We start from the raw sequence: 122,514 nt of genomic DNA, 5'->3' as shown, positions 1-122,514 counted from the left end.
CCATTTGGCGTCTAATTTATCTAAAGGGGAAATTAGAGATATAAGGAGAAATCTGTTGCTTTTAAGATAATTGGGACTGCAAACTGGGCTCTGGTCTGGGGATTTTAACCCCCCACATATTTTGGTGGTGGAAATTTTGTGGTATTCAGATTAAGATAATCTGAATGTTTCAGCAACGTCGGCGATATAATGAATACTGGCTGAATGGCAGCTATGAGCATGTTGTGGACCGGGTTTCAGGTCTTTGTTGCTGCCATTCATGGGACATCTGGATTTGAATGTTTGTGATGGTCTCTGAAGTATTTCATTTTCGTCATGGATATGAAGAACACCATTTGTACGCCAACTATTTGTTTTTTTGTTGACACAGCATAGAGTTTAGGCCTCTTTCGCCGTTGGACGCCCTAATCGACTTCTCCGGGACATTGACACGGTAAATTGCAGATCTTGGTATGGACTCGTGACTTGCGTTCAGCCCCCGCCAACCCTGGATTTTATGATCTTGATAAAATTAGCTTTCTCATTCCCTCATTAGGTTGGGCAGTTTGTTTTGTGTGGTCTTTTTTTTTTTTTGGTACATCCAGATAAAAAGATCTTAACTAACAGAAAAACAACAAGATCAATAGCTATTCCAGATTTTATATTGATTTATCTTGAAATCATCTTTCTGTTAAATATTCTTTCTTTAATTACTTACGTGTTTTGACTAATCCAACTGTAGAAAAGGAGATACACTGACATTGAAAGCGTCAGGTTTTTCTTTATCTTATTTCATCAGGTGGCTTCATTTAAACGGCAACAAGGAATCTTCCCCATATCTTTGGACTTGTCAATTTGAAAGAACCGTTCCACCTAATCTGTTGGAGCATTCGGGATAACTTCTGAGTGGCGTGGCATGAAAGTTCCATTGGATTCGAAATATCTCCAGACTTTGATGGATGACTTTTAATCCATGACCTTCCAACCAAAGCAAACTTATAATGCTGACTTTTGCAACCCGATGCCATTTTGCTTGTTAGTGATAAGTACGCATGTGAAAGTGCTTGTTCATTCCCTTCCAGGTCTCAAGAAAAAGCGACTGGGAGCCAATGACACCTCTCCAGTTTCCACCACCGCTGCTCCCTCTCTTTCTTTTTTTTTTTCTAAAACATTTCCATTATCTCTGTAAATTGTCAAGAAATCGATAGAGTTGCACCTGATAGAGGATTTGAGTTAGCAGCTTCCATGCTAAAAAGCATGGGTCTCTCCAAATATGCTTGTCTTGAAACAATTCCCACACCTTAAGAAGGAATACAAACGAAATGACCCAAATGTACAGATGGTCAGTGGACTTCAGTAAATTTCGGGCTTTTCCCAAGTGTTGCCGAAACCTGAGCTTGGTTTGTGAGTTTGTTTCTTTTAGGCAGGGATTATAGTTGGGAACCAAGTGAAACCTTGTTCCAGGAGTAAGAAAGCTGATTTTCTTCTGAACTTTTTTTTTTTTCTTTCTACGATGGACGTTTCACACCATTCTAATGTGAATATATCCAAAAGAGTTAGAAAATAGCAGACCCGAAAAGTCCTCGAAGTCAGCGTCGCATTGGTCCATAGCACCCCACTGGATTCTGAACCTCTACTATGAACTAGAGCTGGGTATTTCACAAAGGTAGACTTATCTGAGACATTCTTCCATATCTGGTCTTGCATAAATGTGCTCATCTTTTTACCGGTCCCGGTGCACCAGCTAATGAGAGTACAAAACTAGTTCAAACTCAATATATACGTATGTACATGCAAACTCCCATGTTAAGTATACGCATAATACTTATGTTCTCTAAGGACTTAAAATATGACCTGGTTGTATTTAGTTTGCACTGGTCCCGGCAGGCCCGGTGAAGGGACTAGTTCAAACTCGACATATACGTGAAACTCCTAAGAGGCTAGTGGTCATATTTAGTCCGAACTAGTCCCGGCAAGCCGGTTGAAGAGACTAGTTCAAACAGCATAATGAGCAAACTTTTACATAATTGTTATGTCATAAAGGGACTTTAATGTAAGTATGCTTATGTCGGGTTCCAACTAGTCCCAGCATGCGCCGTGCCGAGAGTAAAAAATTTGAAAAAAGCAATTTTACAAGAAAACTCCTTAAACTATAATATTACTAATAAATCCTTCTCTTTGGAACTTGCATCAGTACCCAAACCTTAATACTTCGATTGGAAGCGATCCTGCGGGTTTATCCAGCTTCCTTTGTTAATGGGCTCCGGTTCTCTTCTCCTCTTTTAACCTAGGGTTTCTATTTCCCTAACTCCTTATCCTCTTCTGGATGGGGTTTCATATGTTCTTGAAAATGCCAATTAAGACTTCGAAGGGTTTATCTCTTCATTTATTTACATCGCATTAGAAGTTGGAAATTCTTCACACCCATAACATTTTAAGCTCCATATCTTGGAATAGGTATTAGATTTCTCCAAAGATAAAAATAATAAAAACAGCAAAAGTGAAAAAGGAGAGGAAACAAATACATGAAATGGATAATGAGACTTGTGTTGTTTCTTAAGAAAAATCATAGGATCTTTTATCTCTGAAATTAACTTTTACTACAAAATTAGAGAAAGAAAATGTGCTGACTATTATTGAAAGTATAAGCCATTTCTCTCTTCTTTGACTTGGTAGCCTCACTCTAGCAGCACCAATGAAATTTCTTATCTAGTGAAGAATTAACATCCGCAAGCAACACATTTCTTACCTAGTAGATTTTCTGGGAGGAAGAAAAACTTTTTTTTGACTTAGTTAGAAACATCAAGATCAAGATCGCTTTGGGTGAGATTCTACGAAAGTTATCATAACATTAAATCAATGTTGATTTCACTTTCCTTGCATTATTGAGGACAATTATGCACAAGAAAGTGTGTGTTTCTTTTGGGCCACGCAAATCATACTGTTAATTTATTTAATAAGTTTGTTCTTTTTTTATTAAAAAGATAAAGATCCTTTGGTTTTTTTAATCAAGCATGTCTCTCATGTGTAACAAAGCAGAAATACTGATTTGGGGCCAATGATGTTCTTGCAGTACACCGATCTATTACTCTCATGTTAGTGTAGCTTGCAAATAATCTAATCATCATATATTCGAATAAAAGACACACAAAAAGATATGAACTTAAAAATGAATGCATATTGGAACAAGCATAAAAGACGATTAACAAAAAGGCAAACGGACAAGATATATAAACTATCTTATTATTGAAGCACAAAGCCAGTAGATGTTGAATTTTATTACCCGATTAGTGTTGTTATAATCTACCACACCCTCCAATAATCTTTTCGCTTAATATAACTATAAGGACTAGTGCGGGCGTGCGTTTAGTCCTACATCGGTTATTCGCTATGTAGATCTTGAGTACTTATACAGGATCAAAGAATCCAAATAATATCCTTCCAGCTAGCCGTTTTGGATGAGATCCTGAATCGTTACAAATGGTATCAGAGTGAACTCGGCCCATAACCTACACGTAGATTAGGAGGCATTGCAGCACAGGTCAATGGTGGTTGACCATGGGCCTATCGTAGTACATGTGATTAGATTTAAATGGATTTGAACTCTTAACCTGACGAAAACGTCAGGCATAAATGGAGGGGGTATATAAAGACCCGTGCGGATGTGTGTTTAGTTCCATAATCAGTTATTTGTCGAGAAGATCTTAGGCACTTATACAGGATTAAAGAACCCAAATAATACCTTTCGGTTAGCCATTTTGGGCGAAATCCTAGGTTGTCACAATAACAAAGTTGGGAGCACATCGGTAGTAACATAGTGAAAGAATTGTGCATGCCAAACACTTGTTCGAGCTACAGTATATAGAAGATTACAAGTTATGAACTCATGGTCTGTTATATTCGACTTGGTTGAGGCGAATTTTGTATTAACTATTTGGAAATATGAATCTATGCCGCAAAATATTTTTCCCAATTTCAAATGAAGCTATTGGAGATGGACATTTCTAGGACACATATGTTTATCTGAGACTGAAGAGTTACCCATGTTTCTTCTCACGTGCATTCATGCACCCAATGCCAGTGCGAGTGATTAGGGGCATGGCCTCCTTTTGACACTTGAAAGATGCTTCATTAAAATGATAGCAAGAGATATGCTTTCGTATTTAAAGCTCGGGCCTACCATCTATACTAATCCATTCATACTACTTCCTGTCACGATCCGGACCCGGATCCGTGACACGGCCGCCCTATTGCCGACTACTGCTCACAATAGCACGAAGCCTCATATACGAATAACAAGGTAGTCAAGTTTCATATATATAACATTACCAGTATAACTTACTGGGCGATCAAAAGTACAGAGCTTCTATAATATTTTATGTATACAAAAGTATATTTATCCAAAAATGAAACCCTGATGCAGAAAGTGTCTCTTGCCGCTATCACTAATGGTAGTCTGAAAAAAAATATGAATAAATTGGTATGAGTTACACGGTTTAGTAAGTAATCATGCATAATTTTACTGGATCAAGTGTAATACTAAACATTTTTAAGTAGGATTTGAGAAGCTAACATGTGCATCAAATAACAACTTTTCATAATAAAATATTCATACTAAGCCGGTAAATCGGTGTATACAGCAACATATCTTTTCATGAGAATGCATCGTAAAACTTTATGCCGGTAATTTATGCTTAAAATCTACATTCTTAAATTTTTAGCTACAACCGTACTTAACTCTCACGATAAGGATCGTTATGCCTAGATATTCTTACCCATTGGCGGGGCCCATATGCTCAGTTATTCTTACCCACTGGCGGAGGCCATCCATAGCATCTCAGAGTCCATAAGTAGTACTTTTCACAAATCATACTCATAAGTAGAGTGAAAACTCATTGATAGCATCTTAAACAACTAATCTTATGTTCATGCCACAAATACTATTTTTAATGTAATCATAACATTATAATTCATGTAGTGCATAATTTAGAATGCATAAATAACACTTTATAATTTCTATAAACAAAGCATTTTCATGATCTATAAAACAATAAGATTAGGGCAGATTACCTACACTAATTTGTTCAAAATTCCTTCAAATTGGTTAATCGGCTCTTTGATCACCTATCATGTCAAAAAGGACACTTATTTAGTAAGTATCCCCTAATTCTAAATTAATCCGTCATTAAGACCCTACCCAGGGGTTTTGCTTGAATTCGAGTCATATGGGAAACTTACATTGAAATCCTCTTAAAATTTCTTGCTTATTGGACTTTTAGGACGTAGGATTTTTACTTATTTTGCAAGCCTTTAGCCTAATTTCATGTAATTTGAGTCACAAGGCTTCCGAGCTCAATTTTAGGCTAGTCCCAGCTCAATTTAACCCACTATTGGAATGCTTGAGCTTGGTTTAAAATCAAATCGAGCCCACATAGACCAATTTGGTCTTAAATTACAGGACCGGGCCTGGTTCAGAATTAGGTCTAGTCCTTTTTGCGTCAAATTGGTCTTCTGATTAGGTCATCGGGCTCAGTCCAAGGTCTAATTGGGTCTAAGTTTGGTCTAGGGTCAAATATGGGCCCAAAAGAGTATTGGGCCCAGTTGATTTTTGAGCCCAGGTATTATATTCTCCCCCCCTAAATAAATTTCGTCCTTGAAATTAATATACCTCAGTCCTCGAAAAGCTGTGGATAACTTCTGCGCATCTCATCTTCAAGTTTCTAGGTAGCCTCCCTTTTTGAGTGATTGGTCCACTGGACTTTAACATAAGGGATGGTGTGCCTCCGAAAAATCTGTTCTTTTCTATCAACGATATGCAGAGAAACCTCTTCATAAGTCAAATCTTTATTTATTTGCGAAGGTTCGTATCGTATCACACAACATGGCTAGGATCTGAGATGTATCTCCGTGGAAGGGAGACATGAAAGACATCATGTATGCTTGACAACTTTGGGGGTAAGGCTAATTTGTAAGCAACCTAGCCCACTCCGGCAAGAACCCCAAATGGATCAATGTAACGAAGACTCAAATTGCCGTGTCGTCCAAATCTGGTGACACCTTTTGAGGAAGAGACTTTTAAAAAGACAAAGTTTCCCTCCAAAAATTCTAATTCCCTTCTTCCTCTGTTAGCCCAACTTTTCTGCCTATCCTAGGCAACCTAAAGCCTTTGCTTGATCAAAAGCACTTTGTCTTTGGCATTCTGAACCAACTCAGGACCCAGTAACTTCTGTTCCTCGACATCGTCTCAATGCAGAGGTGATCGGTATTTTCTCCTTTATAAAGCTTCATATGGGGCCATCTGGATGCTGGAATAGTAACTGTTATTGCAAGCAAACTCCACCAGAAATATGTGATCATCCCAGCACCCACCTAAGTCAACAGTGCAGGCTCTCAACATGTCCTCCAGGGTCTGGATCGTCCGCTTTGACTGACCATCAGTCTGAGGGTGATAGGATGTACTGAGCCTCAATTCAATATGCATGGCTCTCTGAAAGCTTTCCTAGAATCTAGATACAAATCGAGGGTCGCGATCAAATATGATGCTCACTGGTACTCCATGCAGGCGTACTATTTTGTCGATATATTTATGAGCTAGTATGTCCAATGAAGTACCAACTCTGAAGGATAGAAAGTGAGTTGACTTTGTAAGGCGATCTATAATTACCCACACAACATCATTCTTTCTCACTATTCTCGGGAGCCTGTAACGAAGTCCATAGTGATGTGCTCCCACTTCCATTCTGAAATTTCTAGTGGTTCAAGTAACCCAGCGGGCCTTTGATATTCTTCTTTCACCTGCTGACAAGTCAAGCATCGAGCCACATATTCAGCTATCTCTCTTCATACCATTCCACTAGAAATGTTCTCGTAAATCTTTGTACATTTTGGTACTGATAGGGTGAACAAAAAAACGAGATTGATGAGCTCCTTCTAAGATTTCTTTCTTGAGGTCAACATCAGTTGGAACACATAGCCGGCTACCAAATGTCAGGGTACCATTAGGGTGGATCTGGAGTTTGGGTCACAACCCTTTCTCCACTTCATCTCTAAGCTGACGTATATGTGCATCTAACTGCTGAGCAACCTTTATTCTGTCAATCAGCGTTGGCCGCACTCTCAAAGTGGCCAGTAGACTCCTTGTAGTTTGTGTAACCACTTCAACCCGCATTCTGTCAAGATCCTTTTGAATCTGTGGTTGAGTGGTGAGTAATGCAGTGGAGCCCACTGCTGACTTTCTGCTCAGAGCAACAACCACAACATTGGCCTTCCCTGGATGGTACTTAATGCTAAGGTCATAGTCTCTTCAATAGTTCCAGCCATCTTCTCTGTCTCATATTTAACTTCTTTTGTGTGAATATGTATTTCAGGCTCTTATGATCTGTATATACTTTACAGTGCTCACCATATAAATAGTGTCTCCAAATCTTTAGGACGAAGACCACTGCCGCTAGCTCCAAGTCATGAGTCGGATAATTTTGCTCATAAGGTTTCAGTTGTTTGGAGGAATAGGCCACCACCTTGCCATTTTGCATGAGTACATAGCCTAGCCCATTCTTGGAAACATTACTGTAAATAGTGAATTCTCGACTAGTGGATGACAAAGTTAGAATTGGAGCAGATACCAACCTCTATTTCAGCTCCTGGAATCTTTTCTCGCAATTGTCGTACCAAATAAACAGCTCGTTTCTTAGTTAAACGAGCCAAAAGGGTGGCGATCCAGGAGAATCCTTCCACAACCCGTCGGTAATAATCGGCCAGTCCCAAGAAGCTTCTAATCTCTTTGATGTTGGTCGGACGAGACCAATCCACCATCGCTTCTATCTTCTTGGAATCCACTGCCACTCCATCCTTAGAGATTACATGCCCGAGAAATGCCACATTGCTTAGCCAGAATTCACACTTGTTCAGCTTGGCATACAACCTTTTCTCTCGGAGAGTCTGTAGTACTACTCTCAAGTGGTCTACATGCTCCTCCTTGCTCCTTGAGTAGATCAGTATATCATCAATGAAGACGATCACAAATTGATCCAAATTCTGCTTAAAGACTCTGTTCATTAAGTCCATGAAAGCAGCTGGAGCGTTGGTCAGTCGAAAGGCATAACCAAAAATTCATAGTGCCCGTACCTGGTTCGAAATGCGGTCTTTGGTACGTCATCAGCTTTTATCTTCAATTGGTGATATCCAGACCGCAAGTCTACCTTAGAGAAAACTTAAGCACCTTGCAGCTGATCGAATAGGTCGTTTATCCAGGGCAGACGATATTTGTTCTTTATTGTTACCTTGTTCAATTCCCGGTGATCAACACACAGCCACATACTCCCATCTTTTTTTTCACAAATAGGACAGGAGGTCCCCACATAGACACACTAGGCTGGATAAACTTCTTGTCCAGGAGTTCCTGTAGCTGGATCTTTAAATCCCTCAGCTCGGCAAAGGCCATTCGATAAGGAGCTTTGGAAATAGGTCCTACTCTTGGCGCGAGATCGATGGTAAATTCGACCTCTCGATCAGGGGGTAATTCCGGTAATTCATCTAAAAAAACATCCGGATATTTTCTGACTACTAGTATATCTTCCAGTTTGGTCTCCTCTCGGGTATCCGTTACACATGCTAAATAAGCCTTACACCCTTTCCTTAATGCCTTTACGGCATTCAAGGCAAAAATAAAATGTAATGCTGATTGACATTGCAAGGGTGCTTCACCTTGGAAGAAGAACTCTGGTTCTTCAGGTATCCGAAATACCACTCTTTTACTGTAGAGTTAATTTGAGAGTGGTACTGAGACATCCAATCCATTTCCAAAATAATGTCAAAGTCTTGCATGTCAAGTTGTATAAGATTTATCACTAGCTCTCTTACCCCTATACGAATTATACAATTCTTGTATATAGTGTCAACAATTATTATTTTCTGAAGGGGTGTAGCAACATGCAGTGGTTCTTCTAGTTTCTCAGGTGTGCAGTGTAATTGTCTTAAAAAACTAACTGAAACAAAAAAAATGTGTAAAGCCAGAATCAAACAAAATAGAAGCATCAATCGAGTTGACTGGTAGTGTACCTGTCACCACCCGGTCGCTAGCATTGGCATCCTGATGGGTCAGTGCAAAGACTCGAGGATTGTTCCTTGGCCTCTGGTCCCTAGGTACAAGAGGTCGGAGCTCATTCCTCCTCTTATTCAGGCAGTCGCGTGCCAAGTGTCCAGTCTGCCCGCAACTAAAACATGCCCCTACTCTCCTTAGACAAGGCCCACTATGGGATTTGCCACAGCAGGCACAGACCCTAAACTGCTTCTTCTGAATCAGCGTGCTCCTGAAATTTCTTGGCTTGCCACTCTGTCTCCCAGCTGGTCTAGGTCTCTTCAGGTCAGCCCTTTCCCTATCATATCTTCTCAATTCAGCCTCCACTTTCAGGGCTCTGTCCAAAATATCCCGGTAACTGGTGAATAAATGTGAGGATGTCCGGGACCTGATCCCATATCTCAGCCCTTGTTCGAACTGGTTAGCCTTACTCCTCTCGTCCTCCATGAACTGAGGGCAGAATCGGCCTAGCTCATTGAACTTGTTGGCATAATCCAGAACAGTCATATGTTCGGACTGAGTCAGCGATAAAAACTCATTCTGCTTTGTCTGCTTGACTGAGTCCGGAAAGTACCGAGTATAAAATAACCCTTTAAACTCTCTCCAGGTCATTCTATTGACCTCATATGCTATCTCCATGGAGGACCACCAAAACTCCGCATTTCCCCTCAACATAGGAATAGCTAGTCTAACTTTTACTTCTTCGGGAAATTCGAGTGCCTGATACATCTTCTCCATTTCCCGAATCCAAGTCTCAGCGGTCAAGGGGTCTGATCCACCGTCAAACATCGGTGGGTTCAGCCTACGAAACCTCTCGTAATAGGAAACCATCGGCTGTACAGGTTGGGCAGTCAACTGTATCTGTTGCTGTTGCTGAAGCAACTGTGCCATTAACTGGTACACTCCTGTCAGGTCTGCCTGGGTTGCTACGGAGTGTGGAGTAGTTTATGTAGTTAATTGGCTGCTAGGGTCTGGAGAAGGCGCTCTCATTTCTCTTTCATCCTCCATATTGTTTGCGACTACCTAGCAGTCAAGAATTTAAAATGAGATTAACATAAATTATTTTCTTCAAGTAATATATTTATAACAATCTTAACTACCCATTATCCAAAATTTTTAAGGTTATAATCTTGTTTAACCTAGAGCTCTGATACCACCAAATATCACGACTTAAACCCGAATCTGTGACACGGTCGCGCTATTATCGACTACTGCTCACAATAGCACAAAGCCTCATATACGAATAACCGGGTAGTCAAGTTTCATATGTATAACATTACTAGTATAACTTACTGGGTAATCAAAAGTACAAAATTTCTATAACATTTTATGTAGACAAAAGTATATTTATCCAAAAATAAAACTCTGGTGCAAAAAGTGTCTCTTGCCACTATCACTGACGGTGGCCTGAAAGAAAATATGAATAAATTGGTATGAGCTACACGGCTCAGTAAGTATTCATATATAATCTTACCGGATCAAGTGTAATACTAAACATTTTTAAGTAAGATTTGAGAAGCTAACATGTGCATTAAATAACAACTTTTCATAATAAAATATTCATACTGAGCCCGTAAATCGGTGTATGTACTAACATATCTTTTCATGAGAATGCATCGTAAAACTATATGCCGGTAATTCAGGTTTAAAATCTACACTCTTATATTTTTAGCTACGGCCGTACTTAACTCCTACGACAAGAATCGTTATGCCTAGTTATTCTTACCCACTGGCGGGGGCCATCCATAGCATCTGAGAGCCCATAACTAGTACTTTTTTACAAATCATACTCATAAGTAGAGTGAAAACTCATTAATAGCATCTTAAACAACTAATCTTATGTTCATGCCATAAATACTATTTTTAATATAATCATAACATTATAATTCATGAAGTGCATAATTTAGAATGCATAAATAACACTTTATAATTTCTATAAGCAAAGCATTTTCATGATCTATAAAACAATAAGATTAGGGCAGATTACTTACACTTTAATTCGTTCAAAATTCCTTTAAGCTGGTTAATCGGCTCTTTGATCACCTATCATGTCAAAAAGGACACTTATTTAGTAAGTATCTCCATATTCCTATAATTAATCAGTCATTAAGACCCTACCTAGGGGTTTTGCTTGAATTCGAGTCGTATGGGGAACTTAGATTGAAATCCTCTTAAAATTTCTTGCTTATTGGACTTTTAGGATGTAGGGTTTTTGTTTATTTTGCAAGCCCTTAGCCTAATTTCATATAATTTGAGTCACAAGGCTTCCGAGCTCAATTTTAGGCTAGTCCCAGCTCAACTTAACCCGCTATTAGAATGCTTAAGCTTGGTTTAAAATCAAATCGAGCCCACATAGACCAATTTGGTCTCTAATTACAGGATTGGGCTTGGTTCAGGATTAGGTCTAGTCCTTTCTAGATCAAATTGGTCTTCTGATTGGGTCATTGGGCTCAGTCTAAGGTCTAATTGGGTCTAACTTTGGTTCAGGGTTAATTTAAATTATTTGGGCTTGAATCAGGGCCGACCCGCGACTAATTTGGTCTCTAAACAGTTGATTTGGGCTTGGATTAGGGCCGGCCCGAGTCCACTAAATCCAATTTGATCCATTATTTTAAAATATTTTGGGCTCGGCCCAAAGCCAGCTCGAGTCCAATCAGTGCACAGTCTAATTTAATTGGGTTCAGACCCAATTAAACGTTTACTCAACCTAATTAAATTTTATTTAGCTTAATCAATTTAAATCCCAATCTGATTAAACTCAATTGAATTTAGATCAAATCCAACCCGAACTAATCCAAATCTATTTAATTTCTTTAAATCGGATTGGATTGGTTCGAATTTGAATGCAACCCGTTAACCCAAACCCAACCCGTTAACCCATTCCCTCCTCCTCCTCCTCCCCCTCCCCCTCCAGAAGCCTCTCCCGAACCCTCTTTCCACCAAGGTGGTAGCCTAGTGGTACTGGGCAGCAATTCTAACCACAAGGTCCTAAGTTCGAATCGTTGCGGCGACGATTAAATTGTGGACCGGAGCTCACTACTTTGGCCACTGCTTGGACTTGTGGTGTAGGACCGCTCTTGAACCGCTAGTAGCCGGGGTGGTGCCGGGTGTGACGTACTCACACGTGGGACTCGAGCCAGAGCTCAGAGGAGTAGCTGAGCCGGGCCTATGGGTGGGGAGGGTATGAGTAAAACCGGTCGGGGTGCCCAACACACGGCCATTTCTGCCCGCATCGAACATTCTCCTGGCGGGGCGGGGGCCCTGGGGCTGCTACGCGGGGGTGGGCTTGTCCCTTCCTCCCCCCTACCCCTTTTCTTTAGCGAGAAAAAAAAAAAAAAAAAAAAAAAAAACCCTCTTTCCACCCTAATCTCCTCCCCTTCCCATCTCAAGGAAGAGGAGGCGGCTCGGGAGAGGCCGAGCAGCACCCCCCTTCCCCCCCCTTCCTTTTCCCCGGCCGGCCTGTGGCACCCGGACTGGCCTACGGCCGCGCGGGCGGCTCACGGCCGCGACGGGTGGCCTGCGGCCGAGGTCGCGGCCGGCGCCGGCGCTCGCGATCGGCGGCTAGGTGAGTCCTTCTTCTTCTTTCTTGTTTTTTTTTCTTTCTTCGAACTGGAGGAGGCCGATCCTGGGGGTCAGGCCACGGCCGGCGGCGTCCGCGGCTGACTCCTGCGGCCGTGTCCGTGGCCGTGCTCGCGGCCGGCCTGCGGCCTATACCTGCGGCCGAGCCGAGGCCGGCGGCGTTCACGCCGTCGGCGACGTCCCCGGCTGCGCATGGGTAACCCCCTCCCCCTTCTTCAGTTCTTCCCCTCCCTCTTCTTCTTCTTTTCTTTTCTTTCTTTCTTTCTTTCTTTCTTTCTTTCTTTTAATTCACATACTAAACAAATTGAGAGGAGGTAGCCGGAAGGGATTTACCTTGATTCCGAAAGAGGTTGCAGTGTCCCGTGCTCCGGTGCCTCCACTCCAACACCTCCTTTGCCGGTTCACAGGTTCCTAAGGTCCTGAGGGAGAACCAGATACGGTAGAGAGGTTTAATTAGGCATTCTTAAGCGGTGTAACCCCTTTAGCTAGGGCGAGGTGTCACCCTCAGCTTCCCCCACGTGAAGGGCGCCCTCCTCTGATTCCCATCTGGCCCTAGTCACCTCCATCCCGAGAACATGACGTGGCACTCATTGAGCTGCTAAATATGGGCTCCAATTGGCCCACTACGTATCCTGGCCCTATGCTCAAATATGGGCCCAAAAGGGTATTGGGCCCAGTTGATTTTTGGGCCCAGGTATTGCACTTCCTGTACTCATTGATGCATCCAACGCTATTGCAAGTGATATTGTGGCATTGCCTCCTTTTGACACTTCAATGATGCTTCATGAAAAATGATATTAACATAAACGCTTTTGATGGGAATTGTTGGACCTCATGGAACATGCGATGTTGTTGTATATTTATGTTAGAAAGCTTTTGAATTTCTTTTTCTAATAAAGAGGGTCCACCATTTTTTTCTTCTTCTTTATAAAGAGTCTTGCTTTGATGGATTAGGTTGTGTTATTTTTTAGTTCAGAAAATATATCGCTTCTGTCAGTATTTACAGAGTCATGGACACTATAATTTTATACGTCATTAGGACATCATCATTGATGGAAGCCTAGTTTCATTTTTTGAAGATCAAAACTAATTTTCCTGGCTCATGGAGAGTAGAGTTCATGATGTTCAACATTAACAGACTAGATAAATAAACACCACTCAAAATCTATATTCTCTCGGGATTTTTCTCAAGAGTAGAACACCACTGGAAATTTATATTACTTCGAGATTTTTCTCAAGAATAGACATCAACTTTTGTCCTCTTGGCCCAAGTGGATGATCCTACAGAATAGGTAGATGATCAAAGGTAGCGACCTTTGAAATTGGCAGCTAGCTATTCATTACATAAATTTTCAAATAGCTTTCAAAATTCCTCCATTCACTCTTCATCTTTGCTAGCCTCACTTAAGCTGCAGATGGTGCAGGGATGTAGTTAATTGTGGGCTCTGGCATGCCTGCCATGATCGGTGTAGGCTTTGAGAAGGCCTCTCCCTCTGAAACCATGTCCTCTGCCTTGAAATCAAGTGACTCATCGTTGTAGATATCCCACCATTTTTCCACTAGCATTTTGATATCCTCCCTATCCATGTTAGCTTCTTTCCCAGTGTACCTCCATGGCTTTGAACCCTGATAACATAAGAACTTCATGAGGAATGGTGATAGTAGACATCAACAATTGATGCAATTCTCTGTAACAATTTGATACACGAGAGAAGGGATGAATGACAAAGGACTTACTGCAGCACAATAGTGGACCACCTTCACCTTGTCAAGCTCAACGTTTTCTGGGTGGCGCCACAGCATGGCCAGGACCAGATTGTAAGCAAGAGGGATTGGCCTGTAGGTCTTCTCAAAGAACATGTTCAAGAAATCCTACAACAGGAAGAGATGATAAAGATGTGGGTAACTTAAATTTTCTTATCTGCTTATTTCTGAAAAAGAGAATAGATGTGAGAAGCATATGGAGGAGCTTGTATGCGTTATGTGACTCTTATGTTACTTCTAGTTCATCATATGCTTATTAACTATCCCAAAGATAGTATTGATAGTGAATCACAACCACTACCATCTGTGTCATGGTCCTTATTATAACCCTGAATTTCAAGAACTACTGCATTATAATAAGGAGAAATAAGCTACACCTTATAAATAAGATATGGCCAATCTTTAACACAAAGAAATAATAGTCAATTTAGAGGACCACCTTTGGTTTGTCCGATTCGATGACCTCAGGATTCTTGATTTTTCTTTGAAATGCTCCAGCTGAATTTTATATGGTTGTTCATGGACGTGAGGGCTTGCAAGTAGGCCCTTCTCTATCCAGAGATTGGTGGACCAAGAATATGGATCTAGGGCTCCAAACAGAACCATTAGCATCTGGGATTCTAATTCTAGTCAAACATATTGCAGCTAGCTAAGAGGGACTTGTGCCAGCTTTGTTTAGTCTATTTTTAATTAAGATGCAAGGAGTTAATTAGCTTGAGCCATTCCTATGATCTGATAAAAGTTTCTATCTTTGAAATCTGTTGCTCTCATCTATCTTATCAAAATTGCGATATTAACTCAGTTTTACAAACTGCCGATACTTAAGGATGACTATAGTGACAAAAGTAATAGTTACATCGTCATATGTAGCCATACATAGTATCAACATATGAACATGGGTTATTTTATTTTCATGTACTTTTTTACTTCTTATAATTTCTTTTGATTAGTTGACTTCTGTCCAGCTTCAACATCATAATTTCTGTCTCTAACATACTGTTTCTTTCATCAAATTATGGACAAATATCCTATTTATATCTGTTTTTAAAAATTTATATTAGCGCTGAATTTGTTCCTTTTTGAGAATAAGAATTTCAGAACAAACAGCTTTGAGAAGATGTTACCCATAGGCTCACCTGCTCAGCAAAAGGAGTTGGTGGTGTGAACTTAAGAGTCTCAAGAAGGTTCTCATAGGTTAGATGATTGGGCTCGAATACGAACATGCCGGCATTGAAGTAGAGTGGAGGAGGAGCTCCCATCTCGGCAGGCCATGCCACCTTTTCGGGGCACTGCTGGCAATAGCCAATAGAGTACTGGCGAGAGTGGCTCCATGTCTTCTCACAGAAGCAGTCCATCACAGCATAGAAGTAGCCATCGGGCATGTCAAAGAGGTGGTCTATGTTATCGAACACTTGGATATCCGCATCAAGATAGATCATCTTGCTGTACTCCTCAAACTACATGCAACAATACACCCCAATAAAACTACCGTCAGTGCTTAAATATGCCAACTTACCGAGTCTCCAGTTTATGTACATATGAATCCACAAATAAATTGAAGGAAATGTTATATGTTTCTCATAGGTCATTCTCTACTAGCTCAGTCAGGTCTGAATGATCTGCATAGAAATTTTTTACGTATGTTGTTGCTGTTGCGTGTTGCACAGGTCATTCTCTACTGGAGCAATCAATCAGTTATACTGATAATGGTAATTAACTTTGAAAAGTATGCAAAATATGGGCTATGTCTCACTCCAAATGAAATGAAATCAGATTAGTATTTTTAATTTCTATAACCCGCTCTATATATCTAAAAGAAACCCTATGTATGTGACATCTAAACTAGAATTATATATTACAAACCAAGCCAAATAACAGTAGTATTTGCTGACTTTGGGTCAGCCGCTTGCTAGCTTGATGATCCAACTCGGCTGATACTTTGGGTGAAACAAATAAATTCTAGAATCCATGTTCGTCCTTATTCTTATTCACACGTATTACTTCCAAGTATATATATGTGTGTGTGTGTGTGTGTGTGTGTGTGTGTGTGTGTGTGTGTGTGTGGTATAATTAACTGACGAGCTAACTCGGCCAGCTCACCCATCTAGCAGACAAATAAGAATTAAGAGTACTGACTTAGATCCCCGAGATCTAAAACAGCACCTAACACTACGTGCATGGCTAACAAACAATGGATCCATGCAAATATACCCCAGAAAAGGAACAGTACTTACGTTCCAGATGCGTAGCTTGGAGTAGTTGATGACGTAGTAGGCCATGGCGAACTGGGTCTGGTTCTCCGGTGGGTACACGGGCTCGATCTCCCGGACGATGCAGCCCTGCTCCCGGAGGAGCTGGCGGTGCGCCGCGGGCACGTCGGGCAGCACCGCCACGACAAGGGGGTACGCGCTGCTCACCTTCCTCAGCCCCTTGGCCAGCCCCACCACCCCCTTCACATAGTCGCCGTCGCCGGCGAGGAACGTCACATAGGCCCGCCTCGATCCCAAGCAGCCCCATGGCTCCCCACGGTACATGCTAACGTCGGCAGGAACGCCGGGGGCCATGGAACCAAGCTTATCGGAAGCTAAAACTAATTAACAATATGGGCAAGGGGTTTGGTGGAAAAATGTATCAAGGACTTCTCTCCGGCCGTTCACCGATAGCTAGCCGCTGCTTGCCGGCACGTTCGGACTCGTGGCCGCTTAAATAGACCTCAAATGGTGGTGAGATGGGGGTGAAATGATGCACAAATGAAACCCAAATGAAGGTTCTCGTGTCCTTCGTTGTTATTTTATCTTTGGGTGGTAGTAGTCTGATAAACGTGAGGTTGTGGTGGGGACTTGGCAAAGGAATGAAGGAGATGCCACAGGCCGATGATAAGGGGTCATCGATGAAATGAACGGCTGGGATTCATTTGGGTGACGTGGTTTAGGATATATGGTTGCGGGGGGCTTAGGATCTAATCTAATATTTTAGTGCGAGTTAAGTGGGAGCTGGCCATTTTCCTCGGATGTAGTAATTAAGGAGGAGGCCCAAGGGAGGATTTCAAGGAAGTCCAGTGGTCTCTTTGCTAAAGTATGGAGAGGGCTCCTGAGGTCCGACTCTTCAGAAAAGAAAAGTGACATGGTTTTAATTAATTCTATTTCTTTCTTAGCCCCTCAATTTTCACGTTTCTGCTTTTGTTAGCATCGTGACACGCTTAATGGCTGTCCGTGCGATGGTTTCTTTATTTCATAGTGACATGTACTAATTTTTTATTCAGGAGACCATCTCGTGTGATACTTAAGCATAGATAATTCTTGGCACGTTGCATGATATGCTATATTCTAATGAAATTATATAGACAAAAGTTTCATGAAAAAATAACATAATGGACACCATTTTTTTTTACTTTTCACACACTCCCTGTCCTTTTATTTAATATACTCCAGCCTCCATGTAAGAAATGGGTGATTACTAGAGATTCCATGGATGACATGTCTTAGATGTTAGTCATCCATTCATATTATTGAAAGATTGGAGTATATCATAAAGCTCAAGTAGAAATCTAAAAGAAAAAAGAGAGAGCGACTTCTAAATATTTCCGTGTACTAGAATGATGGAGTGTACCAATATTATTCAAGAAAGTTATTTTCGCTGTGTGATGATGAAAGCATATCATGCATCAGGGTTTTGCATATGCATTCCACCAATCTAGACCGCGGAAAGAAACAATCTATAGATGAAGATGTGAATAAGTTGACCTTTCCCAAGTACGAAAGAAGGGTAACGCAGTCGGGGTGGATTGCTGTAATTTTTTTTTCTCTTACTGATGATAATGGTGGCTGAATCTATTCTCTTTTTTTTTTCCTCTCTTTTTTTTCTTCTTTTTCCTTTGGTAATGACAATGGAGGCTAGGTCTTCACGTGGATCGAAGGGAGAAGAAAGGTGGATTGAAGATAATCTTGATTTGGGCTTGAATGGATTAGACTCAATCAAAGGAATTGGTGCCAATTGAAGGGTGGTGGCTGAATTTGTTTTGGACTTTGAGTCTAATATGGTGAATCTAAAAATATATGGATGGCGTGGCTACTTAGGAAGAGTCCTAATTGAGTTAGAACTCAACGGAATATGGCTAGGTGGCAGCGAATAAATGGGATAACTATGGAATATTGAAGAGGAGTCACACCCCTTCAACATCCCAATTCTAGGTAGAATAGGAGAACATCTCAGTCCCCTAATCTCGCCCCTCCTTTTTTTTTCGCGTCTCACCAAGAAAATGGGTCTCTTCTTTTCGTGATCTCTCTCTCACAAATCTTTGCATTTTTTTTTCAAATAATTCTGATATGATTTCATTCATCAAAACCTCCTCTTATAAAGAGAGAGAGAGGTTGGCATAATTAAAAGTTACAATCAAATTTACTTAGACTCATATTTAGATAAGGACATCTTTTAAAATTCAAATCTAATGATAAACTATCTAAACAACTTGCCAACTAAAGGTTGGACAAGTGTCACCCCTTCTTGGTGCGCGGATTGGAGTTTTAGGAGAGAAAACTCCACCCGTACACAAATCCTACTTCATTTAGGACTTCTCCCTTGCGGCATAGAGTTAATCCTAGTGTCATTAGGACTCCATCCCATGGGACACATGGAGCAATCCCATATAACTAAAGGCCCAATCAACACTTGGAATCAACCTAATTAGGCGTTGAAGACTCTAATCAATAGTGAACTAATTTTACTTTTTACAAGGGCTTAATCCACCACAACTTGGACTCAATGTCACTCACATAAGGACTCAATCCTCTCTCACATGGACTCAATCTTAATCACATGGACTCAATCCTCTCACACAAGGATACAATTTCTAAATTAAATCAAGACCCTTCAATGCCCTGGACTCAATTAAATTTAGGCGTTGGGATAATTAAACCAAATGTGACTTGACCCAATCCTTACATAACATGGACTCTTTTGATGTCACTTGGCATTCAATTACAAGGACTCAATTGAAGATTCAATTTAGCAAACTTACAACTCATATTAGGACTCAATCATAAACATAAATCAGCAAATTGCAAACCCAAAACAAGAACTCAAATAAACCCAAAATAAAAGGACTCAATGTGGTCTAATTGACCAAAATAAAATAGATTCAATCCAATGTAATTAAATGCTGGAAATTATGAACCCAATGTGTTTTCGAGCACTCCTAAGCAAAGATCCAAACTCGACGTACATCTATTATGACTTGGGCTCATGCTCCTGCATCAATTCCTTCCTGCTAGGAAAGAACTCGACTATGTCGAGTTGAGGCTGAATTGATGATTCCTAGCCTAAGTGAATTTGGTCTACTGCATGGGCGCGGGTTGCTTGGCACGAGATGTGTGACATGGCTGGCCGCTACGCACTCTGATATGGGTGCACACGCTCGGCTGGTGCGCACGAAGCTGATGCATGGCAAGGTCTGATCCACAGTTGAAGAGGGCGCTCACTGTGCTATTGGGGTGGGACCAATTACATGCTCCTCTGAATTTTCAAAATCGGCCTCCTTGGGATCCAATGCGAACATGACCTCGGTTTCATGGATAACCTCCTCAGAAATTTTAGATCCGACTTCCTTTGTAGCTAATGCGATCATGGCTCCAGTTTCATAGCTGACCTCCATGCTTGTTTCTATTTGGAACGGAAGCTCGTTTTCATCATGGCTATAATTTGCTCCAGCATCAGAATTTTCTGCTTCAGCAACTCATCCTTTGTTGCGGCCATCAAGTAAGGACACTTGGTCGCCCTCTGAATGTTCAGGTTTGATGCTACTGTCCACTGAAGTTGCAACAACCTCTGCATCGTATTCTGAAATTTCAGAACTAGCACCCTTAGCCATTGATGCGAGCAGGGCTTCATCCGCAGGGGTTTCTTCTTCGTCTCCTTCGTTTCCTTCATCATCAGCGGGTTGAGGAAAAGGAGGGACTTCAGAAGGCTCTATGATCTCATCTTCCTCACATACCAACGCGAAACATTAGTCTCTAGTGGGGAAAACGATGGCGAAACGGCCTCGACCGCCGCATTTGTAGCATTCTACAGGGTTCCCACTTTGCGGCATAGGTCGTGGCATAGGTCCATTACCCTTTTCATTGGCCCTTGTAGCACCTTTATCTTGATATGAACTTCGAATAGTAGAGGTTTCAGATGTAAAAATTGGGGCGTTACCTCGAGGAAAAGGGACTTCTCGGTTGCTGCAATTTAGAGGCCATCGCACGATCAGTGTTTGTGTAGGGCGTCGTTGTTGCTGCTGTGACTCCATGCGAAGCGCGAGTTGGTACGCCTCCTCCTTCTGTCGTATAAGATCCATTCGATGGAGGATTTCATCCAGCTTCTTATCTTTTTGGCTACGAAGTCGTAGTCGTGCCTCCGTACGATCCATCTCTTCTTCTTCTCGTTGTTGAGACCGCCAATCGGTGTTGTAAGCATGGTGATGTTGAGATCGCCAATCAGTGTTGTAAGTATGGTGCTATTGAAATCACCAATCAGTGTTGTAAGCACGGTCGGTCCACATATTCATGGTGAACAAAGGATTTGCTCTGGTTGGTGAAGGATCCTTTGCTCTGATACCAATTGACGCAGTCGAAGTGGATTGCTGTAATTTTTTTTCTCTTACTGATGATGATGGTGGCTGAATCTATTCTTTTTTTTTCTCTTTTTTTCTTCTTTTTCCTCTGGTAATGGCAATGGAGGCTAGGTCTTCAAATGGATCGACGGGAGAAGAAAGGTGGATTGAAGATAATCTTGATTTGGGCTCAAATGGATTAGACCCGATCAAAGGAATTGGTGCCAATTGAAGGGTGGCGGCTGAATTTGTTTTGGATTTTGAGTCTAATATGGTGGATCTAAAAATATGTGGATGGCGTGGCTACTTAGGAGGAGTCTTAATTGGGTTAGAACTCAAGGAAATATGGCTAGGTGGCAGCAAAAAAAAGGGATAACTATGGAATATTAAAGAGGAGTCACACCCCTTCAATATCCCAATTCTAGGCGGAATAGGAGAACGTCTCACTCCCCAAATCTCACCCCCCCCCCCCCCCCCCCCCCCCTTTTTTTGGAGTCTCTCCTTTTTGTGATCGTTCTCTCACAAATCTTTGAATTTTTTTTTCAAATAATTCTGATGTGATTTCATTCACCAAAACCTTCTCTTATAAAGACAGAGAGGTTGGCATAATTAGAAGTTACAATCAGATTTACTTGGACTCATATTCAAATAAAGACATCTTTTAAAATTCAAATCTAATGATAAACTGCCTAAACAACTTGCCAACTAAAAGTTGGACAAGTGTCACCCCTTCTTGGTGTGCAGATTGGAGTTTTGGGATAGAAAACTTCAACCGTACACAAGTCCTACTTCATTTAGGACTTCTCCCTTGCCGCATGGAGTTAATCCTAGTGTCATTAGGACTCTATCCCATGGGACACGTGGAGCAATCCTACATAACTAAAGACCCAATCAACACTTGGAATCAATCTAATTAGGCGTTGAAGACTCTAATCAATTGTGACTAATTTTACTTTTTACAAGAACTCAATCTCACCACAACTTGGACTCAATGTCACTCATATAAGTACTCAATCCTCTCTCACATGGACTCAATCCTCTCACACAAGGACACAGCTCCTAAATTAAATCAAGACCCTTCAATGCCTTAGACTCAATTAAATTTAGGCATTGGGACAACTAAACCCAATATGACTTGACCCAATCCTTACATAACATAGACTCTTTTGATGCCACTTGGCATTTAATTACAAGGATTCAATTGAAGACTCAATTCAGCAAACTTACAACTCATTTTAGGACTCAATCATAAAGATAAATCAACAAATTGCAAACCCAAACCAAGAACTCAAGTAAACCCAAAATAAAAGGACTCAATGTGGCCTAATTGACCAAAATAAAATAGACTCAATCCAATGTAATTAAATGCTGGAAATTATGACGTACATCCATTATGACTTGAGCTCGTGCTTCTGCATCAAAGGGTCTGAAACAAAATAAATACATGGATCCTAAACAAGGTAGTTAGTGTAAAAGACTCCCAATCTGATGAAAATGAATAAACTTGGTTTTCTGATTAAGGATAAGCATGATTATTGATAAAAAAGATAGAAGTCTATGAGAAAGAAAAACAAACGCAAAGAGAGGTTCCTATGTGGGTAGGATTGTGTGCAAGGTAGAAGAATGCTGGCTACCAAAAACTCTTGTGATGTTATATAGTCAAGTGTAGTCACTGCTTCCGGTCGATGGCTCAATGGGTTGAGCAAATCCAGGCCTCAAGGCCTTCACGCATGTAAATATGTTTATATCGACCTAGGCAAAGAAAAACAAAAGAGGATGAAAAAGAAAGAACAAGAAAAATTTAGCAATAGTTTTGGAGACAGTTTTAAGAAGGGCATAAAATTTCCATATTTAGATATTTTTATCTTTGCGAATCATCCTAAAAAAATTGACTATTATTTTCTTTGAAATTATACTTTAGACACAATTTAAATTTTCTACTACATACATACATTTTCCAAATGATTCGGAAGAATCATCGGATATAAGGTGGATCACTTTGGATACTACAAAAAAGTCTAAACAAGTTCTAGGAGCAAAATCTCCATAGATCATAACTTGCCCATATAACATATTATTGACTTTTTTAATTTAATTTCATGTATTTTTTCGAGATCCGATGTTGCATCCACCCCTACAAGTTTTGGTGCACCCAACAATCAGGAGCAAATTCTACCATTTGGATCTCAAAAGGGGTCGGTTGAAGCAAAAACTTTCTTTTTAAGCAAGATATTATTTTGACTGAGCATATCTCACAACCTATGAAGAATTAAATAAAACAGATGAAGAAAAAATTGATATAGAAATCAAAATTCATCTCTTATAAAATTTTAAGTTTTTATTTTTATTTCTACTGACCTCTTATTTTTATTTTGGAACTGCTGTAATATCTTTGAACTAAAGGACGAATCCGGTCTAGATTATATGAGGACGGATCTCACTAATACAAGCGAAATTTTTATTACTTAGCTTATAAATTATTAAATGAAAAAAAAGAAAATCTAAGCCATACTTTTGTCAATTATCTTATTCTCTATTGTTCTATTCTATAGATCCGAGTTCAAGGGTGTTGAAGAAACTTCTTCTTTCTTGATGATCATATTGGTGAAAATACAAATCGAGCAAACAATATATATTTTTCACAATATCTCTTGTAATGCGGAGATAGAAAATAATTACTTGCTATCGGTCCTCCCTTTATTTAGGCATCGTCGTCATCATCATAATTATCATCATCATATAATCAACCAGTCTACATCTTATCAAGTGCTTTCATGTAATTATTCCTAGAGATTATCTTTTACTAGATTGACAGTGCACATTTTCCTTTTGGTAGTTAAAAGAGGCTGGAAAGGTAAAACAACCTTGTTCTTTGACATACTTTTCTGTTTAGTTAGAATAAAATTCTAATCTCTTGGAGAGGTGCTGCTGGACTCTGAATTGGGACCCCCAATTAGGATTCATGGTGGTCCCTGGCATGCTATATATTCTTGCTTTAATAAACAAACCTTTTTTTATTAAATATTTATTTAGTTACTTTAGCACAACACAGATATCTCTACTAGGGTATATAATCCCCTCCACTTAAGTTCTCCAACTTCATAAAAAAATTAAAGAAAAAAAAGCAATAAATAAATAAATAAATAAATGCGAAAGATAAGGAAAATGGAAATGAAAAATAAAAAAATCCCAACGACCAATTTAGAACGAGCCAACAAGATAAAGACTGACCTCACAATAATTGCAAGGACGGAGCTTTTTCGTTTTTTTGGTTCTGTAGAATGTTCGAGAAATTCATATTTCTGCATCAAGCCCTTGTCCTGATGATGAGTTTTTAGTACTCGTAATCTCATGCTGACACATGGCGTCGTCCAATTGAGCCCTCTAGTATGCCATCGCCTGCAGATGCGCCACTTGGCATCCAAGTAGAGTTTCATAAAAAAATTTAAAAAAAAAAGGGGAAAAGGGAAAAATCTGAGATCCACCAACGAAAAATCTTGATGCCTTCCAGCCAAAGGTGAAAGCATAAACCAAGATTTTGACTCCGCTGGTTGCTGGGCAAAAATGTGGCCGACGTTAGACCATACATAGGTTCGTTCTTTGTTTTGCTTTGCTCTGGAGCCCACAGACCAGGAGCTTGGGAGAGGGATTGGCCGTGGAAGGAGGTGAAGTATCCCGACCTTTCACGGCACGGTTCGACAGGATTGTTGCCTTCAAAGGCTTGGCTTCTGTCAGCTGAAGGATGAAAAGGACCACCAGCAAACGGACACGAGTAAGAAGCTGCCACACCTTGAAAACGTCTGGTTGGCCAGCGTTGCTCCTAACGACGTGTCACAGCCTTCACCAAGGCCTCAGGTTCAAATAGTTACATGGAAAAAAGCTATGTCAAGCAAAGATAGCTAGAGATTATTATACAGGAAACCTAAAACAACCGATCCTCAATTCTACGTTCAGAGATGTGGTTGTGGGGGAACAGCACCTTTTAGAAACTCCACATTTTCATTCCCCTTCATAGATGAGCTCCACAGAGGACTCATATATGACAATGGAAGACTGGTTCACACGGTGGGTGAGCAATCCCACACGATGATTCAGCTAGCATCAAACCCTGACCGGTATGGACAACATATAAGAAACCGGCTTGGCACCATCTTTTTCACAAATAGATCAGTAAAATCCTGCAAAAATTTCCCAGTCCCGATAGCAGGGAGAATAGTTTTGACCCAGTATGCTGAAACCCAAAATTTTCACCATCATAAAGATGTAACCAGAAATGGCAACCATAACTAGCTTTATAGTTGGTTCACATTCTTAATACTCCTCGGGATAATAAATTCAGATTTACAGGCAGACTCAAGCCCATCAGCAGCCATTCTTATTATGGAACAGCCAGAAGGACCAGCTGTTTGTCATAACTAATACACAATCTCAAACATCAAATTTACTTTTAAGCATCAGCTGCCTTCTCATCTGGTACAGACTCAGAATCTTGTTGAGCCATCCTGGTTTTCTTTGCTTCATAATCCTTTATGGCAGCCTTGATAGCATCTTCGGCGAGCATACTGCAGTGGAGTTTCACTGGTGGAAGTGAGAGATGTTTTGCAATTTCCCTGCAATATAAGGCAAAATTATATGTAAGAGAAGGTCCATGTCATCTCAAATAAAATCTTCTTTTTTAAGCAAGTACCTAATTATTGCATGCAATACTCTTGTCTGCCTCTTAGCATATGGGGAACACCAACCAGCAACATATATATGGCACAGCTGAATTGTTCAAAATTTGAACTGCCAATGCGTCTCATAATAACAAATACCCAACATTGCACCAAAGCTATTTTCTAAAAATGATTGATTAAAGTGTACAATGGTCATCTCAGGTTTAAAATTGCAGAGCAATGATTCCTATTTGTCTAAAGTGTATAATAGTCATCTCAGTCTAAAGCTTTTCATGTTAGATAGCTGTTTCAACTTCATTGTCTGGTTAAGATATGGTCCAGGATCCAAACTTCGAACGGTGAGAGAAACATGAAAGAGAATGTAGGATACAACATCACACAACAATTTCCTCCCTTATTCAGTATTTTGTTTGGAAGAGCAAGGCAAGAAGAACATCTAAAAGCAAAACAGGTCCGTCCGCATTCTACAGAACCCAGTATCCAAGTCATCTGAACTCCCACTAGTACTGCTTAAAGTAGAATTTTCTTCATAAACCCTAGCCAGTGCAATACATTTGAGACAATGTAATACTAAGAACCTCTGGTGTTTCCATGTCAATATGTCCATGCTACACAGATTGGGGTACACGAATTGGATTTAAGTGCATATCTGTCTATGTCCCTGAATGAGTGCATGTCCAAGTGTCAGATCCTTCAATAACATTTTTTTTTGCAATAAACCTATATGGTTTTTATATGAATACGCATGTTTAAGGGTCAAAGCAAATATTTAAGGCCAAACCAAAGGGTCCAGGCATCATAGTGTGTTTGAACTGCGCACCCTGATTCTCCCCTCCTTGGCCTCTCTCAGGACTCAGTCCCCCAAAACTCCACAAAATAGTATTGTACAAAAGTTGTTCTATCGCGTACTTATAATCGTTCACCACCACCACCCCACAAAAAAAAGCCCCGAACCTTTAATCATGTCTGAGTTCCTTCTATCTTATCTGAACCTACCTGCTAAAACTGTTTCCAGGCCTATGCTCCTTGCTGCATTGGCTTCTGCATTTCACTGCACAAGTGTGCCCACATCTTTCATGTAAGGCATCGCCGCACAACCAAGTCTTGATTGTGCATATATATACATAATGAAGCAATCTAACAAAAGACAAAAATACTTCCATACATAGTAACAATATGAGATACAATAGGGAAGGATAGGAGATGCTTGGCAGGAGGCAAAGAAAGAGAAATGAGGAGGTGAAACACTAAGTATGTGAATCACTTGCACTCTTCCAAATATTGTATACACTGGATGTCATTTAGCATTCCACAATTGAAGATCTTAATCTGCAAGAAGAGAATTGGTAAGCACCTACAAGCCCAGTACAAAATATCCCAAACTTGCCCTTCAAAACTAAGACTTGCGTCATGAAAACCTTAGACAGCTAGACAGCACCCAGGAGCCTTGGACTAAATCACAAGCAGATAATAATAGCAATGGATTTCTTTTTTCCTTTTTTTTTGTGTCTGAATTGGCTCTCAAGACTTACACTTATTGACCCCACCAATAAATTTTTCCTATTAGTTCAAATACTCTTTCTGGCCTCAACCCAAGAGACGAGTGTTACAAAGGCTGGTATCTTTGTACCGCAATCACATCCAGCAGCCTTGCACAATAGATGAGACATCATATACATTTATGGCAGGAGGCCTGATACAATCATGTACATTGATGGCCATGATTACAAGATTGTTTGGATTGGAGAGGATCCATGTGATTATCTCTCGAATATCTTGATTAGAACTCTCTACAATCTTTTAAAATTTCAGAATTTAACACAATAGAAATAAAACTTCCCACCCACTCTGGTCCAAATCTTTAAAACTAATCTTAAAGATTCATTTCAAAAGAGTCAATTGCTCCATCCTTGCCGATGCTTCCCCTCTAACATGAAGTGTGTAGCTTAGCAAGTTGCAATTTATAAAGATATTTTCGAAAATTAGTTAGCATGATCTACTCCTTCAGTTCAACAAAAATAAATAATCTTTCATTGATTTTTAATATATTTTAATATCTTTTATTTTTTTATATATATTATTAATTGAAGATAAAATGAACATGGCAGAGAAATTCTGGCTCTGCCCCTGCATGATGCAACATATGGTGACTTGGTCTTCATGCAAGGAAAAAAGGCATAAGTTGACGGCATGTATGGCCAGCACTATATGGTTGCATTAATATTTTTAGTAATTTGAAAATTATGTTTCCCCCTTCAATAGTCTTCATGCACTGGAACGAATGGGGCAGGGATAAATATTAGCAAGTACTAAAAGTCTTTAGCTTAGTTGCCTACAGGCCAAATGCAGGTCCGAAATCATTTACATTTAAGAAAGTCAGTAGTTTGTAATGACAAAGTTTTCAATTGATTATGAGCCTTATTTTAACTCAAACTCTGTACACAAAGTCCTGACATCACCAAGTAGAGATCATTCTCAAATCAGACTGCATGGCTGCAGGCTTATTTTAGCCTTCAAGAATCTCTAATAAGGGACTATGTACTGTTGGAAAAAATATTGGACACCTCGACTTTGGGCCAAACCTATGTCTTTTACCTCAGACATAAGCTGAGGAGAACAACCTCGGCCCCATCAAACCAACTGAAGTGGGCTACCTTGGCCGGCCGAGGAGCCAAACAGCTAAGGAGCCATTAGCAGAAGAGAATAATCAATACATGTCGACAAGAACTGACAATCCCAACAATTTATCACTCTGGCAGCCCGCAGTCGCGGTAGTGCCACGGCCTGCGCCCCACCAACGCTACCCGCCACCCACACAAACTGGCACTCATGCCTCGGCAGTACTACTAGCCGTTATCTAGCTATCATTGCACGCCACGTCATGCCAGATGACGACAAAATAGGCTCTCCTATATAAAGAGGCAGCCTAAGGGACCTCAAGTGCGCATGCAATGTTATTCATAGAGACGATACCTTGCTAAAATTTTCTCTCTTCCATACTATTGTCATGTTATTCTGACTTAGACATTGGAGAGCCCCCCACTGGAAACTCTCCGGCAAGCGAACCTCTTGCAAACCATCTCCGGAGGAACCCAGCACCCAACACATCAACCGGCTTGTTCAACCCACCTCCAGCCGACCTCAGGGTCATCCGAGCTGCACTCCCACCTTGGTCCGGATTCGGCGGCAACATGTACAATGACAAATTCATTAATATGATGACTTAAATTTAATTAATAAGTCTCTCCATGGTCAATTCCATGTTCATAAATCACACCAGAGAGCTTCTCTTAGTCAATAATATGGAAAGGGTTCTATTGATTATCACAATATACAATACAAAGCCTACAAGCCAACTAATCCAAAACACTCACATGCAGATTTTTCCAATTCTGTTCTTTCCATCCAAAGGCCTCTCTCAAAAGCTCATCAACCCTCCCTTCCTATTTTCTCCCGCCACCCCTGGATGCGGACAGTGACAGACCTCCAAAACCCACCCATCCAGCTCCCTTCAACCCAAAAACAAAAAATAAAACTGTTTCTGCCCTCCCTGCCCTTTCACTCTTTTCCAACCTCATCCTCTCTCATCATGGCTGAAGATAACCATCATCGCCTTACAGTTCCATTACCCCAGCTCTGCTAGTGGTCATGCTCCACTGGATCTCCCACAAGCAGGATGTATGTCATGGGATGATGAGGCTATCCATCACCCAAGTCACTTACAAGTACACAAGCCACATACCCATGTCCGCACAATCCTACGAGACCATGACAGGTCACCCTGGATCCAAACCCCAAAAGTGAATCTAGCTCTCAACTTCAAGTAGGAAGCTGACATAAGATCCAGAACTAATTCCAAATCCACCATAGACCTTGAGCTTGGCCAGCTCAAGCCTCTGAAATCTATGATTCCAATGGCCTCCCTTCAGTATTAAGCTTAGATCAATCAAATCATTGCCACTCACTGGAGGTTGGAGTTCACATTTCTGAACACCACTTGATGCCTGGTGACAAGATGAAATGTACTGAGCACGGGAATCAGCGTGATGTTGGAGTCTACAGAAAGATTCAATGAGGATAAGAGTAACCTTCAGTGAGGAGATTCTAGGCCAATTAGCCTTCAAGATATGTCCTTTATACACAAGGTGACCAATTAGGCTTTCCCTATGTGATCATAAGAGGAGGCCCCTAAATTATTTTTGTCCAAACTCCATATCTAGTCTCCTACTCTTATCCTGCCTGTTCACTCTTCTCTGTTACAACCTTCCACTGACCACATTATGTGAATTAAATCACACACTACACAAAACAAGAACTAATTTGTAATTCTGCATCAATCAACATTATCCAATAGTCCATACAGATTTACAATGTAATTCTGCACACAGAAATGTCAGATTTCCAAATAAGAAAGTGTAGTAATTGATAACAAAATTTCATCTGAAGGCTTCAGATTAGACAATATCTAGAGTTCTACTTCTTTTGAATAGAAAATAACCATAAAATCAACCATTATGCAAGTTTTCAAGTATGATAGCATCTTATACAGATGCCCATAAAATCGATGCCATCTTGCCTTCTACAAAGCTTAAAAGATGTGGAACAGGACAAAAAAATTTACATGCATGACCATGACATATCATGTGAAAGTCAACCATGACATTTTATGAAAAAAAAAAACAATACTGCTAATGAACGAAACATGAAACATTCAGAACTTGCTTACGAATTACATTTTGTTTTTCCACTATCACATCTCCATTATACCATAAAAATTGATGAATAAGCAGTCATTTGAAGTGACCAACAAGGATTTAGACATAGTCAATAAGGCTCAGAAAACACCAAGTTTTTTTCTGGTCCATTTTTCCCCCAAAAAAAAACTAATTGAGTTCTTTGGGCAAACAAAAATTTCTAATTCGATTTCTACTAAACATTATGGTGACATCTATATCATCCCCCAACAAATTGGAAATGTTGCTCAATGACAAACAAAAGGCTAAAGAAGAGAACTAGAGAAGGCATGATATTCTCCATCAAGCTAATAATAACTCTTCTCTACAATTGGATACCATCTGACTGCTTCCATCAATTTGTTAAGTAGTTATAACCATGGTATGCGAACCTTGGTTATAACATTAAAAAATGAGCATTCTGTAGCATATGCCTTACACATACCACAAGGCAAACCTGACCATTCTATCAGGAGAGATATCTCCAGCTATTTAAGGAAACAAGAGTCAGGACTGTTTCCACATTATAATACTTAGCATTCCAAAACATTAAATTCATGAAGTTCCTTTAGGCTGTCTTTGGTAATTAGGTGCCGTTTGGGTTAGTAAATACATTAACATGGCTAGTTAACATTATCTCTTTTAAGAAGGTGCTGTTTGGCAATTATTACTAGCAGGTTAGCAAATAGTATTGTTTCATTCAGAAGGCAAGAGGTAAGTGATTGAGGGCTAACCTTTTATGAAATCAACAAAACTGGGCTTGATCATGTGTGTGAAAATGGAAAGTGTCAAAACAGCTTGTTCTTAATGTCAACTAATAACAAAATGGGGCATCTAGCCAAATATGATGCCTAAATAATATGCATTCAACATTACAATCATTTATTTTCAATCAACCAATGCAACTTATGAATAACATCCTCTCTCATTACTTTTTGGACTATTTCTAGTGAGGGGAATGATGGCTGGAGCTAGATTAATGGCAATGTAGCTAGTAGAGCTTGTCCTAAAATTTTGATGTTGCAACAAAAAAGAAGAGAAGCAAAATGGCACAGGAACCAAGTAAAAAGCTCAGGTACCCCTTCACACAGTATACATGGCTGTAAATTAATTATATATGTTGCAATAGCAGGAGCAGGGGCAACCCTATGCATCCTCTCTCCCCTCATAACAAGGGTACATGATAAATTACTAGCTACAAGTACCAAAATGTTAAACCTACAACAACAAAGTCAATTTTGGATCTCTATTATGAGATGCGGTTGTACACAGTGAGTTCAAGATACTTATATATCCTTTGTTTGTTATGGCAAAAATAATATCCCACGTACCACTAAGAAATAAATGAAAGGAGATGTGAAGCAATGAAACAATGCAAATAGATCGAAGGAAACCCACATCATAAAGGGTAAAGCTGACTAAAGCTTAGTGCATAAGAAAAAGAACAACAAGGAATGATACATGAGTTAAAAATATAACATAAAAAAGCAGCATTGAATGAAAACAGTTACTTACGTGTTCTTGATGGATAGTACTTCCTCCATTGGCTTCCCTTTTACCCATTCAGTAGCTGCAACGAAGCGAAATCAAAGACTATAAGCAAAACTTATTGACTCAATGAAGACAACGGAAAGATGGATAAACATATGCATCCCATACTGGGAGTAAAAACCCTACATAAAATAATGTTCCAAGCCTTTGACAAGACGAAGCATTTACTGATGTTTTAAGCTAATAATACCATGCCACATAAAATTTTATGGAATATTTTCAAATAAACCTCATACAAGGGCCCAAAAAAAGAAATTGACCTACCAAAAAAACAGTGCAGCTGACACAAAGAATATGCTGAAAGGCATAAAGTGGATAAATGTTCTATGGAATTGCGAATTGTATTCCATCACACCTAGTCCAGTGACATATCATAATCCACAATCAGGTAGAATGTGGCCTGGCTCAACAGGAAATTGTAAGCACTGTAACATTTTGACAAAAAAACATCCAGCTAGGCAAGCTATTTTGTCACCATTTTAGTTAGGAAGCTACAGTATTGGAAAGATGCAATTTAAGTCCTACAAATTCTGCTTATTTAAGAACTCAATCGCTTTTCCTTCAACAAATTCTGAAAATTCAGTAGATCGTCTCTTAGATTTTCCCACATCAAAAATCAGATACGCTAATTCGACCGAATTTGACCTAATTTCTCATATCAAAAGCCTATTCCTGTTAAATACAACAGGATATGATCATAAAATCAACAGTAATTTCTCCTCAGTGCAGTCACGCTACTGGTGAACATTATCAAATTCCAGATTCCACAATTCCCACAAAATTTCGTGTCAATCAGAATCTCCTTCAGCATCGATTCAGGAAAACAAACCTTTTATCAAAAAAACCATTAATTAGAGAGATAATTAAAGCTGCTGCGTCAGGAATCAATCAAACGATAGTTTTCAAAAATTGGGAGAAAAACAAAAAGGCGAGGACAAAGAACCGACCAACAGAGGAGGAGGCGATGGCGGAGCCGCAGCCGAAGGTCTTGAAGCAGGCGTCAACGATCTTGCCGGATTCCTTGTCGACCTTGATCTGGAGCTTCATCACGTCACCGCAGGCCGGGGCGCCCACGAGCCCCGTCCCCACATTCGGGTCGTTCTTGTCGAAGGACCCCACGTTCCGGGGGTTATTGTAGTGATCGACCACCCTCTCGTGGTACCCCCTCACCACCACAGCCGCCGCCCCGGAGCCGGCGGCGGCCCCGGGAAGGGCCGGGGCCCGATGTCCTAAGCCTAACCCTAGCAGCCTCTTCGCTCCAACCCTAAGCATCCCGATTCCCTTTCTCTTTTCCCTATCCTCCTCTCTCTCTCGATTGAATTTTTTTGAAGGGAATTTCTCGATTGATTCGTCTTCGTATTCCGAAACGATTGGATATGAGGATAAGAAAATAATAAAAAACTCGAATGGAGACGCAGAGGGATGGAACGAGATAAGAAGAGGAAGGGAAGAAAAGACGGTGGGAAAGCAGGGTGAAGAGATCCGCTGAGGAACGGAACATAGAACGTACAATCGAAGAATTAATTAACAACCACGTAACCAAATAGAGTTAGTTTGGATGTCTTATATTAGAGTTTTTTTATTTGTTGGTGACGTGGCAAACGAAAGTTTGGTTTGCGGGAGAGTTTTTTGCCTTGATGTCTTTCAGCTGATTTTGATTCTGAGGAGATTGCGGCGATTCGATTAATGACGTGACAGATTTGTCGAAGAGGATGGAGTGTTCTAAAAATTAATTTTTTGGACCAAGAGATTGTATGTTTGAGATATAATTTCTACTGTCATCGCATTTGTAAATAAGAAATAGTCTTGACTACGTGGATGCTTCCCCCTGGTACGCTCTGTTCTCATATCTCCTCCCCACTCTCTTTCTCATCGGATTTCAAATTTTTCTTTAACATTTTATCCAAAAAAATAATGATTTGGAGAAGAAAAAAAATACAAGAACGTGAGTGGTTCAAAATAATTGAACCATATCTTAATTTTTTTTAATTTTCTTACTTCAATCAAATACATGAAAATCTTTCTTTTGTTTTTTATTGTTTTACTTTTTTTTGTTAAATTTTCGCAACCATCAAACAGAGCCTAGCAATGGAGAATAAAAAAATACGCATAACTGGAAAGAGGAATATATTTGCCTAATTTGGATAATGAACTTGCACCATTTTAAAATTGGATGATCATAACCTTATATTTTGCAATGGTTCAATTTTACTTGCTCAAAAAGATCAAATTCTAGTCAACTCGACAATAAATATAATTACCAGCAGCATATTATTATTGAAAATGAAAGAAAATATCAGTACATCAAAACACAATGCCTGATATAGTGTTTCATTAAGGTCTCCTGGGAAACTTTGAGAAGTCTGGGCGCCGTCGCTCGATATAAGCTGTTTTTCCTTCATTTGCCTCTTCTGTGCCATAAAAGAGGAGTGTCGCATTGCCACCCAGCTCCTGCACAAATAAATTATTCTAGTCAACATGGCAGTTATCATGAGGAAGTTAAAGCTACATGGATGCACAAATGAGTGAAAATATCAAATTTGATTGCTCTAGCAACAAGAGCCGTAGCCTAAGATTGCTCTAGCACCTTCGTAGTTTGGCTGGATGTATGTAACTAGGAGTTAAAAAGTTAGATCATTTGATTTTTCAGAGGTGGCTGGTGGAATGCATGGAGAAAACACATACATGAATGAATTTTAAAATTTTCTTCACCATTCAACATTGTGTCTATATAAACAATACCTGGAGACCAGCATGGCCATCATCTACTGCATTAAGAGCAGATTTAAGCACCCGTATTGCTGTTGGGCTGTTCCTTAAGATCTCGCGGCACCACTTCAGTGTTTCCATTTCTAATTTCTCAAGCTGTAGAGAAAGCACAAATTTGTCATCCCCCTATCTTTCTACAATCAAAAAATAAATGAATTACATGGTAACTGTAGCACTTCTAAAATGCCCGACCATGTTTTTACCAGGTTAAATGGTTGTTTCCCTGACTTGATTGATGTCATGAGAACCCAATTTCGACTGATAAAAGCAATGTATTTTTGTTTGACAGCCACATTGTCACAAATTCTGAATCACATACTTTGTTGATGTACTAGGTTACTTCTTAGAAAAGAGTGGATAATATGATAGCAAATCAACCCTTAAACTTGTTTTTCATAAAATTTAAATCATATATAATTGTGTGGAATACCAGGATACTTCTCTTAAGATAGTTTATGGTATGACAGTAATTTAGCTACTTGAACCTAAAATTTACTTGTTTGTGGCCAGATTTTGTTTTGTATTTCAGTACATCGACAGTAGAAAAACCACAAGAATATGTATTTCAAGTTTGAAAGTCCACATACTTTATGTGAATTTATTAAAATCACAAGAAAAATGTTTGCAACAATAAAGATGCTGAAGTGGATTTGTGGTAAAAAAAAGAAGGAAAATACTCCAAATGAATATGGTCAGGTAGAGCTCGGAAGTCATGTCAACAAAGGACAAGGACATGGAAAACAAATTGGTGATGGTGAGCATGTTCATAAGGCCAAACTGGACCATTTTTAAGTGTTGACTTCAATTAGTGAGGAATAATCAGGAAAGAGGAAGCATAAGAGATCATGGATTGAAGTTGTGAGAAGATTTGAAAAATTTGAACAGATTTATCTCCCATGTGAAGAACCAATGCTAAAGAATTAATACAAGTGTCCAAATGGATAATGTTTCAGTCATAATTACAAGAATGACCTGTCCTAGAACAATTAAAGAGAAAATGGATAAGTGGGGAGGGTAGTGACAGATACACGCAGCACTCAATTAGCTCTCAAGAATTTCATGTTTTCTAAAATTTTTAAAAAAGCAACGCAAAAAAATGATCTGCTATCGATTTATCATATATTAAACTCACCGGCACTACAACATTCACAAGTCCCATTTTCTCTGCTTCACAAGCATTGTAGAATCATGACAGGAACCACATCTCACGTGCTTTCTTGGGGCCAACCTGGTTTGCCATGAAATCATGAAGTAGAATATGCGGGCAATCAGATTAGATACAATTACCACATGATTTTAATTTTAATATTTAAAAATAGATTTATAACAAGCAAACCTGCCATAAAAAAAGGTGTTGTTCCATGACGTGAAACAAATGCTCCTCGAAGGAACTAGCAAAACACCCCAAGAGGGGATTCTCTAAAATACATCCCTTTAACTTCTCCTTGGAAGAAGTAGGCATACATCATTAAAAACATCTACCTCAGATGGTTAGCTTACCAAGCGGGACATGATGGAAGACCCATAGCCAGCATCAAAACTTCCCAAATGCAACAGTTAGCAAGGAAAGAAGAAAATTGTAAAGCTAAGATGATTTAGGCAGCTCAAGCTAAATCACACCCCAGAATGCCTAGAGTATATTTTTGCATGTCACTTATCATCATAGAAGTTGTTAAGTGAGAAAGGTAGGGAAAGATATTCACATTACGCCTTACAAACAGAATAAAATAAGGGTTTGGGTTGTATCTTTCACGTGAAAGAATGATTGATCTTCTTTCGCGACATCAACCGTTGGATCATGCCTCGCACTGCTCTCAAAGCACTCCAAACTCTCTCTTTCATCTGCCTGCACAGATCTCGTAGTGGCTATTGCACGATCCAACGGTGCACATCACAAAAAAAGGAGTCATTCTTTCGCACAAAAGATACAACCTGAACCCATAAAATAATAATGAAAAGTCAAGTTGTCTTGGGAATAGAATAAGCACCTTTGGACCAGTCTGCCCAAAAACTGCATTATCTGCTGCAACTGTTAGGTCACAAACCATGTGTAATACATGTCCACCACCAACAGCATAACCCGCTACCTAATTTTAACTAAGAAAGCAAGTTAATGTCCAAACAAAATGATTTAAACAGTGAACAAGCAAATTGCAAGTAAAAAATGTACCATAGCTATAACTGGCTTAGGAAGACGACGAATTTGGACCTGCACAAGAAAATGACACATAGGCTTAGGTTTTTAAAAAAAAACAATGTACAAAGACGATGCTAGAAACTTGATTGCGCATTATGAAAACTTGAATTTGCAATATTGCCGTGGAAAATATGTTCACCATTTTTATGTGGAAATCTCATTATAATCAGTATATGAACTTATTAAGAACATCAGTCTCATGATACCTACAAATTATCCAGGATCCACATAGCAAAATCAGTCACCACCTTCTTATCCAACCATGTCGTAACTCCACTCTTATACAAAATAAGTACATAGGTCCTATTAACAAAAGTTTATCATATTATATGATCAACGGGTAACAATTTTCACTAAAGTTCAACTATAGGAAAGCAACCATGTCACAGCTTCATGATGCCCATGAACAGAGTACAACAGCCCAATAACATGATATACATCATCTGTTCATGCATGAAGTAATTGTCATGATTGTTGCACATCAATAGTTCTACCCACTCCTTTGTCTTGATATACATGGTGCATGGTACCTTGAGCAATATCATCATAGGCACTGGTAAGAGTCAGAAAAGTCATAAAGATGTACCTGGAAATCCCAAAACATTAAGACGACCAAAACTTTCAAAATCAGCATATCCATCAGAGCTTCTAAGTGCCTGGTCACCACCACTACAAAAGGCCTTTGTTCCCTATTAAAAGCAAACCATTTAAACTTCAAAATATTTGCATTGAAATAGTAAAATAGGAAACCATGTTTGCACAAACTATTTGACAATTTTCAAGAATAAAGTCTGTTGTGGAATTCTCATTTTTATGTCTTCATACAGAAAGATGGAAATGCTGAAACTTGCAGTAGAAACAAGTAACAATAGCTCACTGACTACTTTAAGGTTTTTCTTTTTTTGGGAATAAACATCTCAGTAAATTATCTTGCCTCTTTATAAGAAAGGTATGTGCCAATATTAAGGTTACTGATACTTTCATTGAGCTTTCATAACCATCAGAAACTTTTAAGTGTCATATAGCGTGTCATCAGGCGAAAGAGCATTGCTAAAAATGATGCTTCGATAAAAAAATATATATACTCATAAAAATACGATGTGATATACCTTCCCTGTTAAAATGATGACTCCCACAGAGCTATCATCCCTAGCATCATTAAATGCATGAATAAGCTCTTTAACAGTATGTGGCCTAAAAGCATTCCTTCTCTCTGGGCGATTGATCGTAATCTGCATTAGTAAAAGACAGTTACCTATTAAGTCGAATATTCAGGTTTGCAATCTTCGACAAAAATATCATAAACACACCAAACATGCATTCATATATGTAACTGTGTATGTACCTTTACCCATATATAAACAAATATTTATGTATATATGTAAGTATATATTGTCTAACTGTCAAGCAGTTGTATGAATTATCTAGTGTTAAAAAAAGAGGGAGAGCAACTGTATGAAATATCTAGAGATTCCGGGAAAAAAAAAGATCAAAGGGTACTAGACTTCATACATGTTCAATGGGTAGTTTATTGTATGTACGATTTCATTCTGCAGATATGCATTTTGTATCATAAAATATTGTGCATGGGTACCATCCAGACATTCTTGCAGCGCTGTCTCATGGGTATAAACTGCTTGCGACTCTGAATAAAAATTATTTTGGACATCAGTGAATAGTACCATATTTGATTTTTCAGTAACTTTTTTGAGTAAAATGTTTTGAGAAAGTTTAAATTTATCTTAACCTCCTAAAGCAGAGGTAACTAGAAAACTGCCAGAAAACTTTGGTGAATCATCCGACTTCTACTCATTTCCAATTTAGGCCTTTCTTTAATATTTCACTTCCAAATTCCTAGCAGAGACGCATACATTGCCATGCATCTTCTGCATAATGGTGATGTTAAGCTCTTCACCATGAAAACCAGGACCAACTGCTAACTCTTAAACCTACACAACAGCTAGGCTGGAACTAATAAATAAAATTAATATTACCAATAGTGCATTTCTTGAAATACCTCATGTACTCATCTTCACAAGGCAGGTTAAGAGTTTGTGATGTAGTCTCAGGACTCCATCTTATATATAGTTTATGTTTTTTGTTGATTCTGTATTTTCCATCCAAAGCCATGTTTAGGCTTGGATTTTCAATCGAGTCATGTACTAGTATTGCCAAGCAAAAAAGGTCCACCTAGGTGTGATAGGAAGCCTAACCCAACTCCAAACCACCACACTTAATTGCTTAAGCCTTAGCCTTTCTTCAATGCCCACAATCATCACTCATCTATAGGAACGAAGGAGGATGGATGATAGTCTTGGACATAAAATTGTGTATGTATGGAAGAAGGAGGAAAAAAGTTAGAAGAGAACAAAAAAGATACAATATAAATCTACATAAATACGCAGAAATCTGCAGAAAACAGCACAGAAAAAAAAGAAAAAAAACACTGTTCATGGGAACAATAACCCGACTCGTTACTATTCATGGAATAGTAATCTGACCCATTACTGTTCACGGAACAGTAACCCGACTTGGTTACTATTCACGGAACAGTAACTCGGCCTATAAAAAAAGAAGAAGAAATCCTAAAAAGGTGAGTGCCACCGTGAGCAAAGTTCTAAGAGACCATTTTTCCTTCATCTTTCATCCTGCTTCTTGATCTATTTCTTCTTGGAGCCACCTTCTTGACCCCATCATCCTTCATCTCGATACCTTAGTTGGAGCGCGGCCTGAAGATTCTCATTAGATTGAAGGGACTAAACTTGCAGAGGTAACTATCCGACTAGTTTCTTACCACCATCTTTTGCCCAACCCTCGTTTCTTCGTCTATCAATTATTATTTCCATCCATCATCATCACCATCGTTGTCATCTATCACATCTTTGGAATCCGATTTTACTGACAGTATTTGTTTTATTATTTTGTTGTAGTTATTTTCAGTTCGTTGCACTAGTTATATTTCATTGATTAGGCTTCATTATATCTATCATGTTCTGTCTTGCTTTCACATACCTTTATGATGATCTTTTGGGATGATGAGTATTTGCTGAAGTGTCTAATCAGTTGCACCATAGTTGATTATTATGAAATCAATCTATATATATAGTAATCGATTATAGGTTGCATCTTGGCGATGCATAAAATTATCCTAGAATTACTCGACTACAATGGAAAGACAAGACAAAAAGGGGGGAAATAATATTAACAAGGTGTGATGTCATGCAGTAAAAATTGCAATTTTAGCTAAAGAAGGTTTTTTTTTAAAATAATCATTGACTGCAAACCACAACACTAAAGTGATTCCAGATGCATTGCTGCATGAAACAATTAAATCTTTAATCGTGCAGTAAACATTGCATTTTACCTAAAGAATGTTTTTTTTATCAATAATTACCCGAAACCACGACATTAAGGTGATATCAGATATTATTTTTCACGAAATTACAAAAGATTCAAAGCATAGAAACCACCAATTAATCTTAATCCACCAAATTACCTTAGCAATCCCCTCTCCAACAGCTTTCTCGTAGATAATGTCGGTAAATTCCTTTCCGGTTTCATTGCACACTGCTCTCCACGAGGCCTCATTCACTGGGACTTCTCCGTGGATGCGATGGTAGCTATCATCCGCTGAAGCTACAAAGGTCCTTAACCGAGGGGGGCGATAAGGGGAAGGAAGAGGGCGGAAGTGGTTGGTGAGGTTTTCTATTCTTCTTTCTAGGGTTTTGAGATCCTTACCTGAGGTGTTCGCCATGGGAGGAGCTCTGGAGGGCGGGGCTAAAGCTCGGGTTTCGGCGGGCGGACGGAAGGATGGAAAGGCCTTGGCGGTTTTTATTGGGCTAGCTGTGTCTCTGGATAATGCTACGTGAAGATAGATACGAGTTTGGAAATTTACAAGGGAAAAAGCTCCGGCCTCGGTGTAAAAATTGGCCGCTAGGGAAGGTGATTTTGGCAAGAGAGTATGAACCAAACATCCATTTGGAACCCCCCGTCATCCAGATTCCAGAATGCCTAGATTATCGCCGGTTAAGCAGGTCGGTTTCCTCTTTTTCATCCACAGCTTAATATGCGATCAAAGTAGGGCGGGTCGGATTATATCTGACTCCAATTATCTCTATATCCCATTCGAATCGGATTTGGATTTTTTTTTTTTTATTCCATCGAATCAGGATACGGATCTAAATAATCAATTCAAAAATCTCCCAGATATAGAAATTCGGATTAGGATTAACCTGGTTTACTCGGATTCGGATCCGGATATTCATATAATAAGCGCATTAATCCTTTTAACCTAAATGGTTGATGCCACTTAATAACCTAATTCAATTAGCCATTTAGCCTTCCGCGGTTCGCACTTTTCCTTCGAACTCACTCTACACTCCTCAATTAGTTCGGAACCCGTCCCTCTTTCCTCTTTGAGCATCTAGGGTTTTGAAGAATCGAAGATCGTCTACTTCCTAATTTCTATCTGGCGACTACAATCGGCAAGGGTCGTGGAGATTCATTGGAGATGCCATAGCTCCTCTCCCAGTTTGGTAACGAGCAACGAAGTGGTAGTGTGAAGCGGTTAGCGGTGTCAATCGATCTAGTGCACTTTTAAATCTAGGTAGGAAAATCTGAATGTTTGGTTTATTCCTCAAATACTCATCTGTACCATACTATTGACCTATCGTTTGATGTGGGAAGCAGGTTTCTTTGCTTCAAGAAATCCCTAGCTTCACGGGCCAATGCCTCTTTAGATTCCGATAACAAATTTCCACCTATTCTCTATTTCGTTGATATATCTTTTTTTTCCAGTTGATTTATCATCTTGTTCTTCTTGTTAATTTGTTATCCGGTTGATGCATTCTACTTATTTGTCAAAATGTCTTAATGTTTGGTGCCTCACGTTGAGTTGCAGAGGTATTTGCTTTAAAATAAGAGAAAAAAGAAATCCATTGTTTAAATAGAGAAAACTGGATATGCTAATGTTTATTACTAAAGATATATATGTCTTTTATATGCTTCATATGCTTGATAAATGCCTTCAATTGTCAATAATGCACTATTTCATCTAAATTTTATTAAATAGTTGATTGGAATGCAAGGATCGTTAGATTTTGGTGTCTCATACTTTCAACAATTTGCATTTTACATGCATGTGCTTATAATTTTTTAAAATATATCACGTGCATTACATAGGAAAAATAGTTACGACTATATTACAAGTCCTAAAAATATAAATCAGTCCACACGTACATTGCATGTGTTACAGCAGTACCAATCTTTTCCTGGAAAGAACAACCAACAACGTTTGCGGTTTACACTCTTTCTCCGACACTCTCCCTCTGCGGTCTTCCTTAGTACTTCCACCCAAGATTGGTTTGGTTTATCTGTAGGAGTCAGGCTCCACTTTATAACGTAATAAATAGAATTACAAAATAATTTTTTGGCTCCATCACCAGTTTTGCATGCAGCCATTAGAAATATTTACATGATCACTTTTTAAAGTGACCCGATAAAGATCGGTCCTCAGCTTGGACTCGGTCTACTTGTTGGCTCACACTGCTATGTCAGCCCCGAGGTTGCAGAAGTCTGGCATTTGTTCTCCGCTGATGAAGAGAAGAGGCTATGATAGCCAGACATGTTACCAGTTTCTTGCTTGAGCTGAATAGCCTGTGGAGCTTCTTGATAAGGGCTAATTATGATGACCAGGCATGGCGCCAAATTTCCAGACTAACAGGCACATATCCTTTATATGACGGGGGTGACTACCTAGATTAGTGGGTAGTCGGTTGTGGCCCACCTTGTCAATATAAAGAGTTCGAGCCTTAGGGTGTGCGAGTTTTTCAATCCGGAGGAGAGGAGATGGGATGCATTGAAGGTTCATCACTTTTTTTTGAGATCGATTGGCAAGGGAGGATCCTAGTTGTGTCGGTTCCTAGGGGGAGGACCTGATAGAAGGATCTGGAGTTCGACGAGCAAATCCAAGGTGAGAGCCAGTGACCTTGGAGAGTTGTACAGAGTTAAGGCATCTCGGTCAATGGATGGCGGCTGGCTTTGAAGGCTCATGTTCACCCTTATGTTGCTTTGTTTCTCTAGAAGGTTGCATGGGGTTGCCCCCCGACCAGGGAGTTTTGAACAGACGGGGTGTGAGACTCCACCCCACTGTGATAGGTGCTGAAATGTAGAGGAGTCCATTGAGCATGTGCTGTTTTGTTGCCTGAGTGTAGTCCAAGTGTGGCAGCTGGTCGAAGGCGACTGAGGTTTCTTGCAATCTCCGATCTCAGTCGCAGCCTTCCTCGCTTACTTGGAGGGGTCCCTCAATAGACCTGTCACTGTAGCGCTATCTATGTTGCTTATCACATATGGCTGGACAAGAATGCTAGGATGTTTTAGGAACAGAGGCAGAATCTTAGGTTATGGTTGATAGGGTGCTTCTTTGAACAGATGAGTTCCCTCAGGCTCAAACAATCGAAGGATCTAGGATTGCCAGAAAATCTGGAGGCCACATTCAACTCTTGGAGTGACTCGAACGATAATCATCTCCTGGGAGCCCCTATCCCTGAGCTTTCTCAAGATGAACTTCGATGGTAGTTATGTCTGAGGATTAGAGAAAGAGGAGGTGCTAGATTTGTAATCAGAGATACTAATTCTAGATTAATTGTAGCGAGAGGCAGTCAATTTTTACAACACTTCTATCTTTGGAGCCAAGCTCAGAAGCTGCGTTGGTAAGGGATCACCCATGCACAGGTCACTTTGGGGGCAAGTCATATTCACCAGAAAGGAGACTCGACAATTGTGATTGGATGGATCTAGGGCCACACCAGGGCAAGTGATGAGCACCTGCTATTGAGGATATTCTACAACCTATTAAGGGACTGTGTAGCTTTCCAAGTCATCCATACTTACTGAGAGGCGAACAAGACAGTTGATTAGGTCACCTCATGTATTGCGCATCACTCTGATAGCTTAGATTTATGATAGCTATGACTTTGCTCCCACCCCCTCTTCGTTACTTTCTTTTTTTTGATTTTATTGGATGTAGTCATACTAGAACAGTATAATGTATCCAGCTTACCAAAAAAAAAGAGAGTCATTAGGGAAAAATGTAAATAATATTGGACCATGACTTCATTCGTTGGAAGAGTGCGGACAAGAGGAAGAGTTTGGATTTGGGGTCCGGGTTTCTTAATTTTTAAGCCAAGGGATGGTTTTTAATTGGGAAAAGTTGAGAACTTTTTAGGGTTAGGGTGGTTGAGGCCTACATTAAGTGTCTTTTTGAATGGGTGCAATCTATTGCACTCGTGAGCCAATAATCTTTATTAGATGTAGTCATGGTAGGTGGGTGAGGGAGACTAAAGTAGGAGCCAAATGTAGCCAGTGTTGATTCTTTTTAATGATATCTCGTATAGGCGCATTTAATGTACTAAACTTGTAACAGTCATTGGCAACTTCTAATGGGATGCCTGTGTCACATTCAAAATCTTGTATGGCTCTTAGCAAAAGCCTTTTCCTTCGAGAAGCACATATATAGATACAAATATGAGATATATCAATATCTGACCCATATTCAATCCATTTTTAGTCTTAGATCAAAGTTGGTCTGTAGGACTGTTTGATTGGTCTCGTGTAGGTTTCTACGTTCGATTATCTTAGTGGGTGACCAATATCTTAATTTATCTTGAACGATATAAGAAGTAAAAAAAATAGAGGAATTAGAAATTTTGAAATCCTCTTACTGATATGATAAATTCAGATTAAAAATATTATAAATATGAATTTTAATTTATTGGTTAAAAATGTATTTAAAAATAAAATAGCTATTAAAAATACTAGCTAACATGAATGTATCATATCAGCCACAGTGTTGGATTTTATCGATTATACTTATAGAGTCAAGATATTTAGAATATATCATACCAAGAGATGCCTGATACCAACACAAACTGAGGATTTCGTTAAGGTGAAAATCTGTCCGATGTCATGCTTATCATGCAAAGAGATGCACAAAAAAATATGTGCAAGATGCAGTAGTGGGATTGTAAAGCATCCCAGAGATGTTTGAGTGTGCATGATTCGGTGTGTCCTGAAGAAAACTTCGGTGCTAAAATTTTCTTCGCCTACTGTGCTGCAAATGCCCATAAGCCTCTTTGAGAAAACAAAATCTTCCCTATTCCTTGTGAAGTAATTCTTGATTGACTCTTAGCAAAGGGCAAGATCACTTTACCTGAGCAAAGGCCGCCTCAAAACATGATTGGGTGGTTGCACGTTGCAAAGATCATGATGGTCTTTCGCAGGAGAGAGCTAACCCAATCGCCATGCAATGTTTATGCAAGTACCATTGTGTAGATCGCATGACAACTCTGTGCTAATAAGGCCACATTGCATTGGAAATTACCAAGCTGGAGTTCGAGTTCCATTTTGGACATCGTTTAAGCTCGAGTTCAAGCTGGGGCTCGAACCAAATAATGTTACACTCAAGCTTAGCCCGAAAACATATGGGCTCTATATATAAGCCCAAACCTAATCCAAAATTTTTAGGCCCAACTTGTAGCCCGACGCAAAGTTGGCTCGACTCAAATCCATCTTTAGCCCTCATTGACTCTCTTAAACTTTTCAACCACCCAAAATTTGTGTAATCACTTTATCTTACCATCCTTCTTAATGTAGCTGCCATATCTAGCATCAGATACTCTGCGATGCATGTTTTGCACCGCAGAGGTTTGTACAACCTTGGATGGCAACCATGCCAACCATCTTAGAGACAGACAGCTCTCATTCATTCCGAGAATATAACAAGCACCTTCAACATTCTACCAACACTTCTTGGTGATCAAGAAAAGCTATCCAACTCCAAGATGGATGACATGATGGCTATTCACATGCTATACAACCTTCTACGATGTAATTAAACACGCGCATGGTAAAAGTTACCTAACATGAATGTATCTTATTAGCCACAGTGTTCGGATTTTATCGATTTTCCTTATAGAGTCAAGATTTTTAAGATATCATACCAAGAGATGCCTGATACCAACACAAACTGAGGTCGTTGTTAAGGTGAAATCTTGTCCCGTTGTCATCTTATCTTATGCAAAGAGATGCACGAAAAAATATGTGCAAGATGCTGTAGTGAGAGTGTCATGCATCCCAGAGATGTTTTTGAGTTGCACCTGATTCGGTGTGTCCTGAAAAAACTTCGATGCTAAAATTCTTCGCCTATGGTACTGCACAAATATCCATAGCCTCTTTAAGAAAACAAAGTCTTCCCTATTCCTTGTGAAGTAATTCTTGATTGGCTCTTAGCCGGAGGCAAAATTACTTTACCTAAGCAAAGGCCCGTCTCAAACATGATTGGGATGGTTGCACGTGAAAAGACCATGACGGCCTCTTCGCAGGAGAGAGAGCTATACCCATCATACGCCATGCAATGCTATATACAAAGTACCAATCGTGTAGATGCATTGACACACACTCTGTGCTAAGAAGGCCACAACATTGCATTGGAATTACCAAGCTAGAGTTTGAGCTTCATTTTGGACCTCGTTAAGCTCGAGCTCAAGCTGGGCTTGAACCAAACTATTGATACACCAGCCCAGCCCGAAAATATATGGGCTCTATATATAAGCCCAAAACCTAATCCAAAATATTTTAGGCCCTACCTATAGCCCGACGCAAAGTTGGCTCAACTCAAATCCATCTTAGCCCTCATTGACTCTCTTAAACTTTTCAACCACCCAAAATTTGTGTAATCACTTTATCTTGCTATCCTCCTTAATGTAGCTGCCATATTTAGCATCAGATATTCTGCGATGCATGTTTTGCACCGCAGAGGTTTGTACAACCTTGGATAGAAACCATGCCAACCATCTTAGAGACATATAGCTCTCATTCATTCCGAGAATATGAACAAGTACCTTCAACATTCTACATAACACTTCTTGGTGATCAAGGAAAGCTATCCAACTCTGAGATGGGATGACATAATGGCTATTTAATGCTATACAGCCTTCTACGACGTAAAACACGCATGGTAGAAGTTACCTACTTATTTTTTTTTCCTCGCATTTATTAGACCATCAATGACATACACATGTAGCTTGCTTCTCCATCATCTCCGACCGCGAAACCATTTCTTTTTCCTTCCTCCTTTATTAATAGTTTATGTGCCGCCAAATTGATCCATCCACCACTACCTAGGTTCGCATAGATGGAGGCATTACTTTGGTGACAACTTGCCCTAGCAACAATTTATACGTTGCATCCAATAACCAGTAGCTCTAGGGAGGAAGGGAAAAGCAGAATGTTGCATGAGTTACTTGATGGTGCATCTCCAACTTCGTATGCATGGACAGCATGGTACATGCCAAAATTTTATTTATCACAGCAAGCAATCCAATACATTCATGTGAAACCATATCATTCCTCGGGAAAAAAAAGAAGAGCAATAGATATAAAAGTTCAAGCATCTCTCAGCCCGTGCTGGCATGGAGCTAAATCTCCAAAAAAACCCAAATGAGGTGCAGAGAGACCTCCTCCATGGAAGCACCAACAACAATTCTAGCATCATAATGCATGAGGGTTCCCACCGCGACACAATTAAACTGCCCAGTGCCCACTAATCAAATTTGGTTCATATTTTGAAATCTGATCGAGCTTCTGATTATGTTAAGTTCTGATGTTATGAGCCTGGCTTGGAAACGGCCATACATGTATGTGAGGGTTCATGCGGATATATGTTTGATTTCATATTTATTATTCATCAAAAAAATTTAGATACTTATATAATATTAAATAATTAAAAATATTTTTTAGATTTTTTTTAAATAAAATTTATAAATAGTATTCAGCGATCTTGATTCATAGTCTACACGGACTTGAATATAAAGAGTACACGAGGATCCGTGGGGTAAGGCTGCTTGCTTATTAGGAAATGAAGAAAAGAAAACAAAAACGAATGGTTCCCGCATTCGCCCATTTCTGTCCGTCGCGGGTCCCACTCCATCTCCGACCCTGAATAAACGGCCAGTTGAGAAGGAACATGAGGTGACAAGAGGAAACCGCAGAAGGGGAAAAAGAAAAACAAATGGCAGCGGGGCTCCAGGCCTCGCTCCGCCATATCTCTCTTCCGCCTTCCCCTTCCGCTGCTCGATCTTTTCCCGCCATCGGGAAGTCGCCTAGCTTCCGCCGCTTCTCCTCCAAACCCCTTGCTCTGAGTTCCCCGCTCATGGAGGTCTCGGCACAGGCTCGCGCGGCTTCTCCTTCCAAGAAGACGACTTCGCTTCCCGTAAGCTCCTATACCCCTTCTTTTTGTGAGAGATAAATATCGATTATATGGATTATATTTCAGAAGAAATATTGATACCTGGGTTCTCGCCTTGGCCATCAAGAACTTTTCTTTTGGATTCTATCCAAATTTTTCTCTTTGTAGCGCATTAAATTCTTTATGCTGATCTGATGCTTTTATTCGCAATTATGTATGATTTTGGATTCCAGCTGCTGATTTGTGCTTTCGCAGTCGTCGCTTAAAGATTGTTGGAGTATCCCGACCCCATCCTGAGAGCGAGGAATAAGCGCAATCAATACGGTTTGATGAGAACTTGAGGAAGCTGGTCGAAGAGATGTGTTTGGTCTTATGTACAGGTGAGTTATTCTTTCTTGGTTATATTACTATTTGTTAAAGATTTTGGTGTTTCTCATGGTCTGTTTACCAAGGACTTATGCCCTGAAAACCGCTAGTACATTCCTGTCAAATTTTTTGGAAATTGAAATGTATACCAATGGAACTGAGCTAATGTTTTGCTGAACCAATCTTGGTTGTTTCTTGTTCCATGTCTCGTGTTAGGCTAACTGTCTGGCAGTCAGTGGATTGCTGGTTTCAGATTTTATGAGCGTAGGTGGAAAGTTGGAAGGGTTTGTGAAACATAATAGAATGACCGATAAATTCCCCTTGAAACAATAAGTAGGGGATAAATTGTTAAAGTAGGTGTTTTGATAGTTAGTATATTTTGTATGCAGTGATTGTGACAAAAACGCCCTCATTTATGCTTGGTTGAAGGGGTTTTCATAAAGGCCTTGATGGACATATAAGAATGATAGATGAAGATTTCCATGAGGATTTGGAATTCATTCCGGCTTAGAGTGGTAACAGACAGGAGCATGCTTAAAACTGCGGCCTGGTTAAGAGGTCAAGACCAGTTCTTTGGAAGCACACAACTGGGCTAATCTGGAAATCTCCAATGGAAATTCTACCCATAGTGGGGCACTCCACCCAAGCACATGACTCTTCATTTTTAGCATGAATGTTAGCAAGAATATGTGCCTTTGCAAGACCGGGTTGATGCATTTAATACAACACATATGAATTTAGTAGTACTGTTTTGCTTAACACCATAATTTTGCTTCTTAATTATGGGTTTCCGATGTTGGAAAAAAAAACACAATATCATACTTGTTAAATATTTTTTGAAGGCTAAATGGACTAAGGCCCATTTGGCAGAGCTTTTGGTGGGCCAGAAAGTACTTTTTGACCCTCCAAAAGTACTTTTGGATGAAATAGGGGTGTTTGATAAAAAAAATTGGAAAGCTGTTTTAGCTTTGTCAGAAAACTAAAACAACTTTTTGGAAGAAGTTCCATTTGGAGCTAATGGAGCTTCTTCGGAAAAACACTTTTAGCATGCGTCGGAATGCTGTTTTGATTTATAATTTTTTTAGACCAAAATACCCATGATAAAATATTATAATTACATGATTTTTTTTTATATTACAAAAATCTGCAGCAGTCCCAACAAAGGATGGAGAATAAATTTACACTAATTATTTTAATATTTTATACCTTTATTATTGTATTATACTATAAATATAATATTATATTACATTATATCATAATATATTGATATGTTATGTTATATAATATCAACTTATTTATATTATTATGCTATAGTATACAATATTATATTAGTATATTATAATAATGTTATATTACATTACAATAATATTATACTATATCATATATTTATGTATTAATACATATTATATTTTATTATGCTTTGTTGTATAATACTATACAATGGCTTTTTTGGTCATTTTATCATACTAAAAGTACTTTCTCAGTTTGTTACCAAATATATATTAAAATTACACAGCACTTTAGAAATGTAGTTACCAAATAGTAAATAGTTTTTCTATAAAAGCCTACTTCAAAAAAGCTCTAGCTTTCTAAAACTCTGCTGCCAAAGTTCCTGGCGCAAACCGTGAGCCTACGCATAGCAGAGGTGGAAACCAAGAATGGTGGAATCGTCCCGAACCGAGGGGTGGCAAATTTATGACCCGACCCGCCAAACGCGACCCGCCATTAAAACAAGTTTGGGTTTTGGCCTAAAATAAGTTTCGGCATCGTAAACAGGTTGACTGGCTTGTTATAACCACTGTTTATTAATTAGGTCGGATACGGATTTTAGAGCTTCTGGCCCGTTTATACCACGTTGGGGTTAATCTATTCGTCGCTGATAGAAGATAAGGGCTCACAATCCGACAAGGGCCAGAGGCCAGCGCCCAACTCCCCTTCGCCCGATTTCCTCCGCCTCGGCCTGATTTGGTTTTCACTTTTCACACCGCGTCAGCTGCTCAGCCTGCGATTTGGCCAATCTTTTTTTTTTTATTGGGTTGGGGGACTTAGGGTTTGTGACAAGCGCTGCCCGAGCTCTCTAGTCTCTAGTCTTCCTCTCCTCTCCTCCCGCCTCCGCCCTCTGCTCCCTGGCTCCTCCTTGCCGACTACTTCTGCCTCTCCGTCGACGGCGACCGCGGCTACATCATGCCCTCCGATCGGCCGATCCCACTCTCACCTGGGACGAGATCATCGCGGCTACATCACCCCGTCAACGCCCCTCGCGGCTACATCAACGCCCCCCCTCCTTCTTCCTCTCGGCTAGGATTTTCAGAACCGACAACTGGTGCCACCGGAGAGAGTAGCTTTACAGCTTCTTTCCGGAGCGAGGTAAACCCTAACTTTTGTTTTCTTTTACCCCATGATAACAAAATAAAAGAAAAGAAGAAAAGGAAGAGGAAGGGGGAAGGAACCTACCTAGGGTCTTCGCTGTGGATCTGGCGCCGCGCTTGATTACCGTCGTAGCCGCAATTGTCGACGGCCGTGCTGGGATTCTTTCTTTCCTCCTCTAAGGGGTTCTTTTCCTTCCCCTGCTGCAGGTAGGCAAGGCAGAAAGGGTTCTTCCTCCCCCCTCTGCTGAGGCCGTGACTTGGTCGCAAGGGGAGCCGCCGCGCATCAGATCTTCGGACTCCGATTCTGAACATCAGAGAGACTTTTCTCTCTCTCTCCGTCGAACCCCCCACCTCTCTCCCTCTCTTGCTGAAAGCAACCCCCCCTCCCCCAGCCACCCTCCCATCTCTCTCTCTCCATTTGGTTAAACGGGTTAGAAAAGCAAACCTGACCTGTTTAATCGACCTGTTTATTAAACATGTTAAACGGGTCAGATCGGGTTACCTGCTTAATAAACAGATCGGGTTCAGATTGTAATTTCTGATCTGTTTAATAAACATGTCGGATTTAGGTTTATACTTTTCTGACCCGTTTAACATCTGACCCGACCTGTTTATGTCCCACCCGATCCGATTGCCACCCCTATCCCGAACTGCCTGGTTCGGAATATACCGAGCCATATTGATGGCTGACCGAGATGTTTTCGACCTTCAAATTGAGAAACCAGCAAAGGAAGGGGGAGAGAAAGAAGGAAAGAGAGGGGGAGAGAGAGAGAGAGGAACGAAAGGAAGGAGAAGGCAGCGGTGCCGAAACAGGGCTTTCGAAGCCCTATCTCCTTTATGCGTTGGAACATGGGCTAAGCCCCTGTTCAATAGAAAATAGAAATTTCAGTTCTTTTTTATTTTTTTAAAATTTTTAAGTGAAGTCGGTGGCCACTGCGGACTTCACTTAAAAAAATTCAAAAAAAATATAGGGTAAATTACAAACCCTCCCCCCATTACTGACTTCAATTAAAAAATTCAAAAAAATATAGAATAAATTACAAACCCTCCCCATGAGAGTAGGGGTTAATTACACTTATCCAATTATTTGAAAAACCTGCACTTACCCTCCCGACTTTGTTTTATCCATCACTTTAACCCATAACTTAACAGAACGTTAGTCAAACTGTTAATCTTAAATGGGACCCAAATGCCATGTTAGAAAAAAATTCAAAAATGACCAAAATAACTTTAAGTCGCGACCATACAAGAACATAAGAAAACACGTGCAGATTTTACAAACTATTAGGTGTAAGTGTAATAAACGTAAACCTCAAGAGTTTTTTTGTAATTTATTCAAAAATATAAAAATATAAAAAATTACTCCACCCTTGTTCCAATGCATAAAAGAGAGAGGGCTTAAAATTACTCCACCCTTGTTCCAATGCATAAAAGAGAGAGGGCTTCGAAAGCCCTCTCTTCTCCCTCCCTCAGCCCTGTTCCGGCACTGCCACCCTCACCCTCTCTCTCCCTCAAATCGATGCATGCTTGGACCAATTTTACTCACCATTTGTTTGATCAAGTGCTCTTGGCTTTTAATGTGTCTTGTCTCTGATCTGCAAAATCATTCCTCAGATAAGGCTGTTCATTATGAATATGTTTTTTTAGAACTGGATATGTTTTCAGATTAGTCTTGTTCTGATGTAGACCTATCAGGATTGTTTGATAATAACTTAAATTTGAGAAATATCTGTTCCTTCTTCACAGAACTGATGGCATTGGACTCTCAGCACCCCAAGTTGGAATCAACGTTCAACTTATGGTATTCAATCCTGCTGGTGAACGTGGTGAAGGAGAGGAAATTGTTCTTGTGAACCCGGTAGTCTACAAAACCTCAAAAAGGTCTATCCTTTACAATGAGGGTTGCTTATCATTTCCAGGAATCTATGCAGATATAGAGGTAAGATTTAACCACTTGTCTTTTTGGCTTGTGTTGTGCATCAATTATCAGCTTTATACAGCTGGTTGGACTTTGAATCCTTAGTAATTTTGTTGCGATAGTGAAGCCTATGTTTGGTTCAGGAATAAGAAAAAAGTGGAGCAGGAACAAGTATGCTATGTTGGAATAGTTACATTACAAGTTTATATATATATATCAAGAAAAAAAATTGGTAGAGGGTGTTTTTGTCCATTAAAATAAGGAAGCAGGCAAACTAGTTTTAAAGACTAGAAGAGAGGCAAAAAAAGTTGTACACCTGTACCATAATTTCGTAGCCTCTCCTCTTTCTCTATCATAGCTGCCACTACTTTCACTTCCCTCCTGTTCTTCTTTATCATGGTTGCGAGGGGAGGATGCCTCTGGAGTAGGAATATATTTCTAGAGAAGATGATGCCATCATTGAAGGAAAGGAGCCATTAGAGATAGTTTCTTGATTGCTACTAGAGGTGTGCCATTCCTATCCAGCCCTATCTTTTATCCATCGGCGCTACCTTAAAATCCCACCATTAAGGCGTAGTCGTTGTTGACACTGCAAGTCATCCTTTGTTTGCAACTTTGATTCTACCCCTCCTTACTGTGACTCATGGAACCAATTGAAAAGATATCATGCCTCTAGAGTTTTGATTTTGAAGCATGTAAATGGCCGAACATCAATTTTGGAGGTTTGGTCATTGAGATGTAGGAGCCGGAGGGGGTGGCTATGCTAGGAGACAACAGAGGCAATTATATAAAGGGGGATCATAAGTTTAGAGAAAGTGGAGGCGGATGGCTTGGCTAATAAGGTGGGAATTAGGGAAGGACTAGGTTATAATGTTGATCTGTATTCAGATTGGTGGCCCATGACCTAAACCTAGAATTGTTTTGTCCAAGTGGGTTCAAAATACTGGTTGAATTTGGACCATCAAATATTCTGAGTTACCCCTTCTTTAGTTCCAAATCAATCCAATTGTTTTAACTATTTGTGCATTAATACAGCATTAACGCATCAGCAGTTATTAATATTAATGGCTAACCAGTATCTTTAAAGACAGTTTTATAATTTCTGATTTGGGAGGTTTACAACGTGTGACCAAAATAAAAATTTGACATTACATTTTTTTTTTTATAATTTCAAGCCACATTTGGTTTGGATACTGTGTTAAAATAAATTGATCTTCTAATACATTTTTTTGTTCTATCCTTGTAGAGACCTGCGTCTGTCAAGGTTGATGCTCGAGATATAACAGGTGGAAGGTTTAAAGTTAACCTGTCTGGTCTTCCTGCACGTGTTTTCCAGCATGAATTCGATCATTTGCAGGTTTTCTTCTGTTCTATCAAGCTGTCACATTCTCTCTTTACTTTGGTTATATCATGTACTTGAAATGAAATATGAAGCAGGGTGGAAAAATAAAAGAATAAAAATAAACCTAACGGATGTCTTATTCTCCACATATAGCATGGCTTCAATCAGTGCATGAGAATGCAGTTACTCGTACACTCGAAAATAAAGCAGCTAATTATTTTTGAAGCTAACAAACCTCAGTGCAAGATTATAAAGTATTTTTGAAGCTAACAGACCTCAGTCGAAGATCATTTTCTCAGAGCTGTATAAATTTTGCCAATGTTTAATAGTCTTCCCACTCTGGAGTCCTTGTCTCTATTGCTTATTCAGATCTTTCCTATTTCACACTTTGCCAAGTAACTGGTTACAAAGACTTATAGCTAGGTTGTGGATGTGCAGGGAACTCTGTTTTTTGATAGGATGACTGAAGATGTTCTTGAAAGCATTCATTCAGAGATGAAGGTTAGTAGAATAATGCTGACCGTTGCAGCTGTATGTTAGCTATTGTTGTTCATTTTCTTTTATTTTTGAGTGGATATTAATTAAATCTTCTGTCCATTCATTTATTTAGGTTTGCTAAAAAATGTGCAAAATATTTAATTTTTTATTACCTCAAATTCAAAACTTTCTCATTCTTTGGCATTTTGGAGCAATCTAACATCTCAAATCTGGTCTTAGAAAAAGCGCAGCTATGAAAACTTATGGTAGCAATTGAAAAATTGTAGATCTTGTCATGATTTTGTATGGCAATGTGGGAAGTCTTGACATGGATTACCATGAGCTTCCTTTTATTGACTTGCTGCTTCACCAAGGTTGGTTGTTGGGATTCAGTTTCTTTGTTAGAGAGAAATCATGCTTGATGATTATGAATTATCCTTTAAAATGCATATAACCATGTGGGAAAACTTGAGGGATTTGTCTTTTGAGATTTTTTCTCTGTTTAGCTCAACTTGTTCTCCTAGAATTGGGAGGAGGAGGAGAAAGGGGTTGGGTGGGGGGAGGGGTGTTGTTGGTTTCTGCCTTCTTAATGGATAGTACTGATGATTGGCAATAACTTTGCTCCTTTGTATTAATATTAATTTAAGCATGAAAAATGAACAGCAATTAACCAGCTGACTATATATATTTATAATTTTGGCTTTATGATGATGGATGTTCAGAAAATTCACAAGTGGACATCTTAACTTGCATATAGCAACTCTGCAGACCAATTTATGATCCACTAGACTTTGAGAACTAATCGGTGTCAATTCCTGTCATAGACAGCTTTGTTCAGGAAAAGATGCTTGCCCTGGAACCTTGAGATCAGTCTCCGCATTACTAAAGTCTCTCTCACTCTAGGTTTGCTAGGTGGCTCGGGCAATCAAGACTTTTCCATTCAGTATAATCTCACTGATCACTACTGGGAATGAGGAGAGAAGGCTACCTTATCTACATATTTTGGACTTTAGGATTCATGTAGTTGGGGATTCTACAGCAAGGCATGTCACGGAAGAGCTTCATGGTAATTGAATTTCATCTTGCTACTTGAGAAAATATATGCATGAATAAAGGGACCCCAAATATTATATTTGAGATGCTCTGGGAGATGGGTTGCTGATCCCACAATATTGGGAACAGAATGGAAGGGGAAGAATGATTTCAGTTGTATGAGTTAGCGATTTGTTTTTCCTATTTTAGTTATATTGGTGCATGTAGCATAGAGAGAAGATGGCGAAAAAGTTTCATCTCAAACTAGCAACAGGGACCAAATTTTCTACCATCATGATCATGAAATTTGGGATATCAGATTTAACAAAAGCTTCCCAGGCACCTGAAAGATGCGCTCTTTTGCAGAGCAGGGAGTTTCGCATTTTTAAGAAGTATGCTATGAAGAAATTTAAAGGAAAATATGCTATTTGGAACTGGAGTTGTTGATGAGTGGGAAGACTATGAACACCTTGTGTTTTAGGAGAAAGAACGTGGTTGGTTTATATTGAGTGGAAGAGTGAGACTTGGTTTTTTCTTAAGGGTGCCATAAAGCTAGTTTGAAATCTTTAGATGCAGGGTTTGTTTCGTTAAGATGTATTCCAAGCAAGTGCAACAGAGAACTTCTTTGCATGGAGGATGATTGCATACTTGCTCCAAAGAGGCAATCGTCAATAAAGGGTTGGTTTATATTGAGTGGAAGAGTGAGACTTGGTTTTTTCTTAAGGGTGCCATAAAGCTAGTTTGAAATCTTTAGATGCAGGGTTTGTTTCGTTAAGATGTATTCCAAGCAAGTGCAACAGAGAACTTCTTTGCATGGAGGATGATTGCATACTTGCCCCAAAGAGGCAATTGTCAATACAGCTTTAAGTTTCTGTAGGACTTTGAAACCAAAACCAAGATGTTCCAATATAGGCCTGAACTGTTCCAAGACCAATGCCAGTTTCATAGTATTGAAACCAAAAGCAAAGATGTTCTAACATGGCCCTAACTAATCAAAACCAATGTTGGTTTTATAGTTTTGTTTGATATTGATCTAACAGCCATACATGATTTATATTTGCTCATTTTTTCCCCTTAATCTGAATCCTGGTAAGCATCTTATTAAGTGAACTTGATTTTTCAAGATATGAATGAATTGGAAGTATTCTGATGTTTGATTCCAAGAAATTATGTTGAAAGATATCTTGGGTTTTTGAGTGACTGAGGTCAAACAGGAGAAGAGGAGTCTGCAGAATAAGACCAGGCCTCCCAATGAGTGGTCTGAAAGATATGAACTTGGGATAGCTGTTTCCCAGGTCAAGTTGTGATGTTGGACGAACAACAACGGAACGTGACAACAGGAGCAATTTTTGGACATCTAAGGGTGTGTTTGCAAAATAGAAGCTATATTTTCACAGATTTAGGTGCAATAAAAAAACCCTATATTTGTATGTTGAATGTATGCAGCAAACTGATACATGGAAACAACGGATGTAGTTTCAGCTATGAATTGTTTTCTTGATTTGATAATCAAGCTCTTTTGTTTTCTTGGTTAGTTTCTTTGGGTTTTTAAACTTTGCTGCATTGACAATAGGCACTAGAAAAGAAATATGAAAGCAGAACTGGACTGCCAAGCCCCGAAAGCATTGACAAATAGGAAAGAACAAAGGAGGTTGCTGGTTTTGCTAGAACATGATTTACCTGCAGGTTCTTACTGCTGACTCAGATATTGCAGATTTAATTATCTAGTCATGTCCACTTGTACTGACTTCCATAATATTTATTTGCTTCAGTTTTTGTACCTACAGGATGGTCAACATGTTCTGTAGAAGTTGTCTGATAACCAAGAGGAATAGTTCATATTATGATGATTACATGTGTCAGGGGCCCATGACTATAAATTCACAAGGTTGCAGCTTATTGTAGTATGTTGTCCTTGCACAGCATAATTTTGTTGAGAACATGTAATGATGACGTGCTGTATTAGACTTAAATATCAAGCACATTAGCATTTTCTGAAGCCTTACATCTACATTGTGCATAATTGCAATCAGACAAAAGTTCCACCCCCCCCCCCCCCCCCAAAAAAAAAAAGGGACAAAATGATGGAACATACAACTTTTCTGAATTTGATAAAAATGTGAATGAATATTTTCATTTTTTACATAATGTGTATTTCTGGATATTATCTTGGAATTCAGATAGTCTGAGCCTATTTCAAGAAATGCTAACTCATGATTCTTTCTTAGAAAGTGAAACTTATTCTGAAATTGCAGGATTTTATAAAAAAAATTAAACATCAATGTTGAGATTATCTGTTGTTAAAGGAGCTGTGTATATAATAAAAAACAACGGTAAGGTCAAGCCTACTCCTATATATTTAAAGAAACAGTTAACAGACACACCTGAAAATCAGCAGTCTGTTAGAAGAAGGAAAATAATTTGCTGATTTCTTCACAGGTTGGTTCCTTGTTCTGAGAAATTGTCTATGTGTAACAAGTTTATTAAGTAAAACTGTGACTCTTGACGATGTAGGAATGAAGGAGAACGTCTGAAGTGGATTTAGATCTCTCTTTTTAGCTACCTATAAGACTCCTTGGGATGTGGATATGCGTGGGATTTGACCAAGGGTTTAAATATCATGTGCTGGCTGGGCACTGGCATAACATGCGCCGCATGTTGTCCATTGGCATAACATGTGCTGCATGTTGTCCACTGGCGTGCTATGTTGCCGGTGGACAACATGCATTGACACGCAATGGGTACCAGCAATGATACCAAACCTTTTTTTAAAACATTTTAGAATTTTAAACTCTTTTCTGAGGGTTTTAGGAGTTTTTTTCAAAAGCAAAACAAAAAATATTGTATCAGACAATCAAGAAAGAGGTCATGTGTACATGCTGAATATTGTGCATTGTATCATTTAGCTAACAGGACACCCTAACAATTCATTAGACCACTAAATGACAGTCTCATAAAAGTAACAACAATCATTCTTAAAACATGACATCATGAAAATAAACCAAAATACCCTCCCTTTCCAATGCTTTTTCTACCCCTCATGCTGATGACTGCATGAGGGCCCTTTCATGATGATCTCAAGGCCAGTGATAATGATTCTATCATTAGTTAAGGTTTTGTTGGTTATAGATCACTTTTCGCCTCTTCTCTGAAAAATCCCAACCAAGACTCTGTCACTTCAATGTAACCTTAGGTCGTTCTACCCTATACCTCTTCCTTCATCTAGAAGTTACATTCTTAGATGAATTATGTGGTAGTTCCTTTTTAACCAGATTACAGTTAAGGTCAGCAACATGTAAATTTTATTCCTATCTAAGTGCATGATAGAATTCATTTTGTATCGGGGAAAAAAAAGATACCCTTTTAGGTTTTCTAACAAGGCACCTCATTCGTACTTTTATAGACCTTATCTATTTGCAAAATTTATCAATTAGTTTTCTTTGATCCTTTAAGATGGAAGCTTTCCTCGAACATTCCATCTGCATGATATGAAAAATGATGCGTGCCATTTATTCTGTTAATGGCTGTGATCTGTCATTCTCCATATCAAATCTTTTTTTCCTGAAGCATCAGTTTTCTTTTAAGACCTTGAGTTTCTCTTGGACAACTTCCAGTGTCTGTTTGTAATTTTTTATTCTCTTCTTGGGCATGAAAAGTTTTTACTGTTAGAAGTAGCAATTTCTGAAAAATCAAGATGTGAGTGTATCCATAATGCTTTCAAATAGCCATGAGTAGTTTATTTTTTACAAATGGAGAATCGACATAGGAGTTTTATACTTTCCAAACATTGAGCCATTAAGTATCTAGCATAAGTGATGTCTATATTCCCCAAATATGGGAAAGTGGCATCCACCATAGCAAGCTCTCTCTCTATGCGCTACTATAGAGATGCTGAACCAGCATGATCCTAGGGCTCAGCAATGGCAGTATATGCCTTGAATGAGCATGTAATGTAAACTGTTGTAATAACTGTAATGCTGCTAATGTAAACTTATATATATGTACTCTGATTAATGGTGCGAAGGGGTGTACACCAATATCACTTGACTGAGACATTGTCAGCAAACTCAGCATGAGTCATGATCAGATTGGATCCGGTTGCTTGTTGGTTTTCCAGTTTGCAGGCAAATAATTGGAGGAACAGTTGGGGTGTACAGTTCCCCATAAGCCTTCCAGCAGAAAGGTTCATACATGTGGTAATGTTCTTGCAGTGGTTCGAGCTCTACCTCAGTTAGGCTGATGTCTGAACAAGGCATACTGTCACTGCATGCAAAATGTACTGGTTTCACCGTGAATGTCCCTTTGATGTTCTCATATGCAATGCTTGACAGTGCCACTGCTGATGTCTGGTTCTTGCAAGATCTTCTGTCACAGTAAAATTGGTCGATAATAATAGGTGTTTGAACCTCCGAGACTTTTATGTTTGTGAATCTTATGCTTTGAACAGAGCCTGCGCCGCCCTGCAGTTCGAATGTTATGGAAACAATTTAGTCTTTAGCAATTAACATCTCCAGGTAACTTATAGGCTCAAAGGATATCATCCTCTGTTTTATACAGCAGCTCTGATAGAAGGGAAAATTCTCAATGGGAATTCTTGATGCTGCATCACTATGAAATCTTGAAAGGAGAAAAAAAATTCTTGTTTCACAAGTACTCTGTAGTATGTAGGGGGAATTTGATAAGGTTGTTACATGGTTGGTCTGTTATGGAGGTGAGAAATTTGTTACCTGCCAGGTCTTGATTCGGACACCAGTCATCGTGTTGTGAATGTTGACATCCCTTACTGTTATATTGGAGACACATGCTTTGGTGTTGTCCCTCCCAAGTCCGCCTATGCTAATCCCATGGCCTGGTCCACAGTTCACATTGTGTATGTATACATTTGAGCATCCTGTTTGGATGGAGACACAGTCATCGCCTGTGTAACACAAACCAAAACGCTAATGTTAGCAAGCATGTGGTATTTTCAGACTTGTTTGACCGCTGCAGTATGTGCTCTGTTATGCAGTGGATATATACCATGAAAGGTAATTGCGTTGCCTTTGTTTTTAGAATGTTGGAGTCCTTTTTTTTACCCTCTTATTGTTTCCTTTCCTTGTTGTAGGTGAAGAACAGAAACAGTCTTTGATGATGTTTTATGCCTCATTTCAGTCTCAAGGGAGTGTAGCGGATCCCATCTCTACTTGGTAAAGGAACGTCTAGTCTTGTTTATGCATGAAGCATGGCTGCCAATGGGATGATGCAAGACAGCCTAAAGAATCTTCGGTATCGTTATTTTTAATGCAAGCAGGGAAGCTAAAGATGGCACAAGTGGAACTTGTGAGATGGACATAAGGAATGGGTTCCTCTTGGTTCTTTCCTTTTCTTTCTTTCACGCCCTACCTTGGGCGGTGAGGAACTTGTTCAGTCTATTGTAGGCCCCTATACTGCTATTCTCGTTACAAATGAACAATGAAAGGTTTGCTGGCAGTAAATGGTGGTTAACAATTGCCTGGATGATCTTTGAAACTGTGATACAGTGAGAACTTTTTACCAGGTAGTGGAATTACCGCAACCGAAGTTGGTGTGATGGATGGAAACCTCTCTGGAGTTCTGGAGATGTATTCCGTCTGTGTTGGGGCTGTCACCAGGGGAAGAGATGGTCATGTTGAAGACTTGAACTCCTTCACAGTAATCAAATTTAAGGTGGCATTGTTGGCTATTCTGTATCGTTATGCCTGTGACTGTTACATTGAAACTCCCATAAAACCTCAGAGCCTGCAACAAAAGGGAAAAAGAGCAAATCACAGTGTTATTCATTCCAACTGGAAATGTTGCTCATTGTTTAGTCAAAAAAAAAAAGCAGCTGCCAGAATAAAATTCTTACTGTTGGTTTGATCTGTGGCATTTTGGCACTGAGCTTGACATTAATCTGCAACAAATAAATACAGGTAAATATTTTCATGTCGGTACTCAAAGTATGATTCTTTGCATCACAGTCATCAAGCTGAGAAATGAGTCTGGAATATCAAGTGGAAATTGGAACTGGGGAAGCCCATATTTCTGATACAATTTACACACCAGCCTGCCAGCAGATATGGATGCTTAAAATGAATGATGGAGTTCGGTAATTGTTTTTTCTCTTTTTTTAACCTTTTGTAAAAGGTTAATTAAATTAGTGGCTGTTACAAATGATCATTCTAATGATTTTGGAGGGAGGCTGTTTGGTTATAAATATCAATAACTGGTATGAAGATCTCAGCTGCTATTTGACAATTGCTCGCTTTCACTATTAAAAATATGTTTAAATTCATACTTATGTGACAGTGGGAAAAATTATTTTTTTGTTATTCTGTTAGCAGTCAATTATTTTTGATTCAGTCAATAAAGATTTGGACAGATCAGTTGGAAAATTTCTCTATCCGTGCAAGTTTTTGAGAAATAACAGCTGCTATAACTCGTGGCATTGAGACCTTGCAACCAAGTGAATGGGAGATGGAGATGATGATGCTTACAGGGTCGACATCAGATTCAGAGTGCGTCCACCAGACGCTGCCTCGCCCTTCTATGATGCCGCTACCTCGGATGGTTATTCCATTGAGCTTGGTAAACTCAAGCCACTGCAGCAGGCCTGAACCCCAAGCTTTGGAGCTCGTCGGAGCAATGATCGTCCCGTCCAACTGCAAGAGAGACCACCTTGTCATTAGTTTTGGTGTCTTTTTGCATTATACTCACCTATGGACAATCATGCTAATGTTTGTTTCACTTATTTTGACATGATTTCGCTACTGTCACAGATTATTGCCAGTTAGTGAATGACTGGTGGCTGATATTGCCTGTTGTCTGAAATCACCAAGTTAAACTCATGGGGAGTAGAAACTCACTTGGTGTCAGCCAAAAGTCAGTTTAAAACAAGCAGCAAACAGGGATTCAAGTGGGTCACTTGGACATGATTCAATTCTGGACTGAGATTTTTGGGCTATGATTCAGACCTGGGTCCTGACCCAGACCACGACCTTACTCAATTTCACCTCTATAAGCAGAGAAAATAAGGTCACAGAGGAGACCCTAGTAACCAAATAACTGATGCAGAAGCATGTTGCAACCTGAAATACAATATTGTGTTGGCAGTAAGGTCCTGAGAATGAGATTGGTCCAACCAGGAATTGAGATTCCGCTGGGATCACCATGGTAGAAGCCTCCACTTTACAAGCAGCAGCCCATGCAGCCTCAAATGCCTGCATTTCATGAGATCAAATTGCAAAGCATGATGAGAATCCGGTATTACTTGTGCATGCTACTAAATTATGATCCATCTCATGATATACAAGTGCTCTGATTGATTTCAGACATTTCAATTCTGCTTCATAATAAGAGAAAAAAAAATAAATTACAAAAATTTCTCTGAGATTAGAAGTGAATTACATATACAACCAATAATATGAAAACCTCTCATAAGGTTTATTTTTATCCAATGCTTTAATCCATAATTTAACAGGGTGTTAGTCAAACCGTTAACGTTAAATGAAACCTAAATATCACGTCAGAAAAAAATTAAAAAATGACCAAAATAACCTTACGTGTGCCCAATAACATAAGAAAATATATGTATTCTTCTCTTCATTCAAAAGTAATTTTGAGTTTTTATATGAGGGTAAATGGATTTACTGACGTTATTAATTTAATTAGATATAAATTTTATAAATTATTGGATGTAAATATAATAAACATAAATTTCAGAAAAATTTTGTAATTTATTAAAAAAAAGAAGCCAAAGATCAAATACCTACTTCTCAATAAACATGTAAATAAACGACAAGCCTTATCTCATCGAATTTAAATATCGGCATGTTATTGTGAAATTCGGTTTATTAAAAAGAGGTAGAGGTAGATCAGAGGATACGAAATATCCTGCCAACTGCCATCTTCTTACAAACAAACAGAGAAACAACTGCCATCTTCTTAGAAACAAACAGAGAAGCAAACAAACAAAGCAACAAGTCTTATCCCATCAAAAATGGACACCAGCCCTTGGTCACAGGGCTGCAGTTGCAACAAGATTATATGTCTATCTTTTCTGAAAAAAAAGGTAACGAATAGTTAACAGGCTCCTGTATGTAAAACCCTGCTGATTTACCAAATACCTATTTTTGTACTGTCCCTACGAAAAACACAAAGATTTATGAAAAGGGAAAGAAAGTAACAATAACAATAAACACCAAACCTCAAAACATCTGGGGCTGCAAATGCCCATTGCCGCTACCCAGAGGAATACTAAGCCAAAGAAATACTGGCTATAATTTTGTGAAAAATGCCAAGTAAACAGAACAATGCCGGTTGGTTATTGGCATTTTTATGGCCTAAACCCCAACTAACAGTCATTGAAAGCACCAGGGATCTCCCCTGTTGTAGTAGAATGTTGAGTTGATTCCAATGGAAAACTTAGATAAGATAATGTCAGCCACCTTCGTGTCATCAGTGACTCCATCACCCTTTGCTCCAAAATCAAAGCACGTCGAACGTCGCTGCATGCGGGGCGGCCGGACTTGCTTCGCCCGGGCTGGGTTTCGGTTTCGACTGGCCTCCTCCGCCACCATGGTGGTGACTTCCGCTGTTCTTACCCTTTCCTTTCTTCTTTGCCAAGGAGGAAGATGGAGCTTTCCTTTGCCTCCAATGCTTGCCTCTCCTCCCGTCTCCCACATCAAAAGTGGAGCACAAAACCAGAAAGACAAGGAGAAGCAGCACCCCAAGGCCTTTTAGACTCACGCTGCTCATCTTGATGTTGGTGTGTACGTGATGTGTTGAGATGTGTGTGAAGGCGAGGAAGAAACAGAGGGGGCGAGGGAGCGAGTGGTGAGAAGCGAAAGGAGGGAAGGGCAGGTTTAAATAGCCACATCCTCTGACCACCTGCCCACATAAGGAGCAATATGGACGCTCGATCATTCACCAAAGAAAACAACAACAACAAAAATAATAATTGCCAAGGAATTTAAATGTCCACTTCCTCTGCTGCCTCACTTTTTTGCTTTTGTTATCACACAAGTAGTTCATCCTTTATGGACGGACCCTTTATTGTCACAATTTGCTGGAATAGTTTATTCCCCAACTTGCTACCATTTGTGCATAATATTATCCAATCAAAACAATAACCCAAAGCCATTCAATTTTGAGTAAAACTATGAAAAGATCTGAGTCATTAGTATAAAATGGAATGCAACGATAAAGTATGTTGGTGGACTATCACGTATACTCTGAAATTGAGGTTTAAGGTGCAACAAAGTAAAATTCTAGCACACCTCCATGACTCACAGCCAGCTCTCGACTACTATTTTTTTTTTTTGAAAAAAAATATCAGAAAAACTCATCTAATCGGAGCTGACACGAAGATAATTACTTCCACATTCTTAACCCTAATTGTTATATGAAATCAGGTGTTTAAATTCTACTCATTTCTTAGGCAATTGATGTCGTAGTGCTGTTCTTTTATTTTTTTGGAGAGTAATATTATCGCATTAATTTGTATACACTTCTTTACAGGTTGCCATTGTTTTTATTGTCTACATTTCCTTTTTCTTTGTAGTTCCTGTTGTTGGAAAAGCCAAAGGAGGACACGTGAGTGGGTCTTTGGGCCATCGCTTGTCTTTTTTTTTTTTTTTTTTTGGTACAACCACGGCTTGTCTCATAACAGCTCCTTGTGATCACGTGCAACGGTCACGGGCGCGAGCATCGTACTGTCTACTTCCCACCAACTGCCAGGAGGAGAGGGGCCAACCGGATTACCTTTCATTCCTCCAATTACCGCCGTACAACTAAAGCTCAGAACCCAATTCTTCAATCAATATGAGACCAAAATTTGGTGAAGAGGAATGAGAAGGCTCTCCCAAAGACAAAGTGCCAAGCTCACTGAATTGAGTTTGATCAAATATAGATAAAATGTATAAATAGAAAACATTTGAGTACGACACACTTTGGGATAACATTTATATATGTCATATTTAATCTTACGAAAAAATAGGCATCAACCAATCTCTAAGGAGCTTACCATATTTGTATATGCTACGGGCATCTGCAATACTATAGATATGCATCACAAAATATGCCTGGTAATAAACATTCGCAACAACTGAATATTAATAGCTAATGTGAAGTATTTGTGTACAGAGTTAAACTTTTTTTTTTTTTTGGTCAGAAAAGGAGGAAGTATTTTTGCATGCAAATGCGTGTGGGTACATGTTAGAGATCTATGTGAAGAAGGATACCATACTATACTAGCAAATTGCAAAAACTAATGCTAATTAATATTGGATATGAATCTATGATCTCACGTCAGCTAAAAATCCACCGTACCTACAAGATCCCAGCCTATCCCAATTATTGTACAGCCATCAGAGGGTGATCGGATCGTGTATGATGTGAATGTCTTAACGATGGAGCCCTTGGCATTTTCCACATCACGTACGTATCTTGGTTACCCCCTCGTGCCTCGTTACTTCGCCACATGGCGAAGTCCTGCTGTTAGGTTGCAGGCTACGAGGAGGTGTAGGTGCCTGGTTTTAAACACCCATAGATTAACCAGTGAAGCGGTTTTGTTTTTGTCTCAAAATCTAAACGTAGATCCTTTTCCTGAATGGGGAAAGGACTTGACCCATTTCGGTTCCATCCAAACTAATGTTTCTGCTCTTCGGCTGGTTCATTGGATTTGTAGATACTCTAGATTGCTGTCTAAACTATAATCGAGCAACTTTAAAGGTCGTTATCGCAATTGATTAATCTGATTTCCTTTCAAAAAAAAAAAAAACATTCTAATAACTTCTTATATGAAGAACATTCGTGTGACATTTGTTTGTAGGCCTCATGAAGTTATATGAGCACGGATTCTTTGCGTCTGCAGTAGTATTACCACCCGTGTGTTACGAGTGCATGGTTGGTCTGGCTGATATTTTTTATGAGATCCCATGCACGAACCAACCATGATCATATGATATGAGTGGTAAACACCCCATGGGGGCAGAGGCTTCTCACTTAAAGTTTTATCATCTATGGTTTTCCCAAAAATACGTACTGAATACTTCATATTAGGAACGTTTCATGCATGCCATCACCCTTTGTGGGTATTCTACATGTGTATGCATATGGGTGTTGAGAGAGGATGGTCGAGAGTCCACCTGACATTTGCTCTTTTAGAGTGTTAATAATTTGATTATAATAGTGTAATGTATTAGTTTTTTATATACTAACTTTTGATAGACAAGTATTATGATCATAATTTGAAAGATTTGATATTAGTCAATAAGTTAGTAGACAAAAGCAATCAAATCAGCATCAAGAGCTTTATACTAATAATCACCGTAAGTTTTTAAAATCATAATCAAATCGGCTCAGTTGGTTAAACAAGATTTTACACAATATGGAGGAAATTGAAAAGGAGTAGCAAGAAAGTCATGGTGGAATTGGTCTGCTCCATATTCTCCTAAAAAATTTAGCAATACAGTCAAAAGTTCTTGTAAAAATAATGCCAGGAGAGATCACCATCTCTAAAAATGCTACTTTCTTGAAGCTTGCGTAGAAAATTCGGAGCTCATCTTCAAGAACAGTGCTACAATTTTGAAGCATCCGCGGAAACTAATTTCAACATAGGTATAAAATTGTCTTTAAAGTCCATGGCATCCATCCCATGCATGACAATATTTCAAATGCAGATGTAGTAGTCTCACAGGTACAAGAATGATGATGACATAAAGTGTGCAATTCAAATTTGTTTATGTAGTGAAACACAATATTTCCACTAGGCAAGATGCAATTCGTGATAGATATTGCTTTTGCAAAATGATTATGAAAAGCAAATTATTATTTGCTCGTCTCCCTGCTAACATTTTTTGTAATTTCATCTACTAGACATGAATCTCGAAGTCTTTAATGCATCATATTCTGATCTTGTAAAATTATATATCATGAATGTCCCCTTTTTTTTTCTTATTGAAAAGAGAGGAGGTTAATCCCCCCCAGGTTTTGGATCATAGCTAGAAATGACCCCATGGCTCTTTTTTATCTAACATAGTTCCACTTTATGTATATATTTATATGCATAAATTTTAGCTGAAATTATTGAGTGTGTTGTATACTAGCCGCGACAAGCAAGCATTAGATCAGTCGAGAAAAATGACAAGGATAAGAGACATTGAAGCCAAAGAAAGAACATTCTAAACAAACCCTAACTAGAAAAAGGGAGACGAATACCTATGTCAAATGTTCTTTGAGAAACTGTTAAAAAAAAAAGATGGCAACAACTCAACTACCTGCTCCTCAATGATTACCAAATTGCAACTGTTCTATAACAAAATTCACCAAATATTCGTAGAGCTTCCATCAAATTTTTAATGGAGTTCAGACAAAAAGAGATTGTACTTGAGCAAATATAAGGTAATTTAAAGAATTAGAAGCCAATATATAGTTTGTCTTTGTACGCATTCCTCTACCACATGTAAACAAATGGGGGAAAAAAATTAGCTATTGCAATTACAATACAACAATCGATAAGACTGGCTCAGTATCTTTAATATAATAACTCCCTCACTTCATGTGTTTTTTTAATATTTTTTCTTGCTTTTTATATGTTAACCTTACAAAGTCCCAAATTAATAATTATGATTATTCTCAAAAGAAATGCTATAAGTATAACAATTATATGTAAACCTTAAAAATCATCCTATCTATCTACTTGTTCAATACAAGAATTATCAGTAAAAACAAAGATAGAGTGGTTTATCTAATAGATATATTAAATTCGGGAAATTTTATATGCAAACAAGGAAAAATCTAGTTCATTTCACCATTCCATTGTACCATATCTCTTTCACTGAGAGTGGAGGTTGTGGGATTTTTGATTGGTGCTGACCTCCATCAATTGCACTCGATATGGAGCTTCTGGAAAAACGGGCCTCAGAGCCGTCTTTTAGTGCTGCAGAGCTCGTGAACCCTACGACGCTCGTGAACTCCACGCATAAAATAATAATAAGGTTTTGTTAGAGTTGCCTGCTTCCCGTGCCCTGGACTAGAGGAAAGACTAGAGCTTGATCTCGGATTAGGTGATATAACGAGAGGAAAGTTAAGGTCTTGCTCTTAGGCAGTAGAAAATGTGGGCTTTTCCTGTAGCTGAATATTTCAATTTTCAAATATAGTGTCCTTAGAAGTAAGAGTTCTCTAGGATTCTTGCACATTTGCATATTTGAATTATAATTTAAGGGTGGAGAATTTGTCCTTATGTGCAAATTCCAACACAGATCTCGCGCTATGTATGGTTTTTTTTTTTTTTTTTTAATACTTAGGAAAAGGAAGAGGGGGGTGAGTAGAACCTCATCAGCGTAGCAACCCCCACTGAGCCCCCTTCCTGCTTGGAGAGTGTTCGATGCGGATAGAAATTTTTTTTACTCATAACCTCCCTACCCGTGGCAGAAGCTTCACCAGTGTAGCAGCCTTATCTCCATGTGAGTACGTCACAACCAGCACCACTAAGTAACGACAGACCAGATAGCGACTTCACCCAGACGGGAGGCATCCCGGTTTCTGCATTTAATCGACGCCCGCGCGTTTCGAACATGGGGCCACTCTGGTGAAATCAAAGCTCCGTTCTCACCGTGCTACCATCCTGGTAGTTTGCTATGTATGGTGTTACCTACTTGGTTGCCTCCTAACCGAACACATACATCAGGTATTGAAGAAACATGTCCTCAAATTAAGACTCTTGGTTGAGCAACGACTTCAACACTCAGCCATTTTCTTTAATGCATATTTTTGAAACTTCTTTTCTTGGTGAAATAAAGATATAATAAACATGAGAGAAGTGTTTGCCTATGACTTGTCATCCACGTTTCTTCAAACAAACCATTTACCAAGCCACAAATTTTCCGTATCAAGAATCATACAAAAACTCACATGGATAGATTACTCCTTACAATAGAATGCCTGTAAACTCACATGGATGGTCGTGGTCCTGGGCAATAAAACGAATCGGCTAAAAAAAATCATCAAAGGCCTACGTAGATTTGCAAGACAATCGAAATAGAAGAAGCATAAAATAATTTTTTTTAATTATTCATAATAAATAAAAAATAGAGCTACACTATAATTAAGTCAGAAAATTACTGTGTCAAACACATATGAAGGTTTAAATCATCTCCTTTTGGTCTCATCCGTTGTCCAAAAGTGATAAGGGAGGCTGCCCCCCTGTTCTGCTACATTAACAGAGTCTCCCGTTTACCATGGCTTCTTGTCACCTGAGGAGAAAAAACAAATGGAATCCAACATTAATTTGCTGTCTCAAACCAGAACGCCAGACACATAAACCAAAAAAAAAAGAAAAAAAGAAACGTAGCAGAGGAGTCACGGATCATTTCTAGAAATCCCATATAGGGAATACTAAGCACACATTTCTCACCAGAAAACAGGGTGTCTTTTGTGCTCGTAACCATTTTCTTATTGTTTGTGGCTGGAGTTCGGTCATGTGATCCTTTAGTTGGAAGCTCCGGCCTCTGATTGCCTTATAATTTTTAGGGGACGGAGGGGCTCTCCCTACTTCTGTTCTCATTGGGACACCAATAAGGGGCCTATAATTACGAGCAATCACGGGATGCCGGAGTGGCAAAAGAAAGGGCTTTGCATCTGGTGGTGGCCTCTGATCGGGTTCGTTGCTTGACCTGCTGACATTTTCTTGATTGCTGGTGTATCGCCGGAACGTGAATCCGGGGGCATATGAATTTGGTTATCCATGTGTCAGGGCTGCTATGGAAGCCATGTCAGAGGGGTCCACCCATGTATCTTAACTACTGTCTTGATGTTGGTGCACTCCATGTGATCACCTGTAGCTTGTGAATGTGTTTTATCGCTTGCTGATGGTTTGTTGTTTTTTATATTTTTTTATTTTTATTCTTAGATATTTAGAATTAAAATAGCTGAAAGTCCAGGGCAAATAGATAGATAGGCAGATAGACAGATAGAGAGAGAGAAAGAGAGGAAGGGCGAGATTGAGTCATTAACTTAGATCTCTTATATCAACTAGAGAGTTACTAAATAAGTTGACACTTTGTCTGGCCAGATATTATGCTGCTGATTTTGTGAAGAACTCAGATTGAGAGTCCTCAAACAGGCCTTGGATCAGAGCCTCTTAGTTAGGGATGACAATCTGATTGGATCAGATAAGATACAAATTGGATCAGATGCATAAAAGATCAAAAAACTGCAAGTCAAAAATATAGATCCGGATTTATTAAATAGATAATCTAGCTTGATCATCAATAGATTGAATGATTAAATGATTATGTATTGCCGCTCCTACTCTCAGCGGTGTTCATTTTTTTTTTTTTAAGTGTTTTATTCAAGTAATTCCTTATTTCACGTGCTTCATTCATTATAATCAAGACTAAGGCATTAGACCAAGGTGCAAGGATTCTTATACTTTTATAACTTGGTCCTCAATTATACTCCAACGGTGTTGCTTATTTCAGCTACCAATGATTTATATGATGCTAAGTACTGATCAAACATGTCCAACTCGCATCGATCGAGCAGAAATGTGGATACACGAAGGCCAACCAAGTACTTCCTCACCTAAAAATGATATATATATATATATATATGATGATCGCAAATAGTTGCCCTCTTCGATCCTGCCTGCTCTAAGATTCTTCCAAGCTTAATGAGGAATTGGGTTGTGGAGGCATTTAGGCCTCAGTAAATCCTTGTTTACGCTAAACAAATTGGATAAGAGTCTTCAACAAATTTCGAGTTGGTGACCAAGACAATGGTCGGTGGGGCTGGCCCAGTCTTAAGTGCATGCAAATACCACAGAGTGTGACGAGTATTATTAGCAAGTAAGGCATACATGACCGTGATTGAACTGAGGCATAGTTTGTTTTAATCAACCACTAGTGACGCAATTTGGGATTGAGGGCCCATCCATGCTCCCTAGTTCAGTTTGCAAGAGAAGTGATCCGAATCAACTACGTAGTACATAGTGTTTGGCTCGCCCATGCAGTTCTATCTTTTTTAAGTTGGACTTCTATGACATTTGGAAGGTTTTCCTTCTCTATGTATCGACTGATGTATAATTGGAGGGTCAAGTGCAATTTTTTTTTTTTTTTCATTTCTTTTCCTTAGTGAGTGAGTTGTATACAAGTGTCCGTTAATAAATCTGATATGAGGAAACAAAAGAAAAGAAAAAAAAATCCATTCATCCTCTTGTATATTATCATATAACTAAATGAGAAAAGCGAGAAAGTGGGAGATGTGCAAAGAAATCCTTTTTTATACTTTATACTTTGATTTTCAAGTGCCATGTTAGCTCGACGAATTTCTCATTTCCTCACTCCATATTTTATCATCACCAAATCTCTCTTCCTTCAATGTTGCTGTAATAAGCATTCACTCCCGCAAAGTACCTTTTTTACATGCAAGTTTAAGACCAATTTTTGTGAAATGTTGAATTTTCTAGATACAAGCTTAAAATTAATTGCTTTTCTATGTTTAGTATATTGTTATATAGTTATCATTTCTTTTAACATGTGATAGAGTTGGAAACTTTGTTCTAGAATGCAGAAAAGCAAGTTGCTTTTAAATATATAATTCATGATTATATCATGGTTTATGCATGGCAAACACATACTAATGTTATGATCATCTATGTCTCTTCAACTTCAAATCAATATATTTAAAACTAACAGTGATGTATTTTGGCTTCCTCTTCAATATGATTGCTATTTCTTATTTATTTTGTTTATTTAAATATTTTTGAAATATTATATTAAGCATCATGCATTGCGATAATTATGTTTTGGGCTGTTGGAGGCAACCAAAATTATATACTAGAGAAAATAAATAAATAATCAACAGAACATCTATGCTCCGTCTGCTTTAAAGCAAAACGATACCTCAATGCAATTGCGAGTTGGAAGATGGAGAAAAGGTGTGGGTCCAGAACGCAATACGGCTAAGGTTTGGCTATGGCCCGCTGGATCGTAGGAAGGCTCGAGGCTACGAAATTGGGATGAGTCGGCTCATCCGGATATGGTTCATATAGAGAGATCTGGATAGTTTGTTGATTAAGACTAATAGTCAATGTAAAGGCTTTGGTTCGTTGATTGTGTTTTTATATTTTTAAGCGCCCATAAACCCCTCAAAGTAATTATCATAAGGTTTCAATTATTCCACAGCTATCTAATATATTGATCTCTGGATTTTTGTTATGCTATTATATTTGAAATTTTAGAGTAAAATTAGTATAGCTGGTCAATTTACTCGTGGTAACTCTCCTTGCCGCTACAAAGTCTATTATTTTATTAGTATACATATCACAGTATAGATTTTCATTTTTAAGCATTTTTATAGGTTTTCCATTTTTAAGTATTTTTGTCTATGCATTTGAACTAACTTCATCCGCTTAACATAGAGTCATCTGTATTTACTTTCAAAAAAAACCAGCATGTTCTTGAAAGGTATCAAAATAACAGGCATTTGTATAACATTATAATGATTATATAACAATAAAAAAATCATTAAATAAGTCATATTAATATATTATTCTAAAATGATGGCCAGTATTTGCATTTTTTTTGCTATATAACTAAATAAGAAGGGATGGATGAACAAATTAAAACTATTATGACCACAATGGAAAAATGAAATAGTAGTCTCTTTGGTTAATAACAATTTAGATAGGATATAGTGTAGCAAAATAACATAGAACTATTTTGTATACGGCCGGAATTTGGTTAGAGGTAATAATTTAATCACCTTTTTGACCAAACTTAGATTACCTCCAAACCATCCAATGTCAGCAATATCATCCTCCCTTCTAGACGTCATATCACCTTCAAAATATCCAAATTTAATCTGATTTATTTTGAGGACTCAAGTTGACTTAATTGACCTAACCCTCCAAGATCCCAATTCAAGCAATTTAATTCTTAGCAATCAAGTCAACTAATTGGACTCGGCCCATTTATCTTAATCCATTTTGTTTTGGGTCAACTTGATATGTCGCAGCCTTTAGAACCTAAATTAAAATGCCGACCTAATCCATCTTGTTTCAACTCAACTTGTCCTACCGATCTTAACCCATATTATCTTTCATAATCAGCTTTATTGTTAAGAGTATAAGAAAAAATAAACAAAAGAAAAAAAATCCAAACGGTAGGAAGCATAGAATTCAATTTAAAATTACACAAGTTCTTACAATGTTTTAATAAAATGGTGGGTTGGTAACCCTCCTTATATCTTATAAAAAAAAATCGATGAAAGATTACATACGATCAATTTCTCACTCAATGTTGAATTGCTATGAATCATACGAATATGAGAAGAAAATGGTTAAGCATGTGGAATATTACAACACATAACACTGAAATATAATAATTCATGTTTACCAATCCAAATCCAACTGAACTAATAGGCCCAACCTGCAGATCCGACACAAACTATGGATTGGGTTGGATCAGTTTCCAGTTGAGAGGATCCAAGTTGCACCAGTCTCAAGGACCTTATCCAACTTCTTTGGGGTTTGTGCCTGACTTCTCAAATCATAATTCAAAAAGGCCTGGACCAAACCTAATAATGAGTTGGGTCTAGAACAAACTTGCAACAGATTGAGACCCGTTGGATCAATGAATAGGATCCCATGCCAATGGATTATTAGTTGAGAAATGAGAAATATAAATACTTATTCTTTCAAATTTGTTTTTAATAGATTATTTTATTTCGGAGTCGGTAATGGTTTCCCTCAATCCTTTATTATGCCGCCAAGCAATTTTTTTTTTTAAAATACATATAAAAAATTTGGATAAGAATCCAATATGTGGCGAATAAATTTTCCTCCGAGCCCAAAATTTTCTCGTTTGCGGGTTCGGATCTGGTCGAACCGATCCGCTAACGAGTAGGAGCAGGCTTAGCATTCGAGTTCGGGGTTCGTCCCGCTTCTCGTTGATATAAAGAACGACTCGATGCGACCCCAAACCGGCCCATAGCCTTTTCTAGGTGAGATTACACCATACACCTGGTGTACAACCTCATCTGTACACTAACCAATAAAATTGCACCACGTGTTCATTATAACCACCTCAGATTAAGGAGAGTGAAAAAAAAAGTAGGAACTGCTCCCCTGCTCCTCTCCGCCCTCTTCTGAAATCCTAGCCCGCGTCCTCCGCCTCCCCGAGCGCTGCTCCGCTCTCCACCCAATCACGACCACCGCTCCGAGTGCCGTTGTTCTACGCCGCCATGCGAACCTGCCGGCGTGGATCGGACGGGGAGATTGAGCGCGATGTACCCGCTGCTCCTCTCTGGCCTCCGGCGGGAGTTCGCCGCGAATCCATTGAGAAGGCCCTCCTCTCCGAACCTCTTGACGGCGATCTCGCACTCCGGAGGCCAAGATACAACAGCTCGCCTCCCGCCGTGAACCCCACGCCATTCAGATCCACGCCGCCTACGAGGACGCCGACCCCCTCCGCCCGTCCTCGACCTCTGCCGGGCCCCGACCTGTTCGCCTGCATCTTCGGCCGCGCTCGCTCCCCGAGCGTGAGGCTGCCGCGATGATGCTCCCGCTGATGGAGCGTGGCTGCGTGCCACCAGCGGGGATCGCCCACCAAGACGTGAATTGGGGTTCCCGTCGCGGAGCGCTCCCTTCATTTCCTCACCCCCCCCCCCCTCCCCCCCCCCCCCCCCCCCCCCCCCCCCCCAAGCCGGGCCAGAATCTCGGCGAAAATGGATTGCCTGGTGTAACCTGAGGTGGTTCACCAGAGTAGCTATAATCTTCTTTCTAGTTCCTCATCGTGGTCGCGCCTCTTATTCTTACGAGTCGAAAATCGAGCTGAAAAAATTAGTTAAAATCGATCGCTATTTGGTGTTATACGCAGGTAGTCTGTCTTTCCTAAAATTGTCTGCAATTTCCATCATGGTATGGGACATTCGAGCCAAATTCAGAATAAGTTTATCAGTAGGTAAGATGTAGAAAATTTTGCGGTTGTTCGAGGTTGAAATCGTGGTTAACCATTAAAAATCGCCTCGATTTGCTTCTGGTGCAGTATGATTAGGTATTGCAGTTCTATGAACGCTCCTCTTTTATGGAGATAGATTTTTGGGCCATGTGAAGTAGGTTCTGAAGCTGATCAGGGTTTGCTTTTACATTTTCATTGACAAGTTCTGTGCTGTTTTAATAGTTTATCTTTGGGTAGTCCGGTGTTTTTTTTTCAAAAAACAGAAATAAAAGATAAATGTTTGCATTTGTGTTACTCCTTTTTTTTTCAATAGTTTCATTTTTCTTTGAATGGCTTCTTTCACAAAATTGCAGCCATTGCTATTGCAGTGCAATAATCAGCTAGTTGAACTGAAAAATTATATGAAGATTACAATTTATAATTAATCAATACAACTAAAAATTGATCATAGATGTGATTGTATTATAGATTATTCGGATGCAAATGCAAATATTTCAGGTTGTTTTTCCAAAAAAATAAGAAGTTTGCAAATACTAGATCAGCTTATTCTTGATGTTTGGGTTATATGAAACAATAACTAGACATGGTCGAGGTCAAGGTTGCAAATATTGCCAGAACAGGACGGTATGAATGGTACCATACCATTTTTGTAGGCTATTAGCATCGGTAAACAGTGTATCGGTGCAGATGCAGTCCTGTGTCATGTGTTGTATCTGGTACCTACCTTCTAGCAAAAACAAAAAACAAAAAGGTACGAGTCTTATACCAGTATGTGGAGCCTTGGTTGAGTATTCACAAGATAATGTGAAATGTTAATGCTTGACCGTCATTTGGCATACATATGTACAGTGCCTTCACAAACTGATTGCTTCTGGGGTTTTAAATGCTGGTATAATAATGCTATGATAGTAGGATTTTGGTATTTAATGAAATTTAAGTTTTTGCATCCATGAGATCAGGATGCATAGTTTGACTTGTGGCTCCCAGGAACTGGGGCAAAACCTGGATCTTGCGAAAGAAGAATGAGCTCAGGTTTACTTATTGATTGGTTCTTACTCTGACAAAAGGACTAGGTTTTCAAAGTATTGGTAAATGCTCAGTTGTCCAACCACTATTATGAGTATGTAAGGTGTGAATTGTTGTCATTAAGCAAAAAAGAAAACTTTCTGGTTTGGGATTGATATGAAAGGCCATATTGATCATGTCTTTAATTGCTTGAATTATTGAATATAACTTTAGTCTCCCTGAATAGGTTTTGGGTTTGGGAGGTGGGGGTTTGAAGTATGAATATTCTACTTGATTTTACGTAACTCATGGAAACCATTGATTTTACTGATGTTCCTAATCTCTTATCTTGATCTCTTTATTTCCTATGTGGGAAGATAATGAAGGGAATGATGTGTTTGAATTGTTAAACGTTACCGTTGGTGTTTTTAAGTTCAATAAGCAAGAAAATATATCTTAAATTATATAAACATACGGAGATTTCTGTTATCATATGAACTGGGCTTGCTCTAGTGGTCCTATCCTCTGTCTAGCAATCAGAGGTTCTGGATTCAAATCTTAGATGCTGCATTCCCAAGCACTGGGACCTAGTAATTGTAGTTCAGATGGGTATCTGTCCCTCTCTCTCAAAAAAAAAATTGTCCTTGGACATTTATGACCGTTAGACTTCTTGCAATCTATATTGGCCATTAGATTAAGAAAGGAGGTCTCTCCTAATATATTTTTTTCTTAATCTCAGATTCTTTCTGGTCTCCAAATACACTTTTCAAAATCTTTTGAAAGAAACTTCATAAAAATTAAAAGGCATCTCCTGTTCCCTTCTGCTTTGATTTTATGCAAACCAGTGATCTAAGTTAATGCTTTACTCTGTGCCTTTGATGAAGTAAGAAAAAAAATCAATTTTATAACTTTTACTATTTATTCACTTAGTTATAATTGAGAATGAAATATTTTCCTCTGCAACATGCATTATGTATATACCTATATATAGCTTTCATATTGCTGTTTTTCTGCAATTGTCCCTTTTTGTTATATTGGCTTCTATCACAAAATTGCAGCTAGTGTTGTTGCAGTGCAATAATCCTCTTCTTTTTTTTTTAAGCAATGCAATAATCAGTTAGTAACAATTATTTGGCAGTGAGTGAAAAGGTCCAAAACCATCACCACTCTTGGCATCTTTCAAAACTCATGGGATGTTTTCTTTTTTTATTATAAAGAAGCAGAGGATCAGGCTCTATCCAAGGATTATATATCTAAAAACTCTTATTCATGGACAGCCGTGGTACAGGCCTCAAGAGATCTCCCCTTCTTCCTCCCATATATTACCATTGGTAGAAAGGACCATTCTCTTTCTGAGTCGCTCTGTTTTGAGAAGTAACTCCTTGGTAGAGCAATGGTTTCATCCAAGCTCTTGCTTATACAGAGCTTGATCTCTTGTAACCTTGAGTTTTATAAAGGGAGCTCTCCCTTAATCTTGTTGGATCTTAGAGAGCTGAATTCAGGTATTACCAATTGATGAGCATTTTGAACCTTGGTTTGAACCATGGACCTACATTGAGTCCAATACTTGGAGTTAGTAAATTTAAATTTACTCCACCAACTGGGGGCTATTATGCCTAAATTGGTTGAGGCTAGGCCTCAAACTTAGGCCAACTCTTAGGATACAGTTTGATATTAACTCTAGTTTTTGGGAAACACAAAGTTTTCAAATCAAGATGCTAGCAAACTGCAAGCTGTGATTATTCATTAAATGACCATTTGGTAATTGCTCTAACAAAATCCTAGGTCTCCACTCGCCATTGGATAGGGATTGCAATATATTGGAAACAATCTTGTCAGCAACCCATGCACAATGTTGGCAATTTTAAGATTATATGATTTAGAATGCACAATGGCTATCTCCATAGTTTTTTTTTTCCGGTTTAGGCTAACTTTTAGCTGGAGCATGACTCATGTCTAAGTTCATTGGTTGCTAATTGTACTTGGAGTATTCCAACATTCATAAGCCAAATAAGGCGGCTTATGAAATCTCGCATTCTCTTCCCGCACCTTGCCTGTTCTAGCATCTGGCAAACCAGACTTGGCTGGGATTCCTTCAGAAAGGGGAGCTTTTCCTTGATCTTGGTTTGGTCATCTAACTTTCAAGCCTGTTGGGAACTGGTTTCTCCTTTCTCATCGCACCTTTGGCGGGAGGAGTTAGAAAGGTGAAAAGAGAACAAGACAAGACCTGCGTATATCGCTCCTGTCTAAGCGAGCGATACTTTATCCATTGGACTTTCCATTCAAGCTCGACTTGTAGCGAGACTCGTTCTTTTTCTCATGAAAAATTGATTATCCATTTTTTTGGCAATAAAATAACCACTCGTTACTAGTAATCCATGTCGCTCTCACTATATTATATATTCATGTGGATATTCAGTATATCGTCGTGTTCTGTTACAACACAACGAATAGAATGTTCTTATAAAACTAGTAAGAATATGTATGCCATACACCTTGCTGGGATTGTAGTTCAATCGGTCAGAGCACCGCCCTGTCAAGGCGGAAGCTGTGGGTTCGAGCCCCGCGTCCCGAACTAGGATCCAATGAATTGATTATATTTAAAGCATACTCGTAAGTAGAGTAATGATTCTGCTTTATTATGATTCTTTGTGGGTGTTTGGAGAGAGAGATATGGTAGAATTTCTAAATTACAAATGAATGTTCATCCTTCACTTTTCAACAACAACTTACATTAGATGATTGTTCCGGGCTCAAGGCCATTAGATATCGATATCTGCCAGTTGATGTTTTTTAAGGACAAATAGGCACTGGTGCAAGACCTGTTGATGGAGAACTGATGTTCTGGATTGAGCAGGGCTTGGTTTTCCACCTTATGATATTTCACTTGCATCCTTTGTATGGACGTCATTTCTCCAGCTATATTGCTATGCTAAAATGGGGAGGGAAAGAAATAAGAGACATGAAATTAGAATTATTTTAGTGTAATGTGCAATTTCTTGGAATCCCCACTTTCAGAATCTGTATAGTGCCTGGAAAAAAAATTCAGGTCCCTAATTAGTTTTAATTCTTTCCATTTCTATGAAAGTTAATGGATAAACAAGAAATATTGGCATCCTGAGTTGTGCAGGAGCATGAACCAGAAATTCGTGAACAGGATTGCAGAAATGATAGTCAACCATTCCTTGTGCAGGACATAATTAGCTGAGGTTGCTAGATATTATAAGCTTTTGGTTAATTTTGGAAAAGCGATATCTGGTCAAAATATAAATAAAGAATTTATTTTTCATTTCGAACTGGTTGCTGGGCCCAGGATTTTGCAAAGATGCGATCAAAAAAGGGACGACGAAGTGATACAAAAAGAACTCTGTTCTTTGTTACTCCTATCTATAAGAGGAGAGCATATGAAAAATGTAACTGATTCTTTCCTTTCCTTGGGTCACTGGCCATCCGCCGGGAGTTTCGGGTTTAATACCAATATTTTAGCAACAAATCCAATATGTTTCTCTGAACTGTTGAGTAGCGGTTCCATGAGTAATTATCAGGTATCTCAAATTCCATAATTTTTCTACTATGCCATGTTGAGCTTGAGCCATGAAGTATTGTCTAACTAGTAACTTTAGAAAAGGGCAACCATATATCTAGTATCTTGTAAGTGTATCAAATATTGCACCTGTTAATACATGAGTTTACTGGCAAGCATCTGTCTGCACAGTGCTTGCTGTTGCTTGCGCTAGACAATGTTTTCCAAACTTTAGCAAACTATGTAATATAATTTAAAGTTTAGCAAGAATCATATTTCATAGGAAGTGCAATTAATATTTCACATAAAATTGTCAAGAAACAAGCCCGTCTAGTCTGCATCAGCATTGGAAGTACCTTGTTATCTGTATAAACATGCTGAATGATGAGCCATCAGGGTGTTAATGCTACAGAAAATCAATAATTAAATATTTAATTAATTACATAATAAACCTAAGAATCTGTGGGTACCTGTAATCAATCACCACTGTAAGTGTCTCTATCTAAATATTGCTTGTTTTTGCTTATATTTGCTTATATTTGGTCTTCTGATTGTGATGCTTTATGTGCGATTTGACAAAAGTATATCTTGATATGATGATTTCTTTTTGGTTATAACGAACTTAAAGTTAAGGAATTCCTTTCTTTACTGTCTCTGTTATAGATGTACCCACTGCATACTTTGTTTACTTTGTTGTTTCACATGTGAACTTAGCAATTTATTCAATTCATGCTAATATTTGGCTGTCATACTATCTTCAGGAGCTGGATGGATGCTGTTGTTGCCTTATCCTTCCATCAGTTAATTTGCATTTAATTATATCTCTATTATTTTCATGATATAATTTTAGTAGAATAATTAAGAGTTTAAGCATGTTGCTTAGCAATTTAATGATAAAGATATTATGTCTTGCTGGCATCTTTGCTTGCTTAGGCTTCAATTCATGAATAGTAGAATCATAGCTTGAGATTATTGTAATGAGTTTAATTTATCAATCTCTTTAATGTTTCAGGTAATGTAGCTATAAGCTTTATTGTTTAAATAGTTATCCAAATCAGTCCGAGCATATCAAATCCCCTCACTGTCCAGTATGACTAATGATGCATTATATTTGTGCCCGCGCGCATATGTATATATATGCATATGTGTGTATATACATACATAAATAAATGCATATATGCATAAATGTACACATATTTATGTACATACATAAACATATTTCTGGATGGTGGATACTATCATCAAGGGCAAAACTTCTTTGCTACATTGCTTATGTGATGTCAGTATTTAACAGCATTCAGTCATTTATAATATGGCCAAACTTCTGTTTCTTCTTGAAGTTTTCATGTCCTTTAATTATTAAATTCATAATACTTTCTTCAGGATAAAAATCCCTATCTTCTGTTCTTGCAAGAAAATTATGAATTGGAACTAGCAATTTATTACCTTGCTTTATTATTACCTAGAGTTGGCACAGTTGCCAATATGAAGCAATATTTTTCTCTTAACTTGATTTCATCAAATTACCATCTGTTGTCGTAAATCTTAACTTGTCTTCTGTTATTACTACCGATTAACACTAATCTTGTGTTGTATTTGTAAGTATATAGGTTCAGGCACATTCTGCTCATGTAACAGGTAGGGATTCTTTGTTTTTCGTCCTGTCATGAGAACCATTGGCACAAGTTACAAATTGAGGCAGAATTAGTTTAAGATCAGATTATGCAAAACTGTGGAGCAGTGTGAATGATAGTTGATAACTTGATACTTCATTGCTACATCAGTGGTAAGATAGCATTGGACTGGATACTGTGAAGGATTCAGAGGTGTTTGTGTATGCCCAAATTTGGATGAGAGACTCTGAATGCTATGTTGGAGAGGATATCTATTTGCTTATCAAGTTGGAGTTGGAGAGTTTAGCTGCATCCATGTATGAGAATACCCCTGATTCATTTATGTGGTGATTTTTAGTGTCCCAGATCTTGAACTGTAGGTCCTGTGGCTCCTACAAGCCCTCCAAATGCAGCCTTCTTCTGCCTCCTCTTGTCAACTGAATCATAAGCTTTAAAATTTATGTGCATTCCACACGAAGAGGATATTGTAAAATAAGGTAGCTGGGTACATGTTTGATTCATAAAATTAATTTTTATTTTTGAAATATAATAGGTATGAGTTTGTCAGCATACTAAGACCATATAAACTTGCTTAGTCCAATTGCATGGAACATTTTCTTGTCCGTAGACCCATATATGACAGATCTTGATGTAGTCACTCTTTCAATGAGGATGCCAAGTTGGATTTAGGTTCAGGGTCAACATCAAGTTAACAAACTGTTGTAACATAAGATGCTTGATCTATGAAATGTGTCTGAAGGGAAAATCTGTGCTGCTAGTGGATCTGGTTTCCCATGAAAAGAAATACAGCAAAAAAAAAATTGAGCTCAACACAATCAGGCTTGTGTTGACTTGCTAGTTAGGTTTACTCATTCTATTGAGACAGATGTATGATTTGGTGCCTAAAGTCTGCTTAACAATGCTTTATTAGCCTCCTCTTGTAAGACATCTTTCAAACAAATTTAGATAAGCAAAAGCTTCTTGATGTCTTGATTCTAAATGGCTCTCACTCGCAATGTCCAGGTTAGAGAACTCACCATATCCTTCCGAGAGTGCCAATTGGAGTGAATAGGTGCCATATAACTGAAAATTTAAAGTTGGAATTCTTATCAAAATCTCCTTTGCACGGCCATCATTATTATCACCTTGTCTGACCAGATCATCTTTCCTTTTATTTCATGAACCTCAGATCAGTTGGAGCAAAATATGGTACTAGAAATTTTCGATCTAAAGGATGATATCAGCTACTAAACTCCTTCACTTGAAAAGGCATGAATTACAATCCTGAACTGAAGTCGAGTAGGCTGTGATTTTAGGCAGACATGCATCTCAAACTGAAGAATTGAACACAACTTCATTATTGTTGGAAAAATGGCCTCCCATCACATAGGCAAATACAGTCTTATGTCACATACTCAAATTTGACTTTTTGTGTGCAAACCACAGAGTTCAGTGTATCACCTTCACGTCTCAGTAGGGTAGTAACAGTGTTAGTTTTCTGAGCCAGTCAACCCTATCAGTAACTAGGGTCAGTTATTAGTGCTTTATCAGTCAAATTAGTGATGGTTATTTAAAGCCCCACCCACTCTATCTTTTGTTTGGAGTAGTAGGAGGGTGTATGCCCACACAATGTTGGTTTCCTTGAGCCTATAATTGCCCATTTAGTTTGGGTCAGGAGCATGAACACTATTTTCTGATCCGCCATGTTGGGTTTATTTTTAAATGTTGAATGTTATATAAAAAGGATACTGTATCTCCAAAAACTCCGATGCAGGTATTATAGAATTGATGGGTGTATAATCAGCCTTTACTGGCAACTGTCTTTGTCTACATGATGCTAGCTGCTGCTTGCGCTAGACTGTTCTTTCGGGAAGTTCCATGAAGAAAGCTATATTATTAATGTTGAACTATTACATTTTTTAATTCAAATTGGTCTTGGGACAAGGAAGTTCAAATCAAACTGTCAGGAAACAGGCCCTATAATCTAAATTAGAATCACAGATTCCTTGATATCTTGTATAACCAGGGCGGACAATGTGCAACTGGAATATTAATGATATTAAAAACAAAATCTGGATTTGTAATTGATTACATAACAAAAAGTTTGATGTGATACCCAAGAATCTGTGGGCACATGTATAAACCCTTCACTGGAAAATGTTTTTGTCTAAAAGTTGCTTTCTGTTGCTTATGCTGGCTTTTGATGATGTTATTTTATGCCTGATTTTGTAAAAGTGAAGCTTGATAACCTTCTCGTTCTTTTTGGTTTTATTAAACGTATTTTGAGGCTTTTCCTTTCTTTACCACTGTTTGCTAAAGATATGCATATTACTTGCTTTCTTTTCTTTGTTGTTAAGCATGTTAGCACGGCAACTTATGGTCAGCTCATGCTACAGTAACTGAAAGTTCCTGCAAGCTTCAATTATTGGCTGGTATAAAGTTTATGGTGCAGGATGGGAATCACGGTCTCCTTATCTTTCTGTCGGTTCCGGTAAGATTCTCTCTATGTTTCCTGAGATGCTGTTGCAATAGAATAAAATGAAGTCTACTTGCCTCGGCTTCGATTTAGGAATGTTGGATCATAGCTTAAAATTATTTAGACGAGTTAATGCAGTCATTTCTCGAATGTTTCATGCAGTGCATCTAGGTGTCTACAATTTAAAATTTTGTCTAATATCAGTCACTAGTGGCCTTACTGAATCTCCTATTACATGATATGACCCATGATGCTTGGATAGTGAGAAACTAGCCCATCAGTCTGCAAATACTATTAAGTCCGGCTATGTCTTTCTAGATGTCTGTGATATGGATACTTTCAGAACAGAAAAAAAAAATCTGTGTATTTCTCATGCCATGCTATTCCTAAAACTTTTTTCCACACGAGCCGTCAATTCTTGTTCCTGCTTAAGCCCTTAGTCTCCTTGAATTGTTAAATCCCTTGTATTTTCTTTAGGATATTATACCCTATGTCATTTTCTTGTAAAGAAATTTCTGATAGGAGACTTGCAATCAATGATGCAGAACATAAAATTATATATGTTTTCCTCACTCCGCTGATGCATAAAGTCAGCAGTGGTGCAGCTAGCATAGACAATTTGGTGTTATTATGAGACATTGTTTCCTCTACTATATCATCAAATTACATCTCTTTTCATGATTCATTACAGCGTCTTTTTACCGGCTCACACCAATCTCACTCTGAATAGGTTCGGCACTTGTTCTCCTGCAGTAGTTAAAAAAGTTCTTGGATTTTTGTCCTTGCATGACAAGTAGCAGCATAATTTATAAAATTGAAGGGAGAAAAAACCTGGACTGATTCGGAACTAGAGCAGAGTGGATGGTTGCTGTTTTTTTTGGCTGCCTGGGTGGCAAGATAGGATTAGGTTGGAGCCTACAGGATGTGGTGGTTGTTTGGTGGCCCACTGTATTCCCGCATGGTATGCGGAATATACCCCATATCTGGACAAATGAGGTTCTGGAGTGGCGTGATGGAAGGATATCTCTGATCATTGACTTGGAATTGGAGCCTGCAAGACTCCAACCACGTCCACATCTGCTCCAGATGACGGATGATTAACGTGTTCAAAATCTTAGGACTGTAGGATTAATGACCCTTCCAATACCTCCAGCTTTTTTCTTCACTCTCTCTTCCTTACTTTATTGAAAAGTTGAAACTATGCTTCACCTCGCGAACAGGATATCATTTGAATCAGGTAGCTGGAGGCATCCCCACAACCCATAAGTGGGTTTTAAAGTATAACCTTTCTGGTTTAATTGCATGGGGCATTTAATTGGCGGCTACGGAAAGGCATACGTAGAATTTACCAAGAAAAGGACATGCATGGAACATAGACAAAGATGTGACGCATATGGAGGTAGTCACTCTTCAATTGGGTTGTCGGGTGGGTACTAGCTTCCTGGTTCATCATCAAGTTCCCATTTTTGGAATAAGAAAACATGTGCTGATAGTGTCTAATTTCTTATGAGAGGGGACACAGAAAAAATCTTGATGTTAAACTGAAAACTTGTAATGGATTTTTTGTTACAATCTCTTACCTCTTACCTGGGGCCTGTCATAATATTCTCCTTTGTCTTAACCAAGTTATCCTTTCTCCTATATATCTTTGTTCATTTTTTCTTTTCAAGAACTTTAGATGGGGTGAGAAAAATTTGGTAATTGAATATTTCGATTCAAAGAATGATGTCAACCTACCTCTGCTGAACTTGTTCACTTGAAATGTGTGGAGTGTGATCCTGAACCCAGGCCAGGAGTGTGCAAGGCTTAGCCGTGACTCACAAGATAAAGCCATGATATAGCTCGGAAGAATTAAGTGTTTGTTCCTCCCCCAACTTCTCTTTTTTTTTGATTTTGTTGGTTTCGCTCATGTTCATTTGTGTAAAGTGCTGTTGTATTGGGGAAAAAAATAAAAGCCTTAGGTCACCCTCGTACAATTATGCATGAGGTTCATATACTAGTCTACCCTCGTACAATTATGCATGAGGTTCAAGGGGCATTTAGCAAATGAAGAGAGAGACCAAGTGAAAAAACTTAGCGAGTGGGGTCATGCCTTCCATTTCATGAGGCATGGCCAAAAGAGACGAGGTTGAGAAGAAACTGATGGCAAGAGACGAAGTCCTTGCAAATGTTAAATGGAAGCTTCAGAAGGCACAGAAAAGAATGAAAAGATATTACAATCAGGATCGAAGAGATATTGTTTTCGAACCAGGCTAGAATGTCCTTTTAAGCAAAAATCGTTCAAGAACAAATTCAGCCACAAACTATCTCAAAACTTTTACGGGCCATTCAAAATTTTTAAATCTTTTTTTTTTTAATTTTAATTAGCATGTGCCGGTGGAAAGGCAAGGGATGCCAGCATGTTTAGACAAGAAAAGCTAATAGAAAAGTAGCGATCGTCAATTCTTGTAATAGGGAATCGCTTTGTTTCTAAGAAAAGAATCCATTTTAATTAATATCACCTATCTCTTTTATATATATATATATATATATATATATATATATATATATATATATGACCGATAAATTCTCCTTGACTTGTGTATAAACCTAACTTCCTAATTATAGCAGAGTTTCAGTTTCTAATTTCAGAGCCACTCAGCCCTATCACCATGAAGGGTCAACTACTTGTGTTTCGCCAGGCGCCAGGTAAACATGTAGGCGGGTATTCGCTGTTCATGTCCTTGTTTTCATATGCCTATCCCCTGTGCCCTTAATAAATTGAAAAGATAATGTTTAATTTCTTTCTATCGAACTATTTTAAATTAGCTTTTTTTTTTTTTTGATTGAGGCCTTGCCGCCTGCTGGAGTGCTGACGGAATCTTTTTTTTTTTTTTTTCAAAGTGACTTTGGTCATGTGGTACGAAATGTGCACTGTGTAACAGTGGGAGTAATCATGTCATGTGCAATTAAGACTGCTTTAGTGTATCTATGAAGGCGATAAGATTCTCTCATTCCAACGCCACTGTAATTTGACTCGTCAGCACACCAAAATTTATTGTCTAAACTTGAAACCATATCTCTCTCTCTCTCTCTCTATATATATATATATATATATATATAAAAACTCAAACCATATGATGTCCCACTCGTTTTAGTTATATGCCCACTGGTTGAGGCTGAGATTGCTGCCTTTAATTACTCGATTTCTTCTTCTCCTTCTCCTTCTCCTTTACGCTGCTGAAAAGTATTCCATTCTGAAGCCTAACGGGAGACTTGGAGACGTCGCTCCCATTTACTTCTGAGCCCTGGACTTTGACTCCACCCAAGGGCTGTCGTTTTCTTTGGCCATAAGTTCGATTCGGCGCCTCAGGTATTCTTCCATGGCCCCATCCACCGCAAAGTGCAGCCTCCCGGAACTTCTTCTTCTTTTTTTTTTTTTTTTTTTAACGGATGATTCATATAGATCTAGTATGAATGCATCCAACGAAATCAAAAAGTAGCAAATCGCGAAGTGCTATAGACAACTTCCTCTTTCTACTTTATAGAATATTTTTGGAGTGGTTGGCTACATGCGAGGCCATTCAGTCCGCGGCCCTATTTCTTCTCTAAAGATATGTTTGGCCTAAAACTTCACGTCCTCGGCCATGTTTCTGATATCGCGCAACAGGGGTGGTATTCGTGCACACCGTCGGTGCTCTCTGTAATTTAGTTGATCATTGTAGCTAGGTTTTCCTCAAAAAAAACTGCTAGATACATCGGGCATAGCCTAGCCCCGATCAGACCGTCCTCAGCTCAGCCTCCTCAGGTTTTGATCGGATTTTTTTGGGGTGGTTTTATTGCTTGCTATTGCTGGAAAATAGACTCGGAGGTGACCGCGAGCCGAGAAGGAGGAGCTTCTGGTGCCGTGCGGTGGTGGACGGCTGTCTCCGGCGGACCTGCAAAAAGTCTTTGGCCGGAGGTTCCGGCGAAGGCCCTCCGATGCTTAAGTCAGAGGGGGCTTTTGAGATAATGAAGATAATGAAAAGGTATTTTCTGGCTAGGGGAAAAGATCCTCCTCCTAGAGCTTCCTCCTTTTTATATGAGGGGGTGTAGCGGTTACACGCAATCGGGCGTGATTGCGCAAATCTTGATTTAAATGAGTTGCCTTAAACGGCCCGAGATTTCGGACTAGCTGGCGATCGGTTGAGATTGCGTGAATTCAAATATTGACAGTCGTTGAGGCGGAGATTGCGGAATTTGATTCCGGATATGGAGGATTTGACGGTCCTTTCCTTAGGCGGACTGGCTTGACTATTGGTGGAGTTGGCTTGAGGTCAATAGGGCTTTGCTCAGCCGAGACCATGCCTGCCGAGGTCGTTCCTGCCGAGGTCATGCCTGCCGAGGTCGTTCTCGTCGAAGTCATTCTTGTCGAGGCCGTGCTTGCCGAGGCCATTCTTCTTGAGATTATGCTTGCCGTCGGATTCAGGTGCTTTAATTGTATTTTGTGGGGTGGTCCACTTTTTTTCCCATCACTACCCTCCGACTTCCAAGTTCGAGCCATTTTCGAGCTCGGGCGAAGGAAGTAGCTAATTTTGCCATGTTGATGAGGTTAGGCGGCTTCCAATCATTTTGTCGTTTCTAAAGGAGGGGAAAAGGTGATTTTGGATGTTTTTAATGAAGGCGCGAGGCGGATTTCTATTTTTCGAGGCGATTTGTGTTGCGGCTTCATAATGGGACTCTAGTGTTCGAAAAGACGGCTGCTCCCATTCCGCCTTTAAAGTGGCGATCCAGGTTAATACGCTAGGCCGATCTCTGAGGCTGGCACGTGGCGTGATCTGGACGGGAGGTGCGGCTTGCTCTTGTCGATCCGATCCGTTAAGAGGGTCTATATAAACCCCAGCTTAGCCCTAAGGATCTTCATTTGGCCGCCATAGTCTTTGCCTTCTTCTTTCTCCATTTTACTTTCCTCCGACTGTGGTCTAATCTTTCCCGAAGGTGCCTCTGAGTATTTTTGGAGGTTCTTCTTGATTTCCCATGTCTAGCTGTCGGTGCTTTGGGAGAGGACCACGGTAGGTCTCCCACTCACGCCTGCTTGGAGGCTTGCTTTTTCTTCTTCATCCTCTTTCCTCTTTTTTTTGTTAAATTCGTGAGCAGGACAAATGTCGGGCGACGCTTCATCTTCTGCTGGGGCTCCTTTCGGTAGGAAAGAGGTCGAGCCAGAGGTGGGCTATGGCCTGGACGGAGTCGGGTCGAACCTGACTGAGGAAGAACTGGGCATGACTCGGACCCAGTTCTCCTTTCCGCGCGGGTTCGCTTTCGAGCTCGCGGGGCCAAAGGACCGGGTCACGAGACCCCCCCAGGTCGGATTGGAGTGTATTGGGAGACACTTCGAGCTGGTATGAGATGCCCCCTGCATGAGTTTGAGAACGAGCTGCTGACGATGTATCGTCTCGTTCCAGCGTAGCTCGCTCCAAACTCATGGAGGACGATTATCGACTTCTTGTCTCTCTGTCTAGCTCATGGAATACCGACCTCGGTGAATGTCTTCCGCGGGTGTTTCATGCTGAAATCGAACCCCGCGGATGGAGGATGGCTGTATTTTGTCTTTCGGGGAGGTCGGCCATTCTTCCGAGGTGCTCCTTCCTCCATTCGTGGGTGGAAGGAGAAGTTTTTCTTTCTTTCCTCCGAGCGTCCATGGGGGTTTGATCCATTATGGGACCTGCCACGACTCAAGGCCAATAACAAGACCCCCGAACTCACCGCGAATGAGCAGAGAATCCTTGATGCTCTTCGCAGTTTGGAGGGGGACATCCTTCTAAATGACCTCCTAAGTGAGGAGACCTTGGTGAATGTCGGCTTGAGCTCGGCACGCCCTGAGGGTAAGGACGATTGTACTGCTCCTTCCTTCATTTCGTCGTCCTTCGTTTTTCTTCCGCTTTTCTATACTTTTTTCTCTTTTTGGAGCTAGTCTGAGACTTGAAATTTTTTCTTTTTCAGAGATCGCAAGGATGGTGTCCAACAACGAGGCCCTTCTCGCCAGGTATAATAAGAGGGCAGCCGAAGCAGGTGAAGCTCACCCCATGCCTAAGAAGAGGCTTAGGCTGGCCTCGACCTCTGCTCCTGTGGAGGTTGAAGATCTTGAGGCCGAGGCCCCCCAGCTCATTCAAAAGAACAGCCGGAGGAAAGTAGGGGAGCCTAGATTGGAAGAGGCTCCCCCTGCCAAGCGCGCAACCCCCTCCGAGGCCGTAGAGGAACCATCGGCCCGCGCTTGCTCGTTCGCGGGCCCTTTTAAAGTCTACAAGATCATTCGTCTGCGAAGCTCAAGACCCGAGCCAGGTAGCAGCCTCAGAGTCTCGAGCTCTTCCCACGCTCCTTGCCCAGCTCTTCGAGATCCGACCTCCCGAGCTCTTCAAGGGTTGAAGATTGCCCTGAGAGGAGGCCCTACTGCTCCGAGTGGTCGATCTGTGAGGACGATTCAGCCCTCCATAACGCTGAAGTCGCTCGCAAGGTCATCTGCTGCGCGATGCTTCCAACTGACCGAGCCGAGCTCAAAGCCGGTGGGGTCAGCAAATTTGTCGATTAGGCCTACTGTTCTGCCATCCAAGTAAGCTTTTCTCATACTTTCCCTTTCATATCCTTCCAAGTTTCTAATCTCGGCTAACCTTTACTCCTCCTCATTTCAGCACCTTCATGAAATTGACGTGTTAGTCTCCGCGGTGGCTGACTACCAGAGCCAGAGAGGGCTGGAGGTCACGAAGAAGAAGCTCGCCGAGGGCGGGGCCAGGTGGAAGGAATCCATCACGAGGGCGGAGGCCCTCGAGTCCGAGCTCAAGCTCAAGGTTGAGTGCCTTGAGGAGGAAGCTTCGCATGCCCTCACTAGGTCGACTCTTTGTGCTGTCGAGGCACGCTTGGCCGACGCCCAGTCTGAGCTCGCTGGGCAAAAAAACGAGGTGGGGATCCTCCGCCTGAAGATCGAGCAGCTCAAAGCTCGAGAGAAGAAGGCGGTGGAGGAAGCTCGGAATGCGGTGCAAATCTTCAGCGAATCGGGCGACTACCGAGAGGAGCTCGAGGAAGAGGCGGTTGACAGGCTCATTCGCAGCTTCGAGAACTTTCGGGCCCAAGTGCTGAGGCTTTGCCCCAAGCTTGACTTCAACAACCTTCAGCCTCATCTTCTTGTGGCCGTTGTGGACGACGCAAACGAGGCTGTTGATTATGACAGTGCTCCTGATAGTCCCGCCTCTGTAACCGTCGGGGCCGAGACTGAGGCGACTCCTGAGGTCGAAACTGAGATGGATTCGGAGGCTGCCCGCGAGATTCTACTTGAGGTGGCGCCAGAGTATGCCCCCGAAGCGGCTCCCGAGGTTCCTCCAGTAGGCGACGGGGTCGGCGTCGAGGCCTCCACTTCAGGGACGACCTGAAATTTTGCTACTTTCTTTTTTGTTGTTGTTGTTTGTGAACGAGGTCGGCCGCTAGATCCATTGTTCGGCTAAGTGAGCCGACTTCATAGTCAGTGTCTTTGTATTAAGCCTCAGGGCTCTTCATCAATAAAGAACACATTTTCTTCAATTCTCTTGTATCTTTGAGCTTGTCTCTTATGTTTTCGACGAATCCTTTGTGTTCGATTGCATGGGCAGGACTTTGCGCGTCGTCCGCTTTCGAATGTGATTCCAGCATTTTTTGAAGAATTTCACTAAGTCTTCGGGCTCGGATCTAGTTGTTATGCGGGTCAAAGTTGGGCCACTATTCGGCTATTGGAACCGTAAGCTTTTTTAGGCTTGAGTGTCATTCGATCCGTAGTGTCTGCCATAGGCATCTCGAATTGCAGTCAGATTTTCGTTCAGTAGTACACGAGGTCGAGGGAGCTTTGGTTCACGGTTAACGCCGACGGGGCATCCCGAGCTTGGTCGGAACATCATTAGGTTGTACCCGAGGTCGAGGGAGACTTAGCTCGCGGTCGACGCAGCGGGCGTCCCGAGCTTGGTCGAGACATCATTAGGTGGTACTCGAGATTGAGGGAGACTTGGCTCATGGTCGACGCAACGGGGCGTCCCGAGCTTGGTCGGTACGTCATTAGGTTGGACCCGAGGTCGAGGGAGACTTGGCTCGCAATCGACGTAGTGGGGCATCCCGAGCTTGGTCGGGACGTCATTAGTTTATACCCGAGGTCGAGGGAGACTTGGCTCGCGGTCGACGCAGCGAGGCGTCCCGAGCTTGGTCGGAATGTCATTAGGTTGTACCCGAGATCGAGGGAGACTTGGCTCGCGGTCGACGCAGTGGGGCGTCTCGAGCTTGGTCAGGACGTCATTAGGTTGTACCCGAGGTTGAGGAAGACTTGGCTCGCGGTCGACGCAGCGAGGTGTCCCGAGCTTGGTCGGAATGTCATTAGGTTGTACCTAAGATCGAGAGAGACGTGGCTCGCGGTCGATGTAGCAGGACGTCCCGAGCTTGGTCGGAACATCATTAGGTTGTACCCGAGATCGGGAGAGACTTGGTTCGCGGTTGATGCAGTGGGGGCGTCCCGAGCTTGGTCGGGACGTCATTAGGTTGTACCCAAGGTCAAGGGAGACTTGGCTCGCGGTCGACGTAGCGGGGCATCCCGAGCTTGATCTCAAAATGTCATTAGATTGTACCCGAGGTAGAATCGACGAGCTGGTCGATCATGAAAAGTAGGAAACTATCTTTCGGGCAGGCCTTGTTATGTCGGTGTAGTCCACACACATGCGTCATTTTCCATTAGCTTTCTTTACGAGGACCACATTGGCAAGCCAGTCCGGGTAGGTGACCTCTCTGACAAAGTCGACCTCGAGGAGTTTGTCCACCTTCTCGGCCGCCGCTTGCTGTCGTTCTGGTGCAAAGCTTCGTTTTTTTCTGCCTGACGGGCTTGTAAGTCGGGCTCACCTGGAGTCGGTAGACCATTACTTCGGGATCTATCCCCGGCATATCAGTAGGCAACCGGGCGAATACGTTGGTATTGGCTTGGAGAAATTCAATCATGCGGTCTCGCTCACGAGGGCTAAGGCTGGAGCCGATCTGCACAGTCTGATCCGGGCGGTCCTCTCTTAAGGGGATTTGAAGTAGGAGCTCCCCGGGCTCTGCTCGTTGCTTCTTAGGCTCGTCCTGCACTTTCAGGGTCTCGATAGGTAGCGCCAAGGGCGGGACTTGGGCTGAAGTTTCAGCTGGTTGTTTTGCTTTGAGGGTCGCCATGTAGTATTGCTTGGCCGTTGCTTGGTCCCTTCGAACTTCGCCAACCCCTCGTTCAGTGGAGAACCGCATGAGCAGGTGGTAGGTTGAGACTATGGCCCGGAAGGCGTTGAGCCCAGGTCAGCCGAGAATAGCATTGTAGACCGAGGCCATATGGACCACTAGAAAATCCATCTTCGCGGTACTCTCTCTAGGGGCGTGCCCGGCCGTGACAGGTAGGCTAACTATCCCTTCAACTAGGACTGAATCTCCTGTGAATCCGACTAGTGGAGCGTTCATTCTTCGAAGCTGCTCCTCAGTCATTCCCATTTTTTGGAAAGCATCGTAGAATAACACGTTTGCAGAGTTTCCATTATCAACCAGAACACGTTTTACATCAAATTTATTCATGACAAGGGAGATGACTACAGCATCATCATGAGGAGTTTCGACTCCTTTTAAATTATTGTCCGAGAACGAGATGGCTTTTATCGTGTGTTGACGCTTCGGGGGGGGGGGGGGGGGCTTCTTTCCTAGCAGGTTCTTCAGCCGAGCTTCCTTCGGCAGGGCATCCTCCTGTGGCGTTGATGGTGCCGGCAATGGGTCTGTTATCATTTTGATTTTCAGGTGGCGCGGCGTTTTCCACTGGTGCTCCTTCATCATGCCAGTTCCGTACGAACCGATTAAGTATCACACGACGGATAAGCGCTTCAATCTCCTATGGCGTTGAAGCACTCCTCTGTGTCGTGGTCGTGATCTCGATGGAAGCGGCAGTACTTCCTTGAGCGTTGTTGAGCTTCCGACTCTCGCATTGGTGGTAAGCTCAGAGATAGCCTCGGCCTTCTATCTCCATGAGAATCTCGGACCAAGTAGCAGTGAGGGGAGTATAGTTCACGTACCTCCCTGGTGGCGTTCTATGCCTAGGCGGTGATCTCGGTCAGGGCCGCGGCCTCGGATGAGGCGAGCTTCTCAATCGAGGCATATTCTTCTCGCGGTGAGGTGATCGACTTCTTAGGCAGCCATGTTCTTCGCGACGCCTTTTTTGCCCCTTTGAGGGTCATTCGGCGGCGTCTCACCGAGAAACCATGGCCTCTTCAGCCTTTGCATACTTCCGAGCTCGGGCCAGCATCTCTGTGAAGTCGGCAGGAAAATTCTTCTCAATAGAGAAGAGAAACTTGTAAGACCAAGCTTCCGTCTTTAATGCCGACATGGCGATTGATTGATCGAACTCGCGGACCTTCCAAATAGCGGCGGTGAAGCGGTCGATGTAGTCTTTCAGAAATTCTTCTTCCTTTTGCTTGATGTCGAGAAGAGAATCCGATGTTCGTCACTGGCGCCGGCTGGCAGCAAAATTGGCCGCAAACTGTCTGTTGAGCTGCTCAAAAGAGGAGACGGTGCTCGGATTTAGCCCGAAGAACCAGAGCCGGGCTGTTCCTCGGAGGGTTGCTGGGAAGGCCTTGCATAGTAGAGCCTCTGAGGATCCTTGCAGTGCCATGAGGGCCCTGTAACTCTCTAGATGATCCAGTGGATCGGTTGTTCCATTGTAAGGTTCTATCTGGGGCATCTTGAATCTCGATGGGATTGGCTCATCCTCGATCTGGCAGGAGAAAGGCGATTTGGTGGTAAAATCAGGATCTCCCTCGCGCCTTACTCTTTGATCCTGGAGAGCTCTTCGACCTTCTTGTCGAGTTCTCCGCCTGGGAAGTCACCGTGGTGGTCCATCTTGGTACTGAATGACCCAGGGTTGATCCAGTTTCAGAAGGCTACGACCTCCTATCCTGGCGACTCTTCGGTGGCTCCCCCCGGGGGGACGCCCAGAAGAACCCTGGCGACGGCGCCTTTTCCTATTATTGATCCTCGAGGAACAATGGGGATCACGGCCTAGGGCCACAGACCCGTCTAGAAGGAGTGCCGATCGGATGTGGACTCATGGAGGTGGCATAAGAGGGGCCCCCACTTGTTGCAGATTTTGGACTACAATGGCTAGTGCTTGGACTTGCTGCACCAGCACATCGAACTGTTCAGGTTGGATTTGCGGAACTTTGATCTGCCGGAGGTCTTGATGGTAAATTTTGGACTGAGCGTCCAGGGCTTGGTGCACGACGTCGGGAGGCATTAGAAGCTCCTCTACTTTTTAGTCTCATGATCACGACTCAGGCCCTTCCTCTAGCGCCAATTGTTGCTGGAAAATAGACTTGAGGGCGACCACGAGCTGAGGAGGAGGAGCTTCTGGTGCCGTGTGGTGGCGGACGGCTATCTCCGGCGGACCTTCCAAAAGCCTTTGGCCGGGGGTTCCGGCAAAGGCCCTCCGATGCTTAAGTCAGAGAGGGGCTTTGGAGATAATGGAGATAATGGAAAGGTATTTTCTGGCCAGTGGAGAAGGTCCTCCCCCTAGAGCTCCCCCTTTTTTTATAGAAGGGGATGTAGCGGTTAGATGCAATCGGGCGTGATTGTGCAAATATTGGTTTAAATGAGTCACCTTAAATGGCCCGAGAATTCGGGCTAGCTGGCGATCGGTTGAGATTACATGAATTCAAATATTGACAGTCGTTGAGGCGGAGATTGCGGGATTTGATCCCGGATATGGAGGATTTGACGGTCTTTTCCTTAGGCGGGTTGGCTTGATTATTGGTGGAGTTGGGGTCGGCTCGAGGTCAATAGAACTTTGCTCAGCCGTGACCATGCCTGCCAAGGTCGTTCCTGCCGAGGTTATTTTCATCGAAGTCATTCTTGTTGAGGCCGTGCTTGCCGAGGTCACTCTTTTTGAGATTATGCTTGCGGTCGGATTCAGGTACTTTAATTGTATTTTGTGGAGTGGTCCGCTTTTTCCCCATCACTTGCTATTTTTTATGCTCGTGCAATCAGTCAGATCCATTTTGCTAGCTGCGAGTTGCAGGATGTGGAACTAGAGATGGGCATCGGGCCGTGCCGGGCCCGGCCCAGGCCCACCGGGTCGCAGAATAAACGGGCCGTGCCTGGCCCGGCCCGCTTCGTAAACAGGCCGTGCCGGGCACGGCCCGCTTAGCCTAAAAGCTAAGCCCGGTCCGACCCTAGGCCCGTAGGGTGGTGGGCCGTGCCGGGCCCTGGCACGAGATGGGGCGTGCAGGCACGGCCCGTTTGGCACCGTTACGGGCCGTGCCAGGCACGGCCCGTTTGGCACCGTTACGGGCCGTGCCAGGCACGGCCCGTCTGGCAGGGGGAAGAAAATAGTCGTTTCCAAACGGCTATTTTTTGGTTTTTACCCAAAATACCCCTGCCAACTGTCCAAAAACAGCTAATTTGAGGGGTATTTTGGGGAAAACAAAAATTTGGAGTCCTATAAATACCCCTTTCCTCCTTCATTCTCACCACACCAAACCAACTATTCTCTCCTTCTCTACTACTATTATTTCTCTCTTCTAAAGTGCTCTTCTAGCAATTTAATTTTTAATGTGCATTTAGCAAGTGTTCAAGTGCTACACAAGAGGAGGTTCTTGTTGAGAAGAGAAGGTCACTCCTTGTTGAGAGCACAAGAGGAAGCTCAGAAATCTCGGCTCTACCTCTGCCCTCTGGTCCTCTACTCAATTCCTCCTTGTGGTTAGTTTTTATTTTTTGCATTCACCAATTTAGATATGTCATCTTTTGAGAAAAGTCATTTTGGCATTCCTCCTGTTTCTGAGGGAGAAGAAACTAATCCCCAACCCCATGTTCCTAGTTCCTCTAGAACTAGTGAACCGAGTGAAGATCAAACCTCTTCTCGTAAGAGGACTAATGTTGTATGGAATGAATTTGATAGAATTATGGTTGATGAAGTCTGGAAAGCAAAATGTAAAAAATGTGCCAAACTTTATAGTTGTAGTAGTAGTGGGGGAACATGCTATTTAAAAAGACATCAAGAAAGTCATAGGATGCATGATTCTCATGCTCAAAGTACCTTTAATATACAAGGGGATCACTTGTAGGTAATTTTGCATATAATCATGAAAATCAAAGAAAAACACTTGTAAAATGGATAGTTAAGGATGAATTACCTTTTAGTTTATGTGAATCTTTTAATTTTGAAGAATATGTTCAATTAAACCTACAACCTGCTTACAAAAGAACTAGTAGGCGTACATTTAGAAGAGTAGCTATGACTAACTTTTTAGCAATGAAACAAAGTTTAATTGAAACACTCTCTACTTTAAATGTAAAAGTTTCATTAACTTCTGATATTTGGTCAGCATCTGTAGGTAGTAATTGTTTTATTGCCATTACTGCTCATTATATTGATAATGATTGGCAATTAAATAAATGTATTCTTGCTTTTCGTGCTTCTGATTTTCCACATTCTGGGCAACAAATTTCAAATGCCATTTATCAAACTGCATGTTCATATAATATTAATGATAAAATTATGTCTATTACTTTTGATAATGCATCTAATAATAATTCTGCTGTTACATTATTAAAGGACTCATTGCATCCCATGTTAAATGGAATTTTATTGCATATTAGATGTGCATGTCATATCTTAAATCTTTCTGTTCAAGCTGGCATGGGCATGATTCAAGATGTCATTTCAAAAATTAGAAATGCAGTTTCTTTTATTTATGCTTCAAGATCAAGACTTCAAGAATTTAAGGAACTATGTATAAATCATGGTAAACATTTTAAAAAATTTAAACTTGATGTAATTACTCGTTGGAACTCAACATATAGCATGATACATGATGCATACCCATATAAAAACTTATTAAGTGCATATATTAATAATCGTGGATTAGGCTTTACATTGACTGAAATTGATTGGAATAAAAGAAAAATTTTGGAAGATTTTTTGCTTAGTTTTTATAATGCTACTAATGTTCTTTCTGGTATTTATTATCCAACTTCATGTTCATTTTATAACAAGCATATATAATTAGTCAAAAATTTGCAGAACATAGATATGATGATGTTTTAATGCCTATTATTGAACAAATAGAATCTAAATGGAATGAGTATTGGGACAAGATATGTCCTATGCATAACTTAACTGCTGTATTTGATCCAAGAGTTAAATTGAATGGCGTGCTAATTTTACTTGATGCATACTGTGAAAATATGATTCAAGATCCTGAACCTGCTAAAATTGAGGTAAAACAATTTCTTTATGATATTTATGCTATATATGATGAGAAAATTCGTGGATCTAGATTTTCCGTACAAAGCTCTATTTCTTCTTCTAGTAGTTCTCGTTCGTCATCTATTTTTTCATTCATTGCATAGAGAAAACACACACATGCTTCAAGTTCATCTTCATCTTCTTCATCTTTAAGTAGTGAACTAGAATTTTATTTACGAAATGATCTTCAGTCTGCATATGATGAAAATCAAATAGAGAGTCTAGATGTATTATCTTGGTGGAAGAGTGTTAAAAATCAATATCCTGTTATGTCTGCAATTGCACGCGATATTTTAGCTGTGCCGATGTCCACAGTAGCATCAGAATCCGTTTTTAGTGCAAGTCGGCGTGTTCTTGACGAAAAGAGAAGTAGGATGACTGGCGAAACAGTTGAGATGCTTCTCTGCTTCAAAGATTGGTTGGATGCTGAGGCGAGACTTCAAGATAAAGGTGGACATAATACAACATCCTTCTCTGATGATGATACAAACACTACTGAATAGTGAATACTGAATCACTGATGATTAGTAAGATTTCTTAATTTTTTATAATGGTATATTTTTATTTTTTTAATTGTTAAAGTGAGTCATCTCTATTTTTTCCTTTCTTATTGTATTCTGGAGGTCAGACCAAGGTCCAAACCTCTTTTCATGTACCATTTTGATTTAAATTAATAAACTGGTAGGCGTCTATGCCAAACCTCCCACCATTAAGATGGATTTATATTAATAAATCTTTAGTTTTCAATATTTATTAATTTATTAAAAAAATTATTTCCATTTATTTTAAGGGAGACGGGCCATGCCTGGCCCGGCCCAGGCCCGGTTCAGGCCCTTATGGGCCGTTCCGGGCTGGCTCGCGGGCCGTGCCGGGGCCAGGCCCATGAATCGTGCCAGCCCAGGCCCTTATGGACCGTACCGGACTGGCTCGCGGGCCGTGCTTGGCTCACGAGTCGTGCCAGCCCAGGCAGGCCCTTATGAGCCGTGCCGGGCCATGGGCGGCCGGCCCAGTGCCCATCTCTATGCGGAACCTTCCAGCATTTCGTGCCCATTTCGTCCCCTCCCTTTCTCTCGTTAATCTTTTCTATTTTTTCCTCCTCGCATTCTCTCTCCTATCGACGGCACCCCTCACCTAACCCAGCTTCAGCGGGCCCTTGGGAGAGCTTTTTTTTTATTTTTTTTTTTTCTCGTTTCGCCGGGGCATCCGCGCACGAGGGGGACAGCGTGGCGGCCGTCGTTCCCTTGTGCCGCCACCGCGCCCCCCCTTACTCGACCTCTCTATTTCTATTAATTTCCATCTCTCCCATCTCTCCTTCAAACCATTCTCTACAGGGACACCGAGACCAGCATCGCCGGCATCGCTTGGAATAATTCCACTCGCCTATCTGATTTCTTACAACTTGCTTGCGTGCGGGGGTTGGGTTTTCTTATTCTTTTCTTTCTCATGTTTGTTATATAATAGATAACTAGGAGCTGGCCAGCCGCGGAAGGAACCAGGGTGGAAGCTTCAAGAACTGATCCGTGTTGACCTAGAAACCGAAGGTGGTGGCCGGGAAAGCATAGATATATAGATAACCCTAGATAGAGATAGTGATAGAGACACCCAGAGGGATCGAAGAGGATCCTTCCCCCCCCCCCCCCGCCCCCCCCCCCCCCCCCCCCCCCCCCCCCCCCCCCCCCCCCTTTTTTTCCATCTCTCCTCCTTCCTTCCCTAGATTCGATTTCCAGGAGCAGTCCAGGATGGGCGGGGGAGGAGCGGCGAGCGCGGCGGCCGATCGCGTCCTGATCCAGGAAGCGGTCCCGGGGCCAAGCCCGAGCCGGCGGCTGCCGGACTTCCTCCAGAGCGTGAATCTCAAGTATGTGAAATTGGGGTATCATTATCTGATCACCCACCTGGTGACCCTGTTGTTGATTCCCTTGATGGCGATGATCCTGGTGGAGGCCGGCCGGACCGACCCGGACGATATCCGGCAGCTCTGGGTCCATCTCCAGTACAACTTGGTGAGCGTCCTCGTCTGCTCCGCAGTCCTGGTCTTCGGCAGCACCGTCTACATCATGACCCGGCCCCGCCCGGTGTACCTCGTCGACTACGCCTGCTACCGCCCCCCCGAACGCTTGCAGGTCCGCTTCCACAGCTTCATGGAGCACTCCCGCCTCTCCGGCGAATTCAACGAGGGCGCCCTCGAGTTCCAGCGCAGGATCCTCGAGCGCTCCGGCCTCGGCGAGGAGACCTATGTCCCCGAGGCCATGCACTTCTTGCCGCCCCGTCCCTCCATGGCCTACGCCCGCGAGGAGGCCGAGCAGGTCATGTTCGGCGCCCTCGACGCCCTGTTCCGCAACACCGGCGTCAAGCCCAAGGACATCAGCATCCTCGTCGTCAATTGCAGCCTCTTCAACCCCACCCCCTCCCTCTCCGCCATGATCGTCAACCACTACAAGCTCCGCAGCAACATCAAGAGCTTCAACCTCGGCGGCATGGGCTGCAGCGCCGGCGTCATCGCTGTCGACCTCGCCCGCGACCTCCTCCAGGCCCACCGCAGCACCTACGCCGTCGTCGTCAGCACCGAGAACATCACCCAGAACTGGTACTTCGGCAACCGCAAGTCCATGCTCATCCCCAACTGCCTCTTCCGCGTCGGCGCCGCCGCCGTGCTCCTCTCCAACCGCTCCTCCGACCGCCGCCGCTCCAAGTACAGGCTCGTCCACGTCGTGCGCACCCACCGCGGGGGCCGACGACAGGGCCTTCCGCTGCGTGTACCAGGAGCAGGATGACCGTGGCAAGGTCGGCGTCTCGCTCTCCAAGGATCTCATGGCGATTGCTGGAGGGGCGCTCAAGACCAACATCACCACGCTCGGCCCCCTGGTGCTCCCCATCAGCGAGCAGCTCCTCTTCTTTGCCACCCTCGTCGCCAAGAAGCTCTTCAATGCCAAGGTTAAGCCATACATCCCGGATTTCAAGCTCGCGTTTGACCACTTCTGCATCCATGCAGGGGGCCGTGCTGTGATCGATGAGCTCGAAAAGAACCTGCAGCTCACGCCTGTCCATGTGGAGCCCTCTCGGATGACCCTGCACCGGTTCGGCAACACATCCTCCAGCTCCATTTGGTATGAGCTCGCCTACATCGAGGCCAAGGGCGGATGCGGAGGGGCCACCGGGTGTGGCAGATTGCTTTTGGGAGCGGCTTCAAGTGCAACCAGCGCCGTGTGGCAGGCTCTTCGCAATGTGAAGCCTTCTCCCAACAGCCCATGGGAGGACTGCATGGATAGGTACCCTGTGCAGTTAGTTGATGGTTTTCCTGCTTCACGGCCGCAGCAATAATGGTGGTTGTGTCTCTGACGAAAATTAAGCTGATTGATTGTGGGGGTCTAGGAACACGATTGGGTTATTCTTCTCTTAGGTCTTGTCTTTCTGCTTTTAATCTGTTACTTAATGATGGGAGTCATAAGACGGTCTGTCTTTAGTGTATCTGTGCAAGCACTTTAAAGTTCTGGATTTCTGTTCTTGTACTTTAATAGTGTGAAAGTTTTCAGGCACCATGACCTCATGTGCGTTAAGGTAAAATGTCATTGTAACTTACTCTTTAAATTATGACTAGCTCCTGGTTCCACATGCTGCTTCGATCTGTTTCTTCTTTCCCGCTTTTTTTGTTCTTCTCTAAGGAACTTTCTTTTCTTCATGTTTGTGTTTAAGACCTCCAGTAATAGTTTGGGTATCATCTACTTTTGTCTGATATATTATATTATTTTATGATGGTTGGATTAACTGTCTCTGTTCCAGGTTAGATTTTTTATGCATTTTTCTGTTCAATACCATTTTCCGTTCATTACTATGCATGCTGGAGTTCTTTTTTAATTAGGTATTTTTGTCTTTGAGGTGTCAATGCCTAAAACTTAGATTTTGTCAATGATGGTTCCTTTATTAATCTGTGACAAACTTCTTTTCTTCACAAGATGGTATTTTAATATTTTCTGAAGTAATTTTTTCTTATGCATTTTCTGGAGTTTGTCGAATGGTTTGGCTGAGACTTAATGTTGTAAGATAACTTGATGAAATTGACATGAAATTACATTAGGAAAGAACTTTGTCGGGGAAGCAAGAATACTATCTTTATTTACGAGGCAACCTGAATGCCTGCCAAGTTGTTAATTTTTGCAAAACAGCTTCTGTTCCTTTCACCTCAAGATTTTTCTTGAGTCATTTCTTTGAATGTTACTAGTGTTTTTTCTTCATTGACTATCTTTAAGACACTACCCGATCCTGCACATGCCATCCAATTAAATTGGTTAATTTTCTATCTTTTTAATATAATCTGCTTTCAATTTTGAAAGAAATTGATGTTGAAAAAGGTGGAGGGTGTTGCTCAAATTTTCAATCAAGGTCCGCTGTACGGGTACTGGTCGGCGTATCGGTGACGGCCCGTATTGGTCCGTACTGGTACGACTGTCGTACCGGCTGGTTTTTCAATGAAAAGCTCTCGGTACGAGATCCCACGCTGATTCGATACATGTCCCTGCCCGGATCGGTTCGTACCGGCCCAGATCGGCCGGTACGGCATACCCTATTCCCAATGGATTGCAGTTGCGCTTTGAGTATACTAGCTGATGTGAATTCAAAAGAATAAGCTTGTATCGTAAAGTCTTTGCTGATTCCTAGCTGAATTAGTGTATTTGTAATCATACCTAGCTTCTATTAATTTGACTAGATGTTGGTGTAAACTCCATGTCATTTTTTATGAATTGAACCTTGACTTGGAAAGAGCTTATGATAATATCGAATGGGGCTTCCTCTTTGAAGACTTGGTGAGTTGAATTTATCATAATATCTAGAGAAGAAATTTAAAAATAGGAGCATGAACCTGTATCACTCTGTCACCTCAACACTCACATCTGGCTCTAAAAACTGCATCATATATGTATCTGACTTGGTGCTTAGAAGTTTCTTTGATTGTTGCTTTTAGAGATTGGTGGAGAGTTGAACTCTTCCAATAATGAGTTTGACCCTTTATTTTCTTTTAGGCATTGAAATAACTTTGGAAAATATCATTTTTCTCATATTCTTAAGTTAATTGGGATATTTTAATGCTGAAAGACCTTAACAAATAATATATTCTCAATATTTACTTTTTATATTTAAATAAATGTAAAATTAAAGGTATACATATGTATAGTTTTGTTAAATTAAAATTAATCATATATTTCCGCATATCTTCTTTTGCCTTCCTACTGAGTCGAACACTTTTAGATATGCTCCCAAATCTGATTCTTGCATCAATGTCCATGCAACAATGAGTGTCAAAAATAGTGCATTTGTTAATCATTGGTAAGCTAGTTAATTTGGTGTAGAGCTATGTATGAAAGAATGGATCCTATCACCTTTTTTCTTATCTCAATGCTCGACATCTAATACCAATGCTAAAAGTATCTTTCATTTGTTTTCCTTAAAGGTCTCCTGTTGCCAGTAGATCAAACACTTATATCTTGTGGATGAAACTTCATTGATGTATAGTTTGGCAAGATGTTTTTGTAATTCTCTTTTTTTTTAATTAAAAAAAATGCATATATATATTTTTGCTTCTGCCTGTATATTATTGTGATTACATCTCTAAAGAACTATAGTTGATAAAGAATAAACCTTGATGTTGTTTCCTATTTCAATAAATAGATTGTTTGGCTATTGCCTGATTTGTTTTCATTGTTTCTCTTGTTTTCATAAGGTTTTCCCATCTCATTTTCTTGTGAATATGATGATTATTTTTCTATAGTCATAATCTTGTGAAGCTAATCAATCCTCTTTGTGCTCTTTCAGCAAGTTTTTGTTATTATCTCAGAATTAAAGTAAAACTCCATGACGTATGAGAGAATGATCTCAAAAGAAATGGAAGGAATCATGACCTTTGTTGTTTAGATAAGTGTGACTGTGCTTCAAGTAGTGCACAAGATGGAGGTTGTATGACAGAAAAATCAAACTAGTGCAGAGACTAGTGCACAAGGTATAGCAGCTTGTACGGATTAGAAATTTGCTTTAAAGAGATTATGATAATATTTAATTAGATTTCCTAGTTGTAAATTCTTGTGATAGAGGGAATTGCTTGATTGACCTTTGAGGTTATAGAGAGTAAGGAATCCATTTCTGGCATGCTTAACGTGCTACTTTGATCAAATTTCCCTGGTATGGACCATAACTACTTTATATACATATATATTTTGAAAAATAAACATTATTTCTAATTTTTTATTAGAAATTTGGATTGCAGTCCGTCCCATATATCTGTTGATCATTGGTTCTAATATGCATTACATAAATAAATTTGTCATATGAACTAACATTACATAATTATGATTACAAGGTAGCAATTGAAGCTCATAACTATGTTTACCTGTTAACTGCAGTGTACCTGTTATGCATTTAATGTCAGTACTTTGGAAATTTCATTTACTAGTATTACTGTGAAAAGCTCATACAGTATAAGTAACCTTAATTTCTAGCCTTTTGGTTTGATTTAGGAGGGCGCTTTTACATGAGTATCATATTTGCTATATAACACAGCCTCTAATATAGAAATAAAACAATCAAACTGGAAGTGCTTCAGAGTGTTTAGAATATAAAAAGGGATGAGATTTATTGAGCATAGGTTTAATGTGGGGGAGCAATATACTTCACTGTGCCACTAAATATCAGTTAGACTAAAGAGATACGCATTATTGTAAGCTGAGATGTACTGCAACAAGTCAATGCAAGTGGTGTAGAGGTAGACACACTTGTATTATATAAGTACATAAGACACAATATTGTAAAGACTAAAGACCAAAATCTAGTCCTCAATGGAGAGATTAAATGTCTATAAAATGAAGAAAGTGGATGGAGATCTTTATGACAATATTAAAGATCTGTAGTGTTTAATGATTTATCAGCTGGATGCCTCGATGCTTAGAAGGTTGGAGGCTAGCGTCCTAGTTTCTTCGTAGTTTATTTTGGCTCTTGATATTTAGTGGTCCACTTAATGACATCTGATTCAATTCTTGAGGCATCAATGCAGGTATATATGGATTGGAGATGATTCCTTGCATTATGTGGAAAACACTTTGATCTCTTATGACAAAAGATATTGCAGTATAGGATTTAAGTGGTATGTCATTTGAGAATAGTCATACATTCAGTAACTGTTGTTGAATTGGCTGATTTAATGGAGGTTGCATATGACTGAAGGTTGCATATAACTGAAGCATTATAAAGTAAATCCTCTTAGAACAATCCCCAATGAAAACAATGAACTGGTCTATCTTATTAATTACAAGAGTGTTTTTATTTTTAGGAGTCAAATTTTGAGGGATTCACCATATCTGGTAGATAAATTTTGGCCCTTCAGAGAAATTGGCTTTACTTGGTAGTAATCGTGATAGTATGCAAAAAACTGTTCGCTGGAAATAAGTTTTACAACAGAATGAGTTGGAATGAGAAAACATACTGCAAACTATATATTTCATTTTCTTTCTTTTAAGTTGTTTTTGAGCACAATACTTGTCCAATTTGAGTTCATGCATCCATTGATCCAAAATATTCTTAAATATATTAGGCCTCCTGTTTACCTGCAACAAGTGCAGTTCCAATTCCTTCTTTATTCACCACTGAGGTTGCATGGACCCCAGCCATGTGGCACCCTCCCCCAATATGAGTGGAAACTGTGCATTAGATTAGCGTCACATGATTTTAAACTAAAAAATGAGACATGCATGATAAAAATTTGAAATAGAGGGGGATATGGGAGTATTGTTTTAATTATCATATGTCAAAACCTTTTTTCCTCTCCTTTTTTATTACTTTTGTAATATGAAGATTTTGCTCGTGTCTAGTAAGAGAAGTCTTATCTCTATCAGCTTAAAATATTGTAATGACTTGTTTTAAGCCAAACTATTTGGTTTGCCTATGCTGCACCCATACCATACTGAACTGGATAATATGGGGCACACCGTACCATACTGGTTTGGTTCGGTACACGGTATGGGAAGGTGTACGCGAGTGTCGATACGCCGAACTGGCCCCCGTATTGAGAATATCGACAATGACAGGTGGCACTGATACAGGGTCTGGTACTGAGATAGCGTACTTTAGTTTTGGCCTAAATCTTTGTTATGGTGCCCAAACAAAACCAATTGACAATCAATTGTGCAATGAATCAAGCAGTACAAACTTTTATCATCCAATTTTGGTATCATGATTTTATCTCTCCATATCATAAATAGTAGGATCAGAGTTGCAAAGTGATTTATGAAAGGATAGATACCTGTTCCGGATTACTTATGTGACTGAATTTACTGGGACAGTATAGTTGACTGATGAGCTTGATGAGAGATCATACCGATATAGAGTTATTAAAGCTGGATGTAACAAGAGAAAGATGAACTTAAAAACACTCAAGACTCTCTAACAGCATAAATTTTGATTGAAGGGGGATGCTCCTATCTGAGCATAGAGCAACTTCAGAATCTTCACATTTTTCTTGCTATTGAAAAGAAGCTGCAGTGTTACTACCTTAAAATGCAGTCTACAGAGCTGCATATGCACCCATTATGTGAATGTGGTGTCGTGACTGCACCACAACGGAACAATGCAGTCCCAATATGCGGCTAGGCTGCATGGTGGATTGTAAGTTATAGCATTTGCATAATAGAAAAGAATAAAATAAATGGTGGAAGTATATTCTTAATCCTATCTATTGTCATCAAACTTATGTATTTTAATATTTTCTAAATACTAATTGGATATTTATCCATTTATGCTGTTGTGTACTGAATATTCACTGTGTGGTGAGCCCAGCTTCGACAATACCATGGGCACTTTTTAAAGCTTATTAGCTGCATCTTGAGTTCAAACAACAAGGATGGTACCCAAAGAAGTAAAAAAGGGATGGAGGTGAGGTAGGAGCATTACACGATGCGATGATTATGAGGGTATACAAGGTGTAAAGTACCATGGTAGCTGCACGTCAAATTTATGGCATGCATTTCAAGATCACTGATTGTTGGTGGATTTGCAAATACCCATATCAGAATGTAGATCTCGGTATTTTCCTTCTGAGTTATAATAATGATATTTTCTCAATCTTATATTCTTTGTAGTCTTAATTATTCTTTACCTTTATTCAGGACTTGACTGTATGAACTATGAACTTGACCAACCAGCACCAGAACAACTGAATTCTGAATAGTTTTTTTCATCTTCCTCTTGTCAGTTGCTAGTAAAATGGTAGGGCACCGTCCTGAAGCAACAAATGCTGTGAGAGAGGTAATATTGTCGTTGTCTGTGTATTTGTGGTAATGAGCTTTTTTTCTAATCATACTTGTTAATACCTTTAGAAAGGAATTCTGGGAGGCACTTAGTTCTTTCAGTTTCGCATCAACAATCTCTGCAAGATTGCTGAGTATTCTATCTTTAGTTAATAACATCACAAATTTGTGATATCTTTATGGCTGAGTATTCTATCTACAATTTTCAATATTATGCCTACAATATTTTTTGATTTTTATATGTGCGCCAACTGCTAGCCATATCCTATATCTCTAGGATTGTTCTGCTTGGATACAGATATCTGATGCATGCTGACAACCAGATAGAATCGATAACTGCTGGATTAAACTTGATTACTCTGATGAAGAAATTCGATCTTACATGAAGAAATTCCAGAATTCTGGTAGAACAAAAAATAAATAATATCTTATATTCATTTCTCTATTCACTAGATTATTGGCAAATCATATGTAAGAAATTCTAGGAATATATTATGAGTCATAGATGGAATTTACCTATGATCCACTTGGATTTTCTTCTTTGATGCGCATTAAACCGAAAAAATCGATAATTTCTTGTTTTCAGTTTTTCTATCTTTAATCCCACTAGATTAATGGCAAATCATATTTAAGAAATTCTAGGAATATGGTTATGAGATATAAATGAAATTTACTTAGGGTCCATTTGGATTTCATTCTTCGGTGGACCAAAAGAATATAGTACATGCTTCACAGATGCAGTAATCATCTCATTTCTTTTTCCTAGGCTGCAAATGGATTAAGTCCCATCAAAATCCTACCTAGACCACAGCCTAGTAAGATCCGATCCAACCCAACCTAACCCATATAAAATCATTGGTTGGGCCAGGTCCTGATTTAGACTCCATCTTCATTTTTTGACCCCATCCTGACTCAACCGGATCTGAATAACATGTAGAGGTTATGGGTTAGGTAGCTCCCATAGCTAACCAGGCCCCACAATACCCTGCCCAACCTTGTATATGTTTAGTTAGTCAAGTTCAATGAGGAAAATTAACAAATGCTATGTTGAAGTAGGCATAAAGGCCATTTAATCATTGTTATCACTAGAGTGGCCTTTTCGTTAGGCCTTCGCATATCTGAGTTGGATGCTCTGAAATTATCCTGTTTTTTAACAGTGATCAATAATGTGGTGTTAAGCTATAATGCAGAATAATGGATTTAACTTACGGAAGTTATAATGTACATATCTTTTTTTCTTGTTTTTTTAACCTACATGAGAATTGTAATAAAACGTAATTATTGTTGCGATACCTAGAAGATCTTTGATTCAAGGATTCAAGTGCCAATCATATCATGCTGTGCAGTGTCAACATAGTGTTGGCACCAATAACACGTGCCCCTTCATACCTTGTGAGGACAGGTCTATATGTCTTTATACTGCTCAGTATGGTGCCACTTCTTCTGCTTATTTATTTTATTTTAGTTGTTGTTTTGGCATGGCATGGAACAATACATACTTTGCCAGCCACTAGTTGGCACACCCAGTTACATCAGCACTTGAATCTTTGATTGGATGTAATTTAGTCTCCTATTATGTAGATTGAGTTTCTTTTTTTTCTGTTTCACTTCCAGTTAATTTGACATCATATTTAGTTTTTGGAAATTGCTTTCTGGCTCTTGTTTCAGTCGACACCTTAGTGATCAACCTATTGATCATATATTTACTTTCTAGTCCTTGTTTTCATGTCAATTTATGTTTTATCCCTGGACTATGTACAAAAAAAGGTAAAATGTGTATAAAACAAGCACAAGTGATAAAAATAGGCATATCTGTGTTTAATATGTCTTAGTCTTGAGCATATATAAAACAAAGCGCAAGCATGTAAAGTATAGTACCCACCACATATGGGTAAATGAAACATAGCCAGAGACTAATCATTTAAATGGTAGTTAAACCAAGGGCTGGACAGTGATCTGCTATGCTTTGCATCTTTTTTTAGGAAAGGTTGGGATTTCTATTTTCTTGTGATTTTCATTCTTAATTTAGGGGCTATTTTTTATGGCGATTTTTGTTTTCAGTTCATTTTAAGTAGGAATTTCATTTAAAAGTTCAAGCTTGGGCCTAGGTTGGATTAGGAAAATTTTAAGTTCATCAGGATTGTAATTTGAGGATGGTCTGCTTCCCTAGAATTAGAATTTTTGCTATGTCAGGAAAGTTTTTGGTTGCCCTTTCACTATATGGTGCACGGAAGGAGTCTGCAAGTGTCCTAGTTAATTATGGACTTAGGAGTCATATTTAGGGAAGTCATGTGTGTATTTAACTTTATAATGAGAAGAAGAGTTTTTTGTAAATCAATTTTGAGTAAACATGAATAAATAGATACTTTCTCTCTATTAGGACTGTCACTTAGACATGGAACTGACCTGGATTTTGTTAAGACTTTTGGAATGGGTATGAGCCCAAAGATGGACCGAATGTTCAAGGTTGCCAGGTGGTCCGTAGCTAGCATGGCCCGTGACTGCCTAGGTGGACTGACTACTTATGTAGGCACTTGATCCCTTTTTTTTGGATAAGAAAAAAGAGTTTGGAAAAATCATAAAAGGCTAAAAAGCATTTGGTGGGCTCTCATTTTCCTTTCATGCATATAGATAACCAAATAAGTCACTATAGTATAAATAGGAGCTCAGACTAATGAAGACATAGGAAAGATTGTGACAAGGAAATCTGAAAAAAAAGGAGGAAAAGGACAACAAAGGCGAAAAAGATGAAGAGGAGAAATAGAGGGGAAGAATAAAAGAAGAAAAGCAAGAAGAAAACTGGAAGCATCTTTCAGAAGATAAGGGGAAGAGGAGAACAAAAAGGCAAGCTATCAAACGGCTGCCAGAGGTCTGCTGGCTGCCAGAGCACTTCCAAAGAGCATCCATTTGGGGGTGGAAGACTGCCATTTGAGGGCTGTCCGCTTGCCCAGGTGTTGGCAGAGACGATTGTGAGCAGTAGATGAGGATGAATGATTGCAAAGGGACAAATAATGTTATTGTCACTTCCAAATGATTATTAATAAGTCATCAGTCATTAATGAAAATGAAGGCATAACATAAATGAAGTTTTTGAGTGTGTATATATATGTTATTGATTGTCCTGGTTTTGGCTGTACTGAGGCAGACCCACGAAGTGCTTCAGAACATGCCTAACCCTACCCATAACAATTTACTCAATACATTTTAATATGTGTATCTTATATTGTTATAATATACATATATACAGTTTTATTCATACTATTAAATTATCTCATATAAATCTTCTAGAGTCATGTTTTTTCGATTATAATACAAATATTTACTCGTATATTATTAGAGTATCTCATAAAGTATCTTCTAATGAATCATCTTTTTTTCTTCATTTTCTGACTTTTGTCCAAATGGATTCGTTCAGTACTCAGGCCTACTTCTGATCTGTACCCAATGCAATACCCTAGATTTGACGTGTCGTACAATTTCATACCTACCCAGACCCGGACCAGGAGGCAACCTGATTGGTGGATTGGTAGGGTTTGGTACAAAATTTAGGCTCTTAACACCCCTATTGGATCAATGCCCAGATTGGGTGATATCCCAACCCAATAACACCGGTACTCTCTCAAGCATTGTAACTCTTCTAGACTCTTCTCCACCCAGATGTTCCTCTAGTCTCTATTATTTATCTCATACTATCTCTTGTTCTGTTTTCTCCACTTTTCACCACCGCCCCTTCCCACCCACCTTGAATCGCTCTTTCACTGATGTTCTAAAGAGTAAAATATCAGATTAAATCAGATTTCAAGGGTTAATTTTGCAATTTAAGCTAAAATTTTGCAGTCTTATTATATAACAGGCTGCATTAATATTGTCCCTCATATTCTCTGATCCAAACCCAACCCCGACCACAGAATTATGGGAAAGGACCTGGGTCTAGGGCAACCAAACTCTGCCCATTATCCTTAATGGATCATAAAAAAATGTAATTTTCAATCAAATGGAGAAAATTTATAAGTGGATCAGGTTGGATCAACATTTCTAGATCGAATTCAGATGGGCTAGTTCTGGATCTTCTGGACCCAACCCAATTCGTTTGCAGCCCTAACTCTTTTCAATACTAAATGATGATTGTTTCGGAGAACTGTATGGTTGTGGTAACTATTGGTTGCCAAATAGATAACATTTATGTTGTATTTATTATTATTACAAACTCATCTATGCACATACGTGCATACACACACCTGATCCAATTACATGTGGTTGTGTTCGTGGATCCAATTTTTTAATTTCAAGGAGAAAAAAAAAAGAAACTTCAAAATATGTCTGACATTGGCATTAATACGTGTCAATATTAGCAAATGCATTCGTACATTTGTTTTTAGTGTTGGAGTATACACTTCCATTTAAATCTTCAGTAATGGAGTTGACAGATTCGTGACATTTGATGTACACCAAGATTGATGCCCAAAGGCAGCAAACTTATAAGGGCATGGAATTAAAGCATCATTTTTGGTTTCCATGCATGAAGAAGGAAACAGTGGTCTTCTACTATTTAAATATGAATTCTATATTATGATAAGGAAAAAAGTTGGTGGTCTAACATTTGACTTCATCGAGAACCAAAACTTTGATGAACCTGGTTATCCATCTAGATCAGAGTTTTTTTGGCATCGACAATGGATGGATGTTTTGATGTATCTACCATATAACAGATTAGATAACTCGGACTTGGGTGATTTGCACAGATGTGGTATGAGTTTAGGATGTTAGAGCAGAAGCCCTGAGAGGTAAAACCAGTGAATGGTGTTGTTGGAGACATTTTGATGAGTTTATCTACATTGATGGTTGACACCCATCACAGATACACCATAACTCATCCTCTTAAAGCTGCAGAAGAGGTTCCACTGGATGATGATTGGACTTGGATTTGCTAAAACAAGCAAAACAGAGTACTTCCCCAGTGAGGAATGATGATGACGACAATTAATGTTACTGGAGTATGGTATGCGCAATGCACTCGGTTGAAAAAAATTGTGAACGGGAAGTGCAACAGACAGTAGAGATGCTGATAAGGTGAAGAAACTAATAAGCGATAAAGTAGTTGGACTGGGAAGCATGAAGACATTAGCAATGTGAAGTGCGCCTCAGAAATGTGGAGATGCTGATAATGAAAGCACCTTACTTGTGCGAGTTCAGGATTATAGTAGATGAGTAGAGGCAAGGTTATGTATTTATAGTTTGATTCTGGTGGCATTAATTGACTGATATCCAGCAATTGCAGTCAAGCAGCCAGTTTTTGTCACCTTGGAGGCAAAAGTCACAGGTTGCATATGACCTTGAAAAATATGGTGGATACAATGATAATGTAGCCACATTTATATGTCTTCAAGTAATAAATTCTATGATATCCTGTTATACTCGTTGCTTGTTATCAGCCATATTGCACATGCTTTGATCGAGTCAGAGATTTGGTCGAGGTGGACCAATTGGTTATACAATGACCTACTCCAAATTCATCACTATATGGAGCTATTTCAGATGGTACCGTGAGAAGTACCAATATTGTACTGTTATGCTCAAAATTGTAGCTGTTTTGCACCTGATACAGCAAGTTGCCAGGATCCGGATTTGATTATTGAATGCCCTGTTGGACATAAATTTGTGTTCTATAACCGTGCTTACCTTGTTTTTTGTGCATTCTCATAATGATTGAAGGATCTTATTATTTGTCAGTCTACTTTGAATATCTTGGTAAGCAAGGATACTGGGGTTACTCCTGTTGTCTTCACTTTGGTTTAACCCTCAACCATGCGTTTTAATATAAGTATTTATTGCTGTCTGTCACAAGTTCATGCGCCTATCCATTTTCTAGTGCACGCCAAAGCTCAAATACTCTCTTTCTATTTGAATTTTAGCAAACTAAATATATCATATGATATTGTGAACCTCTAAGCCCTTCTTGATACTTGCCATCGTTTTGAATAATCTTTTCTCTATCTAAACTCTTAGTAGAAGCTTCATAAAACAACTTCCAGGACTTGGATTGCCATGCTCGATCGTAAACCCCATCTTTACATGATCTTAAACGTGAGAAATCGTGTAATTTTTCCTATGTCTAAGGTGAGGAGATGATAAAAGAAAGTGATCTGAGAGAATATTGATGTTTTCAAGCCATATTATTTGAGGGAAATATACATTGGCGAATGCAATAAGCCATTAGTGGTTTTGCCGGTTGACTCCTCGATCAGAAATTAATGCCGTCAACTTAAGAACATCTTTTGTTTATTAGCATGGTTATCAAACAAAATGAACAACCAAACAGAGTCAAACAACAAAACTTAATCATGGTGCCAGTTGCAGCCTCTGCATATAACGACACAAGGATTTTAGCAACAGAATCATCATGGCATCATTCTATCACTGCACTGGGGTAATGCTTGTACCCGTGATATCATCTTTACGGACCAGAAGAAGAGGGCGCTGCCACAAGGTTCACAGTCCTTGGTTGAGGTGATATCTTGTTATTTTCTGAATTCTCTAGCTTACCATCCTGACCAAGATGATGGATATCTCGGTTCATGTTTATGTCAGCCACCTCCAAGATGAATGAGAGATGAGCCTTTGAAAACGTTGCAAGAGAAGGCAACTTGGGCACGGCACCAAAGCCTCTAGCTCATCATTGTGCTCATCTAGTTTCTTTTTGCAAGCTTATCAATTCTAAAAACTTTTATGGGGACTTGAAGCCAACAACCCCACGAAAGAGCAGTGACAATTATCATACATGTATGGCTCTGCAAACATGACATTATGCCTAACGGATAAGCTATCTCATGTGTCCCATTAATTAAATTGGATGGGTTTTACCATCCCATTCTATTCAAAGAAGGGGACAAAAAAAAAAAAGGCTCTCTCGTGTCAAATTGCTCCTATGATCAAACATTTTTTCAAAAAAAGGACAGAACTCCACTGAAATTTATTGAGAAGAAAAAAATAGAATGCACAACTCCTACAATGGAGAGAACGAAATCCTACTGATTTTTGAGAAACAGAGCAGGCCTCTCTCCTCGCAGGGTGCAATTTTTTGGTGCGCGATGAGCATACCAGGGGCTTACATAAATTATAGTTCCTTAATAATAAGCTTAAATAAAGCCAACCCAATTTAATTTGGACCTGCTTGATTTCTGATGGCTGTCCAGTCTGACTCACAGGCCCTGTTTTGGACTGGGTTGGAGTTAAGCCTATCCAACATCGTTGCATATAATCTGTAGAGACCTGGCCCATTGACATACCGCAAGTGGGTTAGTCCAAATGCTAGGAGCCAACTTCGCATTCAGAATCATTATGACATATGTACTTTGGACAGTCAGGTATTCCCCGTGATCCTGCTTAGATTGCACTTCACTCATTTGGAACGATTGGACTAGTGGTTCGATGAAAGCCTGATATCTGAAGTGACTTTTGGGGTCTGGACCTTATGTGTGTGGTTATAAAATTTTACCCCATCAAAGATACTATTTGCAGAGTCCTGCTTTCGAAAAAAGGAAAATGACAGGTGCAAACATTTTATGCAAGGATTTTTTTTTTTTTTGTTGTCCTCTTAGACATCAGTGACAAATTCCTTCTAAACTGCCGATCTACTCGCTTTGGAGAACGGTGTCGATACTGAAATAATCGTCATATTACGCACAAGATATGGAGTCAATTTCTTCTGCTGCTTCTTTTTTTTTTTGTTTTTCGGTATTTGATCTTGATCGAGACGTCGGTGCCCTGCTTTGCCCTTTAAGACTCTTATGGAAGGTGCTATCCGTAGAAAAAAGATATGTTTGTATGTCGAGTTATGATATCTCAAGGATATGTTCTGAATTGAATATATCATGTAAAGATAGTCACTTCAAATAACAATGTGAAAATAATATTCATGTGACCCTTGATCTTGAGTTAATAGGCTACGAAGGTATGTGTTTTCTTGCTCTTCAACGATAAATCATCCAAGCTAACAAGTGGAAATAATAATTTTGAAGGCCAGACCTCGATAAATTTGAAAACCAAGCCCATTTAAGAAGAAAAATCACATAACCATTGTATCAACAGCATCAAGTCATCTAACGAGTTGCAATTGGTATATATCAACATATCAATAAAACAACAGCTGCAGCAGCAATGTCATCCAACATCATATTTATATAGTATTGCTATCTAGTAGAATACTAGGAACAATTTATACCAAAATGGTCGTCTTTTTAGTTAGATCTCAAGTCCAATCCAAAACCTCCTGGAAATGCACAATCCAAGAGTCAAATTCAGAATCTCTCGTTGCTGCAATTCACCTGCAAAGATAACTGCCTCTCTTTGATTACTTAACATGATAGCTCCATCCATGTTTTGCTCGTAAGAAGAGCTACACAAACCCTATTTATTGGATACCTTCTTCTCATCCCAATGAGAAAAAGAGGCACTCCACATAGGGTCCTGTGTCACTCTCAAGGTCTCTTTACATGCTTGGTCGTGGATATGCTGTGAAGCAGCAACCATGAATCATCACCATGGTGGGTTGCATCGAACATGGGAGGCTTTCAAATTGATATAAGCAACGTACGTATGGGTGCATGCACGTGCGTCGTATGCACGTGTTTCTGTGCAAATTACGCATGCACACTATTTATCATGAGCCAACGAAATTCGTCGTGCAAGGAATCCGGCTCTATAGAATCCACGACTGGGATTGTCTCCAAGGAAATCATAGGGCTCATTACCTTCCAATTGGTAGTTCTGTACACGTTCGTAGCTTTTCCACGGGCACATCACCAAAATCTTCCACACAACCCGAGAATCCGGTCAATCTCGATCTCGTCAGTGGGAGGACCGATTTTAGGAAACCGCGGAGGGTCGCCGATACATGGGAAAAGCGTGAGGTTGTGGGGACGCAAAAGAGGGACCACGTCAGATTGGTCATATCAACCGGTCCAACGGTCCGTTACACGTAAAGCCGTTTAACAGTACATCTGTCTGGGCGCCTGGCGTGGATCATAACACCGCACTGATGCTACCGGGATTGGAATGTTCGTGTCACACACCAACAAATCCAGGCTCCGACCAACTAGAAATCTCCACGTAAGGAAAAGTGACATAGATCGCGCGTTGGATTACGTGACAAGCTTCTGTGAGGCGACGTGGCATGTTGTAGTTGGTGCATTGACTGCTCGGGTGTGTGACGCACACATCGAAGCGTTGCAGCCGCCTTGGTCAAGAGAACTCGGTCATCAAGGAGGGAGAGAGATGGAAAGAGATGGAGGGGATAACTTTTGCGGATAGCTATTATTTTAGTATTATTTCCGTCGTCCGGCTCAATTACTACTCTTTTCGGGGACGATGCGAGCTCGTTGTTTGCAAGGATTGGATTTTATAGGCAGAGAGAGAGAGAGAGAGAGAGAGAGAGAGAGAGAGAGAGAGGCATCTTTTGGAAAGCGGTAGTCGCCAAAACCGATCGCTCTCGCTATCACGCACACTCTCTCACCTCCCGAGCCTCAAGAATTCCGGACGCCAATCTCTAGGTCCGGCTCCGGCCGCTGCCGGGACAAACTTTTTGACGGCGATCTCCCTGGGTCGATCAGCTGCTACACCCGTGGCGCACAACACGGTGCATCAGTGTACGTACTTCTTCAGCTCGTGTTTAAAATAACAGCCGTCATAATATTATGAACGTTTTAAGAGGGCTCTCTCGGCTCCCATTATATATCTTTACGGTGTACATGCATGGTCATGCTATGTCATGTCACTGCATTTTATACTTGGTTAGCCATCAATATATATGGTATTTTACGAGATGATGAGATCCAGCATCTTCTATAACCCAAACCTGTAACATATTGGATTTGATAATATATATATATATATATATATATATATTGTTTATCTTCCACGTGGAAGCTGGTTAATGGTTTAAGGTGGAAGTGTGAGCGGCGGTGGGTAGGGCGTAGGGGACAGCTGATCCGGTCGGGGAGAGGAGGGGTTTGGCTGTTAGAATGATGGGCTCCACCGGCCTTCGCTTTCTCTTCAACCCGAGCTCCCTTTGACTTCGGAAAGAGACGCAGTAAACAGCTCACGGAGCCGTGCCAATAGGCCAGGGAGGGATGATTAGCTACACAGTAGCCTCCGCTCCTTTTTCCTGTCGAAACTGCAGATAAATACGATCAAATAGATCGATGGATCTCCATGTTCTCTTCTCCTCTCGCTTTCATTGGTGTCAAAAGACGGGATCTTCCGCCCCTGACCAACCGGTCCAACGGTCCTTGGACCGATGATTCTGGCCCGACCCACTTTTTTGAAGCCTCCTGTAATCATGACCAATGCCGTCTCATTCTCACACATAGCCCCATTATTTTCCCAGGCTCCCAGGCCCTCGCTACCTATAATATAATAATATCCTAATCCTCCCTCTCCTTTTCTTTTACTGCTTCCTTTCTCTTTATCTTAATTATATACTGTTTCCAAGTCCCACGTATGTACTAGAGAGAGAAATGGAGAGAGAGAGAGAATCACGTGACCAAACTGGGCTAGAGGAGGTAGGACGCGGAGACTGGCACGTGCAACCCCAAGCGTGAGATCCGGTTCTCTGGGGCTGCTGGTCCTTGGTGGTGGGCTCGTCCGTGCTTGACACGTACCCGATTTTTGTGGTGGGGCCGGCAAAGCTTCGGTGTGTAGCCGGTCTTGGCTCGTTTCCGGCTGGGCGTCTCTGCGTGAATCCGCGCCTCGTGATCGGGGGAGTGTGAGATTATCTGGAAGACTGTTCCAGGAATCACGTGGGCTCTTTTGACCGCGCAACGACCAACCCCGTCGGTCTCCTCTGACCCGCATTGTGCGCTGCGCCTCCCCCCACACTGCTCTCTCTTTCTCTCTCCCTCCTTCTCCAGTGTGTCGTGATGCATCGTGCTGTTATCACGTACAGCCAGGCCAGTCATACGTCGTTGTTGTATAAGAAGTAGTGCAGAGGAACAAGGGACGGCAGCAAGCACCAACTTGGTGGCCTTGCCAATACCGAGGAATAGATAGAGAGACAGGAAGAGGGGGCGCGCAGAGAGAGAGAGAGAGAGAGAGAGAGAGAGATTAGAGAGAGAGTACACGAAGCCCAAACCACCCACCGACTGTGAGACTGAGGAGATGATCTGACCGACCAGGACTGAGCCGCGCCCCCACTGCACCACCTCGGCAGTGCACCCATCCCGGAGGATCCACTCCCTTCCCTTCCTCCACACTTCACACCTCTCTCTCTCTCTCTCTCTCTCTCTCTCTCTCTCTCTACTCTCATAACTCTATCGTCATACGACACCATTGTGCCGCTGCCGACCGGTCTTCTCCAATCTCCATAAATCCAACCATTATTTAATACCGGCTGTGCAAATAGTAATATGCTCATTTCCAGTTCTAAGCATTGTTTAAGATAAATTATTTAGTTTCTTATTCTCTCTCCTCCTCAGAGCCTTAAAACAGACAAACCCCGATCTCCCACTTCCCTAGTTCCCACACTCCATTACTAGCATTTTTTTGTTCCCGAGCCACCATCAATCTATTCCATCAACCCGGCTGTGCCTTGTTTGCTTGGCCGACTGCATAAAACCACATTATATTTGCAGACGCGCTGTAGCTCGCAGTTGCCCTCGTCCTTTCCCATCCCGATGCCCTTCTAGCACGTGCTCCCATCTGCGTTTTTAAAAGCCGCCCCAACTGATTTTTTCTCTCCCCGATCCCATCCCTTACGGAGTTATATTCTCCTCCAAAGCCTTAGTATAGCGGCTCTCTCGCCTTAGAACTATGCGACACCAATGCGGCCAGCATAGCGGCGGGGGTATCTCGGCGCCGTGCTCTTGTGGCTTCCTCTGCCAAGCTTGCGCCGGGAGTGGCAGCACCTCCTTCTCTATTCTATTCTCAGGAAAGCAATCATCCATGGATGAGGTATTCGATTCCGGATATCCTATCCCGTCCTCCTCCTCGGTAGACTGCACCCTATCTCTCGGCACGCCATCCACCCGCGACACCGACACCCTCAAGCCCTCACCGTCATCTAATCTCAACCAGCGGCCGTCTGGCGTGTCCAGCTTGTGCTGGGATATCCTGTCTCAGTCCAGCAAGCAACCATCCATGGCTTCTGGTGGAGTCAATGGATCGACCAATTGCTCCAACCTCGGCGCCGACCCCGTCCTCCTCGCCCGTAGGTGCGCCAACTGCGACACCACCTCCACCCCCCTCTGGCGCAACGGCCCCCGGGGGCCCAAGGTAACGTTAACCAACTCCGTTAGTCGGCATATCATAGCGGCGTACAAATGAATACCTTTATGTACTGACTAGTTTTATCCGGAATATAGTCACTGTGTAACGCGTGCGGGATCCGTTACAAGAAGGAGGAGCGGCGGGCGGCGGCATCGACGGCGTCGCCGATTTCATCGGTAGTGACGGCAGCGGCAGAACAAACGGGGATTGGGTATGCGTACGAGCGGCGGCAGCAGCAGCAGCAGCAGCAGCAGCCATGGAGTTGTTACGGCTCGATGGTAACGGCGTCAAAGAGTCCGACTATCAAGACGTATGGCGACGCGATGGACGAGGGGGAGGCGCCCTACCTCCCCTGGCGGCTCAACGTGATCCCTTCGGCCCAGTTCCCGGTCCGGGACGTGCCCAGCCTCTTCTGATGTAATTAGAGCTAGATCGATGTAGCCTTTAGTTAATAGTTAATTTCCTCTGTTACCTTGAACGTGCATGGTATCAAAGTCGAGCCACATGATGATGTAATATTCACGGTGGATGATAATAGTTTTATTTTGTTGGTTAAAGGATAAGTTTTTTTAAATTGTTAATAAGTGGGATTTGTTTGAATTAAATATTTGAATATTGTTGTAGAATTTTGGTGGATGGGGAGGGGGTGATTGGATGTATCGTTGACAGGGTGCAGAGCGGGGTAGGACTGGTGGAGTATAATACGAGGGAACGTTAAAAAGCTTGTTATAATGAGAGGAGGAGGCGTAGGGAGAGAAATGCAATCACAGGAGGGGGGCGTACAGCAACGTCCTTATTGGGGTTGCTGTGAGTTTGCTTTCACTGGTGTTACACAAGTGCCTCACGCTGTCACGCACCACCTCAGGTCGGAAGTCCGGAACTTGTTCCTTTATCGCTTGTGTGCTCCTCGAGATTCCTCCCTCTCTCTCTGTCTCTCTCGTGTTGGTGATATCATGGTGCTGGTTAAGAATTGCAACGGAATTCCAGCAAAAAATAAAAAAAGAATTGCAACGGAACGTGAATATGGCAACAAAAAACACGTGGCGGATCTAGATCCTTAGATGCCATTGCAGGCCAGGTGCACAAAAGGGATCTGGCTGGTGCGGATAATTGCATGGCCAAGTTGGATGATCATGTGAAATGGAAGGTAACACCACAGAAAAAGAGAAAAAAGCCGGCGTTTGAATGCCGATGGTAGGAAGATGCATCGAAAAGTTTCGCTCTCATGCCAAAGCCTCCGTCTTCCTCCTCTTCAGCACTGCCCTAGCCTCCGTCTTCCTCCTCTCCACCGCGGACCGTCCAACTCCAACCTCCTCTTCGGCGTTGACCAACCGACCCCAACTCCCTCTGCGCGAGGTATTTTTCTCCTCCTCCCTCCTCTCCCTCCTTCTCCCTTGTTCTCCTCCTCCTTCGTGTATTCATGGGTTTTTTTTCCTTCTTTAATTTGTTCTCTTGCCCTCAATCCTTGATTGAGCTTCACCTCCGTCCGAGGATCTTCTCCTCCTCTCTCCTCTCCGGCGTCGAACGACCGGCCCCAAGTCCGATTGAGGTCCTCCTCCGCCCGAGGTATTGCACTATGCATCTTCAATTGCTTTTGGTGTTCTTATATCTACAAGAATAGGAGCTATAATGTAATATTGAATTAGTTGTTCAAAATCTGCTTGATTTGTTAGCGTAAAATCTTTTGAATTTTAACCTGTTACCTACCTCTATCCCTAAATTTATAACCCTTGTATGGCATGAATTTGTATCCCTAATTTTTTCTCTTTGTACTGCATTAGAAGCACACTCCACGGTAATCGGGCTATTTTAAAATTTAAAACATTATTATTAGAACAGGATGCAAAGCAATAATTTGTTTCATGGCTGATGAGAATAACCGGTGGAAGGTGACTCGATTAGTTGCCGAGCACAATCACGCCTTGATCAGTCGTCAAGCACATTCACATGAGAGATACTATGTTTGTGTTGGAAGGTTGATGAATTTTCTAAGATGGCATCTGGAGGATATTGAATTTTCTGGTTGTTTATGGAACTTATTTTGTTTATATTCCTGTAATAAGCTTCACTAATTTAATGATTATGATTAAGTTTGCAGGCATGGTAACTAATGCGTTTGTTTATCAATTCAGATAAAACTGCAGTATTATAGTTGTACTTGTCATTTTAGCGGAAGATTTTCTTTCACCTCTCCTGCTTTTTCTTTCCTCCTAAGGGTTCGCTTTAGTAGGTAGAGAGAAATTGCTCTAAGAAAAGAAAATGATATCTAATTTTCTCACCTGAAGTTATTCCAATGTAAGTTGTGTCATCAAGCTTGCTTTGTTTTGAGGAGGATTTGTGGTAGGCATAGTGAACGTGTTTTATATGATTCTTCTGTAGAATAATTGTTTAGTGATATGGCATTGAGAAGTCGCAAGTTAAATGATTTAACATTCTGTATTATATGGGATAATAAATCTAATGGCG

The 122,514-nt window shown here is 40.4% G+C and overlaps 7 protein-coding genes, 3 long non-coding RNA genes and 1 pseudogene across 11 annotated transcripts; 6 read left to right on the top strand and 5 right to left on the bottom strand.

Moving 5' to 3' along the window:
• Positions 1-4,266: 4,266 nt before the first annotated feature.
• On the bottom strand, positions 4,267-13,624 carry LOC120110495. Its single transcript, XM_039125607.1, has 4 exons — positions 12,968-13,624; positions 11,047-11,098; positions 9,037-10,074; positions 4,267-4,435 (listed from the first exon to the last, which is right to left on the bottom strand). Exons 3-4 carry the CDS (start codon positions 9,944-9,946, stop codon positions 4,425-4,427), a joined length of 921 nt encoding a protein of 306 aa, XP_038981535.1. The 5' UTR covers positions 9,947-10,074; positions 11,047-11,098; positions 12,968-13,624; the 3' UTR covers positions 4,267-4,424.
• Positions 12,386-15,827, top strand: LOC120110496. Its single transcript, XR_005511515.1, has 2 exons — positions 12,386-12,620; positions 15,489-15,827. It is a non-coding gene; the product is annotated as an uncharacterized LOC120110496 (long non-coding RNA).
• Positions 13,759-17,102, bottom strand: LOC103723459 (galactinol synthase 1-like). The gene is made up of 4 exons (XM_008814369.4): positions 16,633-17,102; positions 15,535-15,855; positions 14,372-14,506; positions 13,759-14,260 (listed from the first exon to the last, which is right to left on the bottom strand). Exons 1-4 carry the CDS (start codon positions 16,960-16,962, stop codon positions 14,039-14,041), a joined length of 1,008 nt encoding a protein of 335 aa, XP_008812591.1. The 5' UTR covers positions 16,963-17,102; the 3' UTR covers positions 13,759-14,038.
• Positions 17,103-25,249: 8,147 nt separating this feature from the next.
• LOC103723460 (iron-sulfur cluster assembly protein 1-like) lies at positions 25,250-33,431 on the bottom strand. The gene is made up of 3 exons (XM_008814371.4): positions 32,895-33,431; positions 31,912-31,966; positions 25,250-25,597 (listed from the first exon to the last, which is right to left on the bottom strand). Exons 1-3 carry the CDS (start codon positions 33,217-33,219, stop codon positions 25,435-25,437), a joined length of 543 nt encoding a protein of 180 aa, XP_008812593.1. The 5' UTR covers positions 33,220-33,431; the 3' UTR covers positions 25,250-25,434.
• Positions 25,262-40,908, bottom strand: LOC103723461 (1,4-dihydroxy-2-naphthoyl-CoA synthase, peroxisomal-like). Its single transcript, XM_039125606.1, is given in 11 exon segments — positions 25,262-25,597; positions 31,912-31,966; positions 34,266-34,398; positions 34,690-34,812; positions 35,849-35,944; positions 36,217-36,263; positions 36,704-36,803; positions 36,887-36,930; positions 37,506-37,602; positions 38,023-38,145; positions 40,410-40,908. Coding segments are annotated over 9 exon segments (1,005 nt in total). The 5' UTR covers positions 40,668-40,908; the 3' UTR covers positions 25,262-25,597; positions 31,912-31,966; positions 34,266-34,281.
• Positions 40,909-47,936: 7,028 nt separating this feature from the next.
• On the top strand, positions 47,937-57,717 carry LOC103723462 (peptide deformylase 1B, chloroplastic-like). Of its 2 annotated transcripts, none has more exons than XM_039125605.1 (7): positions 47,937-48,182; positions 48,392-48,538; positions 52,640-52,832; positions 54,058-54,168; positions 54,592-54,654; positions 57,236-57,348; positions 57,450-57,717. In XM_039125605.1, exons 2-6 carry the CDS (start codon positions 48,531-48,533, stop codon positions 57,296-57,298), a joined length of 438 nt encoding a protein of 145 aa, XP_038981533.1. In that variant the 5' UTR covers positions 47,937-48,182; positions 48,392-48,530; the 3' UTR covers positions 57,299-57,348; positions 57,450-57,717. The 2 variants fall into 2 exon arrangements, with proteins under 2 accessions (XP_038981533.1, XP_038981532.1); XM_039125604.1 differs by having other exon boundaries at positions 57,435-57,717.
• A 773-nt stretch (positions 57,718-58,490) lies between these two features.
• On the bottom strand, positions 58,491-64,545 carry LOC103723463 (annotated as a pseudogene).
• Positions 60,553-61,136, top strand: LOC120110494. Its single transcript, XR_005511514.1, has 2 exons — positions 60,553-60,689; positions 60,767-61,136. It is a non-coding gene; the product is annotated as an uncharacterized LOC120110494 (long non-coding RNA).
• Positions 64,546-75,481: 10,936 nt separating the features above from the next.
• LOC113463744 lies at positions 75,482-86,497 on the top strand. The gene is made up of 2 exons (XR_003388530.2): positions 75,482-84,252; positions 85,458-86,497. It is a non-coding gene; the product is annotated as an uncharacterized LOC113463744 (long non-coding RNA).
• A 13,663-nt stretch (positions 86,498-100,160) lies between these two features.
• On the top strand, positions 100,161-113,201 carry LOC113463478 (3-ketoacyl-CoA synthase 4-like). Its single transcript, XM_039125603.1, is given in 5 exon segments — positions 100,161-101,226; positions 101,228-101,633; positions 101,636-101,697; positions 101,699-107,563; positions 107,647-113,201. Coding segments are annotated over 4 exon segments (1,575 nt in total). The 5' UTR covers positions 100,161-100,242; the 3' UTR covers positions 101,822-107,563; positions 107,647-113,201.
• Positions 113,202-118,664: 5,463 nt separating this feature from the next.
• LOC103718380 (GATA transcription factor 19-like) lies at positions 118,665-120,632 on the top strand. Its single transcript, XM_008807171.4, has 2 exons — positions 118,665-120,054; positions 120,144-120,632. Exons 1-2 carry the CDS (start codon positions 119,593-119,595, stop codon positions 120,462-120,464), a joined length of 783 nt encoding a protein of 260 aa, XP_008805393.2. The 5' UTR covers positions 118,665-119,592; the 3' UTR covers positions 120,465-120,632.
• The last annotated feature ends 1,882 nt before the right edge of the window (positions 120,633-122,514 follow it).

Source organism: Phoenix dactylifera, chromosome 4, assembly GCF_009389715.1.
Source record: "Phoenix dactylifera cultivar Barhee BC4 chromosome 4, palm_55x_up_171113_PBpolish2nd_filt_p, whole genome shotgun sequence".
Classification (NCBI taxonomy): domain Eukaryota; kingdom Viridiplantae; phylum Streptophyta; class Magnoliopsida; order Arecales; family Arecaceae; genus Phoenix; species Phoenix dactylifera.
This window is presented reverse-complemented; position numbering and strand designations above follow the sequence as displayed.

Bases quoted from the DNA above. Each gene is read 5' to 3' on its own strand.
- LOC103718380 (XM_008807171.4), top strand. From the start codon at position 119,593: ATGCGACACCAATGCGGCCAGCATAGCGGCGGGGGTATCTCGGCGCCG. The intron at 120,055-120,143 runs GTAACGTTAACC...TCCGGAATATAG, and splicing joins ACGGCCCCCGGGGGCCCAAG to TCACTGTGTAACGCGTGCGG.
- LOC103723462 (XM_039125605.1), top strand. The intron at 52,833-54,057 runs GTAAGATTTAAC...CTATCCTTGTAG, and splicing joins GAATCTATGCAGATATAGAG to AGACCTGCGTCTGTCAAGGT. The intron at 54,169-54,591 runs GTTTTCTTCTGT...GTGGATGTGCAG, and splicing joins ATGAATTCGATCATTTGCAG to GGAACTCTGTTTTTTGATAG.
- LOC120110495 (XM_039125607.1), bottom strand. From the start codon at position 9,946: ATGGCACAGTTGCTTCAGCAACAGCAACAGATACAGTTGACTGCCCAA.
- LOC103723460 (XM_008814371.4), bottom strand. From the start codon at position 33,219: ATGCTTAGGGTTGGAGCGAAGAGGCTGCTAGGGTTAGGCTTAGGACAT. The intron at 31,967-32,894 runs GTCGGTTCTTTG...GCTTCGTTGCAG, and splicing joins CATCGCCTCCTCCTCTGTTG to CTACTGAATGGGTAAAAGGG. The intron at 25,598-31,911 runs GTAAGTAACTGT...CTTATATTGCAG, and splicing joins GTACTATCCATCAAGAACAC to GGAAATTGCAAAACATCTCT.
- LOC103723459 (XM_008814369.4), bottom strand. From the start codon at position 16,962: ATGGCCCCCGGCGTTCCTGCCGACGTTAGCATGTACCGTGGGGAGCCA. The intron at 15,856-16,632 runs GTAAGTACTGTT...TGTTGCATGTAG, and splicing joins CCAAGCTACGCATCTGGAAC to TTTGAGGAGTACAGCAAGAT. The intron at 14,261-14,371 runs GTAAGTCCTTTG...TTATGTTATCAG, and splicing joins TGGTCCACTATTGTGCTGCA to GGTTCAAAGCCATGGAGGTA.